At 58.6% G+C, this 106,282-nt stretch overlaps 1 protein-coding gene and 1 long non-coding RNA gene across 2 annotated transcripts; one reads left to right on the plus strand and one right to left on the minus strand.

Moving 5' to 3' along the window:
* Positions 1-23,655: 23,655 nt before the first annotated feature.
* On the plus strand, positions 23,656-82,645 carry CRISPLD2 (cysteine rich secretory protein LCCL domain containing 2). Its single transcript, XM_049622687.1, has 15 exons — positions 23,656-23,746; positions 37,720-38,034; positions 43,337-43,455; positions 46,073-46,205; positions 46,545-46,660; positions 48,211-48,311; positions 52,347-52,490; positions 54,014-54,074; positions 56,701-56,767; positions 57,206-57,336; positions 59,062-59,105; positions 61,516-61,588; positions 63,186-63,261; positions 69,550-69,683; positions 80,201-82,645. The coding sequence occupies exons 2-15, from the start codon at positions 37,795-37,797 to the stop codon at positions 80,253-80,255; spliced, it is 1,494 nt and encodes a 497-aa protein (XP_049478644.1). The 5' UTR covers positions 23,656-23,746; positions 37,720-37,794; the 3' UTR covers positions 80,256-82,645.
* LOC125916471 (uncharacterized) lies at positions 82,548-86,872 on the minus strand. Its single transcript, XR_007455927.1, has 2 exons — positions 86,553-86,872; positions 82,548-83,193 (listed from the first exon to the last, which is right to left on the minus strand). It is a non-coding gene; the product is annotated as an uncharacterized LOC125916471 (long non-coding RNA).
* Positions 86,873-106,282: the final 19,410 nt, after the last annotated feature.

The raw sequence follows: 106,282 nt of genomic DNA on the forward strand, positions 1-106,282 counted from the left end.
TCTTAGCACTTCGGACACCGCCCTTGGGTTGGGGACAGGAAGCCCTTCCCGGGCAGAAGAGACGGAGGAGAGTTCACGTGGGGGTCAGGCCACCCGCAGTGGCTCTCGTGCCTCTGGTGTCCCGCTTCCAGCCCGTGCAGACCATTCATGGTAATGAACTGGGATCCCCGGACAAGCCAGCCAGCTTACGTGGTCACGGCCTCGCCCCCGAGCTCTTCCTTGTGGCAGCCGGTGGACCTGAGCCTAGCCGTGTGCCGCTCGGGCTCCGAGCTTAGTTTTCACGGAGCCCACTCACCTGTCGCCACCCTATCCTGATTTGCTTGGCCGACCTACAAGTTATGGTTCGGTTTTCATTGAAACAGACCCTTCTCAGGAGCATATGGTGTTTGGAGTCCACATTCCCTCTGGGGAGGCGACCCACCCCCCTCCCCCCCCCCAACACTGCCCCAGCCGGGGACCAACTGGAGCTGTGTCATAGAGCTTGTCATCGAGCTCTGTGCTGTGATACCGTGACCCGGGTCACGTCCTCGCTCGCAAATGGCTTCTCCGTCCTGACGCACACCAACTTCCGAGCACTGCTGCCCGTGCCCCCCAGCAGGGTGAGGGTCTCTGTCGCCGGACTGTCCCCGTCCCTTGTGAGCCAGACTGAGTGCCCTCTCAAGGACGAGGCCCTCTGGTCTGAGAATGCCTTTTCATAGGCCTCTGGAGGTGAAACAGTGCCTTGCTGGGACCTGTTTTCCTGTGTGTTTAGATGAGACCACGCCCCCCCAAATAGCGTTCGGGGGTTTCTGTATGATCTTTACGCTGCTAAGGTACGGATTTCGTCAAGCCCAACATCTTTGGGAGGTGACCGCGAGGTATCATGGAACTTCGGAAGGTCTCCAGTCTCTCTCTCAAGCGCGGTGGACGTGAGTTGGTCCCGCGGGGCCTTGGGTGTCTTAGTCAGTGTAGGATGGGTTCTTGACGTTTCTGTTCCCCGGGGGACACCGGACTTCCCGGTACAGCCATCCGACGGCCAGCGAAGGGCTCCTCCTGGCCTTTGGGTCCGTATGTCATTTGTTTGGAAGATGGACTCCAGCTCTGTAGGAAAGAGAGAACACCTGCCTTCCCTGATTGTGTGTGTGTGTGTGTGGGGGGGGGGGGGAGAGAGAGAGAGAGAGAGACACACAGATGGAGCTTCCCAGTTTCCTTCGCTTAAAAACGGACCCGCACACCCAGCGAAAGACAGAGGGGTAAACTCACCAAGGGAGAGGACGCAGAGTAAGAAGTCAGCCCGGAATCAAGAGTTCTCATGTTGCCCCTGGTTAGAGAACAAGGTCGTTCTAGCAAATCCAACGTTTTCCAGGGTCCCAAGTGGATCGTTAGCCGTGGGGTCTGTGTTCTTCAGATTTTGAACTCTGGGTTCAGTATTTAGTGCTGCCGCGTTAGTGTTTTCGTAAGTTTTGTAGACTGTTTCCCTGGTTTTAGGTCATTTACACTTCAAACTTGGCCCGTTAACCTTGGTGCGAGGGGCGTCGATTCTGTGATTTTCCTTTGTCAGCATGTGACACGTCTTTCTAGGGGGGCTCTTAAGCCTCTGTGCATACTGGGGGGGGGGGTCGTGGGAAGCGTATCACAGGGAGATGTGTCTTTGATGTGTGAATGGTCACTAACAAGATATGGACGTTCTCCTACAGGGAACGATGTCACGAAACTCACCTGCTTGGAATGTGTGCCCAGCAGCCAAGAAAGCGGGTTCCGTTCAGAACGGAAGGTGGTGGTCCTCTCGTTGTCCCGCGTGGTACACGGGCCAGCGGCCCGAGTGGCTCGTGGCAGCGTCCCGCTCTCATTTCTCAGCGTCACCAGTCGCATCCTCATGGTCTGACTTGTGGGCACCACGAGCAGAAACTTTGTGATCAACACACGCGCCCTCTTACGCCTTTCTCTGAGCGGAAATGCCTGTTTATCGCTCTCTCGGGCTGTTTGCACTTGGCCAGGATGCCTGGTTACGAGGCCGAGATTGCAGTGAAAGTCAGACGCTTTGGATGAACGCAGTCAGCCCGCGGGTTTCGCACCGCACAGCCTCCAGACCAGCTTGCACCGTTAGTAAGTTGTGCCGCTGAGGACACGTCCATCTAATGGTCTGTTTGGTCCATCAGGACAGATGGAAGAGATGGACCTTTTCTGTCACTGCGCCGGCTCGGTGACTGTCCCCAGGGAGACCATGCCCCTAAAACAGTGTCCAGGAGGACCACCTGTTCACAGCCAGCTGTACACGTGGGGTGATTTTCATTTATTACTTATTAATGTATTTTTTTAATTTTTTTTTTTTAATTTTTTTTTGACAGAGACAGAACGCGAGCGAGTGAGGGAGGGGCAGAGAGAGAGGGAGACACAGAATCCGAAGCAGGCTCCAGGCTCTGAGCCGTCAGCACAAAGCCCGACGCGGGGCTCGAACTCACGAACCGCGAGATCGTGACCTGAGCCGAAGTCGGACGCTCAACCGACTGAGCCCCCACCAGGCGCCCCGAGGTGATTTTCATTGAAAACCAGTCAAGTACATCGCCAAGCAGGCCTGCCTTTTCTTCAGCAGGCTTCCAAGGATTCGTTTATTGTTTGCGTAAGTGTTGGTATTCCTCTTCTGAACTAACCATTCCTGTCTTATTTATATCTTTTGGAGAAAAATGTATTTCCTTGGAAAAAGGACATTCGCTTCACAGCCCGTCACCCACAGGGTGACGTTTGTTCTTTTAAGGGGCAAACGATGAACCAGCCAACACGCATTGGGCCCCGTCAGGCAGTCGCTCGGTCTCTGGTCTGGCGCCCCCGCTCCCACGGGAAGGGCGCGTCGCTGTGGGTTGAGCAGGGGCTTCCCCCGGACGGCGCGTACTGCCCGTGCCTCCCCGTTACACACGTTTTGTTCCTCAGACCTGGTTGTGTCTCCTGCACCCTGATTGTGGCTGAGATCACTTGCTAACAGGCCCTGATTTGCTGAACACAAGAGGGTTTTATCAGGTGACCTTGCCTTGGAGACAACCAGCAAGTAATGAGCTTAAGCTTTTTATGTATTTTTTATTTTCTTTTTTGAGTTTATATCTTTATTTTGAGAGAGAGGGAGAGTGCACGGTCACCTGCACAAGCGGGCGGAGGGGCGGGGTGGGGGGAGAGAACCTCGTTCAAGGTCCTGACGCTTTTGACCTTAGGACTCCATGCCGAGTGATCGTGTTGATGTTCTGTTTACGAGCCCCACTTTCTCATGGTTGACTCTTGAAGAGCTTGCCGTTTATTTGTTGGCAAAGTTTCTTGTGTGTTTTCTAACAAGTAAAATATTAGGGTGGCTTTGTTTATTCTGCATGAAACCAACGAAACGCAAGCCTGTGTGTGTGCATTTGCAGAGTTCCCGGACGGACCTTGGGGAGCGTTCACGTCGTTCTCGGCACAACCGAGATATCCTTGGGAACCGGATAAACCTCAACGCTGTGTTTTTGTTTTGCCTTTTTGTTTTTTTTTAATGCAGGCTTTTTTTTTTTTTTTTCCCTCTTTACGTATTTCAGCGCCTCCAGAGTGAGTTTTGGTCTATGTTATGCAGCCGTCTGCGTGGTTTTCTGGGTTCGGCATCACCCAGGGATTCCGAGGTTGGGTCTGGTGAACTGCCCTTGGGTTTCCCGCCTGTCCTTCAAAGAAAGCAAACCTCTTCATGTAGTTTTAGAGAATTTGGGGATTCTTTATGTGACGTAAGAAAAAGTTAGTCTTCCGCTTTTAAAAAAAGATTGACGGGCGCCTGGGTGGCTCAGCTGGTTAAGCGTCCGACTCTCGATTTCAGCTCCGGGCGTGATCTCACAACCGTGAGATCGATCCCTGTGTCGGGTTCCATGCTTGGCATGGAGCCTGCTTGGGACTCTCTCCCTCTCCCTCTGCCCCTCCCCTGCTCACACTTGCACACGCACACTGCCTCAAAAAAAAAAAAAAAACAAACAAAAAGATTGAAAACCTCTTGTGTACGATGTGGATTTACTTGCTGATACGCGAACTGACCCTGTCCTCCTTCAGTGCCCGTTTGCGTACGTGGGGCCCCGCGCTGCGCCTCCGCACTGTCGATCTGCAGGTCATTCTTTGCCCGGGTGACCACGTACCCATGGCTTCTGACAGCCACAGGACTGGGTTTGCTGTGCTGCTTGTTCTTGTCACATGCAGCTTCAGGCCCGGGACTCCTCTGACTGCTGTGCTCTCTGCAGAGTAAGTTGGTGCCTCAGCTGGGAACAGCACACACCCGCCCTCACGTCCGAGGCCAGCGAGTGGGTCCCCCTGGCGGGTGACACAGTGACAGAGCATCTCTCGCGCTTTCAGGAAAGTGCGAATTAACTTGTCAGTGAGTGACACGTGCTTTCTAGGATGACACCCCATTTCCCGTGGCTTCAGACGCACGCCGCCACCTGGGGTCACGCCTCCCAGTGCGGGCAGCGGACTCAGAGCCGCCACCTGCACTGCTGACGGTGACCCCTGGGGGCCGGGACCAGCAGGGCACCGCGGCCTCCTTTGCGGTCACCCTTGGGTGCTCCCGCTTGCTGCCCCTAGGCTCCCTTCTCCAGCTGCCCTGCCTGCCTCTGCCCTCTTTGGGACATTGACTCTCCTTTGGCTTATGGCTTGGATCCTTTCCTTTTGAAGATGTTGCTGGTGGCTAAGACAGGGCTTCGTGGGGACCAGGCCTGCTTCTGTAAAGGCGTTTGGTCCTCTGGCGACCCCTTGAGTACTTTTTTTAAAAATATTTATTCATTTAAAAAAAAAAGTCTTTTTTTTTTTAACATTTATTTATTTTTGAGACAGAGAGAGACAGAGCATGAGCAGGGGAGGGTCAGAGAGAGAGGGAGACACAGAATCCAAAATAGGCTCCAGGCTGTCAGCCCAGAGCCCGACGCGGGGCTCGAACTCACGGACCGCGAGATCATGACCTGAGCCGAAATCGGACGCCCAACCGACTGAGCCACGCAGGCTCCCTGGTACTTTCGTATCTACACCAGCTGGGTCAGCTCAGGAGCCTGTGCTGTGTGCAGGTGTCCCCCCGCCAGCCTCGTCCCTGTCCTGCTGCACTGAGCTCAGCCCTTGGGAGTAAATTGGAATGGCAGAGGCCGGTAGGTGTTGCAGCCAAATGGAAGGGAACTTGCGCATGAGCTCCCGGATGCTTGTAGCAGTGAAATAAAAGCAACAAAGTAACAAAAGGATTTAAAAACGGGCTTATGGACGCGAGGCAGCCTGCGGTGCAAACTCGCCCCGTGTGACCTTGGGGAGGTGGCCCAGTGTCTGGTCCATCAAATGGCCGGGGTAGCTGCCACATCGCATCAGGGGCAGGACCAGGCAAGTTAATAGATGTGACCTCCCGGCACGGCCCTGGGGTCAGTGAGCCCTGGGCGCTCGTGGCCCTTCTGGTGTCGTCGCAGGGCTCGAGGCCAGGGCCTCGCTGCTCACGTCTCACCTTTGGACTCTTCCGTCTTTGGCCCGCCTCTCGCTTTGACTCTGCTTCTGGTTCCCTCATTCGAATTCTGCCGTCCCGTCAGTTCCGGACGCGTCTGTTCTACCCTGACAGCTGGGTGGGGTCTCCTGCCTGGTCAGGGCCCACCGCGGCAGAGACGCAGCTGCTGCAGCCACATTTCCACTAAAGCATAGCGAGAGTGGGGAGTGGGCAACCCCACACAGACTGCCCCAGGGGAGTCCTCCTGAACAGCTCAGTGGAAAGTTTACTGCACCCTGCCTCCCTTTGGTTCAGATGCATAGTCGGGGCCTGGCTGCACACGCCCTGTGTTGTTGTTTTGTGTTGTTTTTTTTTTTAATGTTCATTTACTTTTGAGAGGGAGACAGGGCACAAGTGGGGGAGGGGCAGAGAGAGCGAGGGAGACACAGGATCGGAAGCAGGCTCCAGGCTCCGAGCCGTCGGCACGGAGCCCGACGCGGGGCTCGAACCCACGGACCGCGCGATCGTGACCTGAGCCGAAGTCGGCCGCTCAACCGACTGAGCCCCCCAGGCGCCCCTCGCCTTGTGTTTTTTTAATGTCTACTCTAATGGGGCTTAAAAAAAAAGAAAAAAAAAATCAAAGTCACCAGAACACAGGAAAAATAAACCAAAGATGAGTCCGACCTAAGATTGGGAACAACCGAAGATTTGTTTTCAGATAAATAAAGATCTTCAACTCAACGCTCACAACAAGAAGGCACACATCTCATTCAGTAACCACAGCACACACCTTAAAATGTGCTTTAATTCTGTCCTGGGACCAGTTAAGGGCACAGAAGGGGTGAGGCTGCGGGAGGGGAGTGGAGGCGCAGGGGGAGGGGAGAGGGGTGCGAGTGAGGAGGCTGGGAGGGGCGTGGGCCCGGGGGCGCCTTGGGGTGCTGACGAGTCCGCGTGTCTCCGTGCCAGGCTGCCCTGTTCGCCACCAGCCGCCGAATCAGCCTCGTTAACGCTAACCCCCTCATCTCTGCAGGAAGGAGCCTCATTTCTCCTGGAGACGGAGCTCGCTCGAATTCTGCAGGTCTCAGTACCCGAGAATGGTTTGCATCTTAGAAACTCATTTTAGAGACTGGAGGTGTCCGTCCAGTTGGCCCCAGAGCCCATCCGTTGTTTACAAGCACGCGGTGGCCTCCTTTCTCTTGGGACATTGGGCTGTTTATGTCGCCAGCGCCCGAAGAACCCACGTTTTTTACTGTGACTTCGGAGCGTTTTTCTCTCCGAACCGAATCTCTGTCAGTGTGTTGGGGTCGGTCCTGGTGTCGGGGGGTAATAATGCATCACAGGGAAAATAAAATCCCCCGAAGAAAACGAGAGTAAGCAGGGCCGATGGCTTCTCTGCGTCCTGGGTCTGGGTCTCGGTGCGCTCTTCCCGGAGCCGTGGCCGCAGCGGGACCTCCTCGTGGGGTCACCGGCCCGCTCTTGCCCCGGACGGGACGGGAGTAAGTCATGGCTCAGAACTTGAGCTGCAAGCCAGCTCTTCTGACGTGACACCCCCCCACCCCCCACCCCGGGGGCCACCGGGCAGATGACCCACACTGCGTCTTTGCACAGCCACCAGCGCTGACGGCTCCGTGTAGGTTTGTGGCTGGTGTGGAGCAGGAAGGGGTGGGCCCGGCCCTGCCCCCCTTTCACGGAAATGATGAGCTCTCCGAAGTGATGGTGCCAAAGCAATAAAACCTTGGGGCGGGGCTGGGCGCGGAGTGGGGGGGGGGGAGGCGGAGCGTAAACTCTAGAGGCTTCTGTGCTTTTACATGTTGCGACGGTGGTGGTTTGGAAAATATTGAGAAAGAGCACGGAGCGGCTGCCGCGAGTCTGCGTGTTCATATGGTTTGTGTTTGACTTGGGAGACCCGGCAACCCAACCCTTTAATTTCACTTGAGTAAAAGTAATTCATCGACCGAGACGCCCTGTCCTACTTAAGTGGGGGCGATGGCCAGGCTGTGCCGTGCTGGGCTGGCGGGGGGGGGGGGGGGGCTTGCACCCAGCGGACAGAGCGCGGGGATGGGGGGTGTGCCGCTCCACGGGTGGCTGGGTACCGACACACCCACGGACACGTAGGGAGCCCTCGCAGCTCCCCAGGGTCCCCGCGTTACTCCGCTCGGCGCCGTGGGCATCTGGGGCCGGTCATTCTCTGTGTGTGCCGAGGGGTGGCCTCCCTTGCGTCCTAGGGGGCTTAGCATTCTGGCTTCCAGCCCTTCGGGTCGTGACAGCCCAGCATACCTCCCTGCATATGGCCCAAGTCACCCCCGGTTGGGGACTGCCGCGGTGGACAGCTTTGACCGTTTGGGCCTTCACGTAAATGCTATCCTATACCACGCACTCCGAACGTTTTCTTTTACTCGGGGTTAGTTCTCTGAAATGAGCCACGTGGGAGGACCACAGTGTCTTGGTGACTCTGTTGCTGATGGAGGGGCCGCATGAAGCTAAGACAGTTCTCCTCTTCTGGTGCACGCGCGTGTCTGCTTCTCTGGGGCGGGGGGGTGGGGGGCTCAGGAGGGCAAGTGCAAGGTTCTGGGGTGACCCTACAGTGCACGTCAGCAGACACTGTCACCCAGTCTCCCGAGACTACCAGCCGGGAGAGAGGATGCCGGTCGAGGTGCTCCCGTCACGATCGTCAACGCACTGCGGGCTCCGCGCAGTCCTTTCGGCGGGCTCAGAGTCACCTCGTGTTAGAATTCACAGTAGGGAGGTTTAAGGTCACGGAAATAGGGCCGGAGCCTGCCAGTATTTTAATAATGCCGCATCGACTCCCACGTTACCCTCGAAGCGATCAACTCTCATGGTTGAAAATGCCCTGAAAGCGTCGATCGAAGGCGCACCATGTAGTCAAACGCCAGGCGAAACACGTCCCGTTGAGTCCTCCCCCGGGGTCGTCCTGATGCTCCCAGACTCTTGGAGCAGAGGGGGAGCGCGTGAGTCCCAGGCGAACACAAGGAAAATGAAGGTGAGCTCGCGGGGCTGGGCAGAGCCGCCCCGTTCCGCCCATCGTGGCATACCCCGTCTCCTCCGGCTTGCTCCCACCCCGATGTCACGGCCTCTGTGGGACGGGCAGAGAGCGGTTTCCCGTTTTTCTGGATGGAGTTTGTGTGAGGGACGAGGCTGGCCACCGGGAGGACAGCCCCGCCCGTGTCCGGCCTGAAGCTTTCCCAGGGGGCCAAGGGCCGACGTCCATGCAGCCCCACCGCACCTTCCCGTGACACGTTTGCCACCTTCGGAGCCCGTCCCCGAAGGCCAGGGCGGAGCCCCGAGAGCAAATACCCTCGTCTAAAAGCATCCCCAGTGCTTGTCTTTGTAGGTTGCTGGGTAGAACCTATCTGTACGTGTATCCCGAGGTTTCTACGATGAGTGTTTTTTACTTTTGGAAGCTTAAAAATGCTTTGACCCTCTGTGTCTTCCAGCCGGAGTTGGCAGGCCAGGCCAGCCGGAGCCCCTCCTGTCCCCTTCCCGAAGACCGAGGGTCCTGGTTCCCCAGGACGTGCAGTTTGGTTTCGTTGCGACCCGGGGGGAGTTCTTTTGAGTCCAGTAATCGGGGACACGTCTGCCAAGCGTGTACCTGCTTGGACTTCAGTGCTGGTCTGAGAAGGGCCGTGAGGCTCCCGGCGGGCCTCCGGAGGGCAAGTGTCTAATTGCACGTTTCAGACGCGGGGTGTGCGAGCCCCCGGGCGTCGTGTGCCGTTCCGTTGGGGTGAGCTCAGCACAAACGAAAGGTTAAACCTAAGGATTCAGTTCTCCTTCAAATACTTACGGGTTTCCAGCTTCTGGGGAAAATAGGCCTGGGAAAAATCTCTTTGGGGTCTCATGAAACACTTGGAAAATAAATCTGAAAAACATTTTCCAAACCCGGGATTGTTCCAGCCTGAATCCCAGTTGATACTTAATAACTAGGTCTATAGGGGCTTTGCCAGTCCGCTCGGAGGCCTGTAAACGGTTGTAAACGGCTAAGGAGACCTCTCCTGGGGATTTGTGCTGGTGCAGATGGGGTCTGGGGGGTCGCTGATCTAGCAAACCTCCGCCATCACAAAACAGCCTTCCCCACCCGCCTCCCGCCCCCTGCCCAGACATACTCACTCTGAGTCCACTGTTAACCATCAGCAGAATCAGATCTTGGGGCAGCTTCAGTTGGATGTATTCATTCTTCAAACCGTTACTGAGCACCAGCTCAGGGCCGTGATTGGCTTGTAGTTGCGGGGAGATCAGAAGTGAAAGGAGGTGAGAATTTCGCCCATTTTGATGAAGTCACAGTCTGTGGGAGGACGCTGGGCCCGGGGCCCGGGACTAGGAGGGGAGCAACGGCGTGCGCTCCGGTCCCAGCACAAGAGGAGGGGTGGGAGAGCCCAGAGGGAGGGCAGACTGTGCATAAGAGTCGGAGGGCGGGGGGATGGCGGGGGGAGGGTAGGGTGGGGGGTGGGAGAGCCCAGAGGGAGGGCAGATTGCACAGGTGCAGAGCAAGTTCAACCTTCCTCTTTCTCACAAGTATTTTCTCTCTTCTGGGTCCTTTGCTTTCCCCATTGGCTTTACTTTCAGCCTGCCTCTGTCTACAGAAACTGTGCTGGAATTTTCTTTGGTAATGTGTCAAGACCTAGAGATCAATTTGGGGAGAATTTGCAACTTAGTGACGTCGAATCTTCCAGCCCGTAAGCACCGTACCTCTCCCTTTATTTAGGCCTTTGATTTCTTCCATCGGTGCTTTCAGGGAGCCTACCAGGCATGTTCAAATTTAGATTGATACCTAAGTATTTCATTTTGGAGGAGCAGTCATAAATGGCGTTATTTTTGAGATTTCTGTTATCGCTTGTTTATTGTGTGTGTATAGAAATAGGATTGAACTTTGTTGGCCTTGTATCCTGAGACTTGGCTCAACTCCTTTCAATCAGCTGCTTTTGCACGTTCCTTAAAATCTCTACATGGACAGTGATGTATGCAAACGGGGACAGTTCTGTTTCTTCTGTTCTAGTCTGTTTCTTTTTCTTGCAATATCTCGCTGGCCGGGCCTTCCAGTAAAATGTAGCTTAGGAATGGTAAGTGTGTGTGTGTGTGTGTGTGTGTGTGTGTGTGTGTGTGTGTGTGTGTATTTTGTTTCCGAATCTACGGGTGGTCACTTGGTCTCTCTCTATCAGGTATAATCAGGTATATGCTAACTAAGGAATTTTTGTAGATGTCCTTAGTCACATTAAGGAAGTTCCCTTCTCTCTGCTTTCTGCGCGTTTTTTTCATGAACGGGTGTTGAATTTTGTCAAATGCTGTTCTGCACCAATTTTTTTTTTCTTTTTTTTTGTTCTGCACCAATTTTGATACGATTGTGTGTTTTCTTCTTTAGTCTGTTAATACGATGGAGTATGTCGATTCATTTTTCCTTTTCTAATACGTTGCCAGCCTTGATACTCCTGGGATAAACACCATTTGGTCATAGTAGATTCTATTTTTTATGTAATGCTGGATTCAGTTTGCTAATATCTGTTGAAGAGTTTTGTGTCTGTGTTCATGATGCACACGGGTCTGTACACATCGTCCTGTTTTCGGATGGTTTGGGCGTCAGAATAATACGGGCCTCACGACATCGATTGACGAGGATTCCTTTCTCGTTTATTTTCTGGGAGACACTGGTGTAGGATTGGTGTTGTTTCTTCTTTAAATATTTGGGAGAATTCACCAGTAAAGCCATCTGGGCCTGAAGATTTCTTGTCTTTAGCTACAAGTTCAATTTCTTTAAGATGCAGTCCAAGAAATAGGACTCTTGGGGGACTGGTTCATCTTGGATGAGTTCTGGTCGTCTGTGCTTTATCGGGAATCTTTCTCATTCATCTGCATCGTTGAGTTTATGTGCATAGAGATACTTAAAGTGTTCTCACATTACCCTGTTAGCGTCCGTGAGGTCTGGTGATAGGTCCCTTTTACTCTGGGTATCGGTCATGAGTGTCTCCCCACCCCCCACCCCATCTCTCCCCCTCCCCCCCTTTTTTGTCAGTCGTGCTAGAAGTCTGTCCAGTTTTATTGGTCTTTTTCAAAGGACCAGTTTCTGGGTTCATTGCTTTTCTCTCATTTTCTCTTTCCAGTGTCATTGACTTTTGCCTTTCATCTTTGTTATTTCCTTCCTTCTGCTCACTAACAGAGCATGACTCATGTAGGGAGTGAATGCACGCACAGCCAAGAATCTCTATTTTTAATACTCACGGCGAGTGCCACCGCTCATTAGACGCAGGCTTGCACGCTCCACATTGGGCACTCACAGGTCCTAAGCACTTCACGGTCCTCTCGCGTAGCTGCCCCGCAGCCCTGTGGGGTAGATCGTGCTCACCACCCTCCTCGAGAGGCAGGAAGAGTGGGGCCCAGAGAAGGGAAGTGACTTTCCCAAGGGCACACAGCAAGGAAGCGCTGTGGCAAAGACTCCAACACGGTGCCCTTTTCGTGGTGCCTCTTAGGATAGATGAAGAAAATAAAACGCCGACGTGCCCCAGGTAAACACAGCAGGCCAGCTGAGCTCGATTAAGAATTCTGGGAAGCCGGACACACACCGGAGTTGGCTCCTTTTCGGATGGAGCCAGACCACGTCACTCTTGGGAACTTCTTAACCTTCCCTTCCGCTGACCCGGCCCGGTCTTGGGCAGCAGCACTGACTCAGAGAGGTCCGGTTCTAAGGAGGTCGGGCCAGAAATTTCCCCGACTCCGTCATTCGGATGAATCTCAGAAACAGGTCACGGCAGGGGCGGGGGTGGGGGGGCTTGCACAGCTGCAAGGGCTCGATCGGGTTGCTGCTGTTACCGAATAGCTGGCAGCCCGCCTCCCTTTGCCCCAGGGTCATAATGAGCCCAGAGGGTGCAGCTAGGGGTGCGGACTGTTGGACAGGTTAGGTGTCCTTCTGCTGCAAGTTCCCGGGATGCCCTGTCCTGGCAGGTCGCCGTCAGCCTACGTTGAACGGTGCCCTTGGGGGCGGGGCGGGGGGAGCTCCCAGCTTGCACGTGCCACTCTGTCCTCCCTCTGCGGGACGCCCTGCCACATGCCTCCCTTCGGTCCCTCTGGCCCTTCCTCTCTCCCTTCTTGTTTTTTCCTCCTCTTCCCTCCCACTCATTTTTCTTTCATTTTCCTGTTCTGCACATCTCCCTCTAAAGCAACACATGCTCTCTGTAAGCAATTTTTGTCAGGCATGGAACAGAGGGAAAGAAATGATTCCATAATCTCATTCACATGACCGTGTATTTCTTTTTGGCCTTTTTTTTTTTTTTTAAACGTTTTATTTATTTTTGAGAGAGACGGAGAGACAGAGTACGAACAGGGAAGGGGCAGAGAGAGAAGGAGACCCAGAATCCGAATCAGGCTCCAGGCTCCAAGCTGTCAGCCCAGAGCCGGACGTGGGGCTCGAACCCACAAACTGTGAGATCACGACCTGAGCCGAAGTCAGGGGAGGGGCAGAGAGAGAGGGAGACAGAATCTGAATCAGGCTCCAGGCTCCGAGCTGTCAGCACAGAGCCCGATGTGGGGCTCAAACTCGTGAACTGTGAGATCAGGACCCAAGCTGAAGTCAGATGCTTAACTGAGCCACCCAGGTGCCCCTCTTTTTAGCCTTTTTATGTTCCTTTTATATATTTAGGATTTCGGTATATAGTTTGTTTTTTTAATTTATTTATTTTGAGAGAGAGAGAGAGGGAGAGTGAGCTAGTGGGGGAGGGACAGAGAGAGAGAGAGAGAGAGAGAGAGAGAGAGAGAGAGAGAGAATCCCAGTCCACACTGTCCATGCAGAGCCTGACTTGGGGCTCGAATTCATGAACCACGAGATCGTGACCTCGAGCCGCAGTCAAAGGCAGGACACTTAACCGATTGGGCCACCCAGGTGCCCCTGTGTATTTAGGATTATACCCCTGATATGATGTTGTTTTTCTCTACTTTTTGCTTAGTGTATTTCACAAGCTTTTCCCCGGGTCCATGGAAAACACCATCATGGTTCAGGGTGGTTCTGGGGATTTCACTGTGCATCTGTCATTTACTGCAGCTTAGTTGAGGTTACTAGTGAATGACTCCAGGAACATGCAGGAACATTGCAACAGTACATTTCCATTTATCTCCCCTGCCCCCCTCAACTTTGTGCCCTTGTGGTCCATACACACTGTAAACCCAGCAAGGCAGTATTACAGTATTTGCTTTAAAAAAAGGTTTTTTTTTAAATTATTCTTTATTTTTGAGAGAGAGACAGATCACGAGTGGGGGAGGAACAGAGAGAGGGAGACCCAGAATCCGAAGCAGGCTCCAGGCTCCGAGCTGTCAGCACAGAGCCCGACGTGGGGCTGGAACCCACAAACCGTGAGATCGTGACCTGAGCCGAAGTCGGATGCCCAACCGACTGAGCCACCCAGGTGCCCCTTCATCCCTTTGCTTTAACCTGTCTGGGGCTTTGTATCTCAAGTTGATTTCTTGCAGACAGCACATCATGCCTTGCCTTTTCGTACAATCGGATAGCCTCTGCATTTCAGTTGGATTGTTTAGACCATTTATGTTTAATATAAATATTAGCATAGTTGAGGTCAAACCTGCCATCTTGTTCTTTGTTTTCAGCTTGTCTCACATCTCCTTTGATACTTTGTTCTCATTTTTCTTCTTTTGGATTAATTGCAGGGCTTGTCTGATTCCAATTTACCTTTATTACTTGCTTGCAGATATTTACAAAGTTGAAAATTCATTAGGGGATGTAGAGAAAGGAGAGGTTTTCCCTAAAATAATGAGACCAAATTCCAAGACGATTGGTTAAGGAAAAGGTCAGTATGACAATGCATATTTGGATTTGCCCCTGGTTACCATTAGGAAACAGAATACACTTAACAGCAGAAGCATTTTATTCCTTAAGCTCACAGTTGTGGTGTCGATGGTTGGAATCCTCAAAGGAACAAAGTGGAGAGTCCTGGAAATTTGGGAGAAACTAGGTAATGGCACAGAAGCTCGGCCAACGGCAATGACGTGCTCACCTCTCTCCCCTTCCTTCCCTGTGGTTCTCCTTCCTTCCCTCATGCTAAGCCTCTGTCTCTCCAGAGCGATGTATTCCATGATCCAAAACTGCCCTGGCCAAAGGCTATTTCTCTTAACTAGTGTTTTCCATTCTTACACTGTTAAGTTCTTGGGGTGGCCTGTACATCTCTCTGACATACCAATTTTGGGGGAGCATTTTGGGGCCAACAATGTGCCAGGTACCATACCCGGAGCTTTACCCGCATTAATTCATCTCCTTCTCCCAACAACACTCTGAGGTTCACACTGTTGTTAGCCCCACTTTGTGGGGCTCAGGCCCCTAAGAAGGCGGCTGGGCTTTAAGCCTGGGGTGTCCCGTGATCAGAACCCACGGTCTTAACTTCTAAGCTGTCCCAGAGAGGGCCCGTCCTTCTGGGATCTCCTAGCTCTGTCTTTCCTTCCTATGGCTGAAATGAGTAATATATGATTTCACGAGGCCTCTAAAAGGCCTTCCCCTTCAACTGTGGGCCCTGTGCTCGTGCTGAGGAGGCAGCGGGAGTGAGACGTGGTCTCTGCACCGCGTCCGGTGCGGCCTGGCTAGGGGACACCCGCCGGAGGCGAGCCCGCTAGTGCGTCGAGTGGGGCCACTAAGAGGATGTATCCAAGCGCCAATTCCCAGAACTGGTGAATGTGACCTTGCTTGGGCAGAGCGTCTGCAGATGTGAGGCCAGCAGCAGAGCTCTCAGGCCAAGATCGTCCTGGATCACCTGGGTGGGCCCCAGAACGCAGTGACGAGTGTCCTTGTAGGAAGAGAAGGCTACAACAGGACGGAGGCAGAGACAGGGGTGATGTGGCCACAGGGACACCTGGAGCCACCAGCAGCTGGAAGAGGCAGGGAGGGTTCTCCCCTAGGTCCTTGGAGGGTGCATGGCTCTGCTGACGCCTTGAGTTTGGACTTCAGGCCCCCGGAAGTGGGACAGAGGAAACCTCTGTTGTCTTCAGCGCCCCCCACCCTCGTTTGCGGGGACTTGTTCCGGCACAGCCCCAGATTACTAACCTTGGCTCCTGTGCCTCAGAGATGGGTCTGGGGACCTGGGGGTGGGCCGTCCCCCCATCAAAACCGCAAGGACCCCAAGCTCCACCCCCGTTGACATCTCAGGAAGCGGAGAGCTGAAGGAGACCCAGCGGCGGGAGGCTCTCCCCGCACCGCCCCACCCGCCCGTTACAAAAGGTACACACACACCTCTGAGCGAGCGGCTGCCCCGTCCACGCACGTGAGAGGTGCGTGGAGCTTGGTGGCTCGGGGAGACGCCGAGGATGCCCTGGGCTCTCTGCCCGCGTCCCAGTCGGGGCTCCTGCAGGCGCGTCCAGGCTCCCCAGATGGTGGCAGGCCGGCTGCTGCCCACCGGGACCCTGCAGGCACTCCGGGGCACAGGGGGTGCCGTGACGGCCACGAGGGCCAAAGCGACCCCACAGCTCTGCTGTGCTGCTCCGTGGGGCTTTCCCGCCGACGGGCGGTGCAGGGGCCCCCGGCCCAGCTCTGCAGCCCCCGTGCCCGTTGGCAGACGCAGCCGATCGTGGGTCTGTGTCCATGTCCTGTAACGAGTTCTGCGGGTCACAAGTCCAGGATGGGCCTCGCGGGGCCAAAGTCAAGGTGTGGGCAGGGCTGGCTGTGCTCCTTCCAGAGGCTCCAGGGAGAGTCCGCTTCCTGGCCTTTGCTAACTTCCAGAGGCACCCCCCCCCCCCGCCCCCAACGTCCCTTGGCTTGTGGCCCCTCCTCCACCGTCAGTGCATATCGCTCCCACCTCTGCTGCAATCACCAGGTCACCTCCTCTCTGATCTCTGACTCCCCTGCTTCCCCACCTGGTCACATTGGACCCATGGGGTAGTGCAGGATAATCTCGTCACTTCAAGATCCTTAATCACATCGGCAAAGTCCCTTTTACGGTGTGTGGCAGAACAGAGCCCACCCCCCCCCCCCCAAATGTGACCTTATTAGGAAACAGGGTCTGCGAGGTGTGAAAATGGGACCAAGCCAAGGTCGTAGTGGGTCAGGATGGGCCCTGATCCAGGCAGGCATCGGCGTTTTCGGAAGGGAAGGGAAGTCTGGACCAGGGCACACAGGGAACACGGCCGCCTGAAGATGCAAACAGAGACCGGGGCCTGAGGAGACAACGCCAGCAACTGCCCACGGCCAGCGGGAGCTGAGAAAGGAGCACGTTGACACCTTGATTCCGGACTTCTGGCTTCCAGAGCTGGGAGAGCACGAGTTTCTGTTGCTCTGTTGTCCCCGCCCCACCTTTGTGGCTCTTTGTCACAACAGCCCCAGAAGAAGGCATCCTGTGACCTAATATTCACGGGGGCCAGGGAGCAGGAAGGGACCTCCTCGGGGGCCATTATTCAGCCGACCACAGAACCTCAGAGGTGAGGAGGAGCACCCATGTGGGGGGTGGACCGCAGGTTGGAGGTTCTGGGGCTCACAGCCTCAGCTGTGCACGCATGCGGGATGAGCAGCCCCTCTGGGCCTCGGGTCCTTCAAGGGAGAAGGGAGAAAACAGCACATGCCCTGCAGTATGTGTGTGGACTGCACAACAGATTGCAAGGGCCGTATTGTAAGTAAGCTCTTAGTCCAAGAGGACTGAGTGGGCACCTGAGCGTCAGGTGGGCGGCTCGGGGCTGGAGGCCAGCTGGGCCCTCGGGGGGAAGGAACAGTTGGTTCCCTGTCCTCTGATGACAAAGCAGGGGTTGAGTCAAGGTCGGTTCAAGTTTCCAGCTCAAAGGTGTGGAGAAGCAGGGAGGTGGGACCGCAGCCTTGCATGGCTCTGCTTGGGCTCTGTGACAATGTGCCAGACTGGGGCGGGGGGAAGGGGGCGCCGGGGGGCTTCAACAACAGAAATTTATTTCACACCAGTCACGAGGATGACCTCGTTTTACCTTAATTACCTTCTTTAAAGAAGCCTTTATTATTTATCTTTTTTAATGTTTATTTTTGAGAGAGAGACAGAGGGCAAGTGTGGGGAGGGCCAGAGGGAGAGGGAGACACAGATCCGGAAGCAGGCTCCAGGTTCTGAACTGTCAGCACAGAGCCCGACGCGGGGCTCAAACTCACGAACCGTGAGATCCAGACCCGAGCCCAAGTCAGATGCTTAACCGACTGAGCCACCCAGGCGCCCCTAAGATTTTCCTTTTTAAGTAATCTACACTCCGTGTGGGGCCCCAACTCACAACCCCAAGATCAAGAATCGCACGTCCGCTGGCTGAGCCAGCTGGGTGCCCCTCCTTAATGACCTTTTTAAAGACCTATCTCCCTGTGCCGTGTGGGTGGCTCACTTGGCTAAGCGTCCAGCTCTTGATTTTAGCTCAGATCATGATCTCAAAGCTGTGGGATCAAGCCCCTTCCTCTGAGCGTGGAGCCTGCTTGGGATTTTCTGTCCCTCTCTGCCCCTCTTCCGCTTGTTCTCCCTTTCTCTCGAATAAACGTTAAAAAAGAAAAACCTGTCTCCAAATACAGTGCCCTTCTCGGGTCCTGGGGGCTAGGACGTCAACATGGGAATTTGCGGGGGTGGGGGTGGGGATGCTATATCAGAAGCATGGAACATTCCCCAGGATTTTTTACTGGAGCCTTGGCTGTTTGGAGGGGAAATGGATGGCCTTCAGAATGATCTCTCCTTGACGGCGGTGGTCACGCCATGACATGGTCTCTTAGCGTTCGCTGCGCGATAAAGCATCCCAGACTGTAGGGGCTTCAAACAACGGCACCGTGTCATTCTCACGTTCTGTAGGGTGGCAGTCTGGTCCTTGCGTGGTCTCGCTGGGCTCGCGCGAGCAGCTTGAGTAGGGCTGGGGGGCCAAGGTCACTCGTTCGAATGCCGGGCGGTGGGTGCTGGCTGACAGCTCAGCGCCCTGGTCTGCCTCCATGTGGCCGCTCAACCTCCAGGAAGCTGGACTGTGCGCCTCCACAGCTGTCCCTGGTCTGAGAGCGCGAGAGCAGAGGCTGCACAGCCCTTCGGTCCCAAGCTTGGAACGGGTACCCCTCATTTCACCACGGCCTGTTGGCCAACGTGAATCACGTGGCCAGCCCACGCGCAGGAGAAATCCTCTCCACCTCTTGATGTACCAAGGGGCAGGGTCACGCAAGGGACAGGACACGGGGACGCAGGGTTCCCTGGGAGCCATCGTCATAACGATCTCTAACGACTTAACACGGGCAGTTCTCTTCTGAAGGGACATTTTCATCTTCCGCCTGGGTTGAAAGCAAGACCTGATGAGCGCCAGACCCCTGTTACGGAACTGAGGACCGTGATCCCGAATACCTGCCCCCAGGACGAGGTCGTTCTTAGGCTTGTCCCCGGGTCGAAGCACCTGCTAGGACTTGGCACGTCTGCGGGTCCCGGCCTGCCACCCGCTGTTGGTTCCTCCCCCCCCCCCCCCCGCCCAGGGCGGCTGGGGCTTCCTGACAGCAATGGTGGGGGGCTTCCGCGAGGGGCAAGCATCGCTTCTCCCACATTCTTGGTCATGTAGTCCAGAGTCGAGGGAGGAGGGTCCTTCCCAAACTCCCGTCTACCCGGAACCTCAGAACGTGGCCGTATTTGGAAGAAGGATCTTGGCAGGTGCCATAAGGTGAGATGCCATCAGAGTTGCCGTGGCTCTAATCGTACGTGGCTGGTGTCCCTCGAAAAAGACAAGATCCGAACAGAACAGAAACCGGAGGAGGCAGGGATCCCCCGCCTTCAGGCTCCAGAGGGAATACGGTCCTGCCGACACCTGGGTTTCAGACGCGGGGTTCTGGGCGAGGACAGATTCTGGCGCTTACAGTCCCCCCCCGCCCCCGCCCCCGCCCGTGGTCATCTGTCACCAGATGTACTCACGCACCCTGCTTTTCAAACGTTGACCACAGACTTACGTATTTGACTGTTTTCTGGGGTGGGGTGGTGAGGGGGGTCACGCTTGGCAGGGACAGCGTTTATAGGAACGGGAGTGTGGACAACTTGGAGAACGAAGATAGAAGGGTTGACACTGTGGATTCTCAACCGTTACTAGCTCATTCCCGGTCTGCAGGTGAGGAGACGGGGGGGGGGGGGGGGGGGGGGGACAGAGACGTCAAGGCAGGCGTGATGGAGCTTGGATTCAGGGCCCCACGGGGCATCTGGAAGCTCGGGCTGTGAGGAGGTGTGTGAGGGCCCCTCCCCAGCAGGGGGCGTGGTGCTGCCCTCAGGGGCCCAGCTCACAGAAGAACCCAGCACAGGCCCTGGGGGACCCGGGAGATGAGCAGCATCCGGAGGCTTGGCTTCCTCCCAGGCTGACAGAAAGGTTTAGAATCTTCCGGAAACACCACACCCTGGGCGTGACACTCCGGGCCAAGCCTCCCTGGAAAAGCCTGATCGTGACCCAGGGAGAAAGCAATCACCGTGGCAGCCTTCGCCAAAAGAGCCGGGTTTCCTGAAGAGTTTCCAGTCATGGTCGTGGCGTCCTCTGGCCTTGATGCCGGGAGATCGGAGAGGGAGGGCGCAGAAACCCCGATGGTGGCGGGAACCCAGGCATGTCTCGGACGCTGGCGTGGGCTGACCACGATTAACGTCAAAGCAGGAGGAGCAGGGGGCCTCGTGAAACTACAGAGTGGGGCCCCTCCTTTCGGAAGGATGTGAAGACTCCTCGGGGGCCACCCCCACCAGTCTGGCCATCGGGCCCGTCCCCCCAGCCCGTGGTGCCTGCCGTCGTGGTCGTGTTGCCTGGGTGTCACTCGATTGCCCAGGGTGGACGTCCGCTCCCAAACAGGGCCAGTTAGATTCTGTCTCCGGGATTCACGACTGGGAGGTGCCTGGGCCCAGCCTGACCCGTCCGTGGTAGTAGGGGGGTGTGGCCGTGCTGGTGTGATGGTCACGTCCACAGGAGGTGGAGGAGGCCTGGCCGCAGAGGGAGGGCGGAAGGGCCCCCAAATCGGGGCTGTGAGAAATGCACACGAGGCATCGTCGCCTTCCAGGACCGACTCTGGTTCTTTGAGGGTCGTGGCTGTCCTTGGGTTCCACGCCAAGCTGCCACCCTTCCAGAAGCCCCTTCTCTGCCTCCGCTGACTTGTGCGCGTTTCCGTTACAACCTCACTCCGTCAGGACCTTGCCCCAGGTCTCCCCACCGGCGGGGCCTGCACGGCCCCCAAAGAGTTGCCTGCCAACAGCAGCTTGCCCTCCGTTAGCACGCCAAGCAAACCCATCCCCCTGAGGTCGCGGAGGGCCACACGATTGTCACCACCGTCGCTCATGACCCTCTGGTTCCTCTTTCAAAGCCATGCCCATCGCAAAATGGCACCCCTTCCACGTCTCCTCGTCTCAAGTCGTCAGTGGCCTTTCGTGCCAGTTGAGGCGCAGTGAGGCTCGATTCTGCAGCTGCTCAACGGGTGTGGCAGGAACAGACCAGAAGCTGGAAGTCCCCTGGGCTCTTGATGTCCAGCCCAAGAGCTTCTGATGAAAACAGCTGGTGCAGAAGATGTTGGTGTGAGTCCAGAACCCACCAGCCCTGTGGCAACCACGTCGAGATAGGAAGGAAAGACCGGGTCTTTGCTCCGAATGGTGGGACCTTCGGGACCATCTGGTGCGACCCACTGTTCCACACTTGTGTGTCTGGCCCTCTGGGCAGCCCACCTGGGCTCTGAGAGCAAGTGGGCCGAGGGAGGGACCTTCTGGATTTCGGGACAGGCTTGCATACATGCTCCCTCTCCCGGCTGTGCTCCATTATAACCAGAAAGACGTTCCTCTGTCTCAAATGCTCCATGACCTGACTCCTGCCGGGCTAGCAAAAAGGATCCTTGGCTGGGAGTTCCAAGGAGAGAAGTGGCCAGTCGCTTCCCACGAGGGCTCGGGTACATCTTGGCCCTTTCCCATTCAGGGCCTCTCAGGAACCCACATTCCCCATGACACATCATCTGATTCAAATTCGCATATTACTTTGTGGAAATTAGATTCTAAGATTGCACAATGATGGAAAACTGTTCACCAAAATCACAATTCTCTGTCTCTTGTTTTACTTGGTTGGCTCTAATAGCAACGATATTAACTACTTCCTGCTACGGGCCAGACCCGGTTCTAATTATTTTCCCTTAATTAATTTATACCTTGAAACGATTTAACGTTTTAAAGGCAGCCCACAGGGAGAAGGATGCCATCGTCATCACCCCCATTTTACAGACGGGGACCTGAGCACAGGCCGGCAGCTTGAAAGTGGAGGCCCAGCCTGACCGGTTCCAGACGGTGGCACCAACCAGCGAGTTACGGACGCAGTCTGTCCCCTGGGAGGCAGCTGTCGCCCAGAGAGTTCCAGTGGGTTCAGCAAAGACACACAGCTGCGCCTGGTGGGGTCAGGATTGACACTCATCCATGGAGGTGGAAATATGGTGCCCATGCCACTGGACCACTTAGCTTAGCCCCCTAAGAAGAATGGATTCTCTTCTGTTGAGGGTCTGCTCGGGGCCAGGCCGTGTGTTGTCACGTATCTCGTCCGCAAACGCTTTGATCTCCGGCTGTTGAGACGCGTGACCGACGTCCTGTCTCCTTGACCCTCGGCAAGCTCTGTGATTCGACTGAGAGTATGGCAGAAGTGACGGCTGAGGGGACGACAGCGTGAGTCCAAACCCCAGTTCCTCCCCTCGGGAGCAGTATGGCCTCTGTGCCTTTCCTGACGACAGCGACACCAGCCTCGGAGAGTTGTTGGGGGTCGCGGGAGGCCCGGTGCCTGAGAAGCATCTCTTCCGCTTGGGGTTTGTCCTTTGTCAAACGGGGCACATGTTCTGGACCTGTCTGCGCACCACTGAGTACCCCACGGTGTTTGGAACAGAACCTGGCACACAGTAGGTGCTTGCTTAGTCAGTATTAGGTGAACGCTGGGCTGGCATGATGCTGCAAAAGTGAGAAAAGTGAAGGAAACAAACGAAGGTAACAGGAGGCCTGTGCCGCTCTTTATTTGCTTTTGAGCTGCACCAAAACCCTGGGCAAGCGTTGCGGATTTCTGAATCTGTGCCTCACGTGCCCTGCCAGTCATCGAAGGGCCTTCCCTCGTCCCTGCCCCACTCGCTCTCCATCAGTGTACCCCCATATGCTCTGACCTTTCCGGGTACCCCCGACGCGGGAGATCCCAGAGGGGCCTGTCCGCCCTGCTGGTGCTTCAGAGCACAGGGGCTGGTGCAGAGTGCTGGACTCCTGGCGGTCTTCGTGCAGGGACGGGCGCCACGAGGACAGGGTCTTCCTGCCCTGGTCCGCACACAGTCGGTCCACCCCCTCCTCTAGTCCCTTAGCCCCTCTAGCCTTGGTTTCTTCACCTGCTGGCCAGGGCCTTAGATTTTTGTGTTTCAAAGGCAGTTTCTCCTGGCTCTAAATTGACAAGGTAGTACCTGCACCGGTTAAGGACGCTAAATGCCTGCGGGCATAATGTAGCTAGACCAAGCCTACTGCTTGCTGGCCGGCAGCGGGACTCCGGGCACTCTCTTCTCTCCAGGCCTCAGCTGTCTGATCTGTGAAACGGGACCACTTCCACCACACCACTGGATTCCTGTGAACATGTTCTGGGATCGTGAAGGTCAAGTGCCCAGTCTGGACCATCGCTTAACTGCCCCCATCCGGGACCATCTCTTGAGGCTTCCTTCCTTTCTTTATCTGCACACTGGGAATGTGCTTGTGTACGTGTGTGTGTCTGTGCGTGTGATGAGTGGAGTTTTCTACCACCGTGTGGAGGATGGGAGTAAATTCAGCAAATGTGTATTCTGTGCCACAGTTTACGGAGCCCACACCCTTCCCGGTTTTATTTGCTGCAAACCCGGGAGGTCACTTCCCTGTTCCCATTTTCCACTTGAACCACAGGGAGATGGGATTTGGTAAGTTTGCAAACTCCTGGTGGAAAGTGCTTGGCGCCTCGCCGGGCGCATAGTAAGCGCTCAGTGGAAACGGTACTTTCATGGTCGCAGTGAAGAAACTGCGCGCGTCCGCGTCCTGTCCTCCTCCGGCCAAGATCTCTGGTCGCCTGCTCCGGCCCCCCCCACCACCCAGCCCGCCGGGATCGGCGCCTGCGGCTCTCTCCGGGAGGGACGGGCGGGGCCGGGGCGGGGCCGGGGCGGGGCCGGGGCGGGGCCTCGGCTCCACGGCCCTATCAGCGCCGCTGGCCGCCGGGGGGGGCGTGGCGCGAGGAGCCTACAAGAGGCGGCGCGCGGGGTCTCCGCGTCCACTACATCCCTCCGCTGCCCCCGGTGCGCGGCCTCTGCGACCAGCCCACCGCGCCCACCGTGCCCACCGTGTCCGCGCTGCTGCCGCTGCACGACACGGGAGACGCCGGTGATTGGGGAGCCCTGCGGAGGTAAGTGTGACTTCGCTTCCTCTCCTCTCCAAGCTGCGATCCGCTCCCGCCATCTCCGAGGAGGTGAAGGGGGCCCAGGGCAGACGCCGTCTCTTGGGGCTCACTCTGCGCAGGCACTGTGCTGCCTGCGGCTCGGAACCGGGCTCGGCCGGCCGAGTGGCCTTTCGCAGGTGGAGACACTGAGGCTCAGCGAGGACAAGACGTTTGCCCCTGTCCTCGCAGCCAGGAGGCGAGGGAGTCGGGACTCAAAGCCGGTCTGAAGGTCTGACCGCATATTCGTGCTCCGGGACCCCCCCGGGTATTTAGTCTTGCCTCCCTTACGCAGTTCGCCAGCATCTGTTGCGTTCCTGTGTGCAGTGTGCGCGTCAGTAAACGCAAAGCTGATGGCGTGGATGCTGCAGGGGTTTGAATGTGTCGACCCACACGTGGATGGCCGCGGTCATCCACCCGCCTGTGCGTTCTGCCCCGGTTTACAGGGCCACGCCCCTTTGCGGTTTTATTTGCAACAAACCTGCCAGGTAGCCTTTCTCTTCCCGTATTTCAGATGAGGACACCGAGGGTCAGAGGGGAAGTGGGTTTGTCCAGCTCGAGCCAGGGCTGGCTGGAGCCCAGCTCTCCCTGCCTCCAAAGCTCCAGATGGAGGTGTCCAGGCGCGGGGCGCGTCAGAGTGCCTGCGGGTTTGGGAACACATGCGGGTGTCTCTTGGCCAGAGTGGGCATCTGCATACACTCCTGCTGGGGGAAGAGGCTCCTGACGTGGGCGCTGAGGGCTCGGCTCTGCGGTCCTGGGGAGACCCCCAGAGGGACAGTCAGAGCCTCCCTTGCCCAGGGCTCGGCTGGTGGACAAGCCAGAAAAGGCTTAGCTGGTGCCCACCCACTGAAGTCTAACTTGAGCTGGACGTCTTTTGGGCAAAAGGTGAGTTACTGCTCCGGACGAGAGAAGCGCCTGGGAGCCTGTGCAAATGCCCAGCTTGTCCTGCAAAGTGGGTTTGTGGACTTCCACCTTGAGCACTTGGGTGCCGTGTTCTGGCAGAATGACGTGACCCTGCCTTACCCCAGTGGGGTCTTCTAGGGTCACAATTGGCCAGGTTGAGAGCCGAGGGTCCAGCAGCACGAGGTGAGGGACACGCCTTCTCCAGATAGACCGAGAGGCCTCCGAAGACTCTTGGTATTTTGTGCACCTGATTTTCCGTTTCTGCCTCTGATCTGGCTGCTTCCACATGGGTGTGGCAGGTGTCAGGCCATGCCACCTCCCTGCATTTTCACCCCTGGCACACACCTGGGCAGGAGGCCTCTTGGTCCCCATTTCACAGATAAGTAAACCAAGGCTCGGAGAGGTAAAGGTTGTGCATCAGGACCCTTGGCTGGCTGGCTGGCTGGCTGGTTGGTTGCAGACGCTGTGCTCTTAACTGCTGGGTCCTGCCTCCTTGAAGACAGTTCTCTGCCCAGCCTCTAACTCTCCCTCTGGACCTGACCCAAGATGTCGTATTGTCCGAGAGGGTTCCAGGTGAAAACTGTCGGCAGAGTTAAGCCCAAGCCCCAAGTTCCCAGTGACACGCGCCCTGGGAGGAGAAAGAAGTCGATTTTGATTTTTTATTTTTTTTAACGGAGTCTCTCAAGATGTAGAAGTGGAACAGCAATGATGACACTTGTAAGAATACCAGCAGCTGGTACCGAAACTTAGAATGAGCCAGATGTGCCCGGGGTTTTACATGGATGATCTCACTGCCTTCTTTATGAGGTGGGCACTGTCTTCCTTTTTACAAGAAGGAGACTGAGTCTCGGATGATTAAGGCATGTATACGACATGACGCAGCCAGGGCAGGGGACAGCTGGCCCCCCTCCTCCCCTCCCCCCCCCGCCCCGGCTGGGCCCCCCTCCAGATCCTGGAGGAAGGTGTTCATCCAGTGGCTAGCCTGCTTGCTGCGGCTGGTCAGGGCCTCTCATGCCGTGTGGGGTCGGGATCCCTGCCCGGGTTAAGGGTGGGCCTGGAGAGGGGCCGTCCTGACCCAGGGCTCGGGCTCCACTCTGCTGACGGGTACCGGTGTCGACGTGCGGAGAGCCCTGCTCTGGGACCCAGATCCGTGCTGGCTCCCAGAGCCCCCTCTCTGGACTTGGTAGCAGAGGGCCTGGAGCCTTGGCTCAAGTCCCACACTCCGCCCCTCCCTCAAAGACCCCTCGTTGGGTCTCTGGCCTTTTGTAGGCTGCGTTTGAAAACCGTCTCCCGGAGGCAGGACCCTCAAATGCTGACCTCTTCGGCCTGTGGGAGCTGGAACATTTCTTTTCTCTGTCACCAGTGTAATTTGCTACGTATGGGAGGTGCCTCTGCGTCTGCTTGCTCCAGACCTAGGAAGCTTTTTATTTTTTATTTTTTGTAAACTCACTGGTTTTTGATCAGTCCCAGATGTGCAAGCCCAGCATCACTCAACGGGGCTGATGGCTTGTCAAACAAGGAAAATACAACACAGGCACCATTTCATTTTACCTTCCGTTAATGGCGTTGAGTAGATGGTCAGACCTTCACGGGACGGGGATTCCAAGCCTCTCATAAAGTCCTGAATGAAGCACGCTCTGTTCTGGAACAGGCAGGGTAGGACAGATCTGGGTGGTGGTTGGTAGGACTAGCCGTAACCTTTTTGTTTTTCTTTCTTTTTTTGAGAGGCAGAGAGACAGAGCACAAGCAGGGGAGGGGCAGAGAGAGAGAGGGAGACACAGAATCCAAAGCAGGCTCGCGGCTCTGAGCTGTCAGCAAAAAGCCCGACGCGGGGCTCGAACCCATGAGCTATGAGATCATGACCTGAGCTGAAGTCGGACGCTTAACCGACCGAGCCACCTAAGCACCCCTAAAATTTTTTAAAAACGTTTATTTATTTTTGAGAGAGAGAGAGAGAGACAGAGCGTGAGTGGGGGAGGGGCAGAGAGAGAGAGGGAGACACAGAATCGGAAGCAGGTTCCAGGCTCCGAGCCGTCAGCACAGAGCCCGACGCGGGGCTTGAACTCGGGAATGGCGAGATCATGACCTGGGCTGAAGTCGGGTGCTTAACCGACTGAGCCACCCAGGCGCCCCCCCCCCCCATTTTAACCGTTTTAAAGTATACAGTCTAGCACGTTCAGCACATTCACGACCTTCTGCAGCCCCCACCTCTGTCCGCTCCCAGAACGTTGTCATCAGCCCTGAAGGCGACCCCATAGCCACCATTAGCAGCTTCTCTCCATTTTCTGCTCCCGTGCCCCTGGCAGCCACCAATGTACTTTGTGTCTACGGATCTGCTTATTCTGCACATCTCCTGTAAACGGAACGATTTAACGTGTGGCGTTTCGTGACTGGCTTCACGCACTTGGCGTGATGCTTTCAAAACTCGTCCATCTTACGGTGTGTGTCAGGCTCCATTCCTCTTAGTGGCTGAGTAATATTCCCCTGCGTGGATGGACCACGTTTCATTTACCCGTTCTCCCTTCTTGGCTTCCTTCTTGAAGACGCGTCGACATAGGTCGTCTCGTTCCAGAATAGATCAGCGCCCTCCACGGTGGACACGGGGGAATCTGGCGTCTGGGTGTTGGGGGGGGACGTGTTGACATTCCACCCGGGGTCACAGCAGCAACTGGCAGAGAACCCTGTCTGAGACTTTGTGCCCCAGCCTGTGCAACTGTGGGTGTTTGTGGGCAGGCACCCCTTGTCAAGGCTGCAAGGACAGACGGTTTCTTGTGGTTCAGCCCCAAGGAGATTTCTCTTCTCGGATTGTCTCGGGTGCTGTGTCAGCTTAGACAAAACCACGGGATCCGGGGGAAAAAGAAATTCCTAATGCGCATCATGCAACCTCTGGACCATCACTTAAAAAATATTATAAATGATGAAATCCCACATTTTCAATCCAGATTTCTGGACCGCGTCCCGTTGTGAGTGCAGAGAGGCAGTATCCCAGAAGGAAAAAAGAACAGAGCTTTCCAGTTCCTTTTTTTTTTTTTTTTAAATGTTTATTTATTTTTGAGAGAGACAGAGACAGAATGCGAGTGGGTTAGGGGCAGAGAGAGAGGGAGACACAGAATCGGAAGCAGGCTCCAGGCTCTGAGCTGTCAGCACAGAGCCCGATGCCGGGCTGGAACTCACGAGCTGTGAGATCGTGACCTGAGCCCAAGTCGGACACTCTACCGACTGAGCCCCCCAGGCGCCCCTAGACCTTTCCATTCTGTTTGTAGTCAGGTGGTCCTAGAAGCATTGAGCCTGCTCTGAAGTTCTCCTGGACTGGAAAGAGCCTTCTCTGATCTCTCTGGGATTGGGACCTTGCTGGCATCTGCTGGGACTGACTTGATCAGAGCCTGAGAGATCCTTCTGGAACAGACACAGGGAAAAGTGATAGCACCCGCGGCAGAGGGACCGTGTGTCTGTGCAAAGGCCTGGGGATGGGGAAGGGCCAGGCACCTAGGGAAAATGGTGAGAGGTCTGGTGTGGCTTGAGAATCTAAGCATCAGGCCGGGTGGCCCGGTGTCTCCCTGCAGGCGGCCTGAGCTGTACTGAGTTTGGACTTCCTGCCACAGGCTGCAGAGCGTGCAGTTTGGAGCAGATCACTGTGAAATGGACAGTGTTCCCCAAAGTGGGGGGTGCCGTCCCTTCTGGTCCTCGAGGTGACTCAGCCTGTGCACATACCCAGCAGCCAAGGCCGCCCATCCAGGAGCTGTCCTTTGCAGTCAGGGCGAATGTGGGTGATGCTGTCTGCCCCTAACGTCTGCCCAGCACCCTGCTCCCCTTTACGGCAAAGACAGAGCACCCCGGGCATCAACGCTTGGGGCTGGCGTTCATGCCCAGCTGGGAGGACCTTATTTTGTTCTGATTTCCACACGTTACGTTTTACTCCTCCCCTCCAGTCAAGACAGAATTGATCGTGTTCTTTGTAGATGGTGGCGATCGAAAATTCCCTTTTACTGGTACATTTCTGCGAACCCTCCATGCGGGCCATCTCGAGGAAAAATACAAAATACGGCCCAGCGCGGGTAGCCGGTGGGAAGGTGGGCAGAGCGGGGGAACGGGGTTTGCCGAGGATTGGAGTTTGGGGAATGCTGAATTAGTTTAGGGTGGGGCACGGGATTTGAGACCGTTACAGTCTGGGGCAGCGGCTGTCAAAGTGGGGTCCCCCTCCAAGGCGGGGGAGCAGCCGTCCCTGGGAACTTGTTAGAAATGCAGATTCTCAGGCCCCACCCCGGGCTTCCTGCGTCAGCGGCTGGGGGGCGTGGGGCCAGCAATCTGTGTCTTAACGGTGCTCTCTGGTGCAGGCCTGAACGCGGGACCTCCCACCCTAGAAAGCGGGTGAAGCCTGGCTCTGGGGCGCCAGCACAGAGGCCGGGTGGGGATGGCCGGCTAGTGGGGGTGGGTGGGGTGGAGCTGCGTGGAAGGTTCTGTTTCGGGGCCCGGTGCGACCGGAGGGAGCTCACAGGGCCAGACGGGAGGAAGAGCCCTTGGGGGCCAGTGCGGCCACCTCCCTGCAGGGTCCAGAGGCCCCCTTGGCAAGTTCTCGGCAGACTCCTAGCTTTTCTTCCGGAAGAAGGCTCGGCTTGGTGGCACTCATTGCTCTGGGGCCGGAGCTTCTGGCACCTTCCTTCAGGGCACATGTGGGGCCCTGTGTGCCCCGGAGCTTTCGAAGCACGGCTGGGTGTGAGCCCCACACGCCCCCTCTGAAACAATGAGCCGTTCCCTGGACGGCACCGAAAACGTGTCTGCATGTGTGTGTATCAGCCGCTGCCCTTCCCGCCCCCAGACCGGCTCCGACACAGCCCGTCTGTTCTCCTGGGGGGAAGCGCCTGGCCGCTGAAAACCCTGTTTATTCCCGGGAACCTTCAAGGCTCGGGCGTCACTGGCACCGAAGGTATTTTCAGCTTTGGCGTCGCTGGACAAAGTGCCCTCTCAGACTTGGGATGAACTGCGCCCTGTCTGCGAGAGTCTGTGTCTGGTCCAAGTGGGAGGCCCCGGCCGGCCACCGGGTTTCATCCGGGCTCCACTCTGAAGGGCTGTCAGAGGCCAGGCCCTGGAGCGGCCCCTGCCCTGCAACCTCCCCCCCACCCCCCCACCCCGCCCTGCCCCGGGGGCAGCTGCCTCTCAGGCTTCCCTTGATCCATTCTTCAAACAGAAGCCAGAGCGATTTCAAACTTAAAAAAAAAAAAGTTTCCTTAAAGTTTCACATAGCAGAGAGGAATGCACACCCCTTCGTGGGCTGTGCTGGGTGGGGGAGACTTTTCCCAGAGTGCTTGGGCTCGCCGCCCGCCCCAGGGCACAGCCTGACCAGCCCCAGGCCCCTCCCACGGCCCCGCCCCCAGGGGCCACCGTTTCCGGACTTCTGATGCCTTAGGTTGGTCTTGCCTGGTTTTGAACTTGACGTAAACAGCACCGCTCCGCGACCCCCGTTTCCCCCCAGCTCCGCGGGCTTTGTGCCTGTCCTCGGTCATGCCGAGACGGTGACCGTCGCTGAGGCTTTGTCCCTGTGGTCCCTGCTGTGTGGCGTTCCCTTGTCTTGAGAGTTCAGCGGGACCTTGTCGTCCACCGCAGCCAGAGTGGCCCCGTCCCCTCCTGTGCCGAACGTTACCATCCCCATTCTCCAAGCTGTGTCCTCACGCCTTTCTTATTTGTCTGTTGTGGTGTCTTCTCCGGTTCTCGAGGGCAGACTGCCTTGTGTGCCTCGACTATCCCAAGGACTCTGTGGCCACCTGAGGGCCTGCCCTGGGCCTTTCATCCGCAGGGCAGTGTGGAGATTCCACAGCCTGCTGCTGTAAGATTCTCGTGCCCGGTGTCTTTGAGCTTGGTCCAGAGCCGGGGGCTGTGACTCGCCCTCACAGATGTCACCCGACAGCAGTGAATCGTGTATGTCGGGCAGGAGGCTGGGCAGGTGCCCCGTAGCCTGCAGCAGAAATGATCTGAGATGCCTGAATTCACCCGGGAGGAGAAAGGAAAGACACGGTCGGTAGATACCCCTGGAGCCACTATTTTTCTCCTCTTCTTACCCTCTATCCTCTCTCCCTGGGAGAAATTCAGGGCCTCATTGTCCCCCCGAGGAATCGAGACTCAGAGGTTGAGGGACCTTTTGGGCAGCACGGGGCTCTGCAGGGTGGAGTCACCATTCGAACCTGGGTCTCACCCCACGTCCACGCTTTTCCACACTGCCCTCGGGCGGTCCTTGCCTGCTTGTCCTTGGGGGCCGGAGGTTCCCTGCCGTTTATCTGAGGCTTTGCTAAATATTCGCGTGTGTACAAGAAGGCAGACGAGGGGCCCCAGGAGTCAAGGACAGGGGATTTTGAGAATATAGCATTTTATTGTCTACTCGCTTTAAAATGGCTCTTGGTTGACATTGAACACAACTGATTTTTAGTTCCTTTTTGCAAAATGAGTTCTCTCTTTGCCCAGGATTTTGTGTGTTCTCGGCATAGTGTTAAAAAGATGGAATGGGGTTTCTTGTAGGATCCTGTTGGCCCCTGGGTTGTGGACAGCCCAGGGCTGGGGGCAGGGCGGCTGCAGGGGACGGCACGGGCCTGCTCCCGCTGTGTCCAGCCCTGATCCTGTGGAGAAGAGTTTAAGAAAAACTGACTGGATCCTGCAGAGGACGAGCCCCCCCCCCCCCCCCCGCTTTCCCCCCTCCACGGCCCGGGGTGTCTGGTACTCACCCAGACGCTCTTCCCTGGAGGTTCTGGCCAGTTCTGGGATTTGCCCCAGACACGCCGGGGCATCCCTCCTCCCCACTCCCAGCCCCCGCTCCATTCCTAGAATTTTGGGTGGTTTGTGGGTATGACTGGGATCTGCCCTTGGCCTTAGTCACATTTTGAGTTCTTTGTGCTTCTGAGAAAGAGCAGAGCCTGGGGCCCCCCGGGCCTGTCGGGTTAGCTGCTGTCCCGTTGGGCCGGTATGTCACTGAGTGAGTCCGGCTGGCACGGGCCGGAGGCTAGAGGTGCCCTGCCGGGCGGGAGAGCCGCCCCCACGGCCAGGGTGGGCCAGAGACCAGGGCGCGACGGACGTTCTGTGTTGACTGCGAAGCAAGTTGCTCGTGTTGGAGCCTCCGGCCCCTCGCACATCAGACGGGGCCGACGACCGCGGTGATCCCATCGGCCTGGGGAGTACGGGGAGTGGGGGACCCGCCACCCTGCGCCGCCCCGTGCGCGCCCCCCAGCTGTTGGCTGCGGTACTTGGGATAACTGTTGGTGGGACAGTTAAGACCCGCTGGGGTGTGAGGGGGAACGAGGCTCAGCGCCAGCCGGCATCATGCTGGAACCGGCTCGTGACGTTTTGTTAAGTTTCCAGAAAGGTCGTGAGCCAGTTAAACACAGCCATCGTCAAACATCAAATTACGTAAACTTACAGTTAAATGAGTCCTATTGAAAACGAGGCTAATCTTTACTGCACATCCCTGTTCCCTCTGCCCGTGAGGTTCTTAGTATCTGTCCCGTTTCTTTGATGGAAAGACCACGTGATGCTGTGCTAGCTTGAGACTTTCCAGAAATCCCATGTTCAGTGACCTCACACGGGCTGCTTGAAATTGGCCACAGTGGGAATGTTTATACCAAGGGAACTGGCAAACACTACTTATCAGGGTGAATTCTAAGAAAATGTTTTTTGATGTTTATTTTTGAGGGGGGGGGTAGGGACAGAGCATGAATGGGGGAGGGGCAGAGAGGGAGGGAGACAGAGAATTCGAAGCGGGATCCAGGCTCCGAGCCGTCAGCACAGAGCCCGACGCGGGGCTTGAACCCACAGACCGCGAGATCGTGACCTGAGCCGAAGTCGGACGCTCAACCAACGGAGCCCCCAGGCGCCCCTGAATTTTTTTTTTTTTTTTTTTTGAATGTTGGTTGTTAGACATTTATCCACACACGCTGGTTCCAGCCCTCAAGAAGCACACGGTCCAGCTGGAGAGGCAAATGGTACGAGCAGGCACAACACGACCACACGGGGTGATGAGGTCTAGGGCTCCCGCCGCTTCTTAACTCAGCGAAGGCTGGGCCCTGGAAGGGGGTGGAGCTTCGTGGCAGTCCGGGCAACGTGACTGGGTCGTTGTCAATGGGAATGACCGTGTACCTATGTACAGGCAGTTCCCGGCCAGATAGTCAACATTAATGCCCCAGACTGGGCTCATTTTAATTTTTAAAAGTTTGAAGTAGGCTCCACACCCAGCCGGGGGCCCGAACTCATGACCCCAGGATCAAGGGTCGCGGGCTCTACCGACTGAGCCAGCCAGGCTCCAGACCTGGCTCGTGATGGCTTGGAACCTGCTTACCTAGAAAGCCGGGAGAAAGTGGCCACGGCTCAAGGCACGTACTGAGTAAAGCGTGTTTCAAACTCGGGGGAGAGTTTTTGACCCCCACAAGCATCACACACGTAATGCAGTTTTCCAAAATCAGGTTTCGCGCGTCAAGGCAGAGGCGGGGCTTTGAAATAGTGCAGTGAAGTCACGAAGAGAGAACAGTCTTACTCCATTCCCCATTATTAATCCCATCCTTCTAGAAACTTCCCCAAGCGATGCTCTGTGGCACATTGAGCATCATCGTCGTCATGATGATAGGGAACGCGTACGAGGCGCTCAGGTTCGTTGTCTCGTTCGTTGCTCAGCACACGGCTCGTCCCATGGCCCCAACCAGGCCAGGGGGGTGAAGCCCTGCTCATCAGCGAGCACTCAGGTGAGAGGCCGCCGCCTTCTGGAAGCCTCCTGGCGAGTCAGCACGTCCGCAGACCTGTCCGGCTTGCTCACCGCTGACTCGCCAATGTCAGACAAGCCCCGTCGTTCCCCTCTGCCCCGTGGACGTGGCCTCTGGGGCCCCGAGAAGCTACATGCCCGGGCTGCGGGGGACGACCGAGAAGCCAGCGCCACGCGGAGTCCTTATACGGCTCTTCTGATCTCGTTGGGAGGAGGAGACCCACACATTCACTCCACAAATATTTATGGAGCACCGACCTGTCTGATGTCGGCGGCTCAGCGGCGAATGAGCCCGACGGGTCCCGGGGTGTGTGATTCAGCAGTGACCCCTCAGCTGAGTCTTTACCGAAAGGGCAGACGTGAATGTGCCTGGCCTGGGCCAGGCGGGGCGGGGGGGGGGGGGGGCGGGTCGGGGCCTTGGGATGAGTTGTGGGAACAGCATGTGCAGGAGGGAAGAGCTTGGCGCCTCTCGCGGCTGACTGCTGACAAGCCCAGCGCGGAGATTCATCTTCCTGGCAGGCTTTCCCAAACACGGCGGAGGCAGCGCCCGAGGGTGACGCACGGAATCCGGAGCAAACCCTCTTTCTCTCACTGGCTCCCGAGAGGCGGGTTTGGGGGGGGGCGGCCTTGCCCGGGAGGTGACCGTGAGGGCACCCCGTTGCTGGGTCGGGAACACAAGGGTCTGCTGATCCCCGACAGGTGCACAGAGCCCTGGCGGGGTGGCGTGTGGGTTTCAGGGCCCCTACCGCGGCCGCAGCCGTGTGTTGGGCCTGGGCCAGGCGGGGCGGGGCGCTTCTGACTTCAGCTGCGGTCACGATCTCGCGGTTCGCGAGTTCGAGCCCCAAGTGGGGCTCTGGGCTGACGGCTCTGAGCCTGGAGCCCGCTTCGGATTCTGTGTCTCCCCCTCTCTCTCTGCTCCTCCCCCACTCGCCCTCTGTCTCTCTCAAAAATAAATAAAAACATTAAGGGAAAAAAAAGGAAGTTCCCCCAAGCTTTCAGAAAGCTGGTTGTCACGGCTTGGCTCCCTCCCTAACTGGCTGCCTCACAGACACCCGGCAGGGTCTCCCGGACTCGGTTTTGCTTGCTGTTAAAGGGGGGTGGGAAACCGCCACCTCCCTGACGGACTCCAGATGCATTTAAGAGCTCCGGGCAGTGTTGTGGGAATTTGATCCCTGCGACTTCCCTCTGCCAGGCTGGGGTCTTGCCGTCCGTCTCCCTCCCCGCCTCCCCGCTGGCCTGACATCCGGTATGTTCTCATGAGACCTCGGTGCCACTCTTACTCGTACCCTCACGGGCTTGGTTCTGCGACTGCGGCAAGGGAGAGCCGTAGCTTCCGGAGGGTGCTTCTGCTGGGCTGGGCAGCCGTCCCCAACGCGTGGCTCAAGCCGTGGGAACAGGCCAGGGATGACAGAATGGAACAGAACTTTTCTAGAAACAAGGTTTGCCCTTAGCAACCCCAGGAGAATCAGGGGTCCGGATCAGAGAGCATCTGTCCGTGCCAGGGGGTCGGAGGTCAGCTTGGCACGGGGCCGTCAAGGGCACATTGGCAGATGGGGCTTGGCTGGCCACCAGAGCTGGTGCTGGAGGTGCATTTTGGTGAAGGGTCACTGTGATGTAAAGGTTTTAGTCCCCTGGGGAGTGACACATGGGCGCCTTCTCATGGCCAGGAACCACCGTCAGACCCAGAGGCCAGTGGAAAGAGGGTTGTGAGTTGAGGCTGGGCTGTCGTGGGGCCTGTCCCTGGCAGGGTGGGGCCGGAAACTCCTCCAGGAAGCCCACCCTCGGGGAGGCAGGGCAGGGCAAGGGAAAGGCTGTGTCCCAAGCCCACGGTGTCTGCTCCTCTGTTGTATGACTTTGGGTACTTCCTGAAACCGCAGAGGCCTCAGTCTCCTCCCCTGTGAAATGGGTGCAGTAGAGCCCAACCCCCTGGCTCGTCGGGTGGGTAAGACAAGTCGTCGAGAGGTAGGTCTCATCAGCGTCAGCCTCCTGGGTCGGTCGGGGAGCGCGCCTGTCACCGGGAAGCCGCAAGCAGCCTTGGACAGCGCATGTGTCTCGTTTGAAAAACCGGTTTAATTTTTTGATTGTGGGTGGGAGAGGGAGCGTCGCGGCCCTCCCGTTGTGATTTGAGCTGTTGGGGCCGCGGAGGCCGGATGCCGCGCACGGGCCCCGGGAAGTGGGGCTCGGCCTCCTGATTTACCGTGCCCCCCTTGCCTCCTTCCGTGCAGCGGCCGGCGGGAAATCAGGAACGGAATCCCCTTCATCCATTTATTGCCTGGTGCACACGTGCGAGGTTGCCACAGCGGCCGTGACCAGGCCTCACCGGCCAGCGGCTCCAACAACAGTTCTCGCGTTCTGGAGGCTCGGGGTCCGAGGCCCCGGTGTGGGCCTGGTGGGTTTCTCCCGAGGCCTCTCTCCGTGGCTGTCTGCTTCCTCATTCCTTCTCTTACGATGACAGCAGTCAGATTGGGTCAGGGTCCGCCTAGTGACCTCGTCTTAACTTCACGACCTCTTTAAAGCCCTGCCTCCAAGCACAGCCACACTCTGAGGTGCTGGGGGCCTCAGCCTGTGGGTCTGGGGACAGCGCCACAGCCCTGCTGTCCCTGTGGTTCCCCTGCAGCACAGGCTTTGCTGGAGCATCAGGACCCGGGCCTTGCCCATCCCCAGTGGGGACCCCCAGGCCCCCCAGGCCCCCCGAGCTCCGGCAAGGCCCAAACACCTTCAGAACCAACAGTGCCCTGGGCCTGCTGCCCACGAGGTGCTGTGAGTGGCCCAACCTGGGGCAGGTCTGCGTCTCCCAGGCATGGATTCTCATGGGGGCCAGGCAGAGAAGGACCAGCCTATGAGCTCTGGGCACAGGAGGCCCCCTTCTTTTTTTTTTTCTTTTTCTTTAACGTGTATTTATTTTTGAGAGATAGAGTGTCAGCAGGGGAGGGGCAGAGAGAGAGGGAGACACCGAATGCGAAGCGGGCTCCGGGCTGCGAGCTGTCAGCGCAGAGCCTGATGCAGGGGTTGAGGTCATGAACCGTGAGATCCTGACCTGAGCCAAAGTCGGACGCTCCACCGACTGAGCCACCCAGGCGCCCCGCTACAACTTACTTATCTAACCCAACATCGTATTTGGGATTTGTTTATGCTGACGCTCACACGGCCCTGGGTCGTTCCTTTTGCCCTGCTGTGTGATCCTGGGGCCCAGTGCCCCACGGTGTGTTTACCTGTCCCGTGTGGGAGTCATTTGAGTGGGGCCCCCAGGTGATTTGACCCTACCCGGGGCTTCGGGCGAGTCACGGTTGATTCATACGAGCAATTCACGCCTCATGCCTGCGGGGGCGCCCTGGCCCTCGAGCTGCCGGGGCGCACAGACCCGGTGCGGTCGTGATGCCCGGTGGGCGCTCTGTGACGTCAGTCTCTGCTCTCACTCCGTCTTCGATGGCAGTTCAGGGTCAGCATCTTGGCATGTCTGTCAGCCGGCCTTCTGCAGCTGGGAAATGTTCATATATGGTGACGCCACTAACCCGGGAGAGAGGTCGGGACCCCGGGGGTCTACGTTACTGGACTGACGTGCCATCCGGTCTCCGGGGCTCTGCCCCAGAGGGAACTCCCTGGGAGGGAAAGATCCAGAGAGAGCCGGGCCTCCCTGCCGGATGGCGGCTATTTCTGTCTGCAGCAAGGCTCGGTCAGGACCCTGGAGAGTTTCCAGGGTCAGAGTGGGAACTGCCCCGTTCCCATGGCTCCTGGGTTCCAGGCTGTGCCTCCCGTCCCTCCCTGCCCCCTGCGTCGTGCCCCTGGCAGACCCAGCCAACCCGATGGGTGAGAACTGGTTACTGCTCATGTCGGGGGAGACCAGAGGAGGTTTGAGGCAAGGGCGGAGCCTCTCGGGGCCCGGGGCGGGTCGGCGTCCCTCATGCTGTCCGCCCCGCCGGGGGCGACTGTGGGTTTCCTCGCCTCTGTCCCCAGCCCGAGTGGGAGCTCCCTGAGGCGACGCACAGGGTCCTCTCCATCTTTGCGTCCCGGCGTCTGGCGCAGAGATAGATGCCCAGTAAAGGTCCCGGTCACTGACCGACTCTGCCCGGTGAGCAAACACACACCCTCCAGCCCTGCCTTGTCCTCTCGGACCGGACGACAAGCCAGGACGACGATCACGGTCTGTGGGGGGGCGGGGATCCTTGGCTACTGAGCCTCCGCGAGCCTCGGTTTTCACGTCTGCAGGGTGGGGCGAGCGATGGCCGTCCCGCTCTCTGCCCCGTTCGAGCCCGCGCTGTCGCCGGTCTCATACTGACTGATGTCCCTGTCGCCCTCCGCTTCCCTTCAGAGCTCTCGCGCCCCAGCACCGCCTCGGGAGCCCAGCCCGCCTCGTCGCCCCGGTGCCCGCGGCCTGCCTGGCGCCATGAGCTGCGTCCTGAACGGCGTCGTGCCCTTGGGGCTGCTGCTGCTGGTCTGCGGGGCCCAGGGCTTCCTCCTGCCCAACGTCACCCACTTGAAGGAGCTGCTCGGTAAATACCAGCAGGACGAGCCCCACTCCCGGGTCCGGAGGGCCATTCCCAGGTCGGACAAGGAGGAGATCCTCATGCTTCACAACAAGCTGCGGGGCCAGGTGCACCCCCCGGCCTCCAACATGGAGTACATGGTAAGCGCCGCGCTCCCGCGGGGGGGCCTGGGCTGCACCTGCTCTTGTCCCGAGGGCGGGGGCGGGGACAGGCTCGGGGTCTCCTGGCGAGAGAGCCCCCCCCCCACCCCCCGCCTCCGTTCTTCGCACCCAGACTGCGCTCGTGAGTTCCCCGTGAAGCAGCCCGGCCCGGGTCCCGCCCGTGGCTCCCCGCTGGCCCGTCCTCGAGGCCGTCTAAGGGCTGGGCTTTGGTGAGCCCAGTCCCAGCTCCACTGCCTCCTTGCGTGTGGCCGTGATGTGTCCCCAGCCAGTGGGAGCCTCGGCCTCCACTTCGAGAGTCCCTCCTCTCACGGCTCTGGGACGGCGTGATGACGTCACGTAAAGCGCGGGCCACAGGTGCTCACCCCGGGGCCCTGGTCACTGGTGTCACGCCGCAGCTTGGTCCCCGGCCCGTCTCGGGCCACCCTGCTCTGTCGGAGCAGCAGCGGGGGGCCGAGTCCGTGAGGGATGGGGTGTCTGTTGGTGAGGGGCTGGCAGACGGGGGACAGTGGACGGTCCCCGTGACCCTGGGGAAATCCGACACGGAGGAGTAGAAGGTTAGCCGGCTCTCCAAAGTCCGTGCCTCCAGCCCTGCCTGCCCGCCCGCCCGCCCGCCTCTCCATTCCTGCCCGCACCGCTTCCGGTCGCCCCAGCCCCATCAAGTAGCTGCTGCTGTCCTCCCATTTCACAGAGTAGGAAACTGAGGCCCCAGGTCAGAGCTGGTCGTGGCAGAACCGACTGCGGGACCCAGGCTCAAAGCCACCTCTCCGCACTCCGTTTAAACCCTGGCACCCGCACGGCCCCTGCCGGCATCCACGGCCTCTCCAGCATTTTCCATCCTCTGTGCCTGTCCCCTGACACCTCAACTAGCCCTGGGGCTTTTCACCTCCCATGTGGCCCCCGCTGGCCCGTCCTGAACCCTGCTTCCTTTTACCTTTCTGACTTTCACGAGGTTTGTCTCCTGCCCAGAAGCCTCCAGGCCCCTGTGTGCCCAGGGTGGAGCCCACGTGCTCAGGCCTGGCACTCGGGGCCTCTGATCAGGAGCTCCTCTGTCCTGAGAGGCCATTCGGGGTCCCCCGAAGATGCTGCAGGCCCTCTGTCCCCCAGGAGTCTGGTCCCCACCTCATGCCTTATCCCGTCGTAAGCAACCGTCGCTCAGTACCTGGCTCGTCTCCCTCCCCTGGACTTCACCGTCCCTTTTCATGGTGCCTTGTGCCGTGATGTAGGAGGCCCTCGTGGTCAGGGATCATCCCGCGTGCCTGCAGACCCCTCATCGTCACCGTCTGTGCCCTCCCGAGGTGGCCCATCCCTGGCTAGAGGGCACATGAAAGGCTAGCCGTGTGGGCAGAGCACCCCCGAGCACGGCTGTCCTCTGGGAGTTTGTTACGAAACCATTTCTGTCTTCCCTCAAGAAAACCACCCAGGCATTTACTCGGAAGGGGTTGTGCTAATCTTTGTTTTGTTTTGAGAGAGAGAGGGAGTGAGCCAAGGAGGGGCAGAGAGAAAGAGGGAGAGAGAGAATCCCAAGCAGACTCCACGCCGTCGGCACGGAGGCCGACACAGGGCTCGAACTCACAAACTGAGGTCACGAGCTGAGCCAAAGCCAACAGTCGGACACTTGAACGGCTGAGCCGCCCGGGCGCCCCGGGGTTTGTGCTAATCTTAGGAGGAAGAGTGGGCACCCTTTCAAAATGCCGATGTATGAGACAGCTGATGCAGACCTTTTTAGGGTTAAAGCCGTCGAGAATTAGAGCGGATTTCTTTGTGGCTTTGGGTGTGGACTCTTCCCCCATCCTTCCCAGGACCTGGTGGTTTGGCCTTGGTCCCTGTGGGGAAGGGACACTCTCTACCTCTCTGGATAGGTCCGTCTTCCTCCCGTGCCCCTCCCCACCCCAGGGCCCTGTGTGGTGCCCGCCAGGGAGCAGAGAATTTTCCTTGGCCTGAAGCTTGACTGAGCCCCAAACCCCCGGGATCCCGTCTGCTTCCTGCCTCCTTTTGGGAATAGGCTAGGTTTATGCTGGTCTTTTCGTCACTGCCCCGTGCTTGCCCAGGGGCCTTGTGGGAGATTCAGCACAAGTGAGCAGGGCTTAGCTACGCAGCAGGGAGGGTCCCAGTGCAGCCTGGAACGGGCCTGCGTGTTTTCGTGTTTGTTTACTCGCATGACTTCAGGATTGGAGCTGGGGTCTGGGTCCTTGGGTCTACACGGCCTTTCAGGGAAGCTGAGCCTTCACGGGTGTGGTCGGGGCCACCTTTGAGCAGGGCCACGAGGCAGGGAAGGAGGCACGAGTCCCAGTCTCTCCCCGGTGCTGCCCCTCTGTGCATCCTGCTTCCACACAAGCAAGTGGCAATAATTCGAGAAAACGTCTTGAAAATCTAGCTTCTGGCTCAGCCCTGCCTGCCGGGGCTTTGAGCTGCGGTCCCTTGAAACAGCCTCAGCATTGAAAGGTGGTTTTGTTTTTAAGTTTATTTATTTATTTTGAGAGAGAGAGAGAGAGAGAGAGAGAGAGAGAGCGGGTTGGGGGGAGGGGCAGAGATGGGATCGGGGGAGGAGAGAACCCCAAGCAGGCTCCATGCTGTCAGCACAGAGCCTGACGCGGGGCTCACGAACTGTGAGACCTTGACCTGAGCCGAGATCCAGAGTCCGATGCTTAACCGACTGAGCCAACCAGGTGCCCCGGAAGGTGGATTTTCAATCTCCAAAGAGTTCAGGCACCCTCTTTTGAGGTTTTATAAGTGGACAGGCTCCGGAGCCAGCCTTCCTGGCTTGGTAGCTGTGTGACTTCAGGCAGATTAGTTAGCCTCTCTGTGTGAACGTTTCCTGGCCTGCACCACGGGGACAGTAAAAGTCCCCTTTTCCTAGGGTGGTTGAGAAGAGTCAATGAGATGATGCACGAGTACTAAATATGTGTTAACGTATCGTTGCTGTTATCAATTTAGTAGCTATTATTACTTTAGTGGAGCAGGACTGGCACTTGGTGACAGTGTGCAGAGCAAGTGTGAGACCCCCCATCCCCAACCTTGGACGCCAGTTAAAGCTGGGCTGGTAAAGTTGTAACTTCCTGCTGTGTGACCTTAGGCAAGTTACCTAACCTCTCTTAGCATCAAGGTTGTTTTTTTTTTGTTTTGTTTTGTTTTTTGTTTTTTTGTCTGCAGCAATGGGAAAATCAAACCTACCCCAAGGGCTACTGGTGACAATCAAATAAGAAAATGGTGCTGATACTGTTCCCTGGCAAGTGCACTGCCCCGGGCGGGGGCAGGGTAGGTGCCTGAGAAAGTGAATTTCCTTAATGCTCCTGTAGTGTTTACTGAGAGCCACCTCGCACCTCACCTGGCGGCTGGATGCCTGCTCGTTCAGCCTCCCCCCAAATCCTATACCAGCAGGCACCACCAGCCCCCCTACGAGATGGGGAAACAGAGGCACAGAGAGGTGAAGCCACTCGTCCACGGTCACACAGCCAGCAAGGGGCGGCGCGGGGCCCCACACCCAGGTTCACGCAACACGAACACTCTCCCCGGTGCCCTCACGGCTCTGTTCTTTCCGTCTTTCTTCCGCCAGTCACCCCTTTGGGGGGTAAAGAGTATTCACCTGTGTCCTTCCTTCGGCGAGACGTGGACTGGTCGGCGGGGCTCGTCTTCAGCTGGGAAAGCACAGGCTGAGCGGGGGGTGAGGGGCAAGGTGGGGACTGGAGGGGACCCGTGAGGGCTGGAGTGAGTGGGGGGCCGGGCCCGCCCTGCCTGCGTTCACCCAGGCACGCGTGCGTCATGCCGGGGCGACAGTCGTGGCCTGCGACACCGCCGTGGCAGGGGGGCACTGAGCAGTAGAGGGTGTCGCACACGGTCACAGTCTTGACTGCCAGCCCTGCGCCCCTCTGTTCGGGAAGCATCGTTCTGAGGCCCTGCTACGTGCCGGGCACGGCCGGAGCCGAGGGGCGGTTGGGAGGTGAAGGGCAGGCCCCGGGAGGAGGCCTCGGATGCAGGGGCGGGGAGGGCTGGGTCCCCGTTTGGCCGCGGCCTGGTGCAGACCACGTGTGGAGTCTGCCTGTCTGCAGCCAGAATTTCAGACGCCTTTGACCCCCGAGGTCTGCCAGGCATGGCCTCGCCCTCCCCGCACGCCTCCCCGCTGAGTTGTAGAAGATGTTATGGCCCCGGACCAAAGGCACACAGGGTTCACGCTGCTCAGAATAAACAGCGAGCTTCTGAGAAGCTTCTGAGAAACCCCTCAGGGCGGGGTCCGCGCCTGCACAGGCTCTGCCCTGCCCCCCTGGGCTCCGGGAAGGACCTTAGCCGGCCGGCCGCTTCCAGAGAGGTCTCGGTGCGAGCTGCCACCCGTCCCCACTGTGTCCCCCCCACCCGGCGCATGGTGTCTGTTCCTTCCCGGAGCATTGGGTGGTCCACTGCTTGGAGAAGGAGTCACCACGTTGGTTCCGTAGTGTGTTTGGGGGGGGGGGGTGACCCGTAAATCCAGACATCATGGTACGCTACGGGGGGCGTCTCATGGCGGGAGTGGGGGCTCAGATCTGCTAAGGAAAGGGCATCAGCAGGCAGGTCACCCGCCCGAAGGCAGGCCCGTCCCCTGTTGACTGCGTGTGGCCTCTGCGATGTCAGCTCCCGTCCCCCTTCGGGCCGTGCCTGGGCGTTGGAGAAGGACCCCAGGCAGAAGCGGCACAGCGCTCGGTGGGCACTAAAGGCAGGGTGCTGTCGGCAACAGAGGAGTCTGACGTCTGAATGCCCCTGGCTGTTCGGGACTCTGTGTCACTGAGGCTGGAAAGAGGTGGCAGGGCGGGAGGCCGGGGAGGCGCTCAGCTTGGCGGGGGTTCCGTACCGGGGTCCCGCAGCCTCGCGTTCCCGGCCACGTCCTGGGGCTCTGGCCGACGGTCTTTCAGTGATCACCTACTGTGTGCCAGGGGCTGGGGCTCTGCAGAGAGGGGACAGCCCCTGCCTGCCCCGCAGGCCGCTGTATCTGCCCGATGGCGGGGACGAGGCCAACGGCAGTTGGCAGAGGCCGGGAGGCCGTGCCACGGGCTTGCCCGGCGTCCCCGGCAAGTCCGAGCCCGGGCGGGAGCTGTGAGGACGGCTGGAGGCCCGGCTTCTCTGGGCTCCTGGCTGACCTGCTGCTCTCCCCTTGCTGGCTCAGGAACCGTCCGACGTGTGCACAGAATGCGGTGTCCAAGGGGCTGAGCCCCGGCCCGCGGCTCCACCTGGGGCCCAAGTGGGGGTGTCGCCGCAGGCTCGGTCCTGACACCGTGCCTGACTCTGGCCTCCCCCGTGCCCCCTCCCCCTGCAGACCTGGGACGAGGAGCTGGAGAGGTCGGCCGCGGCGTGGGCTCACGAGTGCATCTGGGAGCACGGGCCCACCGGTCTGCTGGTGTCCCTTGGGCAGAACCTGGCCGTCCACTGGGGCAGGTAAGAGCCGCCGCGGTCCCGCCCTCACTTGTGAACTGGCCGCCACGGTCCATTGTCACGTCCAGCCTGCTCGGCGGTCCGGACGCCGATCGCTGGGCTCGGGCTTTCTGGAGCCGGGCTCTTCCGTTCCGTGTCCTTGAAAGGATTCCTGAGGGAGCCGGCTGGGTGAGCTGGGAACGCGGGGACGTTGCTTGCAGGGACGGGCCAGAGTGTCTTCTCCGCCCTCGGATGTCTGAGTCCTGCTCATTCTCCAGGGCCAGCCAGGCTCCGCCTCGCGAGCAGCTGCCCTCCTCCTCCCCTCCTCGTCCGGGGCAGGCCGGCTCTCACGGCCAAGGCCCCCTTGCCTGGAGGAGGCTCTTGACAGTGGTCTGTTACCTGTCGCCCCTGGCCTCCCCAGGGTCAGCTGGGCGCACGGCCGAGCCCCTGCCCGGCTGACGGCTGGTTTCCTTAGAGGACGGGGCGGGGGTGGGGGGGCGGGGAACGTGTCTTCTGGGCCAGCGCAGACCCGCTGCCCAGCCGGACGATGTGCTGTGTCCCCAAGTCCTCCAGGCCCGGACCCAGAGCCAGCCAGGGGCTCAGGGCCCCCTTGGGTTTTGCCTCTACCGTTGACAAGTTGGACTGGACTTGAAGCGTCCCCTCGAAGGACGGGTCGGGGTTGGCCCGACTTGCAGCCCAGATGGCTCCCGGCTCTCGCGTTCAGCGTGGCCACGAGCAGTACCCTTCCCTTAGGCCACGTGCTCTCCTGGGACAGAATCCGAGCAGGCGTCACGAGGGGCCCAGACACGTGACTTCACGGAAGCGAATTCACACTTTTTTTTTGTCCTTGGGTGAATTCTGCTTTTGATAAAATCCGTCCTCCGATCGCACGAAAAGACAATGTCGACAGGCAGGAAGCCCTTCATCCCACGGCCCCGGCTCAGCCGCCGCACTTGACTCTGGCGTAGCATCTGGCTGTGGGCCGGCATATTTTTACACAGTCGAGGCGGTGGCCAGGACAGCTTTTCATCCTTTTTCCTCCCTCCTCAGACGACGTCAGGCAGGTTTTCTCTTCCGTAGCCGTCCCGGCTGTCGTCGCAAAGGCTGCCTTCGGGCCGCCCAGCGGACAGGCCCAAAGTGAGCCCCTCCATCCTGGGACCTAGCCTCCGCCGCAGCTGCATCAGGCCCCCTGGGAGGTGTGACAGTGCAGAGGGCGCAAAGGTCTCGCCCCTCCTGGGTGCATCGTGCCCACCTGCCTTCCCAAAGAGCCCCTCGTTCTCCGGGACCCCGCGGCAGCCCGGCCGTGGCGCTCCGGGGAAACGGGCGGGCCAGAGTGTCCCTTCGCTCCGTGGCTGTGTGGCCGCGGGCGTCTTTTCCTACGCGGGCCCTCGGGAGAGAGGCCGTTTCCCCGGCCACGTCGCTGACCGCCACCATTCGCTGTGGGTTCTGACAGTGTTCCAAGACCTCCAACTGCCCGCTCACCGCGGCGCTCGTGGACGCGGCCAGACCCCTCTTGCCTTTCCTCTTTATCGAACCCGCTTTGTTTACAGTTGCTGGTGACGGTGACTGGGCATTTGCATCCAGTTTATTTTCTCTCCCGGTCAGGAGAAAATGATGCCAACCCAGCGGACGGAGCAGTGGCCAGCAAGGGTGATGACCGGGTGGGGACAGGCGTGCCCTCCCCCCGGGGGCAAAGGAGGGCTCGGGTGATAAAACCCTAAACAGGAAGTTCCCCAAAGGGTCTGCCCACGTGACTGCAGAGCTCTACCTGCCGGTTCCTGCGTCTTGAATTCCTTTTCCGCCTCGTATCTGACTCCCGGGGTCCCCGGCAGGAGTGCGGCCAGCCGTGACCGCGTGGAAACGAGAGCCTCCGGGCTCTTGTTTGGGGGTGTCAGGGACCCGCGCCCCACCCAGAGCCAGCCATCTCCCGGCTTTCAGACCTTCCCCGCCGCTGCGGAGGTCCTATCTGGGCCTTACCCGTACAGTTACCCACTGTTGTTCTCTGCCCTGACCTTAAACGGACTCGGCGCCTGAAATCAACTTGTGTTGTTGCTTTACTTTTTTAATTTTTATTTTTTAAGTTTATTTATTTTTGACAAAGAGTGCGAGCATGTGCGGGGGAGGGGCAGAGAACGAGGGAGACACAGAACGGGAAGCAGGCTCCAGGCTCCGAGCCGTCAGCCCCAGAGCCCGACGCGGGGCCCGAACTCACGAACTGTGAGATCATGACCCCTGGCCGAAGTCGGAGGCTTAACCGGCTGAGCCACCCCGGCGCCCCGTCAACCTGTGTTTTAAGCGGCATCTGGGACATGTGGGGCTCAGGGGCCACGTATGTTTTCCCAAATGGTACACTTGATTGTAACGTAAAGAATGGCTCGCTGGGGGCCGGACGGACGTTTCCTGCACACATAGGTGGCATGTGGGCCCCCCAGGGACTCTCCTGGCGCCCAGGGGGACCCCGGGGGTACCCTTGCGAGGGCAGCCCTTGCACGTTGGGGTTCTCGGCAGTGATACAGGCGCCGGGCGGGATCTGCGGCCCTTTGCCCGGAGCCTCCCCTCCTCCCGCCTGCCCGTGCGTGGTGGCGCTCTGTCTGCTGGGGGTGCGGGGGCCGGGACGTGACAGGCTGGTCTGCCCCCGCAGGTACCGTTCTCCCGGCTTCCACGTGCAGTCCTGGTACGACGAGGTGAAGCACTACACGTACCCCTACCCCCACGAGTGCGACCCCTGGTGCCCGGAGAGGTGCTCCGGGCCCATGTGTACCCACTACACGCAGGTAACGCTCCAGGCGCCGGCTGCCCCCTCAGCCCGGCGCCCCCCCCGAACCCCTTCACTCACCTGGCCGCGCAGGACGGCCACCCAGCCGGGAGACTCTGCGCTGTCGTTGCCGCAACTGTTTTCTTTGACGTGGCGTTAACTCCAGGTGTTGCCGGCGGGCCGGGCTGGTGTTTGTGACCCGAGTACGGAAGCTGAGGGATCTTCAGGGGGTTGGGGGAAGAAAAATCTGGTCCTTCCCCGCTCCACATCATACCCCTTTAGCACCAGCAGCCTGTAGATCGAGGTCACGTCGTGTTGGCTCATCCTTAACTCTGACACACGACTGTCCTCTTTTCAGATAGTCTGGGCCGCCACCAACAAGGTCGGCTGTGCTGTGAACACCTGCCAGAGGATGAACGTGTGGGGAGACGTTTGGGAGAACGCGGTCTACCTCGTGTGCAATTACTCTCCAAAGTAAGAACGCGTGACGTGGCTGGAAGGGCTGGGATGCGCTCGCCGGCCATGGAGGACCCAGCTAAAATCGGCTTGAGTGGTGAAGTCTCTTCACGAGTTCACATAACGACACACCTAGCGATCGGTGCATCCGGTGTAGCTGAAAAGCGCCGCAGTATCGGCGAAGACTCAAGCTCTTTCTGTCTCCCGGCTGTGCTGTCCTAGCCTCTTGGTTCCAAGATGGCTGCAGAGCACCAGCCATCACATCCCCCCAAACTAAAGGGAAGAGAATGGTAGAAAAGGGCTTTCTCTTAGGCGTTCCTCACCCCCGGCCCACTTTCTCACGTCATTGGCCAGAACCGGGCCACTCACAGACGAGGGGGGCGCAAGATTTCCCCAGTTGGCTTTAACCAGTGAAATTGCCCTAACTGGCTTGGCCGGTCATCTGGGACCGTCCGAGCAAATCGGAAGTGGGAATAGCTGTTGACCGGCCAACCAGTGGGGTGTGCCACGGCAATACCCTGGTTTTTTTCTTCTCTAAAAATACGCAGCGGACAGCATTCTAGCAAACGAAGTCACGCTACACCTGGTTTTCGCATTTTTACGCTTCCCCTGCTGGGAAGGACCGCGTGGCACCTCTGTGCGGCAGCCCCCTTCTTCCTCACGCCATGCTGATACCGTCGGCGTGCCACTGGTCCCTTCACTCATTCACCCCCTTTGCCCCTCACATACGTGCCGAATCTCAGAGCACGACCTTCCCAGCGGAGAGCCCGCGGTTTGCACGCTGGCCACGGGGCTGGCCGCCACCCTCGCACCGAGCCGCGCACACGGTGTGCCCTTGGCGCGTGCTTGCCCCGTGACCGAATGCAATACAAATGACCTCACTTATTTGGTTTGGGCCGGGAGTGGCCGCGAGGAGGCGGCATGGGGCGGGGGGCGGGGGGCAGCATCGCGAAGGTCGGGAAGAAAATAGCCACTCTGGGTGAAAGCATCTGGCACGCCCGTGCCGGCCGCGTCTCAGCAGCCCGCAGGCATGAGGGCCGGCCGATTAGGTCATCGCTGGGGGGGAGGCGCAGGCCTGACAAAGACCAGTGATGGGCCCACGATGGTGGGACACCCCCCCCCAACCCCGGCCCGGTGGCAGGTGGCGGGTGAGGGATAATTCCATTTGGCTGTTGGCGTAAAAAAAAAAATCCGCCAGAAGATCTTAGCAGGGAAAAGTGCTGCCTGTTTTTGGTTCCGGCTGGGTTTTTTTCTGTTGTTTTTTCCCCAAAAGGAAAAACGTCTGTATGGTACACGCTAGTCTTTTTTTTTTTTTTTTTTTAATAATTGAGAGACCTTTATTTTTAATATTCCGTGTTCATGATCTGTCACATGTGTCACATGATCTGACACACTGACGTGACAGAACACGACTGGGATTCTTCTAGAATTTTCTAGACTCTTTGCAGCTGCCCGGAAGCCTACGCCCTCCTTCCTCCCCCGGACAGCCTGGGGGAGGGGAGAGGGGGGCGCCCCAGGCCCTGGGGTGGCGGGCCCCCCCCCCGATGGTGTTTCTGGTCTGTCCGCAGGGGGAACTGGATTGGAGAAGCCCCCTACAAAACCGGCCGGCCCTGCTCTGAGTGCCCGCCCAGCTACGGAGGCGGCTGCAGGAACAACTTGTGTTACCGAGGTGGGTCGTGACCCCCGGGAGCGCCTTTCTGCTCCCATCCGGGATACGACATGCAGACCTGGCCGGACGGAGGTCCAGCGGGGTCATTGCCACGAGCAGTGGTGTGTGTGTGTGTGTGTGTGTGTGTGTGTGTGTGTGTGTGTGTGTGTTTCTTCCCAGGGGAATAGCTGATGCCACGGGGCTTACAGTGGGGGCATTGGCTGTCATCCGGCGGGGCCGGGGATGACAGCCTCCTGAGCAGGTGGCCCCTGAGGAGGGAGATGCAGCCTCGGGGCGAGAACAGGAAGCAGAGAACACACTTGTGCCTGGAGCTGTGAGGACCGTGTGGTCATGAGCCCAGGAGAGAGAAAGGCTGCAAACTGCGCTTTTTCCCGCTGGCCCGTCCCTCTTCTCTGTCTTCGGGGCTCCGCACCCTTGTCTTTAGGGAAACCCCCCTGGGTGTCCCCGCTCGGAGTCCTGCACTCACGAGCCCCGCACACCGGCTTTGAGAATAGCCCGCTCGCCGCATTCCAGCAGTGGGACCCTGGGCAGGCTGCCTCCCCTCCCTGAGCCTCAGTCTCCCTGCCTGAAAGCGGGGGTCACGGCGGTACGAGAAAGCGGGCGGGGGCTGGCACTCGGGCCCGTCCGGCCTTCCCCGTGTCCCTGGCAGGCAGGGCCTGTGGCCGCACTCCAGTCACCCCAGCAGGGGTGAGTCCCCCATCGGATCCCGAGGGCTGATTTGGGGAGTGTGAGGGAGGGACGCTCTTGGCCTCTTGGCTCTCCCGCTGTTCTTTGCGGAAACCTGATCTCATCACAGGGCTGTTCTCAGAGCACGTCCGAGAGGGGCGCCAGGGGCCCAAGCCACAGCCGCCTGGGCTGGGGGGGGGGGGGGGGGGGGCATCTGTGCTGTCACTGGCGGTGCGTGCTCTGGCGTACCGCTGGCTTTCTTTCTTTATGCCTCAGTTTCCCCAGCTGTAACAGCGACAGACTCCTTCTGTGGCGGTTTGCCGGGAGGAAGCAGAGAGAGGGACGGGAGCTCCTTCCCGCCAGCCGCCGACACATGATGCTCGGCCAACGGGCCCTTTACCCCTCGGAGAAGTAGTGGGCAGGTGTGGTGGCACTCCCTACCTTGCGTGGGGTCCGACCTGGCACATACCTTCTCCTTCCTGGAGACACAGCTCTGGCGTCCCACCTCCTCCAGGGAGGCTTCCCTGATTGACACAGGCAGTGCACCTGCTTCTCCAGTCTTACTGTACGGGGACCCCTCGTGAACCCTGGTCACCTGTTGTTACAGCTGCTCGTTCACCCTGGGGCCTCCAGGGTCCTGTAGCAGATGTGTTCTGAACACATATGTTCCCGGTACCCCCAGAGGGTCATTTTCAAAGAGCAAACGCACACAAAGGCACCTTAGATGCTCGGTTACCCACCCAATGAAGCCTTTGTACTCGTTTCTTTATTTTTGGTGGAAGACGCCCAACTTCCCTTGGCAGGACTCGCCGTTTCCACAGCCAACCACGCAGAAAGTCTCCTCTAAAGCAGCTTATCTGCGTAAGCTACTTAATAAGCGTTTATTGAGGGTGCCTGGCAAGGCCTTGACCTATAATGGTAGATGGAGCGGGGATAAAGATAGACTGTGAGAGAAGTTTCCGCCCCTCCAGCCTGAAACCGGGACCCTGAGTGGCGACCAAGGACATGGGCTTCACGGAAGGACAGTGTGACCCTCAGCTGTGTGAGCTTGGGCGGGTAGCTTAGCCTCTCTGAGCCTCGGTTTTCCTGTCTGTGAAATGGGGCTGATCGTGCCTCCTCGGGAGACGGGACCGCACACCGAGGAAGGGCCGAGCCGGCGGGCGGTCACACGGTTTGTGTTCAGAAGACGTTAGCCGTGAGCTCTGTCCCTACCTACAGAGGAAGCTGCGGGAGGACGTAGGCCCAGCCGTGCGCCCTGAACCCCCAGGGCTGGACAGTGTGCACCGTAACCTTGCACTGAACTTGGGCACGGAATTTCCCCAGTCCTGTGCTGCTGTACGCGGGGCACCTTAATTAGGATGTGCTCAAATACAGCCTCTCCTCTTTTCATGTGTGCGTCTGAGGGCGAGGACTGTCTGCCCATTTGCTTAAATAGTGAGGCCTCAAATGCTTCGGATGCTCTAGCAAACTATATTCGGCTGAATAAAGCCACGATTATGAGGTATAAAAATCCTACAGGCCAGTGGAAGAAACCCCGGCTCATTCCCGAGATAGCTCTGGCTTTCGGTTGAAGGGCCAACCTGAATAGTGACATTGACGGGAACTGCGGCCAGACGCAGAGGCAAACCCGGGGTCTTTGTAAAAAGCCGTCATAGCTTTTGGCTACAAGTGGCGAATTCCAGAATTCCCATCTTGAATGTCTCTGAACTCAGCCGGGACTTTCTTTCTTTCTTTCTTTTTTTTTTTTTTCTCTTTTTCCCCCCAAGAATGCAAGGACACACTTCTTCTAAGACTTAGCTCATCCTTCATTCAGCAGATTTTTTTGGGCAAAATTGTGCCAAGAGCCGGATGTCCGTTGTGGGGTGGGGGCGGAAACAGGCTGGCTTGCTCCTGGCCCCAGGGAGTTTCCAGGTGGTGGTGACATCGCACCTGTGAACAGAGCTCTGATTAGGATAGCACCCCGGCTCTGGACCTAAATCCGCACCCCCCCCCCCCCCCGCCTTTAATCCCACCCGCTCTCCTCGCCTGAGGGACCGGCCAGGGAGACAGGTGCAGAGCACCCCAGCCTTGAAAAGCAGGGGACACTTTGCCCCTCGTTTGCACGCTTGTTTTGCTTAGCTCCGAGACACTTGTTCCCCCTTTGGAGAAGCGAGGTCGCTGTTCCTCAGGAATGAGGCGAGGGGGTTCGTGAGCGCTCGCCAGGACTTGAATTTCAATCCGGTGCCACAGAGAGGCCGGGGAGGCCCCGAATGTCATCGTCACTGGGCGGCGGGGGGTGGGGGGTGGCTCTAAGGCAGCAGTTTCCAGCTCCGGTCCACGGACACCCCTGGGGGACGGGTGTGCACGCTGTGAAGGTGGGAGGGCTTCCCCGGCAAAGGCACGCACGCATCAGTCGGCCCTTGACCAGGCCGCTCGAGGAAATAAAACTGGCAAGACTTTTCCGCGCCTCGGCTGGAGTTCACCGTCTGGGACCGTGGCACCGTGGCGGCCTGAGGGTGGCTCTGAGGAGTGGCTCGCAGTTGTCTTTCAGGATGCAACCTCGGAGGTGCACCTGATACTTTGGAGAAATGGAATTTGTGTGGCCAGTGAGCGTGTTTGAAAACTCGGGGGTCGTGGTCGAGGTTGGAGAAGCGATGGCAGCGGGGTGACGTAGTAACTCTGCGTTTAACCCGGAGTTGGGCTAACTCAACCCAGCTTCGGCTTTGAATGTGAAAAAGCTGGCCGTGAGCGCCGGGCAGGGAAGCTTCGGTGCCCGAAAACCCGAAAGCCCGAAAGCCGCGGTAGAGCAGGGACTCACAGGCGAGCGGAAGGGAGCAGATCCTGCCGGCGGCCGGGCACAGCGCGGTCCGAGGACAGCGACGCGGGGCCCCGTGCGCCACGGTGGGCACACAGACGAGGAAGGCCCCTCCGCCAGGGAGAGCCCCGGGGGCCACAGGGAGCTCAGGGGAGACCGTGCCAGCTTGGGCTCGGACGGGGAGGCGGCCCCCCGAAAGCCGCGCCCTCGGGCAGGTGGTGGCGAGCGGGAGGAGGTAGGACAAGGAGCCAGTGTGACCAACGGGTGCGGGCACTGGGGTTCGCACCTCTGGTCGGGGCTGCCCCCGGGTCCAAAGCAAACACAGCGAGCAGAGCGCCGGCCGCCTCGCCTGGGCGGGTGGGATGCCCTCTGGCCGGCTCGGTGCTGCCGTGGAACGTTCTCTCTGCTGCTGAAGTGAGTCTTTGTGAAAGCGAACCGCAAGCTGGTTCGGTTTCCCGGTTGCCGTTTCCGTGCGCGCGCCCCCCCCCCCCCCCCCCCCGCCCCCGCCACCCCGCAAAGTGCATTTTTGTGGCATACTCCGTGTTGTCTGTCTCGCCCCCGCCCCCGCCGTGAAGAAGAGACTTTCGTCCCCAAACCCGAAACGGACGAGATGAACGAGGTGGAGGTGGCTCCCGTCCCGGAAGAGAAGCACGTCTGGGTCCAGCCGAGGGTGACCAGACCCACGAAGCCCAAGAAAGCGGCCGCGGTGAACTACATGAGTGAGTGGGGGCCGCCTCTGCGGGGGGGGGGGGGGGGCCCGGAGGGGCGCCGCGGGGCGGGGAGGGCTCCGAGCAGGCAGACAGTGGGGACACAGGGCGGGTCTGGGTGCAAACGCGCCGCCCCGAGGCGTTTTCCAAAAAGGATACTTTTAAGTCATTTCCAAAGCAAGCGTTATGGGAGCGGCGCTTGGGGGGCTTTCCCGCCAGGCAGGTATTTCGAGGTCAGGCCTTGCCCTTTCATCGGGGGGCCTGGGCTGAAACTGGGTCCCCCTGGAGGTGCCGGCAGGGCGGGCATCCGGGCCCGGCTCTGGTGGCTCGGACCCTTGCTGGCCCCTCCGAGACTTGGCTTGCTCATCCATAAAAGGGGACAGTAAGGCCCATGTGGGGTTGCTTTGAGCATCCTTTGAAGTAATGGGGGCCACCCAGTGTCAGCTCTGAGGTCATCACCGCAGTGCCACCCGCGCTCCCCCCCCAAGGCTCCTGGAAGTCCCCAAATGCAGGGTATTGTCAGGCTTTCCCCTCTCCTGCCCCTCGATGCACTCACCTCTCAGGTCTGCCCCCTCTCTGCCCTCACCGGCCCTGGCTGGAGCTCAGTGCTCCATTTCCCCAAGGTAGCGCCTTTCCTGAAGGTTCGGGGCTCCGGAGGGGTGTTTTCTCATGAGCACAACACAGGCCTGGGCCGTCCACTCATGGTTCTCTGCTTCCCCCTAAGCCGGTTCCATTAAGAAAATAATTTAACATTACAAAATAAATGTCTTTTTTTCTTTTAAATAAGAGAGACAAATCAACAAACAAGATTTTTTTAAATGTTTATCCACTTTTGAGAGAGAGAGAGAGAGAGAGAGAGAGAGAGAGAGACCAGGAGAGGGGCAGAAAGAAAGGGAGAGACAGAGAATCCCAAGCAGGCTCCACGCTGCCAGCGCAGGGCCTGACGTGGGGCTCGAAACTCACAAACCGTGAGATTGTGACCTGAGCCGAAATCAAGAGTCAGATGGTTAACCGACTGAGCCATTTGGGAGCCAACCGGGCGCCCAAATAATAAGTCTTTTTGACAAACTCTGACCCCACGCCAGGATTCTGACGTGTCCCTGTAAGACAGACAAGAAAGTAATGCTCGACAGAAGTTGTCTTGGCTGGAGAAGGCCTGTAAGTCCCACCCTCCAGAACCTTCTGGGGCTTCAGGGCGCTTGGTGCGTATCAGGCCCCCCCTCCAAAGCCACATGCACGTTCTCAGTTAACGCTGACAGAAACAGCACCCAAGGTCCTATCCCCACTATCCGTATGCGGACACACCCTCACGGAGGGGAAGGAACATATCCAAGGTCACACTGCTTCTCTAAAGGGGCAGGTCGAGGATTCGAACCTCACAGCTGAAGCATTCAGCCAGTGGGCACTGCTCCTGCTCAGGTTGTGGCACGGATTCCAGAATGTTCCAGAAAGTTCTTCGGAGTGGGGGGTGGTGTCTGTTAACTCAGACCCATCCCCCTGCTTCTGTGACGTGTATTTCCGCACTTCTCTCCTAGCCCAAGTTGTCAGCTGTGACACCAAGATGAAGGACAAGTGCAAAGGGTCCACGTGCAACAGGTAAGGCCCCGCTGCACCGCTCTCCGGCCGACGCCTGCACCCCCTTCGAAGCGTGTGCCGCGGTCACGGGCCACGTCGTGATCAGTGCGCTGCCGGCCAGCCGGGCCGAGCTGGGTAGAGACTCGGGGGAAAATGCCCTCCTCTACTCTTAGCACAACGCTTGTGCCGGGTCGAGCGGGATGCTAGGCAGGCTCGTTCCCTGTCATAGGCTAGACCGGCCGTGGCGTCTCAGAGCTCCCTCCGACTGCCACCGTTTAGTGCCTGGACCCGAGCTTCTCGGCCTCGGCACTCCTGACGTTTAGGCCCAGATCATTCTCTGGGGCGGGGCTGTTCTGTGCACTGGAGGGCGTCGAGCAGCATCCTGGCCTCACCCCCCTGGATGCCAGGAGCACCCCCACCCCCAACTGGGATGCCTAAAAATGGCCCCAGAAACTGCCCCACGTTCCCTGAGGGCTAAAATCAGTTGATAGCCTTTGACCAAGGAGCTGGCCCAGGCTCCCACCGGGTGTCCTCCCACCTGGACGAATATTCCAGTGAAGTGTTTCACGTCTCGTGGGGAGGACGGGCCCGAGTGACGGATGCTCTGGGTCCTTGGTCCAAAGCGAATCCCCAGGCTGTAGATGTGCCAGGAGCAGAGCTCGTGCATGGCCGGGGCTCCATTCCACCTGCTGCGCGAAGGGGGTCTGGGGTGGCCCGGGTCCCGTGCAGAGCAGGGGAGGGCGGGGGCCGTGGGAGGACACGCGTGAGCCGGCGCTGTTGGCCGCGGGCAGATCCAGCTGCACGGCTGTGAAACCCGAGTCCGTGGTGGAGCCCCCCCGCCTCGTCCCCCTGTGGCTCCCGGCGACCGTTCCTCTGAACGCGAATCGTGCTGTTTAGTGCACACACCAGAAGGAGAAGGTAGCAGATCCTGCTTCGTACCCTGGCGACTCGGAATTCGGTGTGCCAGGGGGACGCTTTGCTCGGACTTTGGCAGGAGCGTTAGGAAGTGGCCCCGGGGCATCCCAGGGCGAGGTGGCTCGAGGGCCAGCGGGTGCCGAAGACGTCAAAGCAGTCGGGTTGTCGGCAGATGAGCAAATGCGGCAACCGCGGGTGCCGGAATGACCCGGGCACGGCGTGAGGGCATGTTTGCGTGGCCCTGGGGCCCAGCAGTCCCTTCGCGGTGGCGTGCTTTTCTGTACCGCGAGCTCGTGAGGAGAACATCACACCAGAGTCGTCAGTGGGAAAAAAATGACGAGGCTGGAGAACATCCGTCAGATAGCCTCGAGAATGTTCCAGAGTCGGGGGTCGATGGGACCCTCTGCAAGCAGGGAGAAGGCAGGGGTCCGGCCACACGAAGGCCACTAGAGGCCTCTGATCAGGAACTACGACTCCCCCCGCCTGCAAACACAAGAGCCTCCACGGTTCGCCTCCTGGAAGTCAGCCCATCCCCTGGCTCATCAGTTTTCTGTCCACGGTGCTTTTACAATCATAGTATTGACCGGGCCTCCCCCCGCCTCCCCCGACTTTAAAAAGCATTCACGTGTATCGTCAGTAATTCAGGAAAACACCACCAGCACCAGAGTTTAGAGAAAAAACTAAAGATTCCCCGCCTTTCCGCGATATCCGTAGAGATTTGATGTAGCTTCCCTTCCGGTCTTTTTTCTGGGCACCGGGGAGGCTCCCACAGCTAACGCCCCTCATGTGCTACTGTTTTCATTTAAGATTTTCCGAAGTCACATGTTTTCCAAAACCCTCATTTCTCGCGGATGCATCATACCCTAACGTACGACCGCACAAAAATGTGTTAGGCCGTCCCTCCGACGGTGCCGGCTTCTTCCTGGTCTTTCAACGATTCCAGACCTTTGGTGCAGTACGGGGACCTGACTTTCCGACTTCTGGCCTGGGCTACGCGCTTACGAGGAAAACTTAAGAATTGAAGGACAGGCATTTTTAAGGCTTTCTGGAAAGGTGCATTTTCCTGGGCAAGAACACCATCGTTGAATTTTATCCTATCTAAAAATAAAAAACTAAAAAAAAAAAAAACCCTTGGAATCTGACACCTAGAAAGAGGCTTGTCCTTTCCATTTGCACCTTCTGTGATGACTGATGTTTGAGGATTTTGGTTTTGGTGCCTTTGAAACCACTTGGTGGTGAATCGTCTATCGGTTGGTGTCTCTGCCTTTGACATGAATCTTTTTATTATTATTTTTTAATGTTTATTTTTGAGAGAGAGAGAGACAGAGTGTGAGCGGGGCAGGGGCAGAGAGAGAGGGAGACACAGACTCAGAAGCAGGCTCCAGGCTCCGAGCCGTCGGCACAGAGCCCGACGCGGGGCTCGAACCCACGAACTGCGAGATCGTGACCTGAGCTGAAGTCGGACGCCTCATCGACGGAGCCACCCAGGCGCCCCCTCCCTATAGCATGAACGTTAAACACATGAAAACGAGGTCAAATCGAATCCACGATGGTGTTCCCGTGACTATGAACTTCACCTGGGCTGCCGTGACTCCCTTGAAAACATTCGGAGCCTGCTTCTCTCTGGTGTCCGTAATAGAACTTCCGGAGGAGAAGAACCCCGATGAATTCCCGGTGGGATCTCATCCGCACGCGTTCACCTGTGGGAATCATTTGCTTTCTTCTCCATCAGGTACCAGTGCCCAGCGGGCTGCCTGGGCAGCAAGGCGCAGGTGTTTGGAACTCTCTTTTACGAAAGCGTAAGTGGCCCGGGTGGGCTCCCAGCGCGTTTGGAACGGAGGTTGCGGGTTTGGGCCCGAGGAGACTTTTTTCCTTCCACCCCCTCCGTCCCAGAGCTGATGTGCGCCTGTCTCCGGGCTCACAGACTAGTAAAGCCACTTTTGGGACCCGGGGTGGACCCTCGTGAAGGTCGGTCTCCATGTTAGACCGAGCGTTAATATGCCTCACTGCGTGGGGGAGAAAGGGCCGTTTGTCCCCGTTCTCAGTTCGTAAAGCACCTCGGATGGGTTTTCTCAGATAAGCAACCCCAGGAAGCAAAGACGGGTTCTGGAGAAAGGCGGGAGTTAGGCCCGACGTTTTGGCTTTTTGTGGCTTGGGGACAAAACCTTGGGCATCTCTAAAGCAGACTGGACAAAGGTGAATTCAGACGAACTTACCGTCTCCCTCCCCGCCCCCAGTCGTCCAGCATATGCCGGGCCGCCATTCACTACGGGATCCTGGACGCCAAAGGTGGCCTGGTGGACGTCACCAGGAACGGGAAGGTCCCCTTCTTCGTCAGGTCTGAGAGAAACGGCGTGGAGTCTTTGAGGTAACTGTCCCGTGCTCAGGATTCCTTAACGCTTTTTTTCTTTTTCTTTTTTTCCTGGTTATGAAAGTATTGTCGAAATTTTGAAAAGTACCGAACGATCTGAAGACGCAGGGAAACAGACTGTCACGGTGAACTCGAACTTGAACGCCGTAGCTCAGACATCACCCCGTAGGCGGTTCACCACCTCTCACCCGCGTGGGTTTTTCTGGGCGTGTGTTTAAGTGTTTAATTCGGCTGAGTTTCAACTCCTGCTTTTTCTCCCATCCTTGGGTTTAGAGGCTGACTCTTGACAGACCTGGTGCCCCCGCCCCTGCTCTGTGACCTTGGTCGGGTGTCTTCATCCCTTCTGGGTGACAGCGTCTCTCTGGGGAAACAGGGCCAAGGTAGGACCCGGCTGGTCCACACGGGTGCAGGCAGCCAGTTTTTTAAACGATGCAGCTCTCCCACGGTCGCTAGGAAAGATCTGTCGCCCCTGGAAAGGCCCCTCGCGCCCGGGAGTCCCCTCCCCCCATCCAGGACACCTAGAGCCTGGCCCAGCAGGGACACCGGGGCCCCTGCCCCAGCTCCCTGCGTCCCTGGGCCACGGTGCCTCGCATCAAGAGAGCCTCCCTGCGTCAGGGCCCGTCCCGCCTCTGCAGCCAGGGTCACAGCGGCCAAAGCGCCTGTGTGTGTTCCAGGGGGTTCCACGCAGAACATTTCAAAAACCGCATGAGTCATTCCCCTTTGAAAGGTCTGGTTCTTCAAGAGGGCTCGCAAGTTTCCCTCTTCGCCTTAGCTGGGGTCTCAGGGGCCACGTCACCACGAGAGTGAGGGTGTCTAAACAGAAGCAGAGAATGCGTTCGCGGAGGCCCGGTGACCTAACGCCGGCCTCCGCGCCAGGCTCAGCGGGGGCACCGAGGGCGCCGTGGGCCGGCCGGGTCCGGGCCCCGCGTGGCCCGCACAGCTTGTCCCGGAGCCGCGTCGGGGCCCTCCCGGCGGCCAGCTTTGCGTCTGGAGGGCAGTTCTTTGCCAACCTCGACACAAAGCGAATGGAAGCTTTATTTTCTCCAACCTCTAACTGAAATATAGTTATTTCCTGCTGGCGGAGTGTTGGTCCCAAACGGGAGTAGGGGTGAGGCGTCTGCAAACGTCTGCCGTCACGACCCCGAAAAGACAGTGGTTGGAAGACAGTTTCTGCTTCGAGTGCATTCGCAAGGAAGCGCAGTTCTTACCCAAAAGCAGATTCCTTTTTTTCCCCATGTTTATTCATTTTTGAGGGAGAGCGTGAGCAGGGGAGGGGCAGAGAGAGAGAATGGGGGACAGAGGATCCCACGCGGGCTTCCTGCTAACAGCAAGCGGGCCAGATGCAGGGGTTGAACCCACAGACCCCGAGATCATGACCTGAACTGAAGTCGAGGCTCAGCCGACCGAGCCACCCAGGGGCCCCACACATTCCTTTTGATGCTTTGGCAGTGATCCCCCCAGCAACTGATTTCCCGTTAACCTTTTAAGTTTACGGTCTGCATTTTAAAGTCACCATTCTGAGCAGGACACCAGCCTGCCAGAGGGGCTCTTGGCACAAAGTAGGTTGACAAACCCCCCTCGAGAATGTTCTAAGGGCTTTCCAGCTGATGGGAAACGAGTAGGGAAACACAGAGTTGAGTCCAAAATAAGACAAACGTGGGAGCAACGCTGCACGTTTACAAACAATTCTGTTTGCATTGAACCTCCTGTTTTCTTCTCCAGCAAGTACAAGCCTTCCAGCTCGTTCATGGTGTCCAAAGTAAAAGGTAAGCTGGCCGGTCTTTTTTATTTTAGTTTACTTTTAATGTTTATTTTGAGAAAGAGGGAGTGTATGAGTGGGGAAGGGTGGAAAGAGAGAGGGAGACCCGCAATCCGAAGCGGGCTCCAGGCTCCGAGCGGTCAGCGCAGAGCCCGACGCGGGGCTCGAACCCACGAACCGCGAGATCGTGACCTGAACCGAAGTCGAACGCTCAACCGACTGAGCCACCCAGGCGCCCCCCGGCCAGTCGTTTTTTTTTTTTTTTTTATTTTTTATGTGACCGTAATACGCAGGTGATCTTGGGTTTCCCTGGAGATGTCATTCTCCTGAGCTGTTGACTTAATGTGAATTCTGCCTCTGAACGCTGCGGTCCTCAGCATCGTAAAGGGTTTTTAAAGAGGTTCCTGACAATGCTGATTCTTTAACTAGTTTCTAAACGTATCTGCACCTGGCATCGGCCCTAAATCGCTAAACGGGTGACACAGGCCCGGGGGTTCCCAGCTGAATGTCACAGAAGTCCTAATGCCTGGGTCTGGAGCAGCCAATAGGTCGTAGAAGGAGAGTCTGTTTCTGTTGGCTGGTGATGGTGGGTGGAGTATTGAGTAGGATTCTGCAACCTTGTTCTGGGCTCCTCAGAAAACAGGCCTCAATAGATTAGTAATGTCTGCCCTGAACGACAGAGGGGAAACTTGACGAAGCACGCGGCCCGTCCGTGCCCTCCCCGGCCTCGCTGTCTAATCCCGTCTACGGCGCGTTCACTTGGCGGGGGAGGGCGTACCCCTGGGGGGCGTCCTGCGGGCACAAGCGGAGCCGTGGGTTCTGGTTGTGCAGAAAGAGCGCTTGACTGGGACGGTCTCAGGGGAGGCGAGATGTAGGGGCGCCCCGCCCGGCACCTTCCTCGGGAAGCTGGCCCGACAACCCCTTCCTTTGGGAAAGCAGTTCTTGGCTTGTCACGGGCCCTGGATGCAAGAATATCTCATTAGATGTCTTTATAAGAACACATAGCGGCTTTTCTCCTTATTACAAAATAATGCCTATTCATTCCAGATAATTTAAAAATACAAAGGCAATTAAAAAAAAAAAAAGGATTTGACCAGACTCCACCACTTACAGATAATATTGTGAACGTTTTGGTGGATACTTCTGAAGGTGTTTTCCCTCCGATTACGAGTATATGCCCTGGTAATACATTGATACACTTTCAAAAATTGAAACAGAATTACATGTTTGGTAACCTGATTTTTCTCTTCAAATAATACTGTATCAGGAAGATACTTCTGTGCCTTTAAGTGGTGTTCTAACCCCAATTAAAAAAATATTTTAATTATTTTTTTAATGCTTTTGTTTATTTTTGAGACAGAGAGAGACAGAGCATGAGCAGGGGAGGGGCAGAGAGAGAGAGGGACACACAGAATCCAAAGCAGGCTCCAGGCTATGAGTTGTCGGCACAGAGCCCGATGCGGGGCTCGAACTCGCAGACCGCGAGATCATGACCTGAGCCGAAGTTGGACGCTTAACCGACTGAGCCACGCAGGCGCCCCATGAACCCAGTGTTAATGACCTCAACTGCCTGCCATGATACAGCGGCCCCTGGTGTAGTGAACCAGTCCCCTTTGTTGGATTGCTACATCGATCCCCGACCCACCCAAACGATAGGCTGGACCACGGGTTGGCGACCTACCACCCTCAGGGGCGAATCCTGCCTGCCCTCTGTCTTTGTAAATAAAGTTTTATTGGCACACAGCCACGCCCATTCGTTTACACGTCCTCTGTCGCTGGTTTCTGCCATAACAGCAGAGTTGAGTGGTTGCAACGTAGTCCACAGGGCCCCCAAAGCCAGAAATATTTGCCCTCTGGCCCTTTCGGAAGAGTTAGCCGAGCCCCAGACTAGCTGAAGACACGCAGTCAGAGACTACAGGTGGGCCGTATCAGAGCCCCTTTTTGCCTCTGTTGTTTAAACCCACGTGACCTTGAAGATCGCTAGACGGGGAATCAGAAGCCTGGCCTCCCACCGTGTCCCGTGCAGACCCAGGGTTGTCTCTTGGCCTTTGGGCCTCTGTTTCCAACTCTGTATAATTGGAATAATACCTACCGTGAAGAGAAGGGAGGTGAACAGCTTCAGAATAGAAAAGCAAATGAAAGGTATCGTGGGTCCGACGGAGGAACGATCAAGGGTGGTCACACTCTTGTGCTGTAGCCACGCTCAGGCCACGGGGCTTCTCACCCCCTTGAGGGGCCCGAGGTGAGGCGCCAGCATTGCTGGGGCCGGGCACCTGTGGGCTTCCCATCCCACCTCTGTCCGAAGGCCCAGTGGGCCTCTTGGACCCGGTTGTCCAGCAGCCCATTTCATAGGCGGGTAGCCCGAGACCCCGGCTTGCGAGCGACCTGACCGTTTCCCATCGCGTTCCTGTCCCCAGTGCAGGACTTGGACTGTTACACCACCGTTGCTCAGCTCTGCCCGTTCGAGAAGCCGGGGACCCACTGCCCAAGGTGAGACTGTCTAGCGTCTGGTTTTGCCAACACAGGGGCCGAGAGAAGGCGGCGTCATGTTGCGTCGGGGGTCATCGCGTGGGGCTTCTTTCACTCTGCGTGATGCTTTCGAGACTCACCTGCGCTGCTGAGCACGTCGGTGGTTCCTTCTTCACGGTGGTTTCCACTCTTAGGACCTAGAGGTCCTAATAGGTCCTAATAGGACCACTATTCTTAGGACCACACTTAGGTTTTACGTGCACTGCCTAAACCTTCTCCGGCTGATTTTTGGAGGGTGATGCTTCGTGGCAAAACGTTGGGTTCCTTCTGAAGCACCTGTTAGGTCCTCTCGGGAGCTGTGAACACTTCTCCCTCCGTGAGACGGACCTTAAAACTAACATGTGGAGACCCCCAAGGTGTGAGCAGGGAAGAGCCCCAGGAGGCTGCTGGTGAGGGGCACACCCTGGACGGGGACCCCCCCACCACTCCTCCCCTCTGCTGTTCACGCTCCCCTCGGGGCCCTCTCGCTGGCCCCCACTGGCCCTCCGCCGCGAAGCTGATCCCCTTTGAATGTTCCAAGGATCACGACCTTTTATTAACTATTAAATAGTAAACCCAAATATTAAAGAGAAGCACAAGGAAGTTATTTCGGAAAGAACAAATGAACAAAAAGAAAAGCTTGACACAGTACAAGTATAGAAAACAGAGGTTTCTGGCCTGCCGTTCTAGAGAAAGTCAGAAAGAATTTTCGTTCCCACATTCTGTTTTCTTTTTTTTAAATCTCACACGTATATGCTCTCGGTCCACTCCTGTCCCCTCCCTCCCACAGGACTGTTTTAACTTCCCAGTCCCTTTGTCTGCCTTTCTTGCCTCCCGGGATCCTGCCTGCGTTGGGGCCAGATGGCTTCCGGACGCCATCTTGGTTTCCTGGTCCCTGGGTTCCAGCAACACGGCATATACTGTTGTAGATAAAGGCAAAAAAAAAAAAACAAACCTTTTCTTAGGTGGGGCTCATGCTTTTCCCTGGTCTGAATCTCTCACACCAGCTGGGGCCCACCCATTTCCAGTTTGAGGTGCTCTCCTAATCCTCTAGGCCCACAGCAGGGATGTGGTTGACTGACACAGTGGTGATCTAACCTCTTCCGCCTCGGGTTATCAGCGCCCCCTCTCTGTAATAGTCTGACTCATTGAGGTGAGGGCCCTCCACCCTTTCCGCCCTCGAGCAGGGAAATGGCCTTTAAAAAAGTCTATTGAGTATAATCTCCGTGATGTACTCCCGGTATGAGTTGGCCAACCCCCGAGAATGGGAGGTACGACCTCCGACAAGCCCATATTCCCATCTCTCACATATTTACTTTCTTTCACCTTGTTTCTGCGGGCCTCTTTTGGTACGGACTTTTAAAATTCCCTGTGCACGATTTAAGAAGAGGGAAGATATCTTTACCACCGCTAGGGTGCGAGAGGTGTATCTTTTTTTTCTCAAAGAGTGTACACTAGGGTAGTTTCCTTTCCCATCCAAGTAGTTAACCCTTGACGCTCCAAGAGGGAAGGCCAGCCGCTTCTCGGGAACTGTTTTCTGCTGGCCGTGACCATCGCACAAACGTGTCTTGTTTTCCAGAGTTCATTGTCCGGCACACTGCAAAGACGAGCCGTCCTACTGGGCTCCCGTGTTTGGAACTAACATCTACGCAGACGTGAGTATGCTGCTGTTTTCAGGGACCACCTCTCGAAGCACGCTAAGCCCTCGGAAATCACGTTCCAAAGTCTGGATGCCAGAAACCCGAGATCTCATTCCTGTGTCTCTAGCTGACTTCAGACCACAGCACTTCTTTCTGCAACCGTTGCCCTCGTTTCCCGGTTCATAGCGACTACTTCCGCTCGTGTATGTTCACGAATACAGATGCAGGCGTACCTCGTCTTACGCACATGTTTTCATAGTTCAGTCGATTGACTCCCGCTTCCCCGTTGATGTGCATTTGTAATGCGCCGGCTTTCCTGTATCACGTACTTCATTTCCGGATATTTAACACCTTTCCGGCTCTCCTGACGCATTAATAGAACTGGTCCACTCTCCTCACGGTATTTCTTTTTGGCTACGTACCCGCCTAGCTAAAAACACCGGAGGAAATACAAATGACACTAATTTACTACTTGCTGATGACCACTCTTATTACACCGGAGTCTGTTCTTCTGTATTTTCCTTACTGACTTTAACAAGGAAGCTTCAGCCTGAGTTTTCTTAGCGAATCCTCCAGAACGTGGTCTGTTCCCTCCAGTTGCCCGGGGTTCAGGGACATGGCGTCCCGAGAGATGGGAATGTGGTCACAGCCTTGCCCAATAGGCTGTGTGATCTTCTTGCCAAGTTGCTTACCTCTCTGTAGAAGGAGCCAGCTGGGATTTTTCTAGTCCAAGGAATCTTCGAGATCTAAAAATCTCATGATTAGATCAGCGTTGCTTATCCCCGGCTAACATTTTTACTCAACTTTTGTCCATTTTCATTTTAATTGTTCTCTCCCGCCCACCACCATCGTCTTTGCCTCCACCTGCTGATTTGTTCCAGATTCCTGTAAGTGTGAGGTCACGAAGTCCTGTAAAGTCAAACCAACCTTCATGGCTCACCCTTTTTTTTTTCCTATCTTTTTGTCCTTTCCTCTTCAAATGAGTTTTTTTTTTTTCTTCTCAGAAGCCATTAAGCCAAAACTGAGTTTTGAAAGTTTAATGAAGGAGTAAAATAATGTGTATCAATTGTTACAGTGAATGTTTGAGCCACAGTCTGCTATTAAAAGACAGAGACTTTGGTTTTAAAATGATTGAAAAGTAAAGGGATAGGGCCAAGTGATTCCAGCCAAATGCAGAGAAACAATGAAGCAGGAGTGACAATATTGCTGTCTGATACAGTGGAATTTAAGGTTAAACGTTCTGAGTGGGACACCACAATTCATTGCACGGTGGCACAAAAGGTATAATTTATGAAGATCGGATTTATGAGATCAAATCTGTATGCGCCAAACAACATAGCAGCTAAACATATAAAGTTGTTTTCTGAAGGTTAGAACTGCAAGGAGAACTTGATGGAAATTAACACTATAAAGCTATCTTTTGTTGTTTTAGGTTCTTTAAAAACACCGTTTCTAAGTATTGGTGTCCCCATCTTACAGGACAGCTTTAGGCTGTCCCAAAATCACACAGCTGACACAGGCCAAGGTGAGGTGCCAGGAAGGTCTTGCTTCAGGCTCTGTCCTTTCCCCACTCTCTTGTGCCTTGCTTGAATGCACCTGCACTCATAATTACACTGATGTGAACAGGCACGTGGGTGAAGAGCCCTATGGAGCGTTTACCTTGTTCACTAGGTTTTTGAGCTTTTGGAACAACCACAGTGCTCCAAACGGAGCTCGGCACATAAATGATTGTTCAGTGAATGTTTGTTGAAGGAATAAATAAGTGATGGTGTGGGATTAGTCGATGTTTAGATGTTAAGCTGTTCAGAAACTAAAAGAAGGAAAGAAAAAAGGGGAAAAGAGAGGAACAGGGTGGGGAGACGGGGAGAGGAGATTGGCCGAGTAAGGAGAGAAGAAAGAAAGCTCCATCCATTTTAGAGGTTCTTTGTTGGCCTCGGTTTCTAGGTCACTCTGTATTCTGGGAAATGATGATGCCTTTTTGGAACATGTCTGTTTAGCTAAGAGATTTATTTTGGGAGAGTTGTCTCCAGATCTTCGAAGGGCCTAATAGTGCCGCCGTTTCCGCCTGCTCGCCTCGCTTTGCGGTGAGCTGCAGGCAGGAGAGACATCGGGGTGTAGCCCAAAGAGCACAGTCCGGGTCAAGGTGCGAGTTTACGACTCGGTTGTGAGATGGCGGGCAAGCCTTTCCCCCACCCTGGACCTCAGTTTCTTATCTCTTCTCCCCGTCTCCCTCGGTGGCTGGATATGTCCTCACACTTGGGCACGAACGCATCAGAATTCCCCGGAGGGCTTGTGCAAACAGACTTCCGGGCCCTACCCCAGCGTTTCTGACTCCGAATCTGGCGGAGAGCCAGAGAATCTGCATTTTGAGTAAGTTCCCAGATGATGCCGATGCTTCTGGCCGATAGCCCTTGCAGGCTCTTATTGTCCCGTGAAAAATAGCGTCCCGCTTGCCGGCTCCGAGGGGGTCCCCCGCTCTGCTGTTGGCCAGCTGCGGGCTGCTGGGCAAATCGTTTAACCTCCCGGGGCCTCTCTCTGTGAAGAGAGAGTCACACCTCCCACGGAGGATAATTGAGAGACGTCTCCATTTCCGCGTGTGAAACACAACGGGGCCTGTGTGGTGGACGCTCCAAACTGTTACCCACGATGACCCCCACTTGGCTGTCGAGAAGGATCGGGCTGTCGGTGTGAGGCTCTCACATTCCCGGCCGAGGGCTCGGTGTTGTCACGACTGGCGTCCAGAAATCAGGGCCCGGGAGGCAAAGGGCCATCACGGAGGGCACAAAAGCAACGTGCAGGGCCTCTTGGGAGCGTTGAGCCTGGAGGACGCGCCTCCGCGGGCTGGGACTGCGGGAGGCGGGATCGGGGCCCCACATCTGGCAACTCGGGCAGCGTAGCGAGCGGCGGGCCCGCTCTGCCCGGCGGTCAGAACAGTAAGCGTGTTGGTACTCACTCGCCGAGCTCGCCTCCACTGACCGTGCGTTTAGGGGGGCTCTAAACTGATCGTTGCGTTTTGGAAGTCCCCCCGTCTCTCTCGGAGACAGAGGCAGGCGCACTGGTTCAGAATCCTGGCGGGGCACAAACCCTTCCTGGGAACCGGAGGCTGACGGATCCTTTCCCCAGGAGGGGGATTAAGAAGGCTTCCTTGTGCAGACGGGGCGACCAGCTGTCCTGGCCTCCCTGAGCCCGAGGGGTCTCCCCGCATGGGGCGCTAGAATCAGGGAAGTTCTTGCTGACCCCAGAGGCCCCCAGAGTTCTGCCTGACACTCTGGGGCCTCACAGGTCCCCTGGAGCCCACCTCACCCAGCTTGCCTCTTGACGGAGGAAAGATGGGGCCGCACAGGACTGCAACTGCCTTTCAGTAACTCAAGCGACTGAGTCACAGCCCGCACGGGGTCCTGACCTCCGGGCCTTAGTGCGGGTGTTCGCTCTGGCTCTGGGACCCTCCCCCTTTCGGCCGCGGTATTAGCTTCCCAGGGCGCGGGGCGGCCTCTGCCACTGGGAAGCGACTTTCTTCTGCAAAACCAGCGGCCTCTCTGGAAGGGCCTGGGGTTGGAGGCCGGGGCCCACGGCCTGGAGGGGGCTCGGCAGGTTCGGAACAGGACCGGGTGGCGGCCCCGCGTGGGATTTCGAACGGGGGTTTTCCAAACAGCCCCTTTCGATCCGCCCACTCACGTCTGGGGTCAGGAACCCGCTGGATGGCGGATTGCTTGTCCCAGGCCAGGGGCACCTCAGCAGACGCTTCCTTTGCCCGTGCTGTGTCTGCGGACTTGACCCCTGCTGACGCGTCACGTAAAGTAGGACCGTGCAGGATTCTTCTCGGCCGCCCTGCCTCTTCGCGGAGGAGGTGCCGGCCCGGTTGGCCAGCGGTCGGGACCCGAGTGGCTCCACAGGTGATTGCTGGGTCCCAGGCACCGTGCAGACAGGGGGCCTGGGAGACAGCAAAGCCCAGACCCACCCTCCCGCCGGGTGACAGGCACCTGGCGGTGTTCGCGGAGCTGGGACAGGGTCGGCAGCGGCCTCGCCTCCCCTCCCTGCACCGCACGCGATCGCACAACGCCCCGGCCCCCTGGCGGCTCTCAACACGCACAGGGTCTGCCGGCTAAGCCCCCGTGACGGCCACGGCCACGGGTCACTAGGTCACGAGCGAAGGCAGCACCGGAGTCAGCCCCCTGACCCGTGGGCATCGGTTTGACTTTCTGTCTCTGAGCGGCTCCGTCAGCCTGGCCGAACGTTCTCAGACGTCCCTGGGGCCGTTCTCCCGCGGACTCTCTTTTCTGAAGGCTTGCAGATCCTCACAAGTCAGGGGACTCATCAGTGGAAGCTTTTTTGTTATCAGGGGGCGATTAGAAGCCGCACGGGTTTCTGGCTGTTAAGACGTGCCCGCAGGCTTAATAACTTCGTGGCCTAAAAGGAACACACACTTACTCGCTTACGGGCTGGAGGCCAGGAGCCCGATACTGGTCTCGCCAGGGTCAAGCCACCAGCAGAAATTCGTTCCTTCCGGAAGCTCCAGGGCCGCCTGTGGTTCTCTGGCCTTTCCCACTTTCTAGAGGCCGCCCATGGCCCCTGCTTGGGCCGCCGCCTCCTGGCTCTCTCCCTCCTGCCTCCCCTCTCGTGAGGACCCTTGTGATGACTGTGGACCCATCGGTAACACAGGCTCGTCTCTGCACAGGGCCCTTAAGTTAGTCACCTCTGCGGGGGCCTTCGGCCACGCGTGAGGTCACGTCCTCACGGGCCCTGGGGATGGGGGCGTGGGCGTCTCTGGAGGCCGTGACTCCGCGGACCCCAGAAGCACAGACTTTGCGCTCCGCCGGGCCTCAGCTGGAATCTCTACGGAGCCACTAGCTGCCCGCGTGGCCCTGGCCCAGTTCTCGGATCTCCCCAAACCCGCGCTTCCCGGCCTGTGAAGCGGGGATAGCGGCGGTTACCCGTCTCACTGGAAGCGTAAACGAGATAAGAGCCAAAGGGCCTGGGGCACGGTCAGCCCAGAGTCCGCGTTCGCCCTGCTGACCGCGGGGCGGGGGGGGCTGTGCGCCCCACAGACGGATCTGGGTACAAGTGTGTGAGGCCCCGGCCACACGTGCGAGCCACCTGACCGGTGTGGAAGATGCTGGGTCTGGGGCTCCCTGCATAGCAGCTGAATGTGGTGGGGGAGGGGGGAGTCCCGTCCCGCCCCGTCCCCTGCACAAACGCCGTAGGCGACAATGAGCTACAGTGAAGAGGGACACCCACTCCGAGGCCAGGGTTGGATTTTATCGCGGGCTGCACAGCATCACAGAGATGGCGGGAGCGCGTCCCCTACTTAGCTGTTCACCTCCAGTGTGACTCGTGTCACCTGGCCCTCGTCTGGGATGATCCTGAGCGAGTAGCAGCCCTCCCCCCCCACCCCCACCCCATGAATGTGTCCAGCTTGAGAAATGTCGATTCATTAGCCTCAGACAACTCCATCTCGAGGACCATTCTTCTCCTGATTAAGTAAAGGCCCTAAGGAAAGTTCAGCTCAAGGGTTTGTTACCCAGGAATTGGACTACTTGATAACTTGGGAAAATACCACGCCGTGCCCTTGCTTCAAAGCCAGCGGCTGCCTTGGCCCCTAGAATAAGCCTCAACTCCCCCCGGGCTCCCCACAGCCCCTCATGATGGGCCCTGCTCACCCCTCTCACCTGTCCTGCCACATTCCACCCGACCCTCTGTATTCCAGCCTCCCCGGCCCTCTTTCTGTTTCTTGGACATGACGAGGTCACTCAAAGGCCCCAGGGCCTTTGCACAAGCTGCTCCCTCTGCCTGGGTGGCTCTGCCCAGAGTTGTTCCCAGGCTGTGGCCGACTCTTTTTTGCCGTCCAAATCTGAGCTCAAGTACCACACCGAGAGGAGTCGAACCCCTGATTGACTCTCCTACAAGAGCCCTTCCAAACCCAGCCACTTTGTCTCCCGATCTGGCTTTATTTCCTTCGGAAGCAGAGTTGCTATTTTGCGTATTTGTTACTTGTCGGTCTCCCTCAACTCCCTGAAGGCAGAGTCTTTATTTTCCCTGCGGAACTTTTCTGCATCTAGCTCAGTGCCTGGCACGTAGTAGGTGCTCAGAAAGGACTTGCCGTACGAAGGAACGAATGAATGACGCCGGGTCTCTCTGGAGAGACCCCCGGGGGAATCAAGGAGGCGATGGTTGTTTCTTAGCCGTAACTTGATCAGCGCCCTCCCCCACCCCCAACCAGGCCACCAAGTGCTGGCCGATGGCATTAGGGCCTCACCCACGAGCACAACATTCTCGATGTTGATCGCGGCTCTTCTGTGCTTCCAGACTTCAAGCATCTGTAAGACGGCCGTGCACGCGGGAGTCATCGGGCACGAGAGCGGGGGTTACGTGGATGTGATGCCCGTGGACAAAAAGAAGGCCTACGTGGGCTCGCTCAGGAACGGAGTGCAGTCTGAAAGGTAGGGCTGCGTCTTCTGGCTCTCGACACCCAAGGCCAGCCAAGGGCATTCCCACCAGAATTCTCTGCCTTTCTGTTTTAAAAACAAGAACTTTCTCTGACGAAATCTCAGAAGCACCCGGGAGACGCGGTGGGACTTTTTCTGGGCACGGAGGAGCGTGCGTCGTCCCCCGCGGAACAAGTGGGGGCAGATCGTGGTGACGCGGTGGTCCTCTATAGCGAGGTGACAGTATAGTTACTTATGGAAGGAGGAGCCCAGGGTCTGGCATCCAATAGACTAGGCTCTGCCGCTCGCCAGCTCTGTGACCGTGAGCCGCCACCCCATTTCCTGGTGCCTCAGTTTCCTCACCCGTGATGGGGGACCAAACTGGTCCTGGCCTCGCACGGTTGCTGGAGGATGAATCTAGTGCCCGTCTGAGAGCGACAAGCCCTCAGTAGGTCATGGAGGCCGCTCCCAAACCCGCTCCCAGTGTCGCTGCGGGCGAGGCCACACGGCTGCGTCCGGTGAGCGCACCGTGCCCCCCTTCCCGGTTGGACAGTTCAGCGTTTTGCCCAGGGGCTGATCGTCACCGTGGTAAGCAGCCTTGCAGGGGACGTTTGCACCTGCCACGATCGTTTACTTCAGTTGCTGGAGCAAACGTCAAAGGCTTTGGGTATGCCTTTCCGGAACATTCTTCACAAGGCTGCCGGTTTCTGGCCCATGCCGCTCCTTCTCACCTGTGCCCTGCTGTCCATGGAAGCAAGTCCCAGGCTTCACAGCCCGGGGACCCAGGCCCCAGTCCTGGGGCCTCCTCTTGAGAGCCCCGTGAGCTCACACAAGGCACCAGCCTTTCTCAGACCACCCAGGGGCAGATCCCCATCAGGGGTGTATTTGTTCTTAGTGCTGCGGGGGGGGGGGGCTCAAAGCACAGACATTTCTATCCTCAAAGTTCAGGAGGCTGGAGGTCCGCGAGCCACATGTGGGTGGGGGGCTTCCTTCTGGGGCCTCTCGCCTGTTGTGTAGACGGCCGACTCTGTGTCCTCACGCGGCCCTCCCTCTGTGCGAATCTGCGTCCTAATCTCCTCTAAGGTCGCGGTCTGATTGGATCAGGGTCCACCCTCGTGACCTCACTCTTACTTTAGTTACCCCTTTGAAGACCCTCTCTCCAAATATGGTCACCTTCTGAGACGTTGGGGGTTGGGACTTAAACATAGGAATTGGGGCAGGGGCACAATGGAGCCCATAACAGAGGGGAATGCTGACATTTTATATTTGAGGGGGCCTTCTTTTTTTAAAAAAATATTTTTTAATGTTTATTTTTGAGAGAGAGACAGACAGACAGACAGCGCAAGCAAGGGAGGGGCAGAGAGAGAGGGAGACACGATCCGAAACAGGCTCCAGGCTCCGAGCTGTCGGCACAGAGCCCGACACGGGGCTCGAACCCACAGACCGCGAGATCGTGACCTGAGCCAGAGTCGGATGCTTAACTGACTGAGCCACCCAGGCGCCCAGAGGGGGCCTTCTTTTGAAAAAGAGTAGAAAATCTAGAACGTAAAAGTTGCCGGGAACCTTGAAGCCTCGGCTTTCGTGGCTCCAAGGAGCTCGGTGCCCGTGCCGGCCTCCCGGCCTCCCGGCCTGCTGGGGAGTCTCAGCTGTACGTGGAGACGCGGCAGAATCGCATCCAGACCCCCAGGGGCCCCGCGGTAACCCTGCCCTTAGCCCGGAACCGCCAGAGCTAACAGCCTTGGCATCTTCTTGAGCCTGGGCCACCTTTTTTGGGAAAAGCCTAATGAAGGGAAATTCCATTGGTTTTAATGGGAGGGAAACAAGGCAGTGATTAGGTGGAATTTCCTGGGCAGGCGGGAAAGAAATCCCGGGACACCGCTCTGCTGAGCTCTGTTCCCCTCAAAGAGGACACGGTCTTGCTGAGAATTGTGGTGACCGGCCCGCGTGCCCTCTGCCCGGCTCACCCCTGAGCAGCTCGGCGGCCCCCCGAGGGCGGCCGCAACGGCTTCACGTGGGTGGGTGTCTGGGGACGGCAGGGGACTGGGACGGGTCCCCAAAGTGGCTTCTTCCCTGCTGTAACCAACCCCACCCCGGGAAACCCGTCATTTTTTCTCTCTTCCTGGGGGACCCGCCAGGGTTGCTGCCGTCATTATAAATACCTTCTAGGCAGCCCTCTACCCCCTGGGGTAGTGGTAAGACGGGGGGGGGGGGGGGTCTCAGACCGGCCCCCCAGACCAGCAGGATCTAAATCAGCGGGGAGCTTGCTGGAAAAGCGGATTCTCGAGCCCGCCCCCCCCCGCCCCCCGCCAGGCCTGCTGAGTCCAAGGCTCCGGGAGTGGGTTGGGCACTCTGTGTGGACACGGCCTCCAGGGGTCCTGGCGCACGCGGGACGATGACGTGAGGCGGCCGGTCGTGTCCCCGGCACACGCCATGTGGGATTCCGATCGTTTGTGGTTAAACTTCATTCTTTCGCTGTGTTTTCATGGGGCGCCAGGACCAGGGCTGGGGTCCCGGGGTCCCGGGGCCCCGGGGCAGCGAGATGACGGGGTCCACCCTGCACGCAGGCAAGAGGCGAGGCCGGGCAGGCACGCGGGGCCCGATGGTGTTTGGGACCCTGCTCCCCCCGCCCGCCAGCTGGGCGTCCTCGGGTGGGCGTCTCCCTGGGCTTCGGTCCCTCCTGTGTCACGCGGTTGTGGTGAGGTTGTGTGTGCCGAGCACTTCCCGGTGGCTCACCATGAGTGCCTGGTGAAGCCGGCGGCCCTCGTCGCCACGGCAACTTACAAGGTCGTTGCACACCTCGAGGCGTTGTGGTTCTCGCACGCACGCGAGAGCCTCCGTGGACTGTCTTTCAGGACTGGAGGGAGAGCACCGCCCAGGAACCCCTCCTTCCCTCCTTACACCCATCTTTCCGGCGTGCCCTCCCCTGTCACCTGGCGAGCCCGCACCGTGTCCCAGGCACGGGGACCCAGCAGGGAGCACACGGCCTGATCTCTGCCCCTGGGGGACTTGTCATCTAGAGGGGGCACAGATGACCAGAGAAATGACAACGGAAGTAGGGCACCGGGCATCACTATTACGGAGGGAGGCTCGAGGGGCTGAGCACATCCAGCAGGGCCCCGTCTTGCTATCTGGAGGCCCCTCCTCGGTGGCATGGCTCCTTCCAGGCCCCCCCGCCCCTGCCCCTTGTCTCGATGGGACTTCAGCAACCTTCTGCACAGACCCGTGACTGAGAAGTCTCCGCGGAGCCTGTTCCCATTAGGGACCGTGGGAACCAAGCCTGGGCCCGGAGGGTGGCTCTGTCCCAAATGCCTGCTGGGAGCCCAGAGCAGTCACGGTGGGTCCCCAAGGGAGTTGTGGCTGCTGGACCCTCGGGGACCTGTTCACAGCAAACTTCCTTGGAAACGTAGGGAATCCTCCAGAAAAACAAACAAAAGCCTCCTGAACAGAATTCTCAGCACACGGGCCAAAGGTGATTCTGCTGTAAAGTGAAGTGACTTGGGTTTCAGTGGTGGGTTTTTTTCTTGTTTGTTTTTTTCTAAAAGAGGATTTCCTGAAAGTTTTGAAAGAGGTGTCTGTAGAACCGGGACATCGTAAGAGGACAGGCGTCTTCGGTCTCGACACACGTGTCCGTGAAGGTTAGCGGAGGAAAGGAAAGGTTATCAGGAAGAGCTTTTGACGTTAGAACTGGGCTTTGCCCGAATATTCGCGGAAAGAAGCTGGACATCTGGGTGAATATCCGTTCAGGAGTTTTTCCTAGACCGGGACCATTTTGAAAAGGCAGGTTTCACAAGGAGAGATTGGGAAATACACCAACAATGACAGATAATGTTCTTGGTCACTTGTTGTCAACAGACACGCCCCGTGTGTGTCTGTGGCATCTGTGTGGACAGACCTGCATCCGAAGGCGGACGGTCCGTGTAGCAGCTTCTGTGGGCCGGGCACTGTCCTCCCGGGGCCCGTCTGGCACGCCCTTCAGGCCACACGGGTTCTAAAGTTTCTAGTAGACGCAGTAAAAAGGAACAGGAGGAGATATTTAGGGTATGTGGGATTTAAGCTGGTAAGTCAAAATATTAGCGTGTATAATAGGAAGTTACGAAAGAATACGCATTCTCTTTTTCAAATAAGACCTTGGGGTCCACTGCGTATTGTACACATAGAGCACCCCCCAGGTTCGGGCGAGCCACAAGTGCTCCGTGGCCACCGTGACTGGCGGCCGCCATATGGGGCACCCCAGCTCTGGACTCTCAAGGGTTGGGCGTCCGAAAATCTCTCCGTGCGCCCAGAAGCTGAGCCGGAACCACGAAGCTGTTGCTTCCAGATGGGATGAGCTCTGCCCTCTCCCCCACGCCAGCTTGGGCCAAGGCCGGGCGTCGGGCTCCCTCTGCTCGCAAACCGGTGGGTTTTCCCCTCCCACCTTCTAAGGTCTGTACACACATTGGCACACCTGATTCCCCCAAGAGCCCCACGATGGGGGGACCCCAGGAATCCTCACTTTATAAAGAAAGGGAGGCACAGAGAGGTTAAGTGATTCGTGCGAGGTGAGCCAGAGCCACGACTCGAACCCAGGCTGCCTACCCCAGCGCCCACGCTCTTTACCAGTACGCGTGACGCCCCACTGTAGACAGGAGGGGCCGGGTGAGCCTTTAGTGCCCCGGGTACGCTTGTTTGTAACTTTAAAAGTATTTATTAGAAAAGAAGTACATACTTATTTAAATAAGAAGTCTAGGGAGTAGAAAGTAAGGGTTCCCTGCAGGTGCCCAACGGTTAACCTCCGTGAATTGCCCCTTTATAGCCTTTCAGGGCATCCTGCCCCTCCCCCAGCCTCCCCCCCATACAGACAACGCACATGAAAATCAAAATGAAGCTCGTATTACACCGAAATATTTTTACATTTCACGGAAGACGGTTCCCTGGAGTCGATGCTTTCGTGCGGCTAATGCGTTCATCACCGTGCGTGTACCCGCCAGGTGTCAGGCACTGATGGGGAAACCCCTCCCCTGATGGGAGAACGGGGTTTAAACTCGGGAGGAAGGACGGTATTTGCAGCTCGGGGCCATCGAGCTCCTGCTGGGTGCGCGCCCCGACCCGGCGCTTGCGCTGGACAGACTCACATCCTCTGCCCAACGTCCCCAAGGAAAGGGCGCGTTCACACACCCTGTGCGGAAAGCAGGCTCAGCGAAGTGGATCAGCCAAGGTCCTGCGGGTGAGATCTGCACTCTGACTCTTGAAATCTCCTGAGAGATCAGTAAACAGGTGAGACTCTGGGAGAATAGGCTTCACCTCCTTGAAACAAACAAAATACACACACGTATACACACGCGTGCATTTATACATAATTAGTACGCGTGTGTGCACACATACGTAGGAATGATATTTCTTAATAATAAAAAAGAAATCGCACGCTTAAAAGCCGGAAGGACAGTCAAGAGTTCCTTTCCCGCAGTCCTTGTGACGCTGGGTCCCGTGAGTCCGCGGAGCGAGCTGCCAGCTCGTGGGCAAGCCCACGGTCTCTCCGGGGACAGGCCGCCCCGAATCACCTGCTGTGCCGTCATGCAGTCTGTGTGTGTGACCAAGCGGCCATCGGTCCCTCCCGGAGTGGCCTTCACCGGCGGCTCCAGGATGCAGCCCTGTGTTCGCGGCTCCTCGTGGGGCTGCAGCCTCCCCTCCCAAGGGGCTCCCCACACCCCAGCCCCCCACCGCGACCTGGGGTGGGCCAGTGTCACCCTCGGAGAAAGCAGGGCCACAGCCTGATTGCTTAGGATGACGGTTAGGAGAGGGTCCCGGGGTCTCCACCCTCTTGGGTCCACATCCTGGTGGCACCTGGACCAGGTGTTTAATCTGGGACAAATCGCGTCATCTCGCCGAGCCTGGGATCGCTTTCCGTAAGTGGCGAGAACCTTGGAGATCTCGTGGGGTGGCTGCAAGGGCCACGGGCGCTAAGATTGCGTAAGGACCGCGGTGGCATTGTCGGGTCGTGCAGCTGGGCGGGGCCGCGGGCTCACGGGGGGGGGGGGGGGGGGGGGGGGGGCGGGGGGAGTGGCCACCCGAAGGCTGCAGACCGCTAACCGGGGCTGAGTTGTGACCCCCTGAGGCCGCAGACCCTGGACGCTTCCCAGGGCGCCCTGGTCACGGCTCTGCCAACAGCTGAGGCTCTTGGAGCGCTGAGTCAGCCCGAGGGGCTCCCGAGGCTTCTCCCGCCAATTCTGGTTCTCCCCAGCTCTGCAAGGGCCTTGCGTGTTGGCTTTCTCTTCCTTCCTTCCTTCCTTCCTGTTCTTCTTTGCAAAATAAAATTAGGCCTCCGGAAATAATTTCCATTTCAAAATGGTTTTAAGAAATCAGTGTTACGAGGGCGCCTGGGTGGCTCAGTCACTTTAGCCTCCGACTCTTGGCTGCCGCTCAGGTCGTGATCTCGCGGTCCGTGGGTTCAAGGCCCGCGGCGGGCTCTGCGCGGACAGCTCAGGGTCTGCTTGGGACTCTCTCTCTCCTTCTCTCTCTGCCCCTCCCCTGCTTGCACATGCTTGCACTCTCAAAGAGGTAAGCATTAGAAAAAAAATGTTCTAACGAATCTTAAGAAATTAAAATCTTAAAATCATTTGCTCAAAGTGTCTTAAAGTTAAGAAATTACCTCCGGAAATCCCAGTCCCAGAAACAACCACTGTGAACATTCTGGTGTGTTTCCTTCCAGATTTTTTTCTGTTCGCAAGCACCTTATTTTTTTGTTTTTGTTTTTGTTTTTACCTAGAAGGGATCAGACCCCCTGTATTGTCAGGCTAATGGTCTTTTCCAGCGAGCCACAGCTGGTGAAGGTGCTTCCAAGCCACGTCCGATGTGGCCACGCCGTCATTCACGTGATGGCTCTACACTGTCCCCCTGTGTGGACAGACCACCGCTTCTAACCCAGCCGACGGACATCCGGCCTGCTTCCTGTGCTCTCTGCTGTGATAAACAACGCAGCAGAGAACATCTTTGCACAAGCCCGTGTGCTTTCCTGACAGTGTCGTAAGGCAACTTCCCTTCAGTGGGCTGGTCACGGCAGCACATCAGCCCCTGGTGACATGGGCCCCCAGCGGCCTCCAGGGCGGCCGGGACGAACCCCCCTCCCCTTACCTCGCAGGGTCACAGCTGATGCAACCCCCGCCTGTCCGTCCGCCCTCTTGACGCCTTGTTCCTCCTCGTTACCCATCACGCGCTGGCTTCTCCGTTCCGGGGACGCCCTGAGACCAGGGCTGTCGGACCCATTCTCACCCGACTCCGGACCCCCGGCTGCCGTGTTTTCCCGTTCGTGTGTGTGGCGGGGGCGGAGGGGGGGTCTCCTTGTCGCTCAGCCCAACGCACAGATGCCGCCTCCCCGACCGGGGCTTCTCCACCCCTGCGTCTACAGCTGCTGCCTCCCCACGCTGCTCTGTCCCATGTCCCTGCGTCCCTCACCCCTGCCCTCCTCTGATCCCGTATCCCCGGGTGGTTTTCCCCAAGGACCCATCGCTCTCTGGGATTATCTCTTAGCCTACGTAGCCGTTTAGCCCCTACCACCAGCCTAGGCTCCGTGAAAGCGAGAACCCCACCCGCCCCGTTAACCCCGTGTCCCCAGCACGCGGCCCGTGCCTGGCACGCAGTAGGTGTTCAGCTTCACGCTGGCCGGATGAACAAATTCAGAAATGGGTTCACAACCCGTTGAGGGATTCCTAAAACCCCTTTTCTGAACATTGCCCGGAGTTGCTGTGCCACGGGCGCTCCCTTCTGTGTCTGGGCGTCCCAGGGAGTCCAGAGAGGATCGAGGGCGAGGTGTGGAGCCGGAGGGCGGGCGGGCTGGTTTACGGTCCATCAGTCACACCCACGCTTCAGACCCGCACAGCCGCCCACAGGCCGGCAGGACTGGAGCTCAGTGAGCGTTTGGGGCGCGAACAGATGGGGAGCCACCCAGAGGCTTTTTCGAGGAGCCCAAACCTGGAGGGACTCTTGGCCTGAGACAGCGGCCGAGCCCCACGCTTGTGGCGCCGACACCCTGGGCGACGGCCGCGCGCTGGTCTGATGTGTTAAGAAACACACGTCCCGTTCGGCGGGCCTGCCCTCGCCCCCGACGTGGGCGGGCTGCTCGATGGGGATGCTTGGGGGGGGTCGGCAAGTCACGCGGGCACCTTGGGTGCTTGGCCGGATGACCTCCTGAAGGGCCCCCCCGTCCCTGGGTCGTTTGGGGCCCTGTGACGCGGAGAACCCCCCCGCCCCGTTCGCAAAACGTACAGTAGTAAGTCAGAGACACGAGCCCTGGTATTTTCCCCAGCGTGGCTCGCCCGCCGTGAGGAATGGCCGAGAGCCTTGCGGCCCTGGGTGGTTCTTCCGGACTGTTCATCTGGGCAGAGGATCTGGGGAAGTCTCGCAGCCCAGAGGCCTGAGGAGGGCCCTGGAACCTGAGCTTTCCAGAAACCAGCAGGGCAGCCGGGGTAACCGCGGCCCCGGCACGGCCACTGTCCCCCTCCGCCGTCGGGGGGAGATGCTGGCACGGAGGCCGGCGGCCCCCATTCTGCTCCGTCTGGACTGCCTGGCTTTTCCTCGCAGCCCCATCTCGCCAAGTGCTCCCATCGGATGCCCGTTCCAGAAGTTCAGCCCCGGGGTAGCCAAGAGCACGAAGCTGCCATGAGGCGAGGGGAAAACGGGCAGGAATTCCGAGCGGCCTGCTTCCCGAGGACCGCCGCCCTGGCCGAGAAGTCTGAGAGCGCAGGGGCCCTTCGGTCCCGCAGTTTCCAACCCGGGCCCCTCTCAGCGGGAGGGGAGACCCCCCCCCCCACAGGAAGTCACGGCGACGTCACGGCCGGGCCGTTACTCCTCTGCTCAGACTCATTCACGGGGACGAGCAAAATGCAAATGAAAGCTCCGTTTGGACGCCCCTCCCTACTTGTGAATGGCCCAGAACCAGAAGCCGGATCCCACGCGCCGCTGGCCAGCCGGTGGGCTGAACGGGCCGCCGGGCGTGTTGTTGACGGGACTGGTCGGTCGCTGGAACCTTCCGTCGGGCAAGCCGCCCGGCTCGCACAAGCACGTGTCCTGCGATCCAGCCGTTCTGCTCCTCGGGGCTGATCCACGGGTGCCCTCAGACCCGTGCAGAAAGTCCCGTGCCCCCCGTGGCACCGTTGACAGGAGCAGAGTATGAGGGACCTACTAAGTGTCCGTGAACAGGGACCCGGTCAGCTGCCGCTTCACTACAACCGACTACTATGCAGCCGCCTACGAAGCCGTGAGACGGCAGGTGCTGGCGACACCGTGGGGACCCTGCCGGCCCCTCACGTGCGGCGGGGGCGGGGGGGTGGGTCACGTCCGGCAGTGCAGCTGCTTTGGGAAACCGTCTGGCGGCTATCTAAAAAAGAGCCGTCACGTAACGTGTGACCCCGCAGGTGCGGCTCCTAGCCGTCTGTCCCCGAGAATCGGCCGACACGTGTCCTTACGGACACGTCATCGACAGACGTTCGCAGCAGCGTTCCGTCCTGGGAGCCCGAAGCGGACGGGGTGTAAATGCCCCTCACCCGGGGGATGGGTGAAGAAAATGTGGCCCGTCCCCTGAATGGCGCGTGACGCAGCCCTAACGAGGGATGAAGCAGGGACCGATGAGCCCCAGAAACACCAACCCGCGCGAGACGAGCCAGCGGCACGAGGCCCCGTCGTGTGTGATTCCGTTTACGCGAAGTGTCCGGGACGGGCCAGTCTATACGCACGGAAGCTGGCAGGGCCCGTGGGAGGGGAACTGATCCAAACTGGGCGCGGGTGGTGTTTTCTCGGGGGTGTTTGTGGAGGGGATTCCACAACCCCGTGAAATCACTAAAAATCACTGGGTTGCACACCGAAAAGGGGTCAGTTTGGTGGCTTTGTTAACAATCGGCAGCACTGTTTTGTTTTTGTTTCTGTTGAAAGCCTTCACTTAGCTGCGGGATTTAACCCCTGCCTCGAGAGGGTGGCTGTTGCCAGATGTGCGACCTGGGGCGGCTGCGTGACCTCGGGGGAGTCCCGCTTCTCTCTCGCTGCCTCAGCCTCCTCGCCTGCACACCAGGGTCACTCACGCAGCCCCCGGGGAAGAAGGCCAAAGGCGCGTACGAGACCGTGCAGCGTCCGAGCCTAGCCCGTGTGCTGTTTTCGTCACGGCGGCTCAGGCGTCCTCGTCACGATGCTGTCCTGCCGATCGGTCAACCAGACGGCCACCGGTCGAGCCGGCGGGGGGTAGCCGACGCCAGGCAGCGGTCTCGGAGGGCGCGCTGGGTTCAGACAGACTGGGGCCGGCGACTCCCGGAGTTCAAGGCGAATGAGTTAGCGGCCCTGCCTGACCTAGATTCCCCCCCCCCCCCCCCCCCGGGCCGCCTTGCGGAAAGAGTGGAGCCTGCCAGCTGTTCCTGGCAGGGGCACGCTGTGTTTCCAGCAGTTGCGGGCAAGTGTCCCTGGGCCACGATGCTTCCACCCTGGGGCCAGGGGACACCCAGCTCCCGCTTTGCGGCTGCCTGAAAGACGCCCTCCAGACCTTGCGGTAATGTGGCCTCTGCCTTCTTTTTCAGCCTGAGGACCCCTCGTGACGGAAAGGCCTTCCGGATCTTTGCCGTCAGGCAGTGAATTCCCAGCGCCGGGGAGAAGGGGCGTCTTCGAGAGGGCTTCAGGGTTTTGCTTTTTATTTTTATTTTGTCACTTGGGGGGGGTGGGCTGGGGATATAGAGAGGCGGGAAACTTCCTTTCAATGGCGTTCAGTGTCACACCCTTTGTGCCTTTGTCTGAAACCACACGGAGAAACGGCGCCCTCGGGGTCCCGGCCGGATGGCTGGTGACTGGCCCCTCTGCAGGGACAGTCGCCCAGGTGCCCCTTCCCGGTGCTCTTTGGTGGGGGGTGGGGGGGGGCGTGGGGAAGGTTCCAGGCCTGCGGACGTGGCAGGACCCGGAGCTCACGCCGGGAGGCAGGCGGGGGCGGGAAGGGGCTCACGGAGCATCCAAAGGGTTTCAGGAAGGGAGTGGAAGGTGGTTATTTAAAAACTTTGAAAACACAGTCCGTCCCCACCAGTGGAGGAAAATGGGCTTAATGTTTGCTGGTCAGACAAATGGGCTGGAACGAGGGGCCGGGGACGTGAGGCCCGGGCTCGGCCCTGGTCCCCGTCCTCGCCGGCACCCTGCCTCGCACAGGCTGGTTCTGCGGACGGCAGGGCTGGCTTCTTTAGGGTTCCGCAGTGACCCCAGAGATTTATCTCGTCTTCGTCCTTCCCTGTGTCCGCGTGGCCCGTCTGTTTGCTGCCGTGACCTTTGGTCTCCTTGAGGACAAATGAACCAGGATCCTTTCTTTGCCCCCTCCCCCCCCACCCCGCCCCGTAGCCCTCGCCCCAGCCCAGACTGGTTTACGCACGATGTTTCCCACCGGGGTCTTTGCTTTGCGAGCGGTTCTGTCGGCAACCCCACTTTTTAATTTTTTTTTTTTTTTAAACAAAACTCTTAGCGCCCGTCGGTCCCACTGTTTCGTTGCTGCCTTGAAAAAGTGGCAGTCAGATGTGCAGAGTCCCCATCCGTGGGATGACCCAGTTTTGAGCAGCGGGAGGAATGGATTCCTCAGTGCATTCCTCGCCGAGGTTAGCAGCTCTGGGAAGGGGGGGGCCGTGTGTGGTTATGAAACGGTCCTGCGGCATAACAGCAAAAGCGACAGTAACACTCTAGAAGGATTTCTCTTCCTGTTTTTGTGGAACGGCTCTTGCCAGACGTTCCTCCGGCTCTGAGGAGCGTGGGGCTCTCTGGTTTCCACTTTACAAAAGTCCTTCACAAGCCCAGACCAAAAACCCACAGGGAAAGAAAACACCCTTTGGTAAATAGCGTTGCTCCACAGAAGGTGACGCTCTCCCCGCCCCCCCCCCCCCCCCCAGGCCGGCCGGCCGGCAGGTCACCTCTGGGAACACCGGTTTCAAATCCGATCTCAACTGGCCGTCAAAATATTGGAAAGGCCAAGGGACCAGCAGACGGGTTTTTTGTTTTGTCGGGGTTTTTTTTAAAGCAAAGCTGGGATGGTCTGGACAAGGAAGCCTCCCCCGGGGAAGGAAGTCCCAGGTTGCTGAGTGCATCCCGACTAAATTCACAGACTGGAGGTGAATGGCTTCCCTCCGGCCGGAGGGAGTTGGTGAGAGCCGTGAAACTCTTCGCACGCTGAGCTGAGAGCAGAAGAATTTGGTCAGCCTGTCAGTGACGGGTCTCGTTACAGCCCAAGATCTGGGTACTTGGAAACTTCTGGATTCTAAGGGTTGTGCTGCTGGACTTCCGCTTCATCAGACTCTGCTCTGTGACCGGCCTTTGGCGGCTGTGGCTTTGCTGGGGCTCCGGGCTTGTTAGAAGTCGAGGCGGCCCGCGGGTGTCCCAGGGGGCTGGCCGTGAAGGCGTCCCACCCAAGGGAGAGTCTGAAACTTCCAGAGCGAGTCCAGCCCATCATCTGGGGGCTCGTTTGGGTTTCCGAATGTCTCATGAACCGGCCCGTCTAACAGGATAGACAGATCCCCCCTCTCCCCCGTCCCCCCGAACCAGAACTCGTCCCTCCCGTGCTCACAAACGTTTTGAAACTGGAACCATTTTCCTTCTGAAGATGGAAACAGGCCTACAAAGGCAAGGCCCCTGTAGTCAGAGACCATCTCTAACTTCGCGTGTTAGCAGGACCCGTTGCCCCCGTGGGCACTTGACCCACAAAAAGATGACGAATCAGGCCAGCGGTGTTTCAGGGTCTGACCCTGCCCCCCAAACGAAAAGGTTCTCGTTTCCTGCAGATTTTTGCCCCCACTGTGTTCTGATTTTTTTTTTTTTTATATTGTCTGTAGGCTCACTCAGCCCGCAGCTTACATGTGTGCTTTTTTCTATGAAAAATGATGTATTTTACTACTTCCTGTGTACAAAAAGTTTATTGTAAATTGTGTGTGTGTGTGCTTTGCACGAACGGGGACCACGTTGCTGTCGTTTTGTCGTTTCAATAAACCTGGTTTGATTTCTAACGTGTCTCTGTGTCGTGTCTCTCGTCGGGCAAATCCGAACAGTCTGTGACATCAAACGTTGGAAACCACCTCGGAGGCGCCTCGCAACTGTGTTTACACCACGCGTGTGACACACGGGCGTGGGGGGGTGCCAGTCCCTGCGGTATTTTCTGGAGCCCCGGGGAGACCCCCACCTGACAAGCGGCAAGAGGGGTGTGCCTTAAAGGATGCAGACCGTGCATGGGTGGGGGGAGGGGGGTTGCCAAAATGCAGCTTCTGGCCCAGCGGGTCTGGGCGGGGGCCCGGGCACCTGCACGTTTCACGACCTCCCGGTGACGCACACCCTGCTCGCCCCCAGAGCTTATGCTGTGTGTCAGCCGTTCGTCCGCTCGGGCGGCCCCAACCGAGCACCACGGACCCGGGGGCTCAGACGACAGAGATTTATTTCCTCCCGGTTCTGGAGGCTGCACGTTCACGGTCAAGGCGTCCGCAGGGCTGGGAAGCCGGCCACCTTCCCCCGTTTCTTGTCTCTGTGCGTGCATCCCTCGTGCTGCTGCTTGCTTGCTTTCCTTTTATTTAAAAAAATTTAAAAATGTTTATTTACTTTGGAGACGCAGACAGAGCACAAGTTGGGGAGGGGCAGAGACAGAGGGAGACACAGAATCGGAAGCGGGCTCCAGGCTCCGAGCCGTCAGCCCAGAGCCCGACGCGGGGCTTGAACTCACGGACCGCGAGATCGTGACCTGAGCCGAAGCCAGAGGCTCGACGACGGGGCCACCGAGGTGCCCCTGGCGCTTCTTCCTAGAGGGACACCAGTCCTATCGGACGAGAGCCCTACCCTTATGATCCCATTTAACCTGAATTAATGAACTCCTTAGAGGTCCCGTCTCCGAGTACGGTCACATTGGGAGTCAGGGCTTCAACATGTGGACTTGGGGAGCGAGGGGGGACACCAGCCCCTTTCGGTGACATCGCAGCCGTGTGTCCCCACGCGTCCCAATACGCGGCAGTCGCGGGAGGCTTTCGGGGGCTTGGCTGCTCTTTTCGTCCACCGTCCACGCTTCTGCCTCTGTGTGCTCAGTCACCTCTGTTTATGTTCTTTTCATTGAGGGTGGGATAGCTTTCCTCCGTAATGAGTATATTTAGGCTGTTAAAATGTCGATTTGATTAAAAATATTACACGAGCGCTTGTGCGACGGGAGTGCACAACTCACGGAGACTGGGCAGCGGCCGGTGTCGGGCGAACGCTGGTTCCTGACGAGTGCCAGGTCAAGTCCGTAGAAGTGCCCTGATGGCGGTTCTCACAGGCCACCGGGAAGCTTCCTCCCCCCGCACCCCCGCCCTAGATCTGCAGCCCCTTCCTCCTGCATCCAGAAGTCCTGATGTCCCGGGACACCTCAGTCCTGTGCTGTCCCCAAACCTCCGCATGTCAAAGCTGCAGCATCGGCTGGGGGAGGCGGTGGCCGCGAGGAGGGGGCCGGCTTCCTCCTCGTAGAAGTGACCGGAGACGGGGCAGAGTAGCGTGAGTCCGTGCTGAGTGTCGTGGGGGCTCAGCACCAGGTGACACGGTGGCAGAGAGCACGCACCGGGGAGTCCCTGGGCCGTCCCCACCTCTTATGGGCACCAGGACCTCAGACAAGCCACTCTGCTTCCTCAGGCCTCACGGCGATCACTGGTGCCCAGGGGGGAAATCAGATGATTCCTGGGGGCTCCTGGCGGACATCCCTACAAATCCTCACCCCTCCCCGGTGCCCAGGACGGCCCCCCCCCCCCCCTCGCCGTCCCCATGCTCAGGGCTTGAGACACGTCGCTGGGCGGGACTGGAAGGGCCTTCTTCCCACGATGTTCGTCTCATCAGGGAAGAAACCGTTCCCGGTGTCACCCACTGGGGCTGTTCTAAGTCCCCTTCCCCATAAACAGGCCACGTGCCCACTCCTAGGCTTGTCCCAAGCAGCCACTGGAAGAACGGGAAGGCTCCCTAAGAGCAGAACGAGGGCCCAGGGGGCCTCGGAGGCTGTTTTGAACACATGCAGACTTGCTTCCGTAGCGGGGGCACAAAGAATTACGAGTCAGGACCCAGATGTGCCTGAGTTCGAATCCCAGCTCCACTCCGCCGGCTGTGGGAGGCTGGGCAAGTTCCTGAAGCTCTCTGAGCATCACGGCCTCCTGCGTAAAAGGGCGATGGTCACGGTGTCTGTTCCCCTGGGTGGTTATGTGGACTAGGTGGGGCCACACTTGAGATGTGCTCACACCTGGCGTGTACACATAATTGCCCTGTCGCTCCACAGGGAGAGCTAACGCCCAGGGGTGTGGGCCCCAGGGAGACAGATCCCTGCCTAATTGGCAGGCCTGCCCAAAGATGAAAGGGCTCCCGTGGAGAGGGAGTGAGCTCCCTGTCCCTAGAAGAAGGCAAGCAGAAGCTGGAAGAATCTCGGACCGGAATGACCGCAAGGCCCCTTCCCTGGTTCTGGCTGCTGGCAGAGACCTGCCCTTCCCGACGCTGCCCTGCCCAGAGCGCCCTGAGGACCCGGGGACGGTGACGTGGGGCCACGAAATCCTGAGAGCATGACAGCTTCGTTCTAAAAGAAGGAAAGAACGATAGCCTCGTGGCTCTGTAGGGGGTCCGAGAGCCATCATGTCGCGTGGGGTCCCTTCCGTCGGTCACCTATCCACTTTCCAGTGTTTCACACCAAACCGAAACCTGTCCTGAACGGCCAGTGGGGCTTAAAAACTCGTCCGGATCCTTCAGGGGCACCCGGGTGGCTCAGTCGGTTAAGCGTCTGATTCTTGGTCTCATCTCAGGTCATGGTCCCGCGGTTCGTGGGTTCGAGCCCCCCGTGCTGAGCGCACGGAGTCTGCTTGGGATTCGCTCTCTCCCTCTCTCTCTGCCCCTCCCCGGCTCGTGCGCGCTCTCTCTCAAAATAAATAGATAAGCTTAACAAAAAGTTTAAGTTTATCGTGCTGCTCCCTCCGTCGGCACCTGGCCTGGCTCTGAGGTGGGGGGAGAGATGTCTCCGTGTGCCCTGTGGCTGTCACCACGAGGGACGGGGATGGGCCGGCCCGGCAGCAAGCAGCCTGCTTTCACCTCCTTACGCCATGGTGGCCGCGGTCTCCAGGGGGTTTCCTCCCCGTCCCACCGCCCCCAACACCCCCCTGACACGGGAAGGCGGCAAAGGAATTCACCTGCGCAGGTGCCCCTATGTGCCGGGTCCGGGCTGGGCTCCAAATAGATGCTGCCGTTTAACAAGGTCATCCTGAAATCATTGTCGCGCTATATGCTGACTCATCGGGACGTACGTGTTAAAAAACAAAAAATAAAATTAAAAAAAAAAAGTAGACGGTCAGTCTGCGAGCCATAGTTCCCTGGCCCCTTCTCTCGAGTGTGGACGTTGCAAACCGGTTCCTGTGCGTGTCTGGTAATTTTAGGTTGTATCTCGACATTGTGCTAACGCACCAGGGAGACTAGACTGTTCTGCCTTGAGCGGGAAATTCACTTGGCCTGGACTCAAATTCTGACACTGCACGGCCTGCAGCCGAGATCGTTTGGATTTCGCCGGCCTTCGCTGCTCTGGGCTTTTGCGCAGTTCAAGGGTCAGCGGAGACTCGGACACGCCCCCGCTGCAGCGCTCTCCTTTCTGGGGGTCCCCCCCCTACTTTCTGGGTCCTCTGGTTCTAAGACCTCAGGTTCTTAGCAGTTGATGATACAGTGGCAGCCCCCGCCCTCCCGGCTTCGGCCTCGGGGAAGGGAGGCCCCGGAGGGACAGCCCAAGGAACAAGAGGGTGAATTTTGGCTTTTAAGTTTCCGGCCAGGCTTGGCGTCTGTTTTCTCAGCTCTTTATTTCGACATCATTTCGGACGTGCAGAGCGGTTGCGAGAATGGAACCAGAAGTCCCATACACCCTCCGCCCACACCCTCCAGATCACTAACCTGGGGAGACGTGTGTTGAGACCGTGTAGACGCCCCATTCCCCCTGAAACCCTCGGTGGCTGGTTTTAGCCCTCGGAGATCCTTCTTGCCCGAAACGAGTATCCCGGGGCAGTTGTCAGATGGTAACTTGCCCGACGGAAACTTCTGTGATCACACTGTGCCCTCCACCTTTGTTGGTTGGCAAGATGCTGGCCCATCCCCTTCCTCGTTTCTTCCCACGCACACACGTGTTGGGTTTTGTGTCTTATAAGGACTTTCTACGTGATATGCATACCTTACACGCACACACACGCACACACACCCCGGGACGGCTCGCCGAGTCCTCTTTCGTACCTACACAACGCCCTCCTATCATTTCCTCCTTCGCTGTTCGCTCACCCCCGGCTGCGGCGGTGGCGGGGGGGGGGGGGGGGGGGGGGCGCCTTCCAGCTGGCTTCTCCGTGATCCTGACATGGTCCTATCCGTTTTGGCACAACTTTCTGGCACGACAAGATGTTCCCGGCTCGTCTTGTACTCTCCTCGCCCCGGCCCTGGATCAGCCGTTTTCTCCAAGGAGCCCTAGTTCCTTTCAGCGGGGATTGTATGTAAATAGACATGAAAGTCTCTGGCGGAGAACACAGATGGAAGGACGCTCGCGTTGCAGAAGCCAAAACCTCACGGAACACACAGAATGTGGGAGAATCTGGCCCGTCTCCCCGGGCTCTCCGGAGGAGAGGGGAGGAGAACCCTAAAGCCAGGTGCCGGCCATCGTCTGGGGGGCTCCCCAGCCCGTGAGGCGGAGCCCCCCTCCCCTGGAGAGACTTCCAGCATCTGATGCTCGCTTCCCAGACTCCCTTGCAGCGAGGGTGCACCCAAGCGTCCTGTTCCCCTGGCCTTGAACTGGGAGCCCCTGATGCAAGGAAGCTGGTGTCCAGAGACCTCTCTCAGGGGAACGGTGGGGGCTCCTGGGGGTTCATTGTTTATCTGCAAGTCAAATTGAACTGGGTCTCCTGTGTCTTACGTGGCAACCGCGGGCCTGGGGCCGACGGGAGAGTCCAGGCCCCCGCCCGGGGCCACAAGCCCACACTCAGCCACCCAGCAGGCGGGTGCCACCAGACCGGTTCTGTGCCGTGACCTTGGGCGTCGTTTCCCCGGCTGCAGAACCTTCCTGCCTGGTCCGCCCGCCCTCCCTGAGGCCCTGTGGGATCCTCAGTGTCCTTGTGACAAGTCCCTCTTCTGTTCATAGGCGCGCAGGGCACTGGGAAGGGCCAGCTGTGACCACCTCTTGTGCCGGAGCCAGGTGGGGGCCCTTCCAGAACTTGCAGAATTCCCCAGCCTGTAGCCAGACCATCCACCCACCATGCTTCCTTCTTTCCTTCCTTCATCTATCCATCCATCTTTCTTCCTTTCTGTCTTTCTTTCTTTCTTTCTTTCTTTCTTTCTTTCTTTCTTTTTCTGTTTCTTTCCCTTCCTTCCTTTTCTTTCTTTCTCTTTCTTTCTTTCTTTCTTTCTTTCTTTCTTTTTCTGTTTCTTTCCCTTCCTTCCTTTCTTCTTTCTTTCTTTCTTCTTTTTTTCTGTTTCTTTCCCTTCCTTCCTTCTTCTTTCTTTCTTTCTTTCTTTTCTGTTTCTTTCCCTTCCTTCCTTTCTTTTTCTTTCTTTCTTTCTTTCTTTCTTCCTTTCTTTCTTTCTTTCTTTCTCTTTCTTTCTTTCTCTTTCTTTCTTTCTTTCTTTCTTTCTTTCTTTCTTTCTTCTTTCCCTTCCTTCCTCCTTGCTTCCTTCCTTCCTCCCTCCCTTTCTTCCTCCTTCCCTTCCTTCCTTCCTCACGTTTCTTCTTCCTCACGAGCCCGCGAGGCAGGTGTGGACGCCACGTTTCCAGACGAGGAAGCCGAGGCCCACTGAGGCCAGGCGCCTCGCCAGCCACAGCCGCGGGCCCACCCCAGGCCGCCGTCCCCGCAGAGACTTCCTGTCAAGCTTCCTTCCAGCCGGACTTGCGCTGGCTCGCCTGCACATTCTGTGGGACTTTGAAAATCAAGATGGAAATTACCAGGCCCTCCTATCTGCCTGCAGCCCTCCGCCCTCCCTGTCCAGCTTGGCCTGGAAACGGCCCGCTCTGGCCAAATGGGTCAGTGGAGACAGAAGCATTTGCTGATGGGTGTGGACGCTCGTGAACTTGGTCTTACCCCCAAACAAGCTGGTGCTGTTATGCAGGGGTGTGTGCGGGCCCAGGTGTGTAGGGACAACAGTCAGGACCCCGAGCGGCCCTGGGCCGAGGCCTGGGGGCACCGTCCCGCCGTGGCCCGGAGCAGGCCTGAGGGTCGAGAACCACCCACCGTCCACTCCCGCAGGAGGCTGGCGGAGCCTCGAGACGTCTGATCCCAAACGGAAAACTGAAACCACCATCCTCCGTCACTGCAGACATTTGTCGCCGGACAAGGACGCACATAAACAGCTTAATTGGAACCATACCACTGCCCTCCTCCCTCGCTCCTTCCCCGGGGCCTCCCCGCTCGCCCGGGGACGGCGGCAAACAGGCCACTAAGTCACAGCACAGGGCCCACTTGCTTCTCTTCACCGGGTCGAGCCTGCCGGGCCTCCACGGTCTTCACGACAGCCCCGCGTCGCGGGAGCGGCCGTGCCCACCTGCCCGGGAGGAAACCGAGGCGTGAGTTCCAACGTTCGGCCGAGGACGCGCAGACAAGAGGCGGAAGCCAGGTCCTGGCCAGGCTCCGCACAGACCCGGCCGCCCTCGGTGACCGAGGAGGGAGTGCTGGGGACGCTCACGCAGTGCCGCGTCCCAGCTCAGCCTGCCTCGTGGGGTGTGCCCAGCCTCAGTGCCCCCCTCGGAGTGCCAGCGGGGCAGCCACCTGCCTCGGAGACTCGTCACACGGCCGGTAGGCGCCTGAGCGGGGCTTCACCCCCGCGCGGCGTGGCCGCGACTCGGTTTCCCCCGCTGTCTCAAATCTCGGTGCTTCCGCTTCCTGGGGATGCTCTCCCCACGCCCTCACTCTTGTGCCGTCAGCCCTCCTCCCCCCGGACTTTTCTCGCCCCAGGACCATCGGATGGGGGTGGGGTAACCGAAGGGTCAGCAGCCCGTGGGTTAGAGCCCCGGCGTGGACCTTCTAGCTGCGTGACCTTGGGCCAGCTCCCTAAACTTAACCTCTCTGTGCCTCCGTTTCCTTATCGGCACCGGGGGGGCAGTCACGGTACCTGTCTCCCAGGGGGGGTGACAGGGACTCCCTGAGACTGTGCGGAAGGTGCTCACGACAGCACGCGGCACTTGGCTGTTGCCCACGGGCTCCTTACGAATAGTGACGTCTCAGTCCTCGGAGCGATCCCACGGGGGGGGGGGTGCCCATGTCGCCCCCATTCCACGTGACACAGAGAGGGTAAGCGGCTCGCCCACGGTCGCCCAGCCTGGAAGGGACAGCCCTGGGATTTGAGCCTCAGCAGGCAGGTGGGGAAGCATGCCCCTCGCCGCTGGGCCGGGCCACCCTCACCCTCGCACGCGCCACAGCCACAGGCCGGAGCCACGTGGCAGGACACGGGTGCCGACCGGACGTGGGGGCATCCGTTTCGTAACGCGCTTAATTCTCCAAACTTGGCTCGGAACGGCTGTCCCGGTTCCCAGCTCGCGGGTCCAAACAAGAAACACGCTCTTCAAAAACAACAAGTCAAGAGAGGCAAAGACTCCGGATTAGGGGGACGAGAGACCCGGCTTAGCCACAGCAAGCGGGCCCAGGTGCGGGGACGGCCGTAGAGCGCTTGGGTGGGGGCAGCCGCGACACGGGCTGGGTGTCGGGCGACCGTATTTTCATGGGGAACCAAAGACGCCGTCCTGCCCTGGTGGTCGTGTGTCCCCGACCCGGGTCGTGCTGCGGTAGGTCAGAGTCCTGTTGGTAGGAAATCCACACGGAGGCGTTTCAGAACAGGAAGGACCCGTGTGTCGCTGTAGTATCTCTCTCTCTCTCTCTCTCTCTCTCTCTCTCTCTCTCTCACACACACACACACACACACACACACACGTTTCTGCAGGTTTGCAATTACACCAAAATAAAAAGGTACAAAGTATAATGACTAGAAAAGAAAACCCGGTGCCGTCACGAGTGCAGTCTGGACGTCTCGCTCAGGCACGGACGTCCCCAACACGGACACCTGTGCCTTCTCAGCCCGCCGAGTGGCCGCAGGACATCCTCACACTCGGGTGGGCAGCCCTGAAGTGCCCCAGGTGCCCCAGACACCCTCCCCTCCCCCCCACCCCCCCGCCAGCTCCAACGGGGACAAAAGCACCTGTGTGTGTCGGGCACCAGAGTTGACCCGTGGTCAAAGACGCAGACTCACCCCTGCCCTCCGAGGACCCGCAGACACAGGAGAAGGACGGAGAGACTCCAAAGCAGAGGTGCGGGTGCTGAGGGGCCCCCGGCCCCCGTCTGGAGCAGGCTGGGAGCTGGGAAGGCTTCCAGGCGGGAATAGTTTGTGCAGGAGGAGAGGAAAAGCTAGGGGAGGCGGGGAGGGGGCGCGTGTTTCCCAGCAAGTCTGTGCGGTGGGTAGAGTTAGCCCTTTTTATAGGTGGAAAAACCGGCTCTGAGTGTGTAACTCGCTTGCCTGTGGCCTCGGGGCTGGGACGGCAGTCCTGGGGTTCACACCCAAACACCACCACCGCCACCCCGTAAGAAAGAGGGGTGACATCTACCGGGGGATGGGACCCACTGGTGCCCACAGCGGGGGGGGGGGGGGGGAGAGGACCCAGGGCCCCGCCCTTAACCTTAACCTGCCCCCTGGGCTCTAGTCCTCCCCGCCCCAGCCGCTCGGACCGCCCGGGAGGGGGCGCACGGCAGGTGCAGGCGAGCGGGTAGGGAATCGGGCGGGGGCAGGCCCACTCTGCCACCTACAAGCCCTGGGTCTGGAGTGTAAGCCTCCAGAGCTTTGTCTCCAGAACAGACACGAAGAGGGCCCGGAGCGTTGGCTCCCCTTTGCAGCGACAGCGGGGCGATGCCGAGCAGAGCCGCGATCCTTCCGAGGCTCGGACGCTTCGTCGTTCTCCCCATTTGCGGCCCAGATGCTGTGGCACGAGGTCCCCATCTCCCTGCTTGGCCACCTGCTTTCCTTCCAGACTGTGCGGGTTTCTCCTGTCGCTGGTAACAAACCCTACCACCTGCCGCTCGGTAAGAGGAGGATTGTTTTCCTAACCAAAAGGACACCGATCGCAGCAGGAAACCCTGAGGTGTCCACAGCGATGGGTCCCGGCTTGGGATCGCCTCACTCTCTGCACGTGCCACCCACAGTGGCCTCTTCCTGCGTCATTTCTGCGTCAGCCCCGGGGCCTCGGGACCTAGCCCCAAAGTTCTAGCCAAGGAGAGGGGGGCTAGAGGTTAGAGGCTGGCCACGGGAAGAGTCTGGCATTTTCTCTTCCAGGCTGGACCTGTGGCCTCGGGCTCCCCCGGCAGCTGTCCTTCAGCATGGCCCCAGGCAGAGTCAGCTCTGCACACGTGTGTGCACGCACACACACACACACACACACACACACACACAACACTGGCCCCTGGTGGCTCACTCCTCCATAATGGCAGGCCGCGATTGGTGTCGTCACGGGACAGACCACGGCATCTCCAAACCAGGAGCAAGGGGAAGGGACAGCAGGATGGGGTCCTTTGGTACCTTCCCACGCCCAGGAGGCGGGGAGGTGCCCACAACCCCGCCGGGGTTCAGGGGCTCGCGGTCTCTAGTCTCCCCTTCTTGCCGAGCTCCAGAATATCGTGCGCTGGATGCTGTGACGAGGGAGGAACCACGCATGGAAACGCACGTATATTTAATGAAATCTGTGCCGCCGACGGAGGTCCTGGTTTAGTTTTTTCCCCTGAGAGTTACTGGCTGGGCGGGGCAGGGAGAGGGGCTCCCGGCGCAGGGACGCGGTGGCTCTCGGTTAGGCCTCACCCCTGTCCGCCGGGGTCTGCCAGCCGGGCTCAGCCCTCCCCACCCGGAGCTTCCCCGGAGGAGCCGTCTGCTCCCGTGTTCGATCCGGCTCCGCGGACTGCCTCCTGAGCTCCCCAAGTTCATTGTTGAATTTAGCTTCCTTGTTAAACTTTCTCCCTTTCTCTCAAAGACACCTGCAAAGCAAACCACGGCTTGAGGTGGGAGGTGTTTTCCTGCAGCCCTGGGGCTTCTCAAAACATAACAGGCGTCCTCTCCCCCGGATCCCGAGGCCGGGAGACGAGCTGGGTTTCGTTTCCTTTCTGGCCCCGAGAAGACAGGATCCGGGTAGGGAAGAACCACTTTGCAGAAGCCCCCGGCACGGATGCCATCGGGTCGTTCGGGAAGGACGGAAGACGGCTGGGGTCCTTTGAAAGCGGGAGCCTCAGGGAAGGGGCACGGCGGGGTGGTGCCCTGACGTTCGGGAACCATCTGGGGAAGAGAACCATCAGGGGAGAGACGCCACCCTGCTCCCGAAACGTGCGGGAAGGGCCGTGCCTCCCGGTAGTGAGAGCGGGTCGCTCTCTGCCTCTGCGCGGGCAAGACTCTGAGCCTTTGGGGTCTGGGTTCCGCGACGCATGGGACTTGGGGCTGAGCTCCCGCTCCGGGAGCCCAGAACTCCCGCGTGGGAGGCGACTGCCCTTCCTCAAAGAAACTTAGCGGACAGAGTTCTTCTCCTTTGACCGAAGAGCAACAGTAGTGGTCACTGGGGCTCAGGTCGCGCTCTCGAGGTCCGTGAGTTCGAGCCCCGCGTCGGGCTCTGGGCTGACGGCTCGGAGCCCGGAGCCCGCTTCCGAGTCTGTGTCTCCCTCTCTCTCCGCCCCTCCCCCGCTCACGCTCTGTCTCTCTCGGTCTCTCAAAAAGCCGCCACGGCGATCCTAGTAACCGCGACAGTGGCGGTAAGGGCATGCCTCCATTCACCCAGCATCGCTGGGCACCTACTATGCGCCAAGCCCTACACGGAGCACCATGGGCGACGGGACAGAACCGACGCCCCGCCCGCATAGAGCTCCCATTGCCTTCTTCTGCGCTTCTGTCCTTGACAGCATGAGCGCCCTGGGGGGCAGGGAGGGGGTGTCGAGGGGCTGAGGAGTAAGAGAAGGTTCTTGTCGCCAGGCCCGGGGTCCAGGTGCCACCGCAGTGCCTCCTGGCCCAGAGTGTGGAGCACTGTTTGTCCTTGGCTCCGAGCTAAGCCATCGTCCAAACTTCCCCGCTGAACCGGTTACATAAGTGTTCCCCGAGGCCTGGAATCTTCCAGATGGCCCCGCGGCCCACCCTACCAGCTGCTCCCAGGATGTCGGCCCTGGCCACGGGCCCGGGCCCGGAATTCCTGGAGCAGGCTGATAGGGAGCAGCTGCTAGAACCCTGGGGAGGCCAAGCGTGCTGAGTGCGCACATCGGCGCGGCAGCGGCCTCTGTGTGCCCCCGGCCCTCCCCTAGAGCAGCTGCACCCCGGGGTGGAGCTGGGTCCCTGTGACCCCGGACATCTGGGCCCGCAGCACACGCCAGCCTCGAGGAAGGCATGTCGATGGCCTCCCCTCCTGTTTGCCTTGGACACGTTCCTGACGCCTCTTGTGTGATGGGGTTCTTCCAACCTGTCCTCAGGTCACCCTCACGGCCGCATCCAGGGACCGCCGGTCCCCAGACCTCCGGCCCCATCGGAAACCCCGGAGAGCTGGTTTGAAATGCCCGTTCCAGGGGCCCCGCCCTGGGAGGCCGGTGCCATCGGTCTGGGAGCGGGTGCAGGGATCTTGATCTCTGACAAAGGCCCCAGGCAGTTGCGACGCCAGCTCTCCCCCGGCCACACTTGGGGAAACACCGACACGGGTGGGATATTCTCCTCTTCCCTGCCATGCGACCCATCCACAAGGGGGACCTCTGTTTTCTCTCTCTCTCTGGATAGAAATTCCCGTAGTTAGACATGTATAGATACACTGATATGTGTTACGTGAGTTTCCTGTGGCTGCCATTACAAATGCTCGCCAACCACGTCACTTAAAAACCACAAAAGAACACTCTCCCTCTCTGCGGAGGCCAGAGGTCCAGATCAGGGTGTCACAGGGTCGCCTCCCCTGAAGGTTCTGAGGGACGGTCCTTCCTGCCTCTTCCAGCTCCTGGGGGCTCCAGGCGTCCCTTGGCTGTGGCCACATGGTCCAGTTTCTGCCTCTGTCGTCACACGGCGTCTCCTCTGACCGTGCTGATTCCTTGCCTGTGTCTCATAAAGACGCGTGTCCTTGGGTTTAGGGCCCGCTCAGATGATCCAGGATGATCTCATTTGAGATCCTTAGCTTAATTACGATGACAAAGAGCATGTTGCCAAATCCGGCCACAGTCACAGGCTCAGGGGGTTAGGACGTGGGCACATCTTTCTACGGGCCCTTCTCTCTCTATATATATATATATACACACACAGACTGCAAATTCTCTCACACGTTGGCCTTCAAACAGAAGGAGGGGTACCTGAGCTCCGTTCCACCCCCGGGCTGGAGCCTCCGGCCATGTCCCTGCCCCCCCTCTTCAGACTGGATGGGCTTGAACTACAGTCAGGAAAGTGGTTTAGCAAATGGCGGGTTTTCCTTCAGGACCACACCTTCCAGCTGGTGTCTGCCTATCAGCACCTACAGCCGTCACCCTCCCTGTCTCCCTCCCTCCCCGGCCTCTCCTCCTGCTCCCCCTGCCCCCCGCCCCCAGGAAAGCTCATCACATCCCTGCCTTCAGGCACCATTGACATGCCAGGTTGTCCCGCGTCCCAGGGTCAGAGGAGACGGCTGCTCTCGGGGGGGGGGGGGGGGGGGGGGGGGGGGGGGCCCCCGGGCCCCTTGCTTCGCTGCTGCATATGCAGCACAGAACCGCCGGGGAGCTTTCCTGCTCTGCCGCGATGAGCTGTGGGCTGGAGGCGGAAATCTCCCAGGAGCGGACAGTCAAGGCTGGAACTTACAAAAGAACAAATGACTGCTAGCAGATCAGCTGGCAAGAAGGAGCAAGTGTGGAGGAGCCGGGCCTCTGGGTCCCCAGGGCAGGGACCCCAGCCTCAGCCAGCAGCCACCGAGTGCCTCCCCGAGGAGGTGGTGCAGAACTGCCCGCCACCAGGGGGCAGCAGAGCACCAGGGATCCGTTTAGAAATCTGGATCCAGGGGTCCCGATTCATACCCCGGTAAGTGGCAATACCCCTCCCCTCCCCCCGTCTAGGGAGCCCCTGTCCTTCATTCCAAATAAGTGTGTTTCTTAGCGTATAGAACACCAGGCAGAGGTCCAGAAAGGTCCGCAAGTGAGGCAGGAATGATTTCGCACCCACGGTTTTGCCCACGCAGAGGCCCAAGCATCTTACTCATTGTTCAAAGAAGGTTCCTGCGCGGGGCGCCTGGGTGGCCCCGTCGGTTGAGCGACCGACTTCGGGTCAGGTCACGATCTCATGGTTTGTGAGTTCGAGCCCCGGGTCGGGCTCTGTGCTGACAGCTCGGAGACTGGAGCCCGCTTCGGATTCTGTGTCTCCCTCTCTCTGCCCCTCCCCCACTCATGCTCCGTCTCCGACATAAATAAACATTGAAAAAAATAAATTAAAAAAAACCCAAAAAACAAAGAAGGTCCCTGCGGACCAGCCCCAGTACTGCAGACGTTCTCCAAGTGGGGAGCCCCGGGGAACCCCGGGCCCGCAGCACCAGCCTCACCTGGGGGCTTGTTGGAAAGGCAGATTCTCGGGCCCCACCCCAGACCGACAGACAGCCTCAGAATCTCTGGGGGCTGGGCCTGGTCACTTGGGTTTTAACAAGCCTTGCGGGGATTCTCGGGGCGCCGCTCCGCGTTGAGAACTACCCCTTGTGATGAGTCAGGCAAGACGGGAGCAGTGATTGATTTCCAGACACGTGTCGATGTGGCTCTGAGGAAGAGAAGGAAGAACACGGAAGGGGCAGCGTGCTCCCGGGGGGCTGGTCTAGAGCAGGGCATCCCCCTCTGTGGGCCTCTGTCCTCGCCGGGCCAGGTGGTGGTTTACCCTGCTGGATGGATGAGTCAGTCACGGTCGCACCGCGTCGTGACCCAGCTGGAATGATTTCCAGGAGGAGGAATTAGCCCGTGGCCTCAGGGTTAGCAGTTCTCTACAACGAGCATGGATGTGGCTAAAAAGGAGCCACGGGGCCTTTGCCAGGCGCCAGAATAGCGGCCACCCATCGGGAGGCCACAGGGAGGGAGGGCTCAGATCCCTGCTGCACGCTCACACGAGCTGGGCCACCCTGCTCAGTGACTCAACCTCTCTGATTCCTCCCTTCCCGTCCCTGAACAGTGGGGACGGTAACAGCACCCACGGCCACATAAGCAGGATGCATCCAAGAGAAACGAACGCTTAGGTTCACGTAGGAACCTGTCTGCGGATGCGCTCGGCCCCTGTTCACAGCAGCCAGAGAGGGAAAACCACCAAACGTGCGCCCGCGACGATGAGTAAGCAAAATGGGGTCCGTCCTGCGATGGAATAGTTCATGGGCCACGGGTGCACGCTATGTGGGCTCACCCTGACAGCTGCGTGAGAGAAGCCGGTCACGAAGACCGTGTAGTGTATGATCCCGTGGCTCTGAAACATCCAGAACAGGCACATTCACAGGGACAGCAGATTCGTGGGGGCCAGGGCTGGTGAGGGTAGAAGGATTGAAGGGGAAGCCTGAGGGTCCAGGGTGATGGAATGTTCTAGAATTGTATTGACAGCGTGACTGTGAATATGCCGAAAACTACTGACTTGTACCCGTTCAGTGGCTGAACTGTGTCAGGGGTGGATAAGATCTCATAAGAGCTGTTAAAAAAACGAAACAAAACAAACCATGTTTTTGCCCAGGAGATGCCCTAAAGCTATTTTTTGTTGTTAATGGGGGGGGGGGGGTAACCTATGAACTTTTGAATTTTTCCCAAATTGCTAAGCAAACACGTTTAGGAAAGGTACCTGAGCTCAATTCCATCTCCAAGTTGGGGACCCTTGCCCCTTGTTCAAGGTCAGGCCCCCATAACAGCAAAGCCAAGCCCATCAAATCGTGGCTTGTTTTCAAAGGCTGCAGACTTTCCGGGTTGGATTTTGTCTGTAAACACACCAGGCAGACCTCGAGATGGGTTAAGCCCCTAGGATCTTCAGGGCCTTGGGGCTAACTTTTCATCAGAAAAATCCCAGCGGCTCCAGGCCCCCCGGGAGGCAAGGTCCAGATCCACAGCTGTCCTTGAAGGCAGCTGCCAGGGAGGCCTGCCCAGACCTTATCTCCAGAAGGAAATGTCCCCACCCTGCTCCAAATGTTTGTCCAGAAGGAGAGGGCCCAAGCAGAGACACAGCGGGCCAGAGGGAAAGTCACCAGGGAGAGGGGGGGGGGGGGGTCTCCTGCCACATGGGCTGAAGGAGTCTGCGGCCCTGTCTCCTCTCCTGCTCAGGCCCTCCCATGACCTCCCATCACCCTCCCACACCCTTCAGGGTCAGGGGGCACCCCCAGGGCCTGCCCCTATCTGCCAGTACAGACTCTTTAGCCCCGCTCCCCACACCCCTGGGCCTTTGCATGGGCTATGGTGGGAAGGCTCCACCAGGTCCCGGCTGCATGCCCTTGGGCAGGTCACTCCCTCCGGGCCTCCGTCCCCACTGTCAGCCGGCTGCTTGGGAGAAACCCACTGCGTTGAAGCAGGCCCAGGTCAGACTCCGAGGCTCAGGGGGGAGCGGGTGCTCTGACTGGCGGCTCCTTCTCCAGACTCGGCCTGCTGGCCGCCCACTCATCCTTCCAGCCGCAGCTCCCCTCCTGCCCTCCCTCCAGAACCTTCCAGAATGCCCAGGCACCGCAGGGCTCCCGAGCTCATCTGTGATAGTCTGGGGGCCTGTTTGGAGGGCTGAGCTCCCCGCGTGGCCCCCCACTCCGTGCGTCTGCAGGCCCCGCCTCCCTGGCCTCGTGGGCTGCAGGCTGTCTACGAAGGACCGTGTTCAACGGAGTGAGTTTCCAAGATGCTGTCTCTGCCAGTATCTCATTGGGCCTTCACCCGCACCCGGAGGCAGGAAACAGGCTGTTGTTCCAGTGTAGGGATGAGAAACAGCCTCAGGGGACGTGGCTGGAGGCCGGCCGCCTCCTCCTCAGCTTCCTGGGGTTCCTTTCAAGGAACAAAGCGGCCAGGCCCAGCCAGGGCAAGAGGCCACGCGCCCTTTGGCCGCGGAGAGCCTGTCCCTGCGGCTCCGGCCGTGTCTTTGCTGATGCATCAGTCCTGGCCCCGGAGCAGGCGGCCAGCCAGAGCCCGGCTGCCTCCCCACCCAGCCCGAGGCCCCGTGTGCCAGCTCTGTATTCTGCCCCCGCAGGAGAAGAGGGACATGGTCCTAGGGGACCCTGAGGACCACCCTGCTGGAAGCAAACGTGGACAAGCTGCTTAGGCCGGCGAGAGGACGTGGTTTTGTGCAGCCAGCTCCTGCGACCGCCCAGAACGGGCAACGGAGTGGTCTAGAGACTGGGCCGGGCCGGACCTGGATGCAAACCCCGGCTCGTCTGTGTCCCTGCAAGGTGACCTCGGGAAAGCCCTGACCCTCCCCCGACGTCCCTCCCCAAAACAGGGGCAAGGGGAGTGTGGTAACACCCTTACCGTGAAGGACAGTCACGAAGGGAAGTGCCAGGCACCGTGCTGGACGCGTGCGTCCTTCGTTAGGTTACTTCTTTGTGAAGCCTTTGCTCGCTTGTAAAATTCCCGAGAAGTCCTCGAGGAAGAGGCAGAGCGAGGGAACGCTGCATTTTCGGGGTCGGGAGGATTGGGGGTTCCTGTCTGGGGGAAGGTGTGGACGGCCGGGTGCTGCTGGATGGGGCTGGGGGGGATGGTGAGAGGGGCTTAGGGGGCCCTGCGGGGACACTGAGAGCGAGCCGCTCCGGACGGCTGAGCCTCTCCTGCCAGGGAACAGGGAGACGCGAGCGTCGGGCGCTGGGGCAGTGGGCACAGGGGCAGGTGGGCGTCCCCTCTGTCCAAGGCGGCCGCAGGAAGGACTGACTGTTCCCCTGAGCAACTTGCGGAGCCCCCGCGGGGCCTCGGGACTTGTCTGGGGGACGCGTTACTGTCACTGGCCGTCGGCGGGAGAAGCCAAGTCTGTGTTGGTGGGGTAAAAACCGCGTGCTGAGGCCAGCAGGGCCCTCCTAGCCCTGGACCACCTCCCTCTGGACGATGAGAGGAATACTGTCTGTCTTGTTTAAGCCAGCGTACCGGGGGCCTCTTTGTCACAGCAGACAACACTGTGGGTACACTGTGCCCTAACTAAGACACACGGACTTACGAATGTACCTGAGAGGCTGCCTCGCTTCTCACACCGCGGGTGGCCCCGAGGGCCTCTGCCTCCTCTCTGTGACACACCACTGCTGCTGAGCTTCTGGAAGCTACGGGCAAGATCATCAACCCTTCCTGACTCCGGCAGGGAGGGGAGACGTTGCCAAATGCTCGTTGCATGCTCGAAGCCCTGGCCACAGGCCATTGGCATCACCCGGGAGCTGGTCAGGCGTGCTCACACCTTCTGCGTCGGCCTCTGCACGTAACGACCCTCGGCTGGGAGCTCTGATCTCAGCTCCTCAGAGCTTTGTGTCTGCCCTGTGCTGAGTCCCTAGGGGTGTCCCCTGGGCTCCCCACGAGGGAACTGGGAAGCAGGAGGGTCTCGGTTCCCCACCTCTGCTTTACAGAAGGCAAAAGCACACCGTTTGCTTTATTCGACAAGGTTCTGCAGGTTGATTTGCTAAAGGGGAGGAATGTGGAAATCCTGGTCCTGGGCCGTGTCCCCTCTAATGACCAGGGATCGGGGGAGGCTCCGGGGCTGGAGGCAGCAGGACAGCTGAGAGAAGCGTCAGAGTCCCAAGCGTTTCTCAGGCGTCCACATTGGACAGCACCCCCATGTCCTCTGGAGCAGGCAACCTCCGTGGGTGGAAAGGTCTGGAGTCTCGTCGCCCGGTGCCTTTGAGACTTTTCTTTCTATGAGTTTCATTCATGTGTTCAGTGGGTAAATGTTTACTCTGTGCCGGGCACTGTTCTGTGCATTGGGAACAGTGCACTGCTCAGACCCAACAAACTTGTCTCGTGGAGGTTCCGTTTTCCTCCGTGCGTGTCAGGGAGAGAGACTTCAAGGCAAAGGGACGAGCCGGTGCAAAGGTCCTGAGGTCAGAGGGATCGGGAGAGCTTGTGGAACACGGCGGCTGCCTGGAGTGCTGTGACTAGTCAGTAAGGGGATGCGGCTGGAAGGATGGGGGGTGGGGCAGTCACAGGTTCATGGGGTGGGGGGGGGGTGCGGTACTGATCTGATGTAGCAGATTTGCTGGATTTACTTCCCACAGAGGCAAGTAAGCCCTCTGATCTCGCCATTGTGGTTCATGCCAACCGCCTGTTGCCTGAAGTGCCCTGTCTGAGACATTCTTTGGCCACAGGAGCAAGTTCAGCATGCATCAGGGGCCCCCGAAAAGCCCGAGGGTCGGGTGACCAACTTGTGCCAACTTTGCCCAGATCACTCCCGTCTTTAGCACTCAAAGTCCCAGAGAACCCGGGAGATGCCTTAGTCCCAGGCAGACTGGAATGGTTGGTCACCCTCGGAGGAGTTAATGTCCCGTGAGCGGCCCTCTAGCAAAGGACAAGCAGGAGTATATCATCCCCAGCTCCCTGCCCCTCAGGCAGGACGCTCCAAGTCGTCCCCTGGGGTCCCCAGCAGGCTGCCCACTCGGGACCTCCCTCCTCATTGTCTTGCCCCTGATCTGTCCCCTTCTACATTCCCTCATAAACTACTCGTACCAAATCCTTGTCTCAGGCTCTGTATCCGGAGGGCCCGACCTCAAACACCAGGCAGAGGGGCTCATGAATATTGCGGGGAGACTAAGCCACCCATGGGAGCTGCCCCTGTCCTGTGGGGAAGGGTCTTGGAACCTGGGGGCTGTCCCTGTCCTGAGTCCCCTCCAGACCCGCGCTAAGCTTGGCCTCGAGTCAGAGCGCACGTGACAGCTGAGAAGCCGGAGCCGCGGGGTGCTTCCCCGGACGCTGAGGTCACGTAGGCTGCTCTGCCCGTTGGCCTCCCCAACGGCCCCTCAGCAGCCCCTCCCCAGCGTCGCCTAGGGTGAGCGGCCTTTGTCCTCAGGCAGGGGCGGGGTGATTGCCGGGAACCTCTGGGCCTGGAGGCAGCTCCCGGGCTCTCTGAGGCCCAGTCAGCATCTCTGTGCTGACTCTGGCCGGCGTGCTCAGCCACGGCTTGGTTTGGAGCCCAGGGGCTGCCACCGGCCTGCTGACCTGGCCTGCCCTTGTGCCTCTGTCCTTCGCTTGGCTGCACCGGGGCTGACCTTGAATCCCTCTCCTGACCCCGGCCCCGGCCTGTCTCCCTATTGCCCAGATGTGGCGGTGGACCGGAGCAGGGCAGCCCGCGGCCCCTTCCCCACACTCGTGGCAAAACCCGAGCTTTCCGACCGCCCCAACCCCGGTCCGCGATGCTGGGGGCCTTTCCCGCCCTGACGATCCTTCCAGAAACCCCTTCCCCAACACCTGAGTTGCATCCTGCCTTAATGTCCGCTCGTGGAAAGTTCTTCGTTCTCCGAGATTTTTCTTTTTTTCTTTTTTATCCTGGCTGTGCAGAGTGATTCAGTCACGAGGTCTGCAAACCTAAAGGAGGTGCCTTCCCTTCCAGATTGGAAAGATTCGTTTAGATTCAGAAGGCGACTGTGCGCCCTTGGAACCAATGGGTCCCTCTTATCCTTCCTGGAGCCTCACTTGTTTTGTTTTCTGTCGTAAGTCTCTTCCGTGTCCCAAACTGGGATCCAGGTGTTAACCCGTTCTCTTTGGGGCCCTTGCAGTAGGAACCGACGTATTAGAGCCCAGGGAGGGGGAGTCAGTCCTCGGTGGTTCGAAGGGGTTGTTTTTCGAGTAATGACCATGACCGTTTCTAAGTGTTCGCCGTGTACCATATCCAATCTCAGTGATGTTCTCAGCCTCCCTGTGAGGTGCTCCAACTGCTGTCCCCATTTCAGAGTTGAGGAGACAGACGCTCAGAAAGCGTAAGTCACTTGCCCAAAGACACACAGCAGAACTTGGACCTAGATCTCCGAGGGAGGGCCAGAGGGGCCCCGGCTGACTCACTGTGGAGTGTCTAACGATTGCTTTTGGAATCAGCATGTATTTCACTCGTCTGTCTTCTTGTGGGTTTTGTTTCTCCAAATCAAAACCATTTGTTGTTGTTTTTAATTTCGCTGGGTCCGAGTAGGACCTCCCCAACGCCGGAGGAGATGTCTTTCCAGAATAAATGGAAACCATGTACACAATCGTCGTCAAATGCTTTAGCAGGAAATAAATCATATAGAATAACGCTTGAAAAGCTGAAATCAATCTGTGTGGGCAGCTGGTTTAACCCCAAAATTGGTTCCAGCCTTTAAAAAAGAAAAACCCGTTCCCCTCTTTTTTCTGTGAATTTCAGCTTTTTTTTTTTTTTTCTTACGCAAATTTTCCAGACCTGGCTTTCTGAGATGGTGGTGATGAGTCAGCCATTCTGCTTATCTAAATGCTAATAAGGGCCACCCTGATACTCAGTGTGTTCCTTCAGGCAAACCCACCAAGGTGGCCCCGAGGGGTGTCCAGACGTGAGCACTTAAGAGTGGCCAGTGGCCACGGATGGGGCCATCCACCCGGGGAGCTCCGCCAAGCCCTTTCCTGTTGGGGGGTCCCTAGCCAGACCTCCTAAATCCTCAATGCCCGGGAATCTGCATTTTTTAAATATTTATTTTGAGAGAGAGAGAGAGATCGATCAGGGGAGGAGCGGAGAGAGAAACACCCAGAGAATCCCGAGCAGGCCCCGCACTGACATCGCAGAGCCCGGCACGGGGCTCGAACTCACAAACCATGAGATCGTGACCTGAGCCGAAATCAAGACTAGGACACTTAACTGACTGAGACACCCAGGCGGCCCCGGGGAATCTGCATTTTGAGGCACGCCCCACTTTGGACCGGCCGCTCCCCCGAAGGAAGCCTGGGCAGACAGAATTCTCCACCACGGTTCCTGGAGCACAGACGGGGACCTGAGGCCTCAGCCTAAGGGTCACGCGGGGAAACAGTTCCCCAGAATGATGTCGGGTTCCAGCACCCCCTGCCCGGCCCGGCCCCCTGGGTGGCCACGCCTCCCCCGGGGGAACGTCGGTCCCCTTGGGAACAGGGGAGCAGCTCAGAAGCCGCAGAGGGTTTTTCTGTGACCACCTTCTCGGTCCCCATCACGTTGACAAGTAGCTTCGGTGCCGTTGTGGTTCTCCTTCCAAACACTGAAAACGCATCTAAGAAAAGTGAGGAATTCTGTCATCCGCGTGTCTCTGGGCACATTTGCAGCAGGAGAAGCACATGTGTTTCTGGGGTTTCCAGTGACCTATCCGTTCGTTCAACACACCCGAGCGTCTGTCCCTTACAAAGCTTGGCGTGGACGCGATCCAGGAGCCATGCCCTGCCCGGCCTGGGGCTGACAGCCGGGGGACTGACCAGTGACGGATTATTTAACCAGGGCCTCCGAGAGCTCACAACGGGCCGTGAGCCAGTTTGGGGAGACGGGAGTGTTTCCCTGAGAGCTGAAGGGGGCGGCGGTGGGGCGGGGAGGGGGCTGGGCCGGCCTTCCCGACAGGGAAGGGGCTCGAGGTGTATTAGGGTGTGAAGCTGGCTGAGGGTCTGGAGAGAAGGCCTCAGATGAGGCCTCACGCACCAGCATGAAGGTTCCAGAACACTATGCCCATCCTCCTCGGGTTGGATAGGATCCAAGTGAGATCTGCCTCTCGGCTGTCCCTCTGGCCATCGGATGTGACGTTCCTCAGGTGCCCTGGCCCCTGTCGGCTCGGACCCACTCCCGAGTTAGCAGAGGACCGTCAGTGGAGACTGGGGAGTAGGGCAACGTTTTCCAGATGTCCAGGGCAGATCCGGGCATGGCTTCTAAGAAGGACTGTTTGGCTTTCTCAGGTTTACAAACAGCAGGATAAGGTTTCCCTCCTTTCCCTTGTGAGGCCTGCGTGTGAGATGCCAGGGGCCAGGGAGTGCCCACCATGCCGTCCCCATGGCTCCCGGTGGGGCCCCTCCCGGCCTGGCCTTTGAGGATGTGGGGCTTGCTCTGACGGCTGTCCTCGCTCGTCTAGATCTGTCCTGCATCCTCTGTGTCCTCGGGCCCACCTGTAGGGGCCAGCTGCCCTCAGGGTACTGTAGGGTTTGGCCAGTGGGAGACATCACCAGGAGATGGAGGAGATAAGTGGGTATTTACTCCTGTAGTTTCCTCCCCGGGGGTCTCGGGCTGTCCGTGTCCCGCACCTGCAGGTCTGGGCCCTGCCTATAGACCTTCCAGGGGGGCTGATGGGTCCCTCCTGCTGCCCTCTCCAGGCACCTGCCTCCCCTGTCCCCCCGGGCACAGATGGCTACGGCAGCCCCCTCAGTTATCCTGATGTGGGCGTGCCCACCGGGACCCGCTCTGTCCAGCCCCTGTCCTGGGAGGTGGCTTTCCCCCCCGAGGTACTGAAGCCAAACCCAGGGAAGTCCTGGTCAGTGACCACCTGCTCGCACCCTGCAGCCCCAGCAAGAGTCTGGAGCCCACAGCTGAGGCTCCAGCTGAGCTGTAAGTTCCCAAACCCTGGGGCCATTTTAAGACCGGACCCTTCTGGAACGTAGTGGGATCACATGCATGTGACCCACCCAAACTGCCCCTGAACTGAACCGTCTCCCCCACCCCCCAATAAATGGGGAGAATCGTCATGATACCAGACAGGTGTCGGCAGGACGGGGGTTAGATAAAGCTTGGCTGGCACCCCAGGCGTATCACGGTCGTGTAAAGGTAATGACTGATAATCACCGGGGTCGCCCCGCGCACGTCTTCACAGCGCTCTCTGGCGGGCAGCCCATTCCACAGAAGGAAGAGTCGAGGCAGAGGGAGGTCGGGTGACTTGACCCCCCGATAAACTGCTAGTGAGGGCCAGCCTTGGCCGCAGGTCTGTCTGACCCTGAGCCCAAGCGTGTAACCCCGCGACACACCCCAGACCTTGCCACGGGATTACCACTGCCCACCCGCCCGCCTTCTTAGGCGGGGACTCAGGTTCACACGGTCGTGAATATTGCCTGGGCTGCTAACATCCCAGGCTCGGTATCAACTAAAGTATTGTCCACTCCGATCCCCAAACGTCTCTCTAAATCTTGGGTATCTTCAGTAGCATTTCTGCTCCCTGTTCAGGGGGTAAAGGAGTGGGTTCTGTCCAGTGCCCAAGTGCCCGGGTTCCAGCCCCCAGGGCGAGTCCCGCATACACGAGGCAGGTTCTGCTCAGCTGGGCCAAGCACAGGGGATTCTGGGACACGCCTCTGACATGAGCACAGTTCCCCAGCAACCCACAGACCCCCACGCCCCCCCCCCCCGTGCCACCCGGCACAGACACGTTCACCAGTCTGTCGCCAGGCTGAGCCGAGACGCCAGCCGCTCCGACGTGGGGGCTCGGCCCCCGGAATGTGGTGGGGAGGCCCGGTTTCAGATGACAAGACATGTCGCCTGTTTCCCCAGATGGATGTGGAACGTGCCCTCCCTCTGACTCACTCAGTGGCAGACGCTCCCATGCGCGGCACCCCCACGAGGGCCCCCCCGCCCCCAGCACCGCAAACTCAACATACAAACAGCTCATTACTCTTCTTCCAGAAGCTGCTGGTGGACTTTGTGCGCTGGACCCTGACAGTCCTCACTGCCTGCCCCGTCCTCCAGAATCCGGGGCACCCCTCTCCTCTCCTCTCCTTGCTAGAATCCAGGGCACCCCTCTCCTCTCCTCTCCTCTCCTCTCCTCTCCTCTCCTCTCCTCT

The sequence above is a fragment of the Panthera uncia genome, assembly GCF_023721935.1.
Source record: "Panthera uncia isolate 11264 chromosome E2 unlocalized genomic scaffold, Puncia_PCG_1.0 HiC_scaffold_20, whole genome shotgun sequence".
Lineage (NCBI taxonomy): Eukaryota > Metazoa > Chordata > Mammalia > Carnivora > Felidae > Panthera > Panthera uncia.

What these genes read in the sequence shown, in the direction of transcription:
- CRISPLD2 (XM_049622687.1), top strand. Translation starts at nt 37,795, where the DNA reads ATGAGCTGCGTCCTGAACGGCGTCGTGCCCTTGGGGCTGCTGCTGCTG. An exon ending in GTGTGCAATTACTCTCCAAA is followed by an intron (nt 46,661 to 48,210) that starts GTAAGAACGCGT and finishes GTCTGTCCGCAG; the next exon opens with GGGGAACTGGATTGGAGAAG. An exon ending in AACGGCGTGGAGTCTTTGAG is followed by an intron (nt 57,337 to 59,061) that starts GTAACTGTCCCG and finishes TTTCTTCTCCAG; the next exon opens with CAAGTACAAGCCTTCCAGCT.